Genomic DNA, 114,962 nt, shown 5'->3' on the forward strand with positions numbered 1-114,962 from the left:
TTTTTTTGTAGCACAATAAATTTATGTATTTTGCAAAAAAATTCAGGGGTTGCTTAGCACTTTCTAAGAACGTGAAGGCAAAAGCCTACTTGAACCTTCTGTTATCTGCTGTTTAACTTTCTGCTGGTGTGCTGAACTTTATGATGAACACTCTCCCAATACGCTGTTGAAACTTCTGTTCATATTAGTGCTGTCGAAATTTGTGGCTGTATTTCTGTCAGACTTTACATTGAAATTTGGTTAGACTTTCTGTTAGGCTACCAAAGAACTTCACATTGACAATCATATACATTCTGGGGACATTTATGAACTGTCATACTGATGTTTCTAGAACTTTCAAGTATTGTTTACTTTATATTTTACCTTCTGCCAGAGTCGTGTGGAACTGATGGTGTACTACGATCACGTACATTAAAGTTTGTATGTTAGCTCTCAAGCCACTTTCTCTGTATTGAATTGCAATAAACTCAGAGCACGCCGACTGTACTATTTAGTTTCATCTGTAAAAGCACTTTCTCCTTATTTAAGGTATCCTGAACCACCCCTTGTGCTTTGTGAAAAGACGCATACAGCGGAAAGTAGACGCTGCTGTGACCAGCTCAGCCAAATCTTGCATTTGTGCATGCAAGAGTTCACAAGCACAGCTCCAAGTTGCCACTTTCTCAAGGGCCCTTATATAGAGGCCGCCCATACTCATGCTCTTTGGAGAACCGTTGTACCGCAGATGTTTCGCTACATAACGGATTGCTGCTGTTGATCGATAGCTGACCTAAACAAAGAGTGGCATTGCGCTTCTTCCCACGGGGTGCTGCGACATGCTGGGCACCGTGCTCTGTAGTGTGTAAAAGTTATACAGCAGCAACACTAGCACACTCCAGTATCACAACGGGAAAGAGTGATCGCGTTTCATGACGCGCATGTGACGTAATTTCTTTTCCCCATGTCCTTGTGTAGCTCCCTGTGTAGCTTCCAGCCCGCGTGTCGGAACGAAAGAGAGAAAGTGCTTAAAGCATGTGACAGATCCCTGTAACTTCGCTCGCACTTGACGGGATTACAAAAATTTTTGTGGCAATCAATTCGTGAGGCAATAAACTCCGATACTGAGGTCAATCGATCATTACTTGGAAAAGTGGTTCAGGATTCCTTTAAGTTGCAGTGAACTCAAATCACACCAACTGTACTGTTTAATTGCATCTTTTATTCATACTCTATGAGATCCAACTCTCCCAGTACACAGTTCAATCACCCAGCACATATCTTCCACATCCACTTCCAACTGCATATCATTCTCCACTTGATTCACAGCACAAGTGCACACACCATCCCCTGCAACGCTAAGCGGGCTCTCTGGATCCACACTCGCAAGCATTACCTTGTGATCTGTGATATAGCATGAAGCATACTGTATCGCTTTTACACATTACCGGTTGTGAAATTCCAAATCGATACACGTGCCTTTATTAGTTGTTGCTATTCATCATTGAGTTCAGTACATCAGCAGAAAGTTCAACAGCAGATCAACAGAAGGTCCAAGTAGGCGTTTGTGTTCACATTCTTGGACAGTTCTAAGCATCCGCCTGAATTTTAATTTTTTTACTTGCGTGAGCGCCACAGAGATGAAGCTGACGAAGCAGACACGCAGCTGGCATGCTCATTTCTTTTTTTGGACCATTCGTTTCTGACCTCACATGACCTTGGAAGGCTTTTGCCTTAAAAGAAAGGTTTTGAGGCTGATTTGAAATATGAGAGATGATTGCCATCATGTTTTTCAATGATTGGTAAGCTAATGGACTTGCTTGGTAAAATAAAAGCATGAAATTAGTTTATATTAGAGGGATGCTAATATACTGATACATTAATCAAATATCTGCACATGCACATGCAGGAAACACATGCAGGTTTGATTACTAAATCAAGTCTCATTTGGTAAATTCAATATTTAATGTACTTTACAAAAGGTCCAATGGTAAGTACTGGACTGTGCACATCTTTCTCATAGTACAACGGCTCCTAGATTGAGAAGGCTAACATTGCCTTCTCAACTATTGCCATCAAAACACTTTGTTTTGTCGAGCTGCCAAAGTGGCACTCGTAAGGCAAAATACAAACCTTCAAAAGTACACCAGTCTGACCAGGGTTATGTTGGCGCCCCTTGAGCTGTATATAGGTGTACCACTTAAAGCTCAAACGACTGTCACTCTGGATACTTAGTTTCAAGTGTCCCTTTGGTTTATAGGCTGTCCCAAGACGAGGTGTAGTGGCATTCACTGCACAATGCACTGGGCATCGTGTGTGCTCAGCTTTACTCAGTCCAAGTGCACAGGCACAAAGTCAGCACTTGAGAAAGTGAAAATTACAACTCAAGATGACTGTTGCTATTTTAAAGGACCCCTGACAGCAAAACTTTTGTTTGTGACTTCTTTATTGTAATTTGTAGCTTTGTCTGGTAATCCCTAAATTGAATCGTAAATGCTCTAACGTATCGTATAACTAATGCTAGCGTAGTTAATTGTGACCATTGTAGTATCGCTTCAAAACGCCCGCCTAAAAACCATAAGAAACTAGCGCCCCATCGGGGAAGCCCCAGAGATCACGTGCACTCAAGCTGTGGTGACGTTGAAAGCACAGTTATCAAATCGGGGCCCTGTGCGTGGTAGAGGTTGAAACGATGCGGGTGCCTCGGTACGGGTTAAACCTGTTAAGCACATGTCTCCTCACGAAAACTACCTCGAGTGCAGCCCGACGAGAGAGCGAGAGGGGTGAAGAACAATAGCCCTCGCCGGGTGCCAGTCGTGGTATTGTGTGCGCCCTGCAAACCTTCTGCGACGTCCACAATACTTGCTTTACTTGTCGAACGTCGCGTGGGGCCTCGATCTACGTCATACCAGTGCGATGTCGCGAGGTGCAGCCAACTCAGATGAACACTCACGCTTACTTTAAAACCAAATTAAAATATCTTATAGGCAACGTTAGCCACTAATAATCGGACAGAAGTGCCCCCGTATATAGGAAAGTCAAATAACACAAACATCTCGAGGTTTCAATTTTTGTGTCAGGGGTCCTTCAAATTAAGCAGCGGGTGTGAATCCAACTACATACCCATGCAGTGGCCAGTTAGTGTCACTGCTTGTACATGCATGTTGTGCCTGTTATCTTCCACATGCTCGGTTGAGCTATAGTCAGTTACAACCTACGAATAAATATTAACTCCATTCACTGCCATCACAGTCCCGCCCATAGAGAATTTGCATATACATTCCATCCAATCACATTTGCTCATTTCCGTGATGCCAAGCACTTTTTGCACGTTTCAGATGGTGTACCCATACAGGCACATCTTCGTGTAGCTGGTTTTTAGTTGAAAACTTGAAAGTCCTGGTAAATTTCATCAGATTCTGTCATCACTGCTTAGCCAAACGTCATATTTAGGAAGTAACGATGAACTTTTAGCTTTCGATATGTGTGGTATTTACATTAGCACAGAAAAAGTAATTACGGTTCGAAACGAAACCAGCTTGCACGACCCTTTTATGCAGGTGATTGACAAGCGCGCTACGGTTTTGTGGGGGAAGCTTGTATTTTTTTAGCTTTGCCATAGTTTTATCGAGTACCCATAATGTACCATATTTACATTATTGTAAGTCGACTCGAATGTAGGTCGACCCCCCCCCAATAACACGGCAAAAAACAACCCTAAAAAAAACGTGTGAACGTATTTTATAAAGGAAATTTATTTTCATTTTATTTTAGCGCCTGTCCTGTGTGGTTCTCTTCTGTCTATGTCACGTTAGGACCATAACCAATCCTCACCAACTAGCCTAATTTGCAGTTCTCTTAATTTCGTTGTCTCTGGACTGACTACACGTTGACCGGCTCCATAGTTGGAGTCAGCGCCTGTCCTGTCACACACTTCTCTGTCCTGTCCTCGTAAAAAGGTAGCGCTGGAATAGTTTAAGTAGAAATTTATCACCAACTAGCCCCGTAATGTGTTTTGTAAAGTCAAGACAAAAAAACATGAATTCCTGTGCGCAAAGGTAGCTTTACAGCAGTCCTTCGCAGCTATGCAGGGAAGCTAGCATCACGGCAATACGCGGAGATCATTTTTAGAAATTTTTTCGCAAATCATTGCTTAGAGTGCGGGTTATACATGAGAAAATACGGCATATGTTACATGTAGAACCGGAACACAAACGTAATGTCGTAACCATGCCACCGTGTCCCTGATTTCTCGTCTGTCCCGCCGTAACTGGCGCTACTAGTTTCTGTTTCGATTGTAAGTCGACCCCCCAACTTCGGATTTCAAATTTTGATAAAATGGGTCACCCACACACTGGTAAATACGGTAATAAAATGTATCCTTCTCGCTTAATTGGATACTGCATATGAACAACTTATTTGTAATAATGATTGTCAAATCATTGAGCACACCAGTGCACAAGTGGCAAGCAGTGTTCGTCAAATTTTCAACATTATGGAAGGTGCATATGGCAGTCGCAAATGACCTGCTATGTGAGAAGGACCAGCAACATATACTGGATGGTCAGTGCTAGCAAAACTACTGCAGCATTTGGCTTTTATGTTAGTTTAGTTGCTACATGCTTGTGTGGGCTTCGAATGATTAATTACCTGGTGACCAGATTACACAAGGTAGCAGTAGATCCGATTGCATTAATGTGCCCTGTAGCATGTGCTGAATGTTTAGCCACAATCGCACCACACTGCCCAAACAAGTGACCCTTGGCTGAGGTACTGAATGTATCATACTGCAGCAGATATGTTACATGCTAGTAAAATAGGCTCCTCTATGCACTATATTGCCACAGTATTATTGATTTGTTGGATGATGCAGTACTGAAGTGATGATTGTAAATATTTTAGAAAGCATTGTTATTCTTCAGAGCATAGAAGGCACTGCACAAGAAAAGCACCACGATAATGGTAATGCAATTTATTGGCATCTAATATTTGGCAGTACACAAACTTTACAAAACATTACGGAACAAACACAAATGATTTACACTTAAGACACAGTCATACAGCTGGACTGGACAGGGATGCAATATTTTCCAGACAGAATCTAGTTACTGGTGCAGTGTACAAAAAGATGCCCAAGTGGTTTATGCAGCACAAAACATGCACAACCGTTGTTGGGAACTTGTACAAGAAACTTGCTTTACAAAACACAGCTGTGTGTGGACAGAAACTAAATCGAGCAGCAACAGCCAAGATGTTTAGTAAACAATTTTGTTGGTTCTCTAGCATCATTCCACATCATGTGTTCAACAATCTGTTTGTTGTCTAGTATCAATGATAGGTCATCTTAAACTGTCTAATGCACATAACATGAATTGATGGTGATGCATGCTGGCATCACACCACTAGGCATCAATGATAAGTCGGGGCAATTTTGCTCTGCCATCTGGCAATATTGCACATTTGCATATCGTTAAGGCGCATAATACTTTCATTCCAGATTAACAAATGCTTAAAAGTGATGTTTAGCAAAATTTAGCAGCAGTCCTGCATATCTGTCTACTGATAACTTGCAGCATAGCTGACAAATCTTGCAGCACAGCATGAGAACGGTTTGTTCCTGGAAGCCATAATATAGTCTTGCATAATACTCTTATATCATGACCATAGCAGTTACACACAATAAAGTGACCTAAAATGTATGCTACATCTGCCTAATCTGCTAACTTTCAAGCCTCCCTAGTGGGCACTACCATCAGTGAGAAGGATAGAATAAGCAGAGCTGTGAACAAGTTTCTGTGTAACAGCTTTTATTTTAAAACAGTGATCCGTACACTTTGAACAGATTATGCAGAACACAACAGACTGACTACAAGAATGAAATGTCAGCTCTTCAACGACACGGAGTTGTAGAGCTCAACAACCAAAGCATGCTGAAGTGGCTTTCTCGCCCAGGGCACATTCACAGAGGCTAGAGGAAGATCTGCATGTGTTTTCGTTGATACTATACTAACACAATACATTGCCACATATTGTTAAACATATAGTTTAACTGTGCTCATGCCTCACTGAACCTAGACCATTATTTTAAATTAAGTCTAACCTCACATTAAAATCAAGTTCTGACAGACCTAAAGCTGTTGCCTCACTTTGCAAAGCATACAACAACACATAGGAGGCAATGCCGTAGGCAGACGCTTCCGAGTAGGTGTAGATAGGAGAGCCTACATATCTACAGCAATGAGGGCCTCTTTAAACAACCTGTACACGCGCATTATAAACAGTTATCTACAAGTTGGGTGGACAAGTTCCACACTAATGACCGGCATTGCTAACAAGAAACAGTGGACTCTACCACAAGTGTTCTCACAGCCTACACGTAATGCTCAAGCAGGGCATACTGGCCTGCAAGCTTCTTTTCAAAACTCAACAAACCACAAAATAAGCGCTGCAATAAATTTCATTTTCCACTGACTACATGAGTGCCACAGCACTACTGCAACTGCTAGTGAATGAGAACCACTAGATGTGACTCCGGTGGATGATTTTTTGATATAAGTGCATATCTACTGCAACATAACCACGCTTTCGTGCCCTGCATTTGTGTCTTCAAAGAATAAAAGAAAGAAAAGAGAAAAATAAACAGCTTGCATCACTTATTTGCTATCTAGTAGTCCCACTTTCCATAAGAGCTCTTCCACTACATGGCATGGAGATGCGCATTGCACGAGGGTGTCCTAGTCCTAGTGGAGTACATGATCCATCACAGTTGGGATTGTATGCCTAACAAGTACAAAAGCCGTCTTTTTCTTTTCTGGAAACTTGATGAAGCAGCTCTCTGGAAACAGGTGGCATACATACAATAGGAATAAAATTGCACATTTGTTCGCACAGTGTGGCATCACATATACTTAATGCGCAGCCATGAGGTCATAGTGCATGGTAAAAGGGGGTTATTGTACTCTTAGCTCACTGTGGCTGAAAGGTCTCCAACAAAAAAAATATTTTTTTTTCATGACTAGATCATAAACACTGCTACAGGACTAGCCACTTTTGCCAACTCTGCACAAGTCTTGCCCCAGGGTTTGTTCAATTAATGAATAGATGCACCGTGCATTTCCTTGAGGAAAAGAACACCCCAAAACCGAGTTCATGGCATCTAGTGTCAAAATAAAAAGACACACAATTAAAATTCTCCACCGAAACGGTGTGCACAGAAGGTGCAGCATACAGAAGATATTAAATTATCAAAATATGCATCTTCGTAAAAGATTCTGGCGATGAAGAAAGAAAGCATGGAAGGATACAGTAAACTTGAAAGCAGAGTAATGCCCATGCAGTGAAAGGAAACAAGCAGCAGTACACAGAAGCTTATTCACAACACTATAAAGGAGATGCTTTAAATAACACCTTCACCATTATCCTACTATCATCAAAACAACAAATAGAAAAAGACCAGAACTTGTATTTGGTGCAACTTTCAACCTCAAATTCTAAGATGCTCATGTGCTTGTCACTGCAGCATGAACGTGCAAACAGCAAAAGTCATGTACATTGTTTGGCAGTGTCCACAACAATTTTAAAAAAATCTGACTTTTTAGTATAGTAAACCAACAAATATGTAGAGTTCACTAATGTGCAAATAGATGGAGCGAGATTTGCTGTTCCTTTCTAAGCACCAAGGTGACAGGTTTTTGTTTTTTTTTCTTGTTTTTTGCAAGCACAAATGTTCTTGCACACACTGCCTTAAATCATGTGTTAAAGATTGTGTCTGCAAATTATTACACCTCTGCATGCTGTAAAAACAGCCAAGTATACAAAGGAGAGCCTGCACATGCTCTTGACTCTTGCACGAGCAAAGGCAGGGAAAGGATATCACTTGCAGGTGCTAATCGAGGAAATGTGAAAAGGACTGCCATCGGCATAGTAGCTTTCCTCCTCACAACAGTGCTTCTCAACATTTCATTTTCTTCTATTGCCACTACCACTAAGCCCTTTTTAAAAATCTATGCAGCAGCACACTCCTTGGATGGTGCTTTAAGACCTCCAGTGCATAACACTTTCTGAAGGGACCCTGCAAAGGACCCTTTTACCAAGTGCACCATTAAGGTGCCCTGAAGTGGGACCCACTTGTGAAGTGGCTCGAAGTATAAAGATACCTTAAATTATGTGAGAGGAGTACATTTCTCTTCTGGTATTTTTTCAGCGGAAAAATGTGTATATAAAGAGAGAAAATTTCATAAGAATGTCGAAGTTTCGCTTTCCGAATCTCTTTCATGCCCAAACAGAGGTGGATCACACCACCTGTGAAACCCAAGAGTTCATGTCTCTTTTTCTTCTATACAAAAACATACAGCAACTTACAAGCAAAATTTGTAGGAAATGTACTAATTTTTAAAATCACTTTAGCCAGAGAAAAAAGAAAATCCTAAATAAGACCAATACTCTCTTATTCCTCACTAAAGTTACAGTATTTCCTTTTCTATTTTCAATGCAGAATTTCATTTAAACCAGTTGAGAAGTTGCTTAATGCAAACATTTGTTTCGAGTGTGCTTGAACAGGGAGGATTAGAGATAAGCTTTCGTTTGACTAGCTGTGGTCAGATGCCACAGGGAGTGACTGACAATTTCAAGGAAGATATTTTTTAACCATCCTACAGCTATATTTGTGATAAAACATGGTCTGTATACTTTTTCCCTCTTTAACACTGCTTTCGTTTATGTGGTGGCCTAGGCTGCGAGTGCACATGAAGCAGTAGATTCATAAAACGTTTACCATGGCTGGACATATCACCAGTGTAAAGATAGTGCAAGTGGCAGCCAAACACCTTTTCACAGGCCACCTTGATAAACAATATGACTGCTCACATAACAATTCGATAGTACTAAAAGCAGTCGCATGCTCCGTCAACGTGAAATTTTCATCGCTTTATCTTGCGCAACATCAACTCCACTAATACCAACTAGGCATTCTGCACCGAGTGGTATAAATTTGCAACAGTGCAAGGCATTTATATTAACATCCACAAACTGCGTGACTTTATATTGCTAAAATGTAAGTGTCATTGAAATGCACAAAATAAAGTTTTACTTGTATATAGTATATATGCATACGTAAAGCAACTGTGAACATAACACAGGGACTGACCTTTTGATGTTCCATAAGTAAATAAATAGGCTGTGAAACACATTATAAAAATAAATATGTTGTTCATCTGTGAACATAACCCAGGGACTGACCTTTTGATGTTCCATAGGTAAATAAATACGCTGTGAAACACATTATAAAAATAAATATGTTGTTCATACCCCTCTTGTGGTGCTTCAATAAAAGCAACATGACATAGCCCATTGGCCAGATGCACTGGACTTCAGCCACAGTGGGTGAAAAAAAATACAGAGGTGAAAAGAAATGACAAGAGGTGAGGAAGCCAACTGCGAGCTAAGCTCTGACCAGATATGTGGGATTAAGTAAAAGGCAAAGGACTTCAGCATTATGTTAGAAAGGAAACAGGCTCTTCATAACTCGCCTTGTATAATGCATGTGTTTTATGTTTACATGAGCATATGCATGTCTGTGAGAAAATGAAATCATGCACATGATTTCATTTCTGTCTGAGCGTAAGCTGTATGTGAACATGCACACAAATAGGTAGCGACTCCAAAGCTGACATTGTTGACTCAACACATTGCTGCCATATCTGTTAAGACCGCTATATCGTGCCACAACTTTTTGGTGATTGATAAACAGCCTACAATACACTTCAGTTCTGGACTCTGCAATGCTATTATTTTCTGTGTGCTGAAAATGTCCAATTTTAGTCATCAACAAGGATGAATAAATTAACAAAGTTATCACATTCTAGCCCATCTTTTAAGCAAGTCTAGTAGTACTGAATTAGCCTCTTGAAAAGCATATAGATGACTAGTCCACATAATTGAGGTGTTGGTACAATGTGCACTCCCATAACATAATTTTCACTAAAACATCAAATGAAAGTGCAGAAACAATGGAAAACAAACAAACAAGCAGGCAAGCAATAAAAACATGAGAAATTGCAGGCAGAAAGAATAATATACAGTTAAACCTGCCTATAACAAACCTTCATACAACGAATTCCTCGATATTGGGAAGTTTTTCTATTCCCCACCGTTTCTCCATAGAAACACATGTAGTATTTGCGACCTCTATCTAACAGAGTGGCAGCGGGAGGAACCCTTGATATAACGAATTTTCGCCGTCGACAACCTAGGGGTGTTACTCTGAATTATGTCATTTTGGCACAAGCAAGAGCCGCGTGCATCTTCTGCGGGTGCCCCGCCGACAACAGATTGCGAAGCGGCGGCGTCGCGCAAGGTGTGCTCGAAGCCCCAGCGACTGCGAGGCGAGAGCGAGTACTCGTTTGTGCTTGTGGGTGTGCGCGAGGCGGGCAGGTAGACCTGTGCCCCTCAAGCCGGTGTTCTTGCTGCCGCGAGCACATGTGCAGGCATGCGCTTCCCTTCCTCCCTTCAAACCTCATCCAGCCGCTCGTGGGTGCCACCACGCTAACCGCGCCGCTTTTCTTAAAAAACAAAAATTTTTAATTGCCTTTTGCGTTGGCAGCATCACTCTTCGGTAGTTGCAGTAGCCCCTGAACTGCACTTCATTAACGTGACACCAGGTGACGCCACTAAAAAGAAAAAAAAAATCCTTGCTGCGTGTCATTACGGTTCGAGTTCACGCCGCATATGGAGAGTGCTTTTCTGAATATTCCGTGGTATCAGTGTCGTTTGCTCTTCTTTTAGACGCCGTGCGTACGTGCATAGTTTCACTACACGAGCATGGAGCAGCTACGACGTGTGGCTTTGTGATTTAATTGACTTTTTTTTTTTTTTTTCCCCGGAGGACTGCGCCATCACTGCCGAGGAGATGTCAGATTAGGCGCTCGTGGAAACTGTCTGAGACAACGACGAATCTTTGGAGGTCGACTCATCACGCGCTTTGCCGTCTTGCGCCACGACGCGTGTTCGCTAGACCGCGGCCTCCGCAATTACCTCTGGCAACCCGCCGTCGCGTTGCTGGAGCCAATCTCGAAGGCCACGGCTAGACGATGACAGAGCAGCGTTGTATTGACGTCTTACGAATGCGCAGTATTGCCATCCCTCACGAACAAGCAATAGAGCAAAATAATGCAATTTCTTGCTGCTAAATAAATGTTCTGGCTGAGCTCTGCCCGTGTACTTAGGTTTAGGTGCACGTTAAAGAACCCCAGGTGGTCGAAATTTCCGGAGCCCTCCATTACGGCGTCTCTCATAATCATATCGTGGTTTCGGGACATTAAATCCCATAAATTATTATATTACTATAGTTCCCAATTTTTAATTTGTGTGTTCCTTTTCCGAATTTTCGTGCTGAAACTGCATATAACAAAAACCTGTTTGTAACAATTTTTGGGGGGAATCGGTCAATTTCGTTATATCCAGGTTTAATTGTATTTTGAAAGGTCAATTAAAAAAATATGGGGATGCAAATGACTAACCATTGCTCAGGCTGCTGTCAAAACACTCGTATTGAGCGCAGCCTGCTGTAACAAATGTGAGCTGGCACATTCTCCCCACTGGACTAGATAGAAAATGCCGGAACACATAATAAAATATATTTGCTCAAGCAGGGAAGCCAGCCCCAAGGTGCGTAATGATTTTGTACAACAGACATGATGAAAATTGAAATTCAATGAGATTACAAAAAAATGTGACTCCTCAACATTCGGGAATGCAGGATCTTGATTATTTTGGGGCACAAAAGCACTTAGAGGTGCACACTACCTGAAGGTGACTGGCAAGTATGAAATCTTACACTGATGCAGTGTTTATTGCACATACTTCATGTAGTGCAAGTGTGTACCATATCACAGTTCTCAGACTCACCTAGTGTTCTGTTTATAGTGGATACAATGGCACACTTTCATTGAAGCTTTAGAATCGGTTCTGGGGAGAAGAAAAAGTCAGTGCTACGCTTGAGTGCATAAACTCCTGAAGATATAAAGCAGCTTAAAATTGAAATATGTTCTCAAACACAACAAACAACATACTATGTAACAGTACCACAAAGCAACACCAAGAAAGAATGCTAAAATAAACAGGACAATGTGCTCTACAACAGAAAGTTTGAAAGGCTGGAACATGCATTAAACAACAAAAACAAAAACGGGCGACTCACAACAAATAAAAGCGGTCATGTTTGTTCTGCCTAGGAGATGTCAACATTCTAAAAGCAGTACGCACGTTGAATATTTTAGCTGTGTAATTGCTGCTTCTTTACTTCATATGTCAAAGTATGCATTCACATTGCTTTCACTTTGAATGCATAAGGGTGTCCATTACAATTTAGGAGACTGTTTTGAAAAGGAACACATCACAAATGAACACGATGTCTTCATTTGTGATGGCACACCGACTTGCACAACAGAGACAAAGAAAATTGCAGATTGGATTAAACTGAGCAAGCTTGAAATCATTACTTTCAATCATGCAGAACTAAATAAATGCTCTTTTTGCAATTACTCTCCCATTTGCTCGTTATGCATAATGCATGGAGTTCACTTCGTAGCCATTACTCAAGTTCTGGCATTCGTGCCCCTGTTTTTGTGCGTTTAGCAAGTAAACAGCGAATTTCTGAGCAGCGTAGAAAGACAGGACTAAAATTTAAGGCTAAAATCTGAAAATTGCTGTAGGCTGGTTTGCCAACACCACCATGCAGTCAGCATGCTAATAAGGACACAGCTTGTGAGGAATAGGTGGTAGAAGCAGCTGCGTTCGATGTCAGATACGAAACACCAGCATGAGTGCGTGTGTAGCGCAAGATCACCGCAAAGGGTCTTTCCTTTGTATTCTGCAGCTTTTGAGACTTGCTTTGAAGATATAGGCTAGCTTTTGTCACTTATGCTTCTAGGTTTAGGAATATGACCACATTCTGTTGCAGCTGGACTGTTCAGAATGTTCAGTCAGACTGAACTACAATTATGCACTGACTAGTACTATAGAGTTAGTAAATAGAGTAAGAATACCTAAAAAGAAAAAAAGAAAGAAACAACACAAAATAATGCTATGAAGTGGCACAGTAATTGTTTTTGTTAGGCAATTACATCCCTGAATGTTTTCTTCTTCTGCACGTTTAACTTACCGTAAAATCCCGAGCAAGCGCCCCCTTCCCTTTTCCGGGAGATGTGAAATATGCGCCCACAACCGAACAAGCGGCCCCCCTGCCTTCCTGCCATTTTCGCTGTTTCGTTCACTGTTTTTATTCGCCCGACAAGGATGAATAATGACAGTGAATGCATGCGTATTCAATAAAGCATTTCACTGGAAGCATGTGCGGCTCTTCTACCACCTTGAATTTTAATCTGAGACCGAGCAAGCGCCCCCCTCCATATCTTGTCAGATTATCCTTCTCTGTAAGGGGGAGGGGGAGAGAGAGAGAGATAAACATTTTAATGAAGCTGGAGATGTTTGCCTGGCTGTTCGAGCGCTTGCTTGGGATTTTATGGTAGTAACATAATAAGCAAACCTCATAAACACTTGACTCTCATCCTTGCTTTTGTGGTGAGGTGAATAAAACATCACTAGCTGCGGTATCATGCAGCCTTATAAAATTTGCTCCCTATTATTTGCTTTTTTTTTAGTACAAGGAAAACATTATTATACATGGATAACAGTAAGCATTAAAGAATCATCACTGCCTGTATGCAAAAGCTTCTCTAAGAAGCAAGCTAGCTTGTAAGGCTTCTACAAGAGGAAAAGCAACAACCACTGATGCCAAGAAAAGCACACAGAAAATGAACATTGTAAATGAGCTAAAAATAAAATCTTTTGACTGATTATATATATATATGAAAAAGTTGAAAGAGAAAGGACCACTGCAAAAACCATGTCAAAAATGACTAAAATTATGAGCAGGCAGCTGGATGATAAATATTTTCATGCTATGACAACGCTGCGAGAACCAAAATGCTTGCCACCTTGAATGGTGAAATGTGGACTTAGGAGAACAATAGGAAAACAAAACTTGTTGGTATGAAGGAGAGTGAAGAGGAATTGCAGTGTTCATTGTGCAATGAAATGCTAGGGTACAATATTTTTGAATGTGTAAATAAAAAAAAAAAAAAAAGCAACTCATCACCAGTGGGAACCAAGGCCACTGGTGGCAGTGAGTATTTGAAACCTTGGCCAAAAAGGCACAACTTAGTCCGAAGTAAAAAGAAATGCATACAGAGCAGTCAGGTTACTCCGTAGGATACAGATCTGTGCAGATCCTTCAGGAAAATGTTTCTTTTTCTTTAAATAAAATGAAATCAATACTTTAGTTTCCTGCTGTTGTCTCCTGTTTCACTGTTTTTGTCATTTCTTAAAAATACAAGGCAAGTGCCTCCAGAGCTGTAGCCTGCAGGATCTATTCTTCAAGCCTCCTTACTTAATAGGATGCCAGGAGAATATGCCGAGCAGAAACAAGCCACCAAAGCACACCAGCGCTAATCTCACAGATGGGGGCAAGACTACCCTGAAAACAACCCTCTTTCTGAACTGCAGCACAAGACAAAGGGAACATGAGGGTTGACAGTTACAGAACTAAGCCACCATTTGCTGCTCATCCTCTCCTAGGTAACCCCTATGCAAAGAAATCTCTTATGAAAGTTTGTACATTAGCCATTCAGGGCCTCATACTCAAATGGCAAACTCCAACAGCCACACAGGGTGTTGTGCAGCCTGATGGTACGTCACGGATTAAAGGTATGACTCCGAGAATTCAAAGTCTGAACGGGAGAGACGTGAGCCACGGCCAACCAGGGAGGTGCCCGTGACAAAGCCAGAATCAGAGACGGGGTCAATGGCCACGGGCTCCTTGGGGGCCAGCAGGCCATCCGCATAGGTGGGTGGCAGTGCAATACGCACCCTCTCGCCACTAGCAGGCAATGCAGTCTGGTGGGCCAGCCGCTGCCGCTCCTGCAGCTTCTGGTTCAGTACTTGTATCTGCTCTTCCTTCTGCAGGGACAAATGAAAGGGTATTTTAGCATTTCAGAAATTAAATTAACTGCACACTTGGAATGCTTGTTCATAAACATCTTAGCGGAAGTCTCCATTCCCTATAATTCGTAACTGCCAGTTCCTTAATTCCATGCCGATGGAGTGAGAAAACTGGCTGTTGCCAATGTCCATGAGAGTGGACACAGGATCCAAGAAGGCAAATGGGCAAATCTGCGCCTTATTTTTGGATAACCTTTCTATCTCAGCTGCATTTTTTATGTTCACATTGCATGTGTGTTGGCTTCCTTTCAAGTTGCTTTCTTATCCTCCCAAGTTTTGCTGATGTCCATGAGAGTGCCAAACCAATGTCCATGAGAGTGGACACAGAGTCCAGGAAGGCGAATAGTTATGTGTGTTTTATTTTCAGATGACCTTCCATCTCCGCTATATCTTTTATATTCATGTTTCATTACCGCTGTTCACTGTTCTCTGGTTAAATCTTTTCGTGCAGCGCTAGAGTCCTCATTAATTCCCTGCCAGGTACCTCAGCAATCTGCTTCTTGAGGTCCTCATTCTCTGCAAGCAGCCGCTGGTGCCTCTCTTCCTCCTCCTTGCTCGTGATGGTGTCCATAAGGCTCCGCACGTCCGCACGCTCGCGGGGCCGCCGCACCAGCTCTATAATCTAGACAGCAGTGCACAAGGTAAGGGAACATCAGAAGAGTGGCTTGCTGGGCGAGTCAGTTCAGCATCATCGAAGAAATCCGCATAAAAAACAGAGACAATGAAAGGACCACACATACACAGCTGGCGCTAAGATGCTCATCCTGCTGCGATAGGCCTAGTGTGCTACAGTTTTGACTGAACAAGTGGCGCCGCCCGCAGCGCAGCGCGCTACTAATCTTTCATGGCTGAGAGCGGGTGCGTATGGGCGGAACCATAGCAGCTCGAAAGGACAAAGCTAATTCGTGGTCAAACAGGAGTGGAACTATGTATTTTTGCATGTATGGCTGTCACAACAGTTACAGAAACGGTGACGGTAAGCTGCCAAAATTAAAATTCTATGGATTTCCATGGAAGGCTCACGAGAACAAGCGATAAGAGCGTTGGATGATGGTGGCACGACATGCGAGATAAACAGACTCTTTTCATTTTTTTTAAATGCTTTCCTTGCTATTATTGCGCATATTTATTTGTCGTGGTCATAAACTCTGCTTTTTTTTAGCCCCGATGGAGTTTTTTGGCAGCTCGTGAAGCACCGAACCCACATATGCAGTGCCCACTTCTTGGGCAATGAGAGAAGCTCGATAGCCTGGCACTCTGCCTATATGTTTCGACACTTTTTCTGCATGCTATGCGAAAGGCGATGGCGTGAGCCTGTGACAAAGTGTAAAAATCTAGAAGGGGACACAGCGATGGCCAGAGCCAGGCGCATGGTAGGTTTGCGCAGGATGTGTGCTTGCACTTGTTGACAAACATAGGCAAGGCGGCGGTGTGCTTATATCATCCTCTGCACCAAGCCTTGCATTTGCACATGGCTACCACAATGTGCAATTGTTCTTATAGATAACTGGGAAAATGTGCAGAAATCATCGAACAGCCCGAAGGAATGAGCAAACACAAGAAGCGAGAAAAATGGAACGAACAAAATTTTCCTCTTGCTTAGCCCGAACACTGATTATCAACAAATGCCTGCCGAATAGCGAGAACAGATACAAAAGCCAAAGGAAGCTCTTCGCACAATTGATGAAAAGAATGATTTTAATTTAATGTAAATAATATAAGATCTTGATTAAACTTTGATGACCTCTTCATCTGAGCACACATCTGCCAATGTTGGAGGGCCCCTTTGTAGGCGGTTTTCTCCCTAATGCTGTTAACGTGGCTGCCGGCATAAAGATCATTGCTGTGAACAAGACTGCTTTTATTTTAAATACCTTTCTACATGCTTAGTTCTGCGGAATCCACACAATAACTTGCACTACTCATTCGACAATGTCACTGCTCTGCTCCCACAGAGCGGTGTTGCCAGCGGCAATAGCAGGAACGAGCGCCCACAACTTGTCATGAAGGGATCACACGCGTGGTCGCTACTGGCAGCACTGATCGCACTAGCGCCGCAGTGCCACCATACCAGCTGTCAAGGTCTATAGCATTGGTTCTCTTTTCTTTGTTGCCACTGACACAGTGCATGAGATAGGCTGAAGTTTCTGATTCAGACAACACCGGAATTTACCAGTCCGAGTTCTAGCTTCTTCTGCGTATTCTTCCAGAAGTGTTGATGCTCACTTCCTTTGACCATCACTTGTTAACCAAGATGCTAGCACATCTTACTTGTTCAGGTGGCAGTATAGGTATTGTAGCAGCTTAATGTAGTATCTCACCAGAGTCGCCAACAATAATCAAGAGGATGTACTGCAAGACTTTTAACACGAAAGTGTTTTATGCCGGGGTCCACCACGGCTCCACTGACGCGTTTTTGTCACGGATATGACGTTGTAAAATATAAAGACTAACATATGGCAAGGAAAAAACTATAAGAAAAAGTTCCGTCACCGGGAGTCGAACTTACGACCTCTCGATCGCCAGCGTGCAGCGCGAAACGACTCCGCCACAGACGGCATGTTCTCTGCTATGCTAACGGCGAGCTATTTATGTACACCATTTGCCAGTGGCGGTACTCAGAAATCGGCGGTACAGCATGTTTTTATTATCACTAGCGAGATGGCGCAAAGTGCTCGAAGAGTGCGCTTCAAAAGTCGTTCCCCACACGGATTAGCGCGTGCCTCGACAGGGCATGGTCGTTCGTGCGAGCGCTTATCTCGTGATCTCGGTGGTTTGTACGTCTTGCGCTCTGCCTGCAAGTTTCCGTTGAGAGCACGAAGGTCACCTCGCTCACTGCAGCGGCCGCTTTTGCGAAAGGAGCGCGCTGCTCACACAGAAATAAGTTACAACTGTGACAGTTCGCGCTCATCCTGTGTATGTTCGTTCCACACGTCCTTTCTGCTTGAGCAGCGCATTGCAAGTTTCGAGCGGCTTGCCGTTCTTCGCGTAACATCATACCCCTGTCACACAGGGCAACTTAAGTGCACTTTGAGCGAGTGCACTTTGCCAGTAGTGTCATTTGCACGCTGTCACACAGGAACGCTAAGTGACACTCGCTGCAAAGTACACTTGCCGGCAAGTGCGTTCGCCAAACTCACTTCGCTGCGACGGAGTGTCTATCCTCGGCAGCAGTGGCTTGCAAATAAATACGCTAATGCAAAACGCGACGATCATGGTATTTTTAAACCATCGTTCTCGTTATTAGGAATACTGCCATGTATTCAAACAAATGATACTACAACAAAAAACCTCGCTACTCTCTCCCTCGGGCAGTTTGCGGTCATGTCCGCTAGGGGTATGCGGGAGCACATGCCGTGCAATGGCTGCGTCCGTCACATTGTTTACTTCCTTGCAGATGTACAGGTCAGTCATTCTTTAATCATTTGCGATGGCGTGTGCCTCGGGTGCCACTTCCGCGAAGACAACGTGGTCCGACGCAGAGACGCGGGCACTCATACGCCTTTGGGAGGAGCAAATGATTGCTGCCAAAACACGCTCCAAATGCCCGTCACCACTATATGCGTCCCTTCTGCACCGGAGTCCGCCATTTTTGTTTTCGATTCGTCTCGGATATGATACTGTCTTGTCTCAGCTCACGATGACCAATGACGTTACGCGGTTGCAATATTTACTTCATTTACGTGCAAAATTCATTGTAAATTATGTTCATGCTTATAATAAGCAATTAAACTGCGAGCATTGCTACTGAACCACCAATTGCCACTGCCTTCATTTCCAAAGCACACTTCTCTTTCTCGTGTAGCAGCGCGCCGCCACAGTGACACTCTGTGAGCGTACGTGCACTCGCTCAAAATGACACTAAATTTGCCAGTGTGACTGGGGTATCACAATTTGATGCTGTAGCATTCATTCCTTCGTGCTTGGGGCGAAAGAATGCACAACAAACGCTCAACTACGTCTGTGAAGACACGTTTCACTTTCGTGTTATACCGATTCCTATGACAGTGGGATCAGCCATGTTTTTTTGTACAACCTCAACTATGAGTTCTGCTTCAACGTTACTGTTACTAGAATGACTTACTGAATAGACTGGTGTAAGGGCTGCGCCCTTAACTTGGCAGCCCAAGATGGAGGGGGGGAGAAGCCATTAAGGACTAAAATTCCAATCAACAAATTCCAAGTAACTGTTTACAGCTTTAAAGTAACACAGTGGCAGCGGTAGCAAAGATGAGTAGTCAAGTGTGCGGTGTGCATGAATGAATGAATAAATTAATTATGTAAAGGATAGCATTTGCTTTTGTAGTGGTGTTCGATCATGGAAGAATATGTTGGATTACGGTGCATCCCCTACTCATCATCAACCTATTTTATGTCCACTGCAGGACAAAGGCCTCTCCCAATGATCTCCGATTTACCCTACAGTGTGAGAGCTTATTCCACTTTATGCCTGCAAATTTCTTAATTTCATCGTCCCACTTAACTCTCTGCTGTACTTGGCTGCATTTCCCATCCCTTAATGCTCATGCCATCACTCTCACTCATAGTAGACCAACTGGCCGTGTTCCATGTAAGGGCCATACCTCGTCCAGAATATGAAAAAAAATGTACAGCTCTTACATGGGTCAATACAGTATACACACACATTCTTCCTAGCAATTACGATCATGGCATTCTGATTGATTTCCTGTCAAATGCACACACCAGAACTTGCACGTACCTTGGGTACGAAGATGAGTGCCATGGAGAGAAAACTGCAGAAGATGATGGCTAGGGCGACAAATGCAAAGGTGGCATCCTGCTGGCTGCCAATCACCAGCGTGACTGGCGCCGTGATCAGACACAGCACCTGGTCACAGAGGTGGGGAAGGAAGAAAAGAAGGGTGGAAGTTTGGGCTAGCTGGTATTCCACAGTCTAATAAAAGTGCAAAAGGAGACAGGACGACAAGGAACATGGGCAAGCGTTTGTTCATGGTTCTTGTCACTGTGCCTCTTTTGCACTTCTACTCTTATTAGACTATGAGGAAAAGAAGGGGGCATTGCCAAGGAATATATTTTACAAAACTCCAGCACATAAAATCACCCCCACTGAAGCATACCTCACAGCTAGAGTAACTGCAGGTTGCTGCTATCATGCAGACGCTGCTATGAAGTGAAGCACTTGTCACGTGAACAAAACCAAGTTTTACCTTCACTTTGTATGGCAAGCACATTGAATGGTGCACTGGTCAAGAAACATTATTATAACAACGATGATGGAGGCTCAGCCAAGTGACCATTTCATGAAAATATAGGAGTCCACAAAGGCCTATAAATATTTGAAAATGTATCAAGGCTAGCTGGCTTACGGTTAAAGAAAGAGAAAAAAGACGGAAAGCACTTTGTGCATTTAAAAGTAGCAATTGGACTTGGAAGTAGAAAGGCATACGGAAGGTATTCAGTGAAATGGATTTTAAGAGTCACTGTAAACACAGCACATCCATACACAATGTGACGAAATTGTGCTCCTAGCACACCTTTACCATGTTCAGAACAATTGAAGGTCACCCGCTGGACTGACTTAATCATAATGACGCAGACTGTGGAATATGAAACCTAGCACTTTAGGTAAACAATTTATCACACTTCCAAAGCTTACGTTATACACACAGGCTTTAGTATAATTCGATTGTTCGCTCTTGCACCGCAGTGACGTTCAGCAAATGTTCTTGCAACCACTACCTTCTGGTATTACAAAAAGAAATCTTCTAGTACACCAAAGACAACTTATGACATTAATAGCAAATCTGTGAAAAAGCAATTTCTTCTGCATTTTAAGAGGCATCACACTATCAGAAGAGCACTAATTTTACGTCAATGCAGTTCAACTGCAAAAGCTGAGGTAATACAGGATTTGATATCTGCTAGACTAATGCTGACAACGTAGTCAATGAGTGTTTTGGATCAGCTTTCATAGCAGATAGGTTCATTTTCAGTACAAGGCCCTAATTTAACAAACTCTTATGCAAGTGACATCTCTGGTAGAATGGATCTTTGTTAGAAGGACTGTCTAACAGACTGCCAACAGTATTCGAATTCGCATCGAAACGAATTTAAATTATTGGAAATTTCGAAGTATTCGTATTCAATGAATAGACATATATCCATCGCATGTAACCCCCTGTAAAGCTGGTTTCACTGCAGTGGAGGGGTGCTGTGCCGTGAATACACCTATCCAGGGAAAATCCACACTGCCATGAAGCCCCACTTCAATGTTAAATTAACGTATTACCCCCACATTGATTGCTCATTTTTTAAGTTTAAAAGCTTGTTATACCGGCTTATATGCTCTAAGTATAGTAAATTTTAAAATGTAACATATTTTACAGGTTATCACTTGCATTCTACTGAAAGTCAAATCCTGCTACTACCGTATATACTCGCATAATGATCGCACTTTTTTTTCAAAAAAATTGACGCCAACTTCGGGGTGCGATCATTACGCGGGGTAAATTTTCCGTGAAACAATATTCTGAGCACCGAAAACGCAAAGAAGTCGCTAATCTGAATTCTTACGATAGCTATCATGAACATAACCAAAAATAAAAGTAGAGTAAGGCTTACCTTTGTAATAAAATGCACGCATTACGCAGGAGCTACATGCATGGAACACTGCCCTTTTATTTTGGAACTCTCTGACCCCCTAACGTTCATTCTGAGTCTGAAGCGTCACTGGCGTCAGTGTCGTCGCCGCACGATTCCCTGTCGGAATCGGCAGTGTCTTCACTGTCCCACAGACGGTCATCTTCTGTCCCGTCGAGCGTGTTGGAAATGCCAGTCTTCTTAAAGCTCTTGACGACCACCTCGTCGGAAATGGTACTCCACACTTCGAGAATCCATGAGCAGAGGACTTCCACGGAGGGTCTCCTGATTTTGCCACTTGGCGTGAAATCGTGGTCGCCCGCCGACATCCACTCTGCGTACAGCCTCCGGACGTTGTCCTTGAACGGTTTGTTCAGTGACACGTCCAGAGGCTGTAGCAGTGAAGTTAGACCCCCAGGGATCACTGCGATTTCCGTGCGCCGCTCCTTCAGCTCGGTACGGACACTGTCAACGAGATGGCCCTGAAAGCTGTCCAGCACAAGAAGTGAAGAAAGCAGAAGCACTCCTGCTCTTCGCCCCCAAACCGTCTTGATCCAATCGACCATGAGGTCTGCCGTCATCCACCCTTTTGCTTGAGCGCGGATGTGGATGCCACGTGGAAAGTTTCCCTTCGGAATTGTCTTCCGCTTCAGAATCACATACGGCGGCAGCTTCCGCCCGTCTGCCGTCACTGCGAGCATCACGGTGCACCGCTGCTTCTCCACACCACACGTTTTCACGAGCACACTTCGAGCACCTTTCTCGTTCACAGTAGTGCTTCGAGGCATGTCAAACGTCAACGGCGTTTGGTCGGCGTTGCCTATCTGTGACAGCAGGAAACCGTTCTTCTGGCGTATCCTCGTGACGAACCTGTGAAAATCGATCACTTTGTCTTCGTACGCGGATGGAAGTCGCTGGCACAACGACGTCCGCCGCCTCAGCGACAGTCCATTCCGCCGCATGAAGCGTGTCGTCCAGCCGGAACTGGCGCGGAAGTCCTTTGTGGCTATTCCCAGCCTCCGGGAAACTGTGCGCGCCTGCAACCGTACCATGTCTAACGACACGGCACAACCGTCTTTGCGCATGTCCCTCATGTATTCGAGGACTGCCTTTTCGATGTCAGGGAACTTGCCCGTTTTGGGTCCGCGGAAAGCCCGGCGCGTGCTGTTCGTAGCCATGAGCTTCTCGCGCTGTTTTTTTTGAATATCGGATCCGGATTTCGTCGACGCCGAAATGTCTGCCGGCAGCACGGTTTCCGTGCTCTAGCGCGTAATCAAGCGTCTTCAGCTTGAACGCGGCAGTAAAGCTCGCATACCGCCCCATGGTGAAACGGCGCTTCAACAGACGATCACAAAGCACAGCCAAAAAAACGTGGTGTCAGGTGACGCCGTGAAGGGCGGCTGGGATGGCGGTGACACGGCTTTTTCAGGAATTATGGGAATGCGTCGGCAGCTTGTTGCTGCGGGATGACAACAGGTCGACCAACAGGTGGCCGCCGCTGTAACAGTGCGGGATAGCAAAACAAATATGGTGGCCCACAGAGCGAAGCGACCGCATTTTTTTTTTCTTCTTTTCGTCAGTCACGGTGGTTGTGAGTACGTCACGCGCGTCAAAACAGTCTCTTCTGTCTAAATAAGGAATGCTTTCATTTAAATCAGTAAATTTACGGCATTAGCGTAGCGATGCCTGCTTTCAGATCACAGAAACAAAGATGGGCGCGTTCAGCTGCCACAGACATAAAACACATGGCGGGCATTCAGTGAAAACTGCGGCATTTGCCTTTACTGCAATCCTAAATGGCACGTTTCCGCCAACGGTGGGCAAAAATTACGAATATGTTTGGTGCGTGCAGTTCACTTGGCGAGTTTGGAAGAGTTATTAACGCAACATTCGACAGATGATAAACGCGATGATCATCGGCTAGACTTGGCACACGACATATCGATGCGGCAAGTTCGGGGTGCGATCATTACGCGGTGAAAAAGAAAAATCGAATTTAGGCGACAAAATTTAGGGGTGCGATCATTACGCGAGTAAATACGGTATTCAAAGTTGCTTCCACTTCCCCTTGAATCAAAAAGAGTGACATTTGCACATGCGTTGTTTCAATTAAAAAAAAAAAATATTGTGCAGGTTAGTTGGGTCATGACAAATATACTAATTTTTCTCTATAATGTGCGATATATATACTATTCGAATTCGATTAGAAATTATTCGACCAAATCACTATTCGCTTCGAACCTAAAATTTACTATTCGCACAAGCCTACTTATATGTAACAAACATTAGATCAACTTTAGAATATGCTTGTGTAGCGGGGGACCACTTTACAGCTGTATTGAACACTCGACGCAAAGGATTCAGAAACAGGCTGAGAGATTCGCGACAAGCAATTATGATTTCAGCATAAGAAGCTCACAGACTACATACCAAGTAGGTTGGAAACAGAGTCTCATCAAAAACTGCAAAGGCTTAAGTTTCCCTTTAGCATTTATAATGATAAAACAGGAACAGACAAAGATAGGCATATCAAGCAACCACTTTATGTATCAGCAAGGCGTGATCATACAAAAAGAATTAGGGCATGGGTTCTTAAACTGGGTTCCGTGAAGGACATTTTAGGGTTCCGCGAGCGGTCAGAATGAATGCGACCCGCTCCCGTTTTTCCCCCATTAGTACCTAATTTATTTAATTAGACAAGAAAATTTGCATTGCATTTACAAGCAAGAGCAATTGCTTTCTTTTGTACTACACTACAACATTAGTGCACCCGCACAATGTGATGCGCAAATAAATATTTGAGTTCAAATCACACCGAGTATCTTTCCCCTTCAACTTGTTCTTTACTTGCTCGTGGTTGCAAATTTGCAACATACTTCTTCTTTACTTGCTCGTGGTTGCGAATTTGCAACATACCTTTTTTCTGCTTATACAAACTGTAAAAATCCACGAGATTTATTTTCGATGGTAGTACACCTATTGTTATGCTTCCGTGCAACTCCATGAATAGTATTGTGACGAAGCAAAAAATTGTGCAGTAAAGGGTTAATGAAGCCATCACACAGCACATCTGCACATCGGGAGTCTGTGGGTTTAGGTAATTCTGCAAGCCGAGATACGGAAAATGAAATTGGGTGTTCAAACGACATTAATGGGAACCTCAGCGCTTTATTCGTGGTTCATGGCATGCTGGCGTTCACGTGGCACAGTTTTCATACACGTCGATTTGCCACTGCACTGCGGAGGAATCGCAAGTCTATGTATTATTGGGAGTTCCACATCAATGGTGGTGGCCTTCGATATAAAAGATAACAGGTCAATGCAGACAGTGTTAATACTGCGGTTGCACGCGTTGAGATGCGCCATCACCTAGCCCCCCCCCCCCCTCCCCACTTGCTTTCGATTGTCTTCGTGCTAAAGTAAGGGGTTTCGCGGCACTATGCATGCCTTGCTTCACCATTGCAGTTGAGTTTTTTTGTCAACACACATGTCCACTTTTTGCTGCAATTTGTCTTGATTATTTTTTATTATGTCAATGTTTTCCCCTATTCGTTTGGTGTTTATATACAGGTAATCTCTAATGTGATTGACCCTGGTTGCCGATGTTTGAGTGTTCTTCACCTTAGACCCCCCTACAACAATGCCTACGGGTGATGTAGGTACTTCAAGTAAATAAATAAATAAACGTGTGTGTGTGTGTGTGTGTGTATATATATATATATATATATATATATATATATATATATATATATATATATATATATATATATATATATATATATATATAATTTTGATATCGCTGATATTCACTATCATCAGTGGCTGGCACATCGACAGTGGTGCAGCCAGAAGAGTGGTTTAGTAAGGTCAACCCCCCCCCCCCCCGTCCCTACCCCGGGTACAACCCTGCACTTCGATATCAGTGAATGAGAAAATGCTCCCAAATAAATAAAGCCCAGCCTTTGCCTGCATGCATTAGGGCCGGTATATTGTAGCGATGCATTATGCTTTATTCTATGCTAGTCTAATCATCCACCGCTCAGTCAGCTGATCCTTCTGATGACACGGGCAGACTGTTGTTGCTGTGACCACTGGCCAAGCAAGAAAAGCACGAAAAGGCATTAGCATTGGGTTAGGCATCGTTATAAAACACTGGCCTAAGCTACGTACGTCTATGTGCATGTGCATGTCGACAGGCACTGCCAGAGCGCTTGGGCTCAGGAGAGCACTTGTGGTCACGGACACCTGCACTGGCCAGATAAGGGTGCTCATGCTGGTCAGTGTTGCCACGTGGCCAACGGAAACCAGTTAGAGGATGTGACCATCTAAGCATCTCATCAGTAAGAGGGCTTGCCATGGTGCTGCAGTGTCATGCACACTAGCTTATTACTGAAATTATTGTCTGAAATTAAGTCCGTTAGGCCTCAACACTGTCTTATAACTCCAAAACAAAAGCAATTTATGTTCAAAGGTTTTGATAGGCATTTTGAAGCTCCATAAACTAAGCACAATACTTGGAAAATTTTTGTAAGGCACCTGGCAAGAAGTAAGCTTGTGCTATCGTGTGTCCTTTGTAGATGCAAAGTGCCATTCCTCGTTCGATGTGGCTGCTGCATAGGTGTGCAGAAGAGAGCCAGCATTTGCCAGTGAGCATACATAAAGTCGCAGCTTCAGACATACCCTTGTACATATGAAACCAATTTCTAGCAGATGCTTTCTGCGTAGAAATTTTGGTAAAAACTCTTACAGCTTTTGACTTGTAGACAGCTCTTGCATAGTGCCAAGATATCATAATATCACAACAAAATACAACATAGTACAGAAGAGATAGTCTTAACTAAGTAGGATGGAATACTGGGCAAGTTGGTATAGGTTCAGCATGGTTAACAGCTCAACTAATTCGGACGAAGAAGGGGACATACGACACAGTGTTCACTTTCCATTCAGCACAGAGAAATAACTTTTAACAAAGATGCATGAGAAGTGATGCACTATTACCACATAATCAGTTCTTACACTCCACCCTCAAAGCACTGTCGTTCTACTACCGAAGGTCTGTGAAGAACCAAAAATTAGTAGTACTTCACAGGTTCTTGGCTCAACTGAAGACCTAAGTAGTATCAGAAAATTCGAGGTCCTCACCACAACGTTGTATATGCTCATGCCAACGAGGCGTGAGTCGTTGAGCTGCTTGATCTTGACACTCCGTGTCTCATATGCAAGGAAGATGCCAAATATGAGCAACAAGCCCTTATAGCTGTACATCACGCCTGCAACAAAAAAGATGAAAAGGACGAAAATTAGCTCAGTTTGTCTGCATCAAAGCACTTAGGGACCCAGAAATGATTTTGACAGTTTCACACAAAGGTACTGAGTTGGTAGGGTAGGTACATCACCAAGGGCCAAACTTTTAGGTATTTAGTGTAAACTGTGAGATCTACTCCTATGTTTTCAGTGCTGAAACTGCCATTTGACCTTCTTGTACAGGCCAAAACACTATACACCAGATGTTATCTCAGTTTTAATTGAAAAAGTCAATAAATCTAGCATAGCTGGCTTTATGCACATCAATCTATATTCCTCTATAATTGCCTTGTTGCATATCAGGCAGCAAAAATGGAATTTCTTAATGAAAATTTTAACGAAAATTCAGGTAATAACTCAATTAAAAAATGTTCCAATTTCATCATTTGAACCCCCCCACCAAAGAAAAGACAGCATATTCAAGAAAACAAAGGTGCTGTAGGCACAAAACAAGCTTATTTTAAACAAAGAAGGTTGCAAGTGGTTACTTGTGCGGCAGCTGAGTGCCATTATGACTGAGCTTAAGTGTACACTTGAGCCCCACGTGTGCCTATTATAAGCTGGTCAGTCAATTTATCCTAAGGGACACTTGTATGGTATTCATATAACTAAACCAAAAATTAATGAAGATATAAAAACATGATTGCCTGAATGCAAACATTGAATGATGGTGCATGTGTCAACATCACATGTAAAAACACACAATTGTTTTGTTTTATGGGCCCCTGTTATGGTAGGCCACCACCTTTGAGAAAAAATTTTTGTCGTAGTCCAAAAGTTATAATTATACTTTTAGCTTGTAGGGCTTAGGTAGTTTGAAACTTTAAAATGACGAAGTTGTTAAAAATGTAAAAAATAAAACTGATAAAAATCAAAATGTGGCAAAATATGCATGTTACGCCAACAGTCATAATTACAAAATGGTAGGTGTGATTCAAACGTGACTTGGCAGGTACGTAATGAGGACAATATCCTGTGCATCTAACCACCACAATCATCATACTATCTGTAAGCTGAGGTGCGTTATCAGAAAAATACTGGTAAAGTTGATATTCAGCATGTTTGTTTTGCACACCATTGGCCATAGTACAAAAAGTCACAGCGCATTTTCAGTCATTCTGCTCGAATGCACAGTTCCATATGTAAAGAAATAGCATGCAAAATTTTATGTGAAAATATTTATTAGAAGGAAAGTTATCACTCTTTGCGTAACTGCAGGATGCAAAAAATCATGTTTTGAGAAAAAGTCACAGTTTCGCCACAACGGCGAAGCAATGAATGCGATAGCAGCAAATTGGAATGTAACGCGAAGAATGGAAAGCAGCTCGAAATTTCCAGCCCGTCGCTCAAGCGCAAAGGACACACGAAAAGAACACACACAGGACGAGCGCAAACTATCATGCGTCACAGCTCGACACTTGAAGTGCACTGCTCAAACATAAAGCAGGACGCACGAAACGAATGAACAGGTACACACAGGACGAGCGCGAACTAAATGTCACAATTGTTGCTTATTTCTGTTTGAACAGTTCGCTCCTTTCGCAAACGCGGCCGCTGCAGCGAGCGAACTCACCTTCATACGCTCTGTGACTTCAGCGTGGACATCGCGGGGAAAGCACAAGACATACAAACCCCTGCCCGCACCCTTCTTTCCTCGAGATAAGCGCACGATGGTGACCACGCCCTGTAGGGCGAAGAGCAACGGCGTTACCCGGCAGCTACTACTGTGCGAGCAGACAGCAGAAGCGCAAGGTTCTCCCTGCGCAAATATCGCGCTCCTCGCGCCATCTCGCTGGTAATGAAGAAACGCTTATAAGCGCCTGCCGTCTCTGAGTACTGCGGTAAAGGGTGAGTATATAACGCTTGCCGTTAGCTACCTCAAGGATCTGCCTTTGGTGGCCTAGTGGTTAGCGCCTCCTTCGCTCGCTGGATTTCAAGCAAGACGGACGTGCCGGCCGCGATGTCCTGGATTACTCCTCGTACCTCTAGCTGATCGGCGCCCCGTGACGGACTCCTCGCCCGCTATGCCGTGCGCCTCTCATCGACAGGGCCTTCGCCGCTTCGCCGATGTTGTTCACAGTGCCTCTAGCTGTGTTTCGCGGACCCGTCCCTGAACTCCCGTGACCGTTTCCCCATCTTTCCTGTCCTCTTTTCTCTTCGTTGGATGGATGTGCTCCTATCACTTTTCTCTCTATCTTCCTACTATTCTTTTATTCCCTCCTTACCCCCACCCCTACAAGGCACTGCGCCGTGTCGCCTATAGGCAGACAGAAATTAGGTGCCTTTTTCCTTTCCTTAATAACCACAGAAGAAGACTGAGAGGTCACTGGTTTGATTCCGCGCTTCGGAAGTTTTTTTTCAGAATTATTTTTCTTTGCGACTTTTATATATATATATACATACTTATACATATACGCAGCATGACGGCGGCGACGGCAAAAACCAGCCGAGACTGTCCATATGATTGCTATCGCAATAAAATGGCTTTAAAGGTTTTAACGGACTGTAAATGTAATAAAAGAACCTTCAATATGTAAAATACACTGGGCTTGGGCCCTTCTTTGAAGAGGCACAATCTCCTTTTCAGTGAGCTGATGTGTTTTTTTTTTTTCTCGCTCGTTTTGCATCTCCAGCTGACTCACGTCCACGTGCTCCACAGCGGGTCCACACTTGGTATATTGATTCCCGAACTTGTTTTGACGCTACTGTTTCATCCTATACTTTTGCCATATTTCATGAAGCACTATAACTTACTCCATGAAAGGCCAGAGCTGAATCCAAGAGCTCGAAATGGCATATGAAAAAGCACAGAAAACCGAATGCAAATGCGTGCAATGTAAACAACAGAGTGCCGCAGCGCTGCACAGCCCTGTAGTGGAAATTTTTTCATAAATCATAAACATCATGTCCCACAAGCTTTACAACATACTTAAACAATTTAGCATTATGTAATATGTATAAGAAGAAACATTTATGACGAGATGGCAGGTGATGTGGAATCGGAAATCTTCAGTTTCAGATCGGATGTGTCTAGGAGGGGTTGGAAAAATGGTCATAACTTTTGAATGGCTTAATTAAGATAAAAACATAATTCTTTTTGCTAAATATTCTTGAATAGAAAGGGAGCTTGAAAGTGCTAAATTTTAAAAAATCATTTTTTAATCAAAAAATGTGTTTTGAACAGGTGTGGCCCACCTTAACACCTGCCTAGCACTCATCAGCCACAAAAGTAAAGTTAAGACAAGCAATGCTTGTTTCAGTTGTCTATATCAGCCCATACAACCTTGCTACGTTTCCACTTGTGTGTTCTCTGGTGCAAATTCAAGCATGCACAGATGAATGCAATTTAGATGCTAACAAGGTACTAAACCAAGCAAATGGCACATCAGTGGCACATAGTCTTGGCAAGTGTAATAACGTGCTCGCTATAATTTTAACATACTACTCTGATTTTTGGGCGCACCTGCAACTTTTTCCAGCCAGTGGCTATGCACCCTTCTACCATTTACATTTGAGAGCCAGAGCATGTTGTTTCTGGACTGCAGTAAACGTGCTCTCCTGAGCAAGAGTATACAAACAGATATTCCGTGATAAAGCTTATCTCCTTCTCTGTCTCTGAATGTAACTAGGAATGCAGGACTGCAGTCTATACTTGAAATTGAAAACTTTCTAGTGCACTTGTCAATTTAAGTTTATCTATCTGAATCAAAGAAAGTCATTTTTTGTTTGTGAGCGTGTGGTTTGTTTACTTTTGCAGAGCAGCACAGCTCTACAAAGAGTGCTAAAAAAAAAAAAGAATCGGCGCACATGTTTTGGGAGTGAAGCAGAAGATGAAGAGGAGGATTGAGAGGAAGAAGAGGACGAAGAGAGCACGTGCCGATTTATGATAATATATAGTTTCTGTTCACACTACCCGGCGCAATGAAAAGCTTAAAGAGCTCCGCTCTTAAAAGAAAGAAAAAAAAATGAAGGATGACCTCATTTTTAGGTCTGGCGGTCCCATGCTGCCAATTTCCTTCCCAAGTGACTATGTACTTCTTTCTGGCGAGCGCCAGGCCGGAAGAGCGCTTGTACCTATTTTACCAGTAGGTACCCGACGGCGGCAATTCTCTGCCTCCTACAGCAGCGGCGGATGCTCGACTATTTCACCAAGGCTGTGGCGGGTTAAGGACGTCGGGTAAGGCAAAATCTGAACAAAAATCACTGTTTTTTCTTTGCAATTTGGGAAGGGTGTCCCTTTGAGCATATTTTCCACATTCGTCCTTTCCTTAAAAAGTAATTTTTGTGGCTGAAAACCAGTTTTTTCGAAAGCAGTAGTGAGTGAACAAGCACCCTAGTACAAGCCCCTCGTATGCGCTCCGTGCTTACAGTCCATTTTTCTAAAAAAGAACTTCGCGTACAAAAGTCAAAATGCTTGTCTGGAGTCAGCTGTGCATAGGAAATTGTTGGGTAACTTCTAAGGCAGTCCGAAGACGCTGTGCACCTTTTTATTCACACTTGTTCTTCGGAACGCATCTGTTCGAATGCTTTCAGCTCCTAGCTTCATTACACCTTGTGTCTGTCATTCCCGTTGATAAGTTGAGATGCTGAGGGTAAAGGAGGTCTTCAGCAAGTGTAAATTTCCTGGCAACCAATACAGTTCTCTTGTAAATGCGAATAAATGCTGGCGATGTACTGAGGTGCTGAACGCTGAACCAGCAAGCTTTTCGTCGTTGAACCTCTCAGCCTTTTCAGCATCCTTCGAGGCGAATTGCATGCAAGGTGACAACAGGTATGCTCTGATGGACATGAGTATTATTTGTGATGCAATTAGACTGAATTGCGCAAGCAAACTGTGTGGTGCAAGTGTTGAGTTAAAGGGGTCATGAACCACTTTTCCAAGTAATGATCTAATGACCTCAGTATCGGAGTTTACTGCTTCCCGAATCGATTGCCGCAAAAATTTCTCGAATCCGTCAAGAATAAGCGGAGTTACGGGGGTTTGGCGCACGCTCTCAGCGCTTTCTCTCTTTTCTCGTGCCGACGAGCACACTGGAAGCTACATAGGGAGGGATGGCACGGGGGAAAGAAGTTACGTCAGCGTGCGTCCTGAAACGCGATCGCTCTCCCGCTGTGATTCGCGTGACGAGTGCGGCAACCATGTACTGAGGAGTGCGGCGCCGGCAAGTGGCGGCACCCCATGGCAAGAAGCGCATCTGATCCGAACGCCGCTCTTGATTTACGTCGGCTATCGGCCAGTAAGCATGCTATGTCTCTTGCGACGTAAACTGGCAGATCCGCGACGTCAACGTGCAGACGCCCCGCCCACCGACGAGAGTGAGAACCGGCCTCTGTTTGAAAAGAGGGTGCCTGGGGAAACGGCAACTTCGCGCTCCGCTTGTGGCCTTTACGCGGCGCGCACGACTGTAATATTTGGCAGAGCAGTTCATAGCCGTGTCAGCTTTCCACAGGATGTGTTTTTTCAACAAGCCCAAGGGGTGCTTCATGACCCCTTTAAAGGAAATTGCATCACAGAGTCTTTGCTGTCTTTGCTTAAGCTTCAGAGTCTAAAGGATTGCGACATTGGATGTTCATTCATTTAATGATGGCAGTATCGCACGAGCCAAAATTCTGAAATAATTAGGATTGAAGCCTGACCAAAATACAGTCAATTTGCTGGAAAAAGTTGACCACAATCGACAACACATTGCGGATAGAGCTCCATGACAGCTTACAAAAGAAGGAAGGCAAGCTAGACGAGAGGCTCCAAAGTGAAAAATTGACTTTAGCAATAACTTCCACGCTTTTAGCCACTAAATAAAATAAAACGGTGTTTGTGGCAAAGTATGTTCGCTTTTCAGCTGTTTTCTAACTTTAAACCCGATTATCTCAAAAACATGTTTCTTATTACTTAGGTACCATTATTTTCTATGTATTCCAAGATAACCAGTTGATTATTTTTTCTTGTATTCTGCATAAATGCATACAACTACTGACGCAGAATTGAATTTATGCACTTTACAGTTTTTGCGTTACAAATTTTCAAAGATGCAAACCAACTCAAAATTTAGGTCCTAGTGGTAAAAAATTCACCTAAGTTCTAATATTAGTGAGAGTTAAATAAATCTGTTTCAGTTAAAAGAGCGGAAAATTTGGAATAAAATTATGTATGTATTATGTGGATATCCCTTTTAGTCGCCGAGAAAACGGTACCTCAAAATGGCCAAAAATGCATGGGACGTATAGGGCTCACCTTGTGCCCTTAAGGTGCGCCCAGGGGCCTTTACAGAACCTTATGGGGCCACCTTTCTAGATGAGTACCCAAGAACAACCGATCGCCAGGTCGATGTACTGCTCTACCCTTTAGGGAAAACTGGTGAGTTTCCGGTCGGCACTGGGAATCGAACCCAGTACCAACCGCATTGGAAGCGGACGCTCTACCATGTAGCCACCGCTGTGGTAAAAGAGGATGACCTTATTTTTAGGTCTGGCAGTCCCATCCCGCCAATTTCCCACAGGGCGGGTGCCCTCCCAAGCGACTATGTACTTCGTTCTGCCGAGCACCAGGCCAGAAGTGCGCCTGTACCTATTTTACTGGTAGGTATCCCGCGGCAGCAATTCTCTGTCTGCCACAGCAATGGCAGATGCTCACCTATTTCACCAAGGCTGTGAAACAGGTGAGCATCAAAGGCCTTGTTTGAAGGCATTAAGAGTGCTGCTGCACTCTTATGCCTTCAAACAAGGCGTTTCACAACCTACAATATAGCCTACTGCCAGTTACAATGGTGGCCTCACAGCTACCACTGAAAAATGACATGTAGGCAGGCAATCAACTTTATTTGTGGTTGTTAGCGATATAATGCAAATGCACATCTGGCAGTGACAAAGGCAGCAGATATTTTCCAGCAAAGACAAGCATAGAGTATAAATTAAACGAATTAACACAGTGGAGAAGTATGAATAAGCTTTGAAATACACTGAAAACATAGCGAGCCAACCAAAAATTTTAAATTTGTTTGAATTATTGTGAGTCTACTGTCTCTCATACCCACACATAAACTTACCAGTGTACATTCAATCCAGGAAATGCACTTGCTTTTAAAAATTAGGTTTCATACAGCCACGACAAGAAACGAAATGGAAAGGGATGTAATGACTACAGCACTCAGCTAACAAGCAAGGCAACAAATAGCAAACTATCTGTAGTTGATGCAAGCAACATAACAGACAGAAGAAACGCACCGAGCCAGATGGCATGATTGCGTGACTCGCAGTGCTCGAGGGCAGGCTCAATGCGAACATCCTCATCAGAGAGGGCAGGTGGTTCGAGAGGAAAGACTTCGAGGTGGCGCTGCATGGGGTCCACCAGCTGCCAGGCAGACAGGATCACTGCATCCACCAACACGAGGCCGCCCACCATCCCATACAGCTTCCAGCTCTCCACGCGCTGGAAAGACAGGCCCTGCATGGCAGGACAGATTTTTACACTTCCTGCAATAATGCAAGAAGTATGTGCAGCATTGGGGCCATACCACAGAACTGTCTACGTGTGACTATGGGACTGCTGCCTCAAGTCGTTAGTGCAAGTTATATAGACCCATTTTAATGCCATATAGTACTGAACTGATGTGTACAAGAGAAGCTTACGGAGATTTATATAAACGTCTTGAGTTGTGCTACTCATGAGTTTTTGAGTGCTGGGAAGGCAAGAGAGGGTTCCTGCCATCTGATGTGTAGTGCACTCTTGCATGTCATTAAGGAATGCTCCATACAAAATGATACTGTGATAGAACAAGGAATAGCTGTTCTTGTCACCAGTACAAGACCTGCAAGCATCTATAACCCCTTAACCGTATCAATATTTTGAGAAATTTTCCCTTAAAATGGTTATGTTTTCTTTAAGTTGGCACGGAATATTTCTTTTCAAAAAGCAAGTTCTTGCTATGAAAAAAAATTAAAAAATTGAAGCACATATGAAGTCAAATTAGCCTAATGAAGTTTATTGTTAATTATTCATGGAAGAAAGGCCAGCTACCTGCTAAAAGTTGTGAAAGGCAACTGCTCACAGAAAATTCAAATTGTTTCCCCCTCCCCTATCCTTTCTTTCTTTCTTTTTTTCTTTACGATGAGATTCCTTGTCCATGCAAGCACCATCATGCGTTCCACACAGCTTGGTAGAAACCATCTTTCAATTTCTTGTCAAAGATACCTTGCTTTCGGACTTGGACTTTGTCGTAAGACGGTGCACTCTCCATATCTTTGAGAACATAGCACCAAACGACAGCGTGAACCCAATGGCCAGGAACCACGAGCGAGCCTGCAATGAATGATAAGCAAAGCTGTTAAGCCAGGTTCTCTGTTATGCCACCATTGTCAGCCTCAACTTCTCACTATTTAAGGTCCTGCTGCATTTTGAATTTCCAGTAGCATGTTTTTATTTTTCATGCTTGAAGTTTCAGTTACTTGAGAAGTGTCCACACCCTGTAGATACTCACAGTTTATAACTACATTTAATATACAGAATAAAGTGCATGTGGGCTGCTAAAAAAACAAATAAATAAATAAAACAAACCAATAAAACACTGTAGCCCTGCCTGGAGGTAAGTTTACTACATATTGTAATAGGTAAGTTATTTTATATTGTCCCGTGGCTGTGATAGTGAAGAATGCAGCAGCCAAATTAATAAAGACTGAACTCTTTATTGAGTAAATTAGTGCTCAGCAAATCAAAACACTCAAATTACAGAGACAGCAGTGAGCACGGTCACCAAAAATATGCCCCCTCATACATTCCAGCTTTATCGCTGGTGCTTGCATAAGTTCTATAATCAACTTAACCATTCATATCGTGCAGGCAATCTGATCAGAACAATTGAAAACACACAACGAGGTTCCGAAACATTTAGGAATGGCAATGCCAAGTGATAACACATCTAGCAGTTTTAGCTGCTGAAACCCACCAGCTAAACGAAGGAAAAGAAAACAAGCAAACTTATCAATATTAAGTTAAAGGCTCTGCAAACAAATGTCATACGCGTTTTATTAGGGCAGGATCAACGATTTTATTAGGGCAGGATCATCACTAGGTCAAGAACAAACTAGAAAATTACAAGGCCAGGGGTTATTGCAAAGAAAAAGACTGTCATTTTCCTGTAGGTGAGTTCTAGCAGCCCGTTACATGTGTACTTATATAAAGACTTCTAACACATTTACCAGGTCCTCAGCTTGGATACCTAAATATCACTTTAGGCCGTTGACATTACTTAATATCTTCATGACAGGTACAGAAGCATTCTTACTGCCAGCATCTTCTGACTACTCAATTGTACAGACATGCTATTTTGAATAAACAACATGACCAGCAACAGATGCTAAAACTATCTCTAAATTCCAGAAGCTGCATAAATGTGCATAAAAATTTAAGACTGCTGGCACTGTCATCAAGTACAGTTACGTAAAAAAAAATGCTGCAACGTGTTTACCGCCATGCAATGAAACGGATAGCATTTCATGCACTAGACAGCTTTACATCGATCGCTCTTTTTGCTTTGTATTTTTCTGCAAGTACTAATTATTCTAAACGTGAGCGCTTATTTCACTCTCTCAAGATTGAGGCTAACAGATAAGTCTGAAAAAAATCAAACCTCACTCAAGTGATTAATATACTGTAAAATGCCTTCCTGTCGTTTTTTTTTTCTTTTTTTTGTGTTATGCAGTGTTACGTCATACAGAGGCTCCCCAAGTTGCACTGCATATGTATAGCAGGCTAATACACCTAATGAACTCGTTGCAATACAATCCAGCAACCTTTTAGGCTATATACAAGCAATAGCAGATCTATCGTACCTGGCAGATGTGTGCATATCTGAACTCGCTGACAAACTGCCCGTCCAGGCCAAGCAGACAGACACACACCAGGCACAGGATGATGCCGATGAGCATGATGTTATTGCACATGGGATGGGAAAGCTGTATGTACCTGCATGCATGTGAAATTGCACCGGTAAGGCTAGGGTAACAGCATGTTCCGCAATCATGATCAGCATTCTTAAGGCCAAGCAGGTTTTGTTAGTGCAATTATTTATGCGTGAATTTAGGAACCCCTGGCATCAATCAAAATACTCCTAAGGCCTGCAGAGCCACCACTGTATTGTATAAATAATGCTTCCTCTCTTTATGGCTGGATGATAAGGATAGACAATGTCTTTTGAGCCACCCAATCACGTTGACATACCGTATTTACTCGAATGTAGGCCGCCCTCGATTGTAGGCCGACCCCCGAAATTCGCAAAGCCAGAAAAAAACAAACAAACTTAATCATTGTACTCGAATCTAAGCTGACCGCCCCCCCACTTTCGCACATCGTTTTTTTCGAAAAAAACATCGGCTTAGATTTGAGTAAATACGGTATATGAATAGCACACAGTTGTTCAGAAATACAATGTTGCAATCTGGATAGTAAACATAGTGTGCTATGGACATGGATAAATGAAGAGGGAAATGGATGCACAGGGCTGCAATCTGAATGCAGCGTACAGAACCTTTCTAAGACAATGTTTTCTTTGAGTGTGGATGAGTAGTGCAAGTTCCATAATGCAATGGTCAGACCTTTCCAGTATTTTCGTGGATGTGCAGTAGTACCTTGCTGATGCATTCCAGTTCACAAAATTTCCTGATCCATTCATGTTTACTATTTGCAGAACACTGCAAATAGTATCTCTATTCAGTAGGCTTGTGCGAATAGTGTAAATTTTAGGTCCGAAGTGAATTCGAAGCGAATAGTGATTTGGTCGAATAATTTCGAAGCGAATTCGAATAGTATATATCACATATTATAAAGAAAAATGAGCATATTTGTCATGACCCAATTAACCTGCACAATATTTTTAAAGTTGAAACAAGGCATATGCAAATGTCATTCTTTTTGGTTCAAAGGAAGCGGAAGACACTTTGAGGAGTAGCAGGATTTGACCTTTGGTAGAATGCAAGTGATAACCTGTAAAATATGTTACGTTTTAAAATTGACTATACTTAGAGCATATAAACCAGTATAATGAGCTTTTAAACTTAATTTAAAAGATTATGAATCGATGTGAGGGTAATTTGTTCATATTGGCCTCGAGGAGTTACGGAGTCGCCCTCTATCGGACGCGCCTCGATTGCGTGCTAGGCAGGATACTGCCGGCGCGCTCCCCATAGGTTTTGCTGTCGGCGCTCTACAAAAACACCTCGCGGAAGCCCTCCAGGGCATTTCTGTAAGTACTTTCGAAATGAACTGTGTTCTTTAATGTCAAAATAATCATTTTCGATGAACTGAAAGCACAAGATAGTCTACAGTCGCTGTGTCTTTGCAGAAAACCGAGCACCCGCTTCACGCTGTCACCGCGTTGCAGACCCCTGAACCGGCTTCTTGCGTGAAAGGTAGTCACTCGCTGAGTGCAAACTATGTGAAATATCTCGTTAGAGTAGACTGCCTGTATAACCAAACGGAGCATAACATGAAGAAGCCCCAAGCCAGCGATCGCACGGGTTCGCGACGACTGACGGTGCCTCTGCATGTATGAGATTCTGCAGTATGTTCGTAATGATGGTTTCGCTTTTGCTACGAGCGCATTTTGGCACCGCGCTGTGAACTTTAGGCCGCAAAATATGAGAATTTGTGAGTAAACAAACAACTACTGTTGCGCGGACGCTATCAGAGCAGTTCAAAAACAATTTCCTTACAACTGCGGCTTCCGTGCGCATGGCAACTCTGTGATCTGCCGTCCCGACGATTCAGTGTTTTCTTTTTTCTTTTTTGGTCTAAATTCGGGTACGTTTCAATATCATTTGACAAGTTGTCTCGCACTGCGTATTGATCGGTCTTCTCAGCGGGCAAATGCCGCTGCTTATGTTTCTTTATTCCGCGCATTCGTTTCGTTTGGTGCTCACACAAAACGTGAGCAAATGCGACGCCTTTTTTTAATGCTCCTTAATTTATCGTTCCGTTTGCATTCCAGTGAACTTGCCGCTTTCTGTCACCAACAAATTCATAGACCAAAGCTTCACCACTTCGAGATTGCTGGTGGAAGAAGAACCAGTCTACGAGACCGAGCATGTAGTAGCATGCGACGCCTAGGAAAAGAAAGAAAATACAGTAACGTTTGCGGACTTGTTCTGCAAACGTCGGCTGTGAACTAGGACCCACATGAACATGAAATAGCGGTGAATAAAATAGAAGTTATTGCAGCAACCAACAGCCGCAAAACAGGATAGTAATTATTTGGCATGTACCCCAGCAATTTTGGCAGCAGTGTCGTGTCTAACGCCAACAGGGTGGCATCTTTCTCACGTAAATAAATGAGGCTCCAAGAAAATACATGGGTTTGGCAGGTGGGCCGATCACGGAGGCAATGCAAAATTTATGTAGCTTATGAAGCAATGCGTGCCTCATCAAATAGGAAGGTTGCCCGTCGGCGTCCCGCGTCGGCGGCGTCAACACGAATGATCCAAAAAATAATCGTCACGTGATGGTGTCACCATATGACGTCATCATGACGTCACAGATCGCCAAAATATGTAGCGTCATTATGACGTCACATAACGTGACGTCACATGATGACGTATTCACACGTCATGGTCGCTTTGCATTGCCTCCGTGATCGGTCACGGAGGCCGTGCAAAACCGCTTAGGCGCAGAACGCTTTTGGAGGGGGCCGCGGGAGAATCAGTACATCGACTGACAAGAAGATGGCTTTCGCTTTCTAGTCATCTTTAACGAATGCATAAGGGACCCTGTGCGTTTTTTAATTTAAGGTATCTAAACAATGACTTGCGCATCTGCAGCCGATTTTGTGGACGCTGAGCACGGGGCCGACGATCAAGAGGTCGCATTGGAGGGTTCTGAGATGGCATCGCACGTGGTAAAAGGTAGCGCTTTTACCATCCTGTGGCAGATAAGCATCATTTGCCGGCGGGAAGCGGGCGCGAGCCATCGTCTCAGTGCGCGCTGTCTGCTACTCACCGAACATCGCAGGCCTGAAGCAGTAACAAAAGTCTTCGTCGCGGAAGTGCTTGTTGCACACAAGACTCGCAGCGGATGGCTACTTGCCGGTTCTTAGCTTTACAACCCATGCTTCACGCTGTTTCTTGTCCCGCGGTTACCAGTGCAGGCTGACACTGGGCTCCTTTGCGTAAGCGCGGCACTGCGGCACCGAGCGGTAGAGCCCCATGTTCGTCGCCTTCGGAGGCAGCCACTCGATTACAATGGTTTCAGTTGAGTAGAAAATGAGAGAAAACATCCGAATTTGAACAGACAGCAGCGCATGTGGGACTTGAAACTCGTTTTCAAAGCACGCGGCAGTGCGCCACAAGCAGCCGACGCGGCCGCTGAGACCACGTGATCCTGCCAAGCACGTCACGCCGACGGTGGCGCCAGCGTTTCCAGTGGTGGGCCTCGAGGCCAATAACTTGAAGGGGGGCTTCGCGGCAGTGCGGATTTCTCCTGGAAATGTGTGTTCACGGTACAGCACCCCCGCATTGCAGTGAAACCACCTTTACAGGGGTTTACATCTGGTTTATATATGTCTATTCGTTCATTTCGAATACTTCGAAATTTAGAATAATTAAAATTTGTTTGGGAGGGAATTCAAATACTGCAATATTCGTTTGAATATTCGAGCTGCTCGAATATTCGCACAAGCCTACTATTCAGGTCACGTTCCCCTGAAAAATTACTTTTTATTTTTTTTGGTGTCTCTCTTCATTATTTGTAATCACATCAATGAGGTTTTACTGTAATGCCCCCCGCGATCCCTCCATTCTCTCAGAAAGATTTTATGCATTATACTAGTGAAACCACATACGGCTCTCCCAGTGAATTCACGTCATCAATTACTTGATGAGAGCAGTTTGTCCATGTGACCCCTGTCACATGAAGAAGCTTAGTCATTTTGAGCGAGTGCACTTTAGCACACTGAGTGCCACTTTGGTGGTCCACTGGGACATGAGAAAGAAAGGTGTCCTGAAGAACTGATGGTAGTGGCGAAAGACGACTCAGTAGGCACAACATATATTCTCTATCTTAAGTAATATTCAGCAAACAACGGTGTGCTACAGTTATGAAAGTACTATTTGAAGTAAACTTAAGCGTAATGAAACAAGTAATTGCAAACACACTAAATCATTGTGAGCCGCAGTAAAAGTGACAGCGACTTTTCATGTGTAAACACTGCGGCCATTACATGGTATGGATGGTGACATGCCCCTAGTGACCGTGGCCGCAAACAGCCTGAGAGCAAGAATAGTAATTTCCTTCAATATAGTACATTTTATTGCATGAAAACATTTCTATAACAAAAATGACTGCATGAAAATACTACCAAGACTACACGCTCGAGAGTGTGCTCTGCAGCGAGTGTCCCTATACGTTCCTGTGTGACAGCCTGTGAATGACAATTGTGGCAAAGTGAAATCACTCAAAATGAGAATAAATTTGCCCCTGTGACAGGTGTATAAGCATGCTGCAACACAGCCGTGTCAATAATATTCACCTTGAAGATAGGTACAATGGCTTGTTGTGGTGATGAAGGTATAATTTTCATGCTTCCATATTGCTAGCGAACATGCACAAAAGACGACATAGAAAGAGACAGGACAACCGCTAGCGGTTGTCCTGTCTCTTTCTATGTCGTCCTTTGTGCGTGTTCACTAGCAATATGGAAGCATTCAATCAATACCAACTAGCCCAGCTTAATGCATTATAATTTTCATATTTGGCAAAGTGTGCAAAATTTAAAAAGAGCAATAAACAAGGTCATGTAGAACCAAGTAGGCTTTGGGCCAGTGCATAAAGGAGTAAGGAGTGTTAGAGAAAAAGTAATAAAAAATTGTGCAAAATGAACAGTACACATACAGTTGAACACGGATATATCGAACTCGAAGGGGATCGCGAATTAGTTCGATATATGAAAAATTCGATACAAAAATATACAGGTCCCGAGACCTTACCAGTGGCGGACGATCACCTACAATCGGCGCATTCAAGAATGATGACTAATTCCGCACACACGATGCAACAGAATGTTTTATTTGCGTGAAAAAAAATCGCTTATCTTAGCTGTCCAGGTGCGACAGCCCGGTTCCCTCCATGTCGCCGCAACAACGGCAAATCAAGCCAAACGTTGCTGCCACTTAAGCAGCAGAGTACGTGCGTGTAGCCGCCGCCTCGTCCGGATGATCTTCGTCGCCACTTGAGCTGTCGGCCTGTGCATCCTGGGTCCCTGTGACTGCAGCTACTATGTGCTCGTCAGCGAGGCTCGCAGCAGCCTGAACACTGCAGTCCGCTTCCACGAAATTGTCCGTAGACACTTCGGGTGGTATGGCAGCCGGGAAGAGGGACGACAACTCGCGAAGCGCGTTGTCTATGCGCTCGTCGTCGCAGGAGCGCGCACACGACAGGCTCCTGACGTTCGCTGCTCTGCCACCTTTGCATTGATATCTGCCTTGTTCTTCAACAAGGTGCTCAGTGTGCTCCGTGGTATCCCGATGTCGTCCGCCACCGCCGAACTTTTTTCGGCCGCCTCAACACGCTGTATGGCTTTCAACTTCGTCGCAAAGTCAAGGTTCTTGCGCTTCTTGACGCTGGCCATTGCTACACGAGAAGTCGAAAATTCAAGCAATCCGCAGCGCCTTTGCACAGCACGCACACAAAAGAGGAATGCGGTGGTATGCGACAACTCACGGAAGTGGACTCCGCCAACAAAGCGCTCGCGATCAGTCGTGATGGCGGCGATGGCTACCCGGGCTACCTGCGAGGGCAGCAGCGATGTACGAAAGGCACGAGCTGCGGTTGGCTGAGCAAATACGAAAGGCGCGGGCTGTGGTTGGCTGATCAAAACTCACAAAACAGCAAAAAAAAAAAAAAAGAAAAAGAAAGAAAAGGCAAAAGGAAGAACCGCCGGCTCCTTCGTTCCCGCTCTAAAAAAAGAAAAGAAAAGGCAAAAGGAGGAGGCCGCTGGCTACTTCGTTCCTGCTCTCCGAGCCTACGGTAATGCGGAGAAAGCATGAGAAAGAGAGAGAGAGAAAAAAAGAAAAAAAAAAGCCATTCCGCAAGTTGGAGAATGCGCACAACAGGAGTACAGTCTCAGCCCTCTCGCCCTCACGTTTTTCGAGCGTATCGGGTGTTGGCGGAGGTGCGGTGCCGCGAAGGTCGCGGGGCGCAGCGAGTGCCGAAGCGCGCCTTCCAGCTCGCGCGGTGTTCGATATATCCGATGGCGGGTAAAAATGCCATTCGATATAAACTTGCGAACTTGTATACTTTTACAGAGAATGTTCAAGCGGATAATTTACGAGTTCGATATAGCCGAAAATTCGATATATGTGGGTTCGATATATCCGTGTTCGACTGTATCACCACAAAGTTGCTGGCTCTTGCTTCTCTTGCAGAGCTTTGCCATATAGTGATGTAATGAAGGACTACGCTTGTGCCTGGTGCACCTCCACCCTTTATTCCTTAGCTACCCTAAAAGGCTTTGCAATGTGACCTCTCACAGACTCACTGTGTATATTCAAGGATGGTCAGGGGAAACGTTACGAACGTCTCGATTCGAAGAATGAAGAAAGCACAGACATAGGTAGAGTCTGTTAGCCACAATCTATTTTGTTTGGTGCAGCCAATAGAGATCAGATGCTTACAGAAGTCAGGAAATTTCATTTGCACCAAATGTGAGTGTTCTTAACTTGTGAAAGTAAAAAGTACCCCCTTTTTCCTTCGCAAGTGGTGCAGCAACCTGAACAGAGCAGGGTTCATTGTATAGTACATACCTAGCATTCACTGCAGTAAACTACCACCATGAGGAGTCTTTCTTAACGAGATGATGTGGTGCAGGCATTTCATGATGACTGTTGTGTAACACCCCAGGACGAAGATGAGGTTCGATTGTGGGAAGGGTCATTGTGGCAGGTAAAGGCACGGCCGCTCGATGAAAAAAAACGCCAGGCCTGCGCGGAAAGCGCAGCACAGTCACAGCGAAAGCTGGAAGACCGGCATTTCTAGAGCCCGTTATAATCTCTCCTGTGGCTACTAATACAGGTACATTAGCAACGTACCCATTACGCCACGAAGCGTAATTTTTGGGAAGTTGGGAAGCACCCAGCACGACATTATTCGTTGTTCTGCGGAGAAACGAGGTACCATATGTAAGCGATTATGTGCAGTTTGTTGATGCGGCGGTTGATGACGATGAATAATTATGGTTGCGCCCTTTGTAATGGGTTGGAAGCTCTAAACGACCCACTAGTTACGTAATGCATATTGTGTGACGCCCGGTCGTTATTTAACTGTCCCACCACGCTTTATAACATACGTTAACCGGAGAAACGTAGAGCGAGAGAGAGAGAATTGACTTTATTGAGACCCTGAGGAAATGGATCATGGGAGCCTTATCGGCTTCCTTGGCAACCAACAGAAGTGCACTTGCGAGGAACCCACTACGCTATAAATCATTGTAATTTTTGAGAAGTAGGGCAGTAGGCACTGTGCCATTTTTCGTCATTCTACAGACAGCCGTGGTACCTGCTAAATGCATGTAAGGCATTATGCGCACTTTGTTGATGCTGTGCGTGATGACGATGAAGAATTATGGCAGAGCTCTTTGTAATGGGTTGGAAGCATTCAACAACCTACTCGTTGCGCAATTCACATTGTGTGACGCCTGGTTACAGAATTCGCGTTGTGCGACGCTTGGTGCTTATTCTACTCTTTTACCACGCTATATTGCATATGCTAATGTGGTTCGTTCCCGACATGAAGCCTGTATAGGACCTTTTTGCAAAGCAGTTTCAAGCACCGGCATGGCTCAGAGGTTGAATACTGGGCTCCCACGCAGAGGGCCCAGGTTCGAACCTCGTTCCATCCTGGAATTTTTTTCTTATTTAGTTTTTTTCTTATTTCGAGCGATACTGGTTACGGACACCGGCGGCGGCGGCGGCGGCGGACAACTACGGCACCAAAAACGGCCGGTGAAATGATCTCATAACAGCTTTCGCTGTAAAACACACGGTGCGGCCTGCCGCGTTGCGGCGCAGGCAATGGGCGAGAGCGGGGAAGCGGAGTTGACAGTTGTCGCCGCATTTCGCTAGGAGGGCGCCAGTAGTAGGGGAGGGCTCTGCGCAACGCGCGGGCGGGAAGGAGCGCGCGTTCAGCGGGTAGGTCGAGGTAGTGGTTGTTTTTCTCCACATGAATCGCTCGCACTGAGTGTCACTCAAGACAGTTTGCGCATGTGTGATATTTTATACGTTAGGCAAAATGTCGCGTAACTGTTGTGTGCTGTTGTGTTCCACGAATGCATCGACCCGCAAATACGCTACCACGAGTTTCCCAGTAACGCAGAACGCAGGGCAGCATGGCTGCGAAACTTTTCCCACGAAAGACCCGGCGGGAAGGGAACAGTATGGCAGCCTAATGACAGGTCCCTGGTGTGCGCCTTGCATTTTACGGAGCAGGACTACAAGAAGACCGAGAAGTTGAGGATACTTTTGCCAATGGCTGTGCCGACAGGGTTCGCCGGTTATCCAAGCTACATGAGCACGAGGAGCACGCCTGCTCCGAGGAAGAAGCGGCCACGCTCCGAAATAGAAGCCGATAATGCGCAGTCGCGTGCCGAGTGCTCGGGCAATGCTGCTTCAAAATAGCCGTTTTGTCGTTAGCCAAAACGGCTCGTCAAGTGACAGCATTGAAGCCACGAAGCCCAACAACTTTGAACGAGGGAATTAAACGTGTGTGGAAATGGCATCATTTTCAGATGCATCATGTCAAACTACATTCGACCTTGTTGAACTGACAGAAGAAGCTAAAAAAAAAACGCGCTGCTTCCAAGCGAAGATCGCTCGTATGAAAGGAGCACTGCAGGCCCTTCAAGAAAAAGTGGATGAGGCTGAGGAGCGCGCGCAGTTTTATGAAAACAACACGGACATTGCCTGTTTTATGAAGGTGCTCAATGGTGCTGCGCAAGGTGACAAGACTGCCGAGTTCGTTAGAAACCAAGTCCGCAGTTTCTCGATGAAGAAGCCCCACTACAGTGACGTCATTCTAAGGAAATGTGTAATTTGGAAGGCATGCTTCAACAAAAGTTATGAGCATTCAAGGTCCAGAAATATCTTTAAGCTCCCTTGTCGCTCAACGCTCCAGGAAAATGTAGGCCATTTACCAGGTGGAATCGGCATCACTTCGTTGATAAAGGAGCGGCTATGCATCGAATTCAAGGGTCTCACTGTAGAGCAAGAAGCGTTCTGCTCCCTGATCGTTGACGAGATGGCCATACAGCAGAGGGTCATATACGACCGACAAGTCGACAAACTTTTTCGTTTCGTTGACCGTGGTGAAGAAGAGCACTCAACAGCGGTACCCCAAGTGGCAAACCAATTACTATGTTTTGTAATAAGAGGCTTGTCAAAATCATATATTATTCCTGTCGGATATTTTTCACGAGATGTCTGAAAGGTGACCAGCTGTCCTCTATGACCATGGAAGTGCTGAAGGTGGACTTGCGGGGCGGACGACCATGCCATGGAAGTCTGCGAAGTTTTCATCAGAAAGCTCTTACGAACGCTTCTTGCCAACTGGGCAGGAAATGTTAATATGTCTGTTGAGCGTCTCGTACGCTTGGCGCAAAAAACCTCTGGCCAGGAAAGTGCTGCGCCTGTGATTCGAATAATAACACAGTGATCCTTTTTTCACGCATGTGCAATAAAGCAGTTATGACTCCCCTGATGTTCACAATGCTTTTGTTTCTAAGGTGTGAGCAACAGCTAGCCATTCCGGAAATACAACCACACCTGTCAATGAGCAACTCTCCTGTTGATAAAATAACTGCACAAACATACATTACCGAGGGTGAACAGCGCAACGGCAACAAAAGAGAGAAAACATGACGCGAAAAATCACAACTCGCACGAGCAACCACTTCAGATAAAACTAACACTTGCTATATTTAGGTTGAAGCATCGCCAGCGCACATTCGGTAGGACGATTACCAATATAGTTAACGCTATAGCAAGTTTATTGTAACCCTTTAAAAACTAACAAGCGCATAGCAGCTGCGCTGTCAAGCCGCGATCCGCCGCAATAATTCCGGTGCTCTCGCTTTCGGCCTCCCCAGAGGCTCCCCCACTGGTGGCACCGCGGTGGCAGGCAGTAGCACTAGGCGCGCGACGCAGTATCCGCTCCACGCGGCAGGCCGCACCTTGTGTTTTTCATCGAGCGGCCGTGGTAAAGGATATTCACCCAACACCCCCCCCCCTTCCCCATTTCCCACCAAGGTACATACCAGGCAACATCACTGCTGCAGAATTAGTGGGTGTATGGTAAAAATAAGTATTCCATATTCATCACATCGAGCAAGGAAACACACACACACGCACCCATAAGAAATGCAAATAGTACAAATGGGGTACACAATGAGAGCATATTGCCAACAGAGATCATACAGTGCGCATAAAAGAAAGAGGGGGGGGGGGGGGGTAAACAAAAATAAAACGCAAATGTACCCACTGCAGTCTCACCTTGAATGCCTGAATATCCAATTGAATATAAGCAGGCCAACAGCCCAGACAACACCGATGAAGGCCACTGCACACATTCCAGCAAAGAGGCTCAGTGACACTTTGCGGTGCACGCGAACTATGATTGTACGGTCTTGAGGTGGCTTCCCATCTGCAAGTCAGACACACAGTGCTTCTGCTCATGGCTGTCATTTTTTAAACCATGGAGTATTTTTGTGCAATTCTGGTGAAAATTAAACCTTTATTCTCTCCAATAGAAAAAGGCTGGAAAAGAGTACAGTATATTTCTATAAGCCAAGAAAAACAAAAACATTTTTTTGGCGGGTACAACACCACAGAGTGTTGTTGGCTTTTGCATCAATGGTAGAGCTTTGCCATATAGTGATGTACAGGACTATGCTTGCGCCTGGTGCATCTCCACTTCCCTTATCACAGCTACACTAAATTACTTTGTAATCTGACCTGTCACAAACTCAAGGGCCTGTGTATGGAGGGCATTTTTTTTTAGACAATACACATTTTTGATAATAATCCTATGACAGTAAAAATCCTGTCGTTTTCACACATAAACTCTATGTCGATGCATAAGTACTGTGCCGCAGCTGAAATGGCAATGTTATGACAAATTAACAAAAACTCGTTAATTAACTTCTTAATTATTGACTTGAGGGATTAATATTAAACAGTTATAGTGCATGACAATTTATGGCATACCCATTTTTCAGAAATCACCGAAGTTTCACATAATTCGAGATATTCATCATCGAATTATAAGGGCAATATCAGAACTGATTGCTCCTGGCGTGCACAAAACGCGACCACTTTGTTACATCAGAGTGGATGTACCCGTGACAAGGAAGTGACGACAATTGAATGGATGAAAGTTTAATTTCAATGCTGCCTCTCTCAATGTTGAAGGAGCTAGGCCTAGTCTGCAACCTAGACTTCAATTTGCTAAAAGCCGATATTAGTTGCACGCCCAGTTATGCACACTTGAAATTTTGATGTAACCTCCTGAGGTGCACGGTACTTAAGCAAGCAACATGATGAAAGCTGTGCAAGTTTCATCTCTCTGTAGAAACTCTATAATGTGACTGCTCCAGCAGGTACAAAAAAGTATGCTTAATTGTACAAGATAACGCTGATAAACAACGCTGATAAGGTTGCTCACCTGTCCACTTTTCTTGGTTTAGTATTGTCAAATTATCGGTCTGGGTATCAAAATAACCAATCTTGACATAATTTCCATCTGGCAGTGAATAAAATGGAGATAAAATCAACACGTTAACTTTTGCAGCCATCTAATGCACTTTAATGACTGAGAACAAGCTTAAGGCTAGTGCACTTACCAATCATTTGTTCAATGAGTGTCCATGCCATGCGGTCACCTTTTGCTGAGAAGGCAACAAATCCCTGAAGAAGGAACAGTGAACACAAATAGTCCCATTATTCAGAAAAGAGCTGTGCTCTGTATATAATATATGGCAATGATGAAGTATCAGTGCATAAAATTCCATACCATGAACGCTCTATTAACTGTCATCTTTCAGGTTATTACTAATCGCATCAGCAGCTTCATAGGGGAACTTTTAAGAAAAAACAATCAAATGCAAGGAAATTGCCTGCATAACGAGGGGTTCCTTTTACGGTGCAATACCTTTACGACGAAGTTACCTATGTAGCAAAGTATTTTGAATGTCTCAAGCACTTCTCATAAAGATGTTTGAAAGTATTCTCCAATTATCTTAAAATTTTTATGAGCATCGCCTATTAGTATCAGTGCCTGTGAACTTGGCATAGGGTTTCAAGTGAATCAATAGTCTGTAGTCATCTGTGTGCTTTCAATCACTCTTGGAACAGTGCTTAGTGAAGTAACGCACTCATGGCACTTCCCACATGGTCTTCTGGGGAACAGTACAGCTTCTGCATAATCCCACACTTCTGGGGGAAACAAAACATCTGAGGCCGGGTCAGAAATAAAGCAGCGCCATAATGAAAAAAAGAAAAAAACTATCAATTTTGCCCGACTGGCGAAGCACTGACAAGCGATGACAAGGTTTAGTGTTGCATTGAAGCTCTTCAAATAGTTCTCTAAACCAGTGGCTTTCAGCTATAGATTTTGGGACCCCTTGTGGACCGGTGGAATAGATGAGGGACCCCTTACAGTGAGAGAAAAAAAAAAAAAGGCGGGGGGGGGGGGGGGGGGGGTCAAAACACAGCATGCAGCGTGACGTACGTGGCTTTTATTTAAATGGGGGTCCGGGGACCCCCCAGGTTCTGCGGAACCCCATTTGAGAACCACTGCTCTAAACAATACGCAGGGGTGACACGATGGCATGGCATAACACGTGAGAAAACTGCTGCACAGCAGCAGAACTAGTACCCTGGCAGCTATCGGGCACCTTAGAATGCTGAGATAAAGAGTGCTGCCAGTAGTAGTGTTGTAGACACATAGTATCTCGATGGTGCCTGAGATGAGTCTGACAGAAAACTGCATATCTGAATAAGTCAGCATGGAATAAAAGATTAGATAATTTAGCTTGCTGTTTGATTTGGCAGCAGAAGGCAGAACGCTGCCCGGGCTATGCTGCCGAGTTCAGCTGAACAGAGTACAATAATGCGCTCACTTGGCTTCGTCACTTTCGCGACCAAACGCACTGCGTATTCCTAAAAATCTAAGTCTTTGCTCATGGGCATAATTGTGCCCTGAGGGTCCCTATAATTGATATCACAAGAAAATGAGCTCAGGTAATAATGTACTAGTAGGAAAGGGGCTGGACTAAGCATTGTTGCAAGTGGTAATTAATTACGAGTTCAATACGTAAAGCAAGATGACACTTACTGCACAATCATGACTCAAAAATACTAGGCCACCTATGCTTTTACCAGCTGTTCCTGCTACAGCTTACTCTGCCGACCAAATTTTTTCTGTACCTCTTGCTTGGAGAAGAACATCTATACACTGCTCTGTGAACAAGGCTCTTTGATGAAACAGGTTTTGTCTGTCTGCTATAAGTACTAGTTCAGAACAGCTGCCAGAAAGGGGAAAAAAGAAAGAAAAAGAAATGTAGACCATGGCCATATAAATATAGTGATTCTATTTCGATTCCGTTCCAATTCCACTTCATACTGTTTCCTTTAAGGGGGTATGGTAGGGTAGATCGACCAAAAAGGCAATTCTTTTATTTCATTACTAAAAAGTAATACACACTCTGAGGAGCAAAGCCATGCATTGGCAAGTGCATTGGAGTGCTCCAAGCCCTTTAAAAAAGGCACCAAGGACCGCATCTCCTAACGGATACGCGGGCTCTTTTCCATCGTTGTTTCTGCGTGTATACATTTTTTTTATAATAACTATGGCTATATCGGTTGAATATATTACTTCCTACCATTGTCATACTTTTTTATTGCAAGTTTTCCCATCAAAATGCATTTTTAGCATTATTACTGCTGTACATTGTGAGCACGTTCCGCGCGTGTTTTTAGACATAAAATTGAGTTTTTCATATGATCAGTTTCTTGAAAATTTTCCAAACTTGACGTACCTTTTCTGGAAAACTATCCGACCGATCGCGCTCAAAATTTCTCAGATTATAGCTAAATCCCTTCCAAATAGTCAGAACCTAAAACTTTAAAAAACTGTTTAATTTATGATTAAGAAAAACAAAGATTAATTCGAGTCTCCCTCACGGCACATGACAAGTGAAGACAATATTTTTTTTCTTGTGAGATAAATGTAGGAGCGCGTTTTTATGGTTAATACCAATATCATGTTGAATATGCATGCCAAATTTCACGGTCATATTGTTTTCGGTTTTTGAGAAAAGTACATTTTATTTAATTTTGTGCACCAGTTTGAAATTTGGTACTCAACCAGAAGCAGGCAAGAAAAGCTACAGGGTCAAAATTGCACACACTGAAAGCCACAAGCTCTCTTATTGAGCACGCAAAATTTCACAACAAAATATGTTACAGTTCCTGAGATATAAAGCTGAAACCAGGACAACCCGTTTACCCCACCATACCCCCTTAACCTTCCGCCTTTGCACTGAGTGTTTCCTAGCTTACAATAACACCGTAGCACAGAACCGAGTGAAAGGAATCTCCATATTATCCAGGTCAATGAGGAGCAAGGAAAAAAAATAAGTTCTCACCGAGACACCAAGAAACTGGGTTGCATTCATGGCTGACCAAATTTCATCAGCAATCTTGTGGTTGGTGTAAGTAAAGTCCTCAATACTCATAGAGTATTCACGGAGGGTGTTGATGGTCTTGTTGAGTGCCAATGCAATTGCCCAGATGGCATCATAGGCTAGGGGGGCCTCCTGATGCCCTTCAGGTTTGTAGCCCTGCAGGCCTCCATTTTGCTCGGCAAGTGCTCGTTCATAGCGCTCCAGGAACTGCTGTGAGCTCTGTACATAAGAAAGGCAGTAATGTGCGTTAAAGGGGCCATGACACGGTCGCCCAAAGATTTGTTGTTTTCAGCGAAAACTAGAAGTACAGGGTTACGCCTATACAGATTTCAAAAGTGGGCCGTAAAAGAATATTTCGGTGCAAAGCAAGCCCTAGAAGTCGCCAGCTGTAAAGCCCGCCCACCGCCGGCGACCGCCATTTTGCGATGGCGCGTGTGACGTCATGTGCAGCACGGAACGGAGCCGTCGTCTTCTACCAAAGTTTCAGCCGCCGCAAATCGTTGAATTTCCGTGCCAAGCTGAAGAAAGCTAAATACCCCGCTATCACGTGCAGCTTACCACGGAACAATATCGTTCGCTGCAATCCATACACTTGCACAGCTAGCTGCTTGTTACGTCACGGCTCGCGAGTGCACCAGTGTTGCCTGACTGTCGGGCCGCTTGCGTGTTTATAAAGATATTCGATTATAAATTAAGGGCTCGACCAAATGCGCTAAAATTTCGCCAGCTTATTTGTGAATGCACAAGGATTAATCCACATAACACAGATCATGATCGAAAATTGGGTGTCATGGCCCCTTTAAGTGAACGACATGCTGTAGTCGGTGTTCTGATGCTCAACAAACTAGGTCTATTCTGAATTTTGTTAAACAGCAACAAACACTAGGTAGTATATTTATACTATCTGGACCTACACATTTTATTCAGTTGCCCATCACAATATCTTAGTGGCTGTGCTGTTATTCTGCTGAGCTCGAGGGCATGAGTTCAATTCTTGCTGTAGTGGCCACATTTCAATGGTGCTAAAGTAATAAATGCTCACATACTTAGATTTAGGTACATGTTAAAGAACCCCAGGTTAAGAAAATTATTCCGGAGCCACCCACTATGCTGAGCCCTATAATCAGATCCTGGGTTTCACACATTCCAGAATTTTTTGTTTTGAGCCATAAAAAAAGTCAGCTGCACTGGGCAGTTAAAGGCAAGTGCCTTTTACTAAGAACTATCAAGCAATTACATGGATAATTTAAATGAAGAAGAGTCCAGTCTAAATAAATAGCATAGGCGGAGCTGCCTTCAATGGCAACAGCATTCAATGGCACTAATCAGCCCCTTTACCCTTAAACCCCTACTAAATCATTTGTGCTAGCATAGAGCATACTCAGAAAACATTTACAATGAAAGTTATGGGGGCGCTCGGCGGCTGTGAGCGCGTAGAAGACAACGACGATCGCATGTGCGCTCGTGTCACGCGGCAGCCGCTGGCAGTGGCAGCTGCGGCCGAGGCTTGGACCAGTAAACACGTGTCTCTTTGGGTCTCGGCCTCATCTCTAAAGGGTTCAGGGCTGGCTGCAGCCGCAAAACCCTATATCTGGCGCCCAACGGGAAGGACCCCGCCCCGACATGTTCTGCCTGATCAACGTACGACGGATCCCACCAGGCCCTGACTTCGGCCACCTGCACGGTGATATCGCCTTCGAGGAGCTATGGGCGCTGAAGCGGGCGTTCATGGATATGGCCGCCTACGGGGTCTACGAACTGGTCCTCCTACATCAGCCGGTCGAGACCCTTATGCGCCTCTGCTTTTCCGGGAGAATGACTTCCGATGAGCAGTGGCGTGCCATCATCTCCCTCGAGCACCTCGGTGCTTACCTCGGCGTCCCGCTGCCCGCGCAGGCCATGGAGGCTGTGGCGCGCTCGTGCGGCGAGGCGGCACCTGGGGCCGACGACGAAGGCGGTGACGATGCGTGCGCTGACGAGGCCGGCGTCAAGGCTCGTGCGGGCTCGTGCAACGGGCCGGCACCGCGGGACGACCAGCGACGCGGTGGTGACGCATCGTCCACCACCAAGGGTGCAGCGTCCAAGAACGGTGAGGCGAACACGACGTTGGACGACGCGATTTCTTGGGACACGGCCGGTGACTGTGACGACCTTGAAGCAGAGGTCAGAATGTCCCGGGATGACGACGATGCGGCGGCCGTGAAGAAAAGGAAGAAGACGAGAAATAAAAGGAGGAAACGGAAGCACAGGGACACGAGACTAACACCAGACGAATCAGAGTCTGGCATCGACGTGGTCCGTGCTCGTGACCTTGAGAGGGACAAGGCTGCCCTTGAAGCTGAGGTAGATCGTCTCCAGCAGGACACATCGCAGCATGCTACCCGCATCAACCAGCTGGAACGTGAGTTGGGAAACTTGATTGATGCACATGATGGTCTCAAGCACGAGCACGACGTCTACAAAGCCAAGGCAACCACCATAATTAACGAAAAGGACCGCCACATTTCTGACCTGAAGGACAAGGTCTGTACTCTGGAGAAACAGCTCGAACAGCAGCTGGACGAGTCGCGGCAACATTTCTTCGAGGCCCAGACATCCTGGAGTGACAAAATCTACACCCTTGAAGCTCAGATCTTCAACCTGAACCGAAAGGTGGCCGAGGACTCGCTAGAGTACAGTCGCATGGCGAGGCTGCTTACAGATGCTCAGCAGCACCTCAAGGATCAGCAGCAGCAGTGTGCCAAGTTCGAGGAGCAGTTGATGCAGAGGGACACTGCATCACCTGATGCAGTGTCCACTGATGCAGAGGGACACTGATGCAGAGGGACGCGGCAGCCGCTGGCAGCGGGCAGTTGTGGCCGAGGCTTGGACCAGTAAAGACGCGTCTCTTTGGGTCTCGGCCTGATCTCTAAAGGGTTCAGGGCTGGCTGCAGCCGCAAAACCCTATAAAGTTTAACAGAGTTTGCGATACAGAAGCATATAGCTGTCATCATCATCATCAGCCTGTCTACGCCCACTGCAGGGCAAAGGCCTCTCCCATGTTCCGCCAATCAACCCGGTCCTGTGCTTTCTGCTGCCACGTTATACCTACAAACTTCTTAATCTAATCTAACCACCAAATTTTCTGTCTCCCCCTCACGCGTTTGCCATCTCTTGGAATCCAGTCAGTTACCCTTAATGACCACCGGTTATCCTGCCGATGTGCTACGTGCCCGGCCCATATCCATTTCTTCTTCTTGATTTCAACTATGATATCCTTAACCCCCGCTTGTTCCCTGACCCACTCTGCTCTCTTCCTGTCTCTTAAGGTTACACCTATCAGTTTCCTTTCCATCGCTCCTCAATTTAAGTTGAACCCTCTTTGTAAGTCTCCAGGTTTCTGCTCCGTAGGTAAGTACCGGTAAGATGCAGCTGTTATATACCTTCCTCTTGAGAGATAGTGGTAGACTACCATTCATGATTTGATAATGCTTGCCGAATGAGCCTCATCCCATCCTTATTCTTCTAGTTATTTCACTCGCATGGTTCGGCTCCGCGGTTACTACCTGTCCTAAGTAGACGTACTCCTTTACAACTTCCAGTGTCTCGCCACCTATCGCAAAGCGCTGTTCTCTGCCAAGATTGTTCCACATTACTTTAGTTTTATGCATATTAATTTTCAGACCTACTCTTCTACTTTCCGTATCCAGTTCAGTAATCATGAGCTGTAATTCGTCTCCCACGTTACTCATCAATGCAATGTCATCAGCGAATCACAGGTTACTGAGATACTCTCCCATTAACTCTTATCCCTAATTCTTCCCAATCTAGGGCCCTGAAAACCTCCTGTAAACACGCGGTGAATAGCATTGGAGAGATCGTGTCTCCCTGCCGTACGTCCTTCTTTATTGGGATTCTGTCGCTTTCTTTATGGAGGACTATAGTGGCTGTGGATCCGCTGTAGATTCCTTCCATTATGTTTATGTAGGCTTCGTCGATGCCCTGATTCCGCAGTGCCTGCATGACTGCTGATGTCTCCACCGAATCAAATGCCTTCTCATAATCTATGAAGGCTATGTATAGGGGCTGGTTGTATTCCGCGCATTTTTCTATCACCTGATTGATAGTATGAATATGGTCTATTGTTGAGAAGCCTGTACGAAATCCTGCCTGGTCCTTTGGTTGATTGAACTCTAATGTCGTATTAATTCTGTTAGCAATTACTTTTGTAAATAGGTTGTAGACAACGCACAGTAAGCTGATGGGCCTGTAATTTTTCAGGTCCCTGACATCCCCTTTCTTATGGATCAAGATGATGTTGGCATTCTTCCAAGATTCTGGTATTCTCCCCGTCGAGAGACACTTCGTATACAGGGTGGCCAGTTTTTCTAACAATCTCTCCAACGTCTTTCAACAGGTCTGATGTTACCTGATCCTCACCAGCGGCTTTGCCTCTTTGCATTCCCTTTAGGGCTTTCTTTACTTCTCCTGTCAATACTGGTGGGATGTCAGATTCCTCTAGGCTATTACTGCTTCTTACGCTATCATCCTGGCTGTCTCGGCTGCTGTACAGATCTCTGTAGAACTCTTCCGTTACCTCAACTATTCTATCCATATTGGTTGTATATAGCTGTATGGAGAGCCAAATGATTAAATGCAGACAAAGTGAAGCAGTACAAACCCATCGAAGTATATTTAGGAAAACTTCTGAAGAACTGATTTTAACTTTATGCAACAGCTGATCACTCCAGATGAAAGATAATTATGTTGGTAGAAAAAAAAAGAAAGAAAGAAAAGAAAAAAGAATCACCAATCAGTGCTATCAGCAGGTGTCTTTCTCTCCACTGCTAATGAAAGCCGCAATCATCCAGAAATAACACAGCCACAGTGAATGCCAATTACTTCAAGGTATTCCTGTAGAATAAAGGAAGTCTTTGGGAAGCATTTGTTGCTTTGCAGAAAAATGTGATAATACAAAAAGGTTGTCAAGGTAATGACTTCTCTGAATAAACTGAAGACACTGACTGTCTGTCATATCAGACAAAGGAAAAAGCTTTTTATCTGCAAAGAACCAGCTACAAGAAAGCAGTATTTTACAACAGGCCATTCAATATACACATACACACAAACACACACACACGTGCACTTTAACAGCTCTGTTTATACATTCATCATATTACTCAGGCTGAGAATTTCCCAGCACCTGCACATGATGTTAGCAACACACATACCATTCCTGAGATCGTCTCCTGGGATCCTTGATTGAGCATAAGAGCTTCAGTGGTGAAGTGCCCTTCCAGGGCCTCTTTCATCTGCTCTGTAGTGCAGTTGTGGCCTTTGTCTTGGACTGTGTACCAACCATCCTCGTACCACCCGATTAGAAGCCACACATACTGCTTGCCAAACACATTCTGTTTATATGCCTGCAAGTCAAATCAACCATAAATAGCCACTCGAAAACTCCTATATTAACAGACAATAAATGATGGTTGCACAACTCTGCAAACAAGCTTCCACACTAATACATTATAACAGTATTTCCTTCATTCTGATTAAAATGTCCCAAATGAAAAATGTTTTTTTTAAATCCTCAAAAAATGTTTTAGGAAGTTTGGGCCAGTGCTCAGTAAATGAGTCATTACAATGCAATAACACAGGCGTTGCCAGATATACAACTGAAACAAAAACAGGTATATTCAAACCCATTTGCCCTTTCACTCTGCTTGCTCCTATTTCACAAGGAGAAGAGTAGCAAAACTCGATCCGATAAATTTCGATAAAAAAGTTGTGTACATTGGATTGATAAAAAAAAAAGCTTAAATGCGCAGTATGAGTGGCTACATGCCAGCATTTAACGGTTATTACCCTGGTATTTCTCAAGTTTAGAGTCCCTAGTGCTGCGATTGCACTTTATTATTTCCAAGCATAAATGCAGTGTCTTACAGGCATCATCATTTACATTCAGGAAGATGCTGCCAATGAACACAGCACGAGCCTCATTTCAAACTTAGTTCTGCTTCAGGCAATATTTGAATGACTTGGGTTTTGCAGCAACTTCTCTTTATAGCACACTGGTATCACTTGAAGCAACAAGATGATTGCAGCATCAACTCATAGCAACATGCAATAAAAACAAGTGAGTGCAAGCTTCAATTTTATGCAATCAACATCACGCAAAGTCTGATGACGAAGTAGCTCCCGCTTTTATAAGTGGCACCAAAGTTGTCTTCGTGGCTCCCTATCAATTTTTTTTTGAAAGACTCGTTTTAGAAAGCCTAGATAATGTAGCGTAGTAGATGTGACCTGTGCTATATTACACAAACACATTGTGCAAGAAAATGAATGTGTACATCAATTTCTATTAGAATGAAACATAAACCAAGCTTTTCCAATTTTAGGCTAATTAGTGAGCAAGGCCTTGCTTTTCTCAACAAAGTAAGGCTTCATTGACTGCTTTACGAAAAGCATCGAGTCATACCAGGCAGAGAAGGAGGCTTCGAATCCAGCCGCTGCCAATGGCTTACTTTGACCATTTTCGTGGCAAATGACTCTCCCGCCCAAGACTACTACCCGACCCACCCATAGTTGGCGCTTATGCAATGCTCACCTCACCAGTATTGAAAAATCCTGTACTGTGCAATAGCATAATCACAAGAAAGTTGAATACATTTTCTCTACTCCAAATGGCACATATTTTTGGATCACTAAAAGATAAAACGTACAGTCAAGTACGACACCAAAACTGCAATTGTGACAAAATATCATTGTGTGCACTAAATAATTCGGCGACTGAAGCCTCACGTCACTACTACCTATACTGTTAAATTATGCCACGTTGTCAAAAACACCATCGTGTCAACTCTGATTGGCTCAAATGGTGACTACAACATCTGTAATTGGCTCAGGACGCACACATGGTGGAATTTGTGAACATAGCAGGCAGCTACAACTTCTATGGTTGGTTAAGATGTCAACATGGCGGAATTCATGAACATGGGAATTTTACAAGTGTCCAGTAGAGAACTAAAGCTGGAGGATCAGCAGTGGCTTTGTGCATGCTTCACAAGTCCGTGCTTTACATTGTTTGCAAGGTGTATAGCAAATGTGATATTTGAACTGCCATGAATGGCATCTAAGATGGAATGCTTCAAGGCTGCTGTTAATGATCAGAAGGTGTCCTACTGCAACAATTAGCGATGCCCAATCTACTGTAGCTTGGATGAAATAAATTTTCTTTTCCAGTTCAGAACAAATCATGTTACCACTCTCCACCTGCCATGAAAACTGGCGAGTGGAAGGCCAATGCCAAGGGCATTGCATTTTTCATTACTAACTTGGAAGATCAGAGGCACATTATAAATGTGAGCATATTACAACTGTGCAATCCCAGTACACACACAGACAAAAAAAAACCAACGCTACCACAATTTTAAAGATGAAAATGTAGATCAAAATAAAAAGGAATAAAGTGCATTTCTAGTCACATAGTTGCACATACCTCACAAAATACTCGTCTGGCTGCAGCAACATAAAACATGCCAACAATGATCCGTGCATCTTGCCTCTGTAAACAAAAAAATTCGCAATGTACACCTTTTTATCACATACACACTACAAGAGGAACAGGAACAAGCAACCTCTGAAGCTGCAAAACCACAAGACTCACCACAAGATTCTTGACTGCATCAGTGGGATCAGTTAGAAAGCTTTGCCTGGTAACAATTTCAATGTGTGCTTCTTTACAACGTGCTTCCAAGTCTTCACCTGTCTGCAAAAGTGAGGAAAACAAATATAGAACACAAACATGGGCTTCATGCGTAGCCTGCTAGCAAAACACCATGTGATATGTGAAATGAGTGGTAGTCAGGAAATCAAATACGATAAAAAAATTAATTGTGGGGTTGCAGAGTGGGTTACAAGGGACACTACAGTAGACGCCTGCTCATTAATTTTGACCACCTGGGGTTCTTCATGCGGATATAAATGAAAGTACACAAGCGTTTTTTCTTCTTTCTATTTTTTTTCTTTTAACATTTTGCTCTCATTTTAATGCCGCTGCCACAGCTGGGAATCAAACCTACAACGAAGTGAACAAATCATCCCTGGTGTAGAAATGATAAAAAAAAACCTCCTTTTAAAAGGCCTGCAATGCATTACTAATTAATCAATTCTTTAACAATTTTGTTTTGCCACTGAGATTTAGCAAATGAGGGAAACAACAGTGTGTAAAGGTGTGAAGACTTAAAAAGTATTTAGAATTGTCAACTGAAACAGGTATTATCTACACCAAGGGTCGGCAACCTGCGGCCCACGGGGCAGTATTATGCAGCCCCAAGCACGATGTCAGAACCGACCCCACCCCCCCTTGTCACTTTCTATTTAAGGCCGTCATGGCAGTTTAGACCTCAAGTGAAGTTAGACAGGAACAAAGAAGGATCGCTTCCACTTGGCAATTGTTCCCCATCTTCACACTTAGCCAGTATTCAGCCAAGACTTAGTGAAAAAGTCAGCCAGTTTCGTACATTATTGTCACATGACATGACAAGAACTTTATTGGAGACCTGAGGAACTCGAACCTGGGGAGCCGGAGGCCCCCAGATCAAGTTGGTGGCTCCGCCCACGTTGGGACTGGAAGTCCAAGTTCCGTCGCGATGTCGTGGGCCCTCTGGACGGCCTGGAGTTGGGTGTGGAGATCACTACTCTTCAGGGATTCCTCCCATTGATCCTTCGAGAAGGGTGGAGAGGCAGTAAGGGTTGGGCACAGCCAGAGCATGTGGTCAAAAGAGCATGAGTTATGGCCGCATTTGGTGCACGACTGTAAGTGGTCGGGGTCTATCCTATTAAGGGACCGAGGAGTGGGATACGTACGGGTTTGCAGAAGTCTGAATGTGGTAGCCTGAGGCTTGTTCAGTTTTGGGTGGGGTAGTGGAAATTTTTTCCTGGCCAGGCGGTAGTGGGAAATAATTTCGTGAAAAGTACACAGTGAATCTTTATGGATGTCGACCTCGTTACGAGCCTGGCTATCCGTGGCAGCGCGGTACGTGAAATCGCGCGCTAACCGATGAGTCTGCTCGTTAGGATTACATCCGAGCGGGTTAACTAAGCCATCGAGATGAGCTGGGAACCACGTGATGTGGTACCCCCCTTCGCTGTTCTCCCGCGTTCGTTGCAGTGCTTTGTTCACAATATTGTTCGCCTGTTCAGACACGAGGGCGCTCGAGAAGGATCTAACTGCCGTGCGCGACTCCGAGAATACAACAGCAGGAGCCTTTGCGCTGTGAAAAGCCAGAGCGATCGCCGCTTCCTCCGCCACGTGGGCAGTCTTAGTATAAACAGAGGCTGCATTAAGCATATTGCCTCCCGCGTCAACGACCGAAATAGCAAACTTATCTCCACCGTCGTATCTGGCAGCATCGACAAAGAGGGCCTTTAGTTTCTGTTGATTGATCTTTTGAAGGATGGCCTTGGCTCTCGCGAATCTTCGACCCTTATGGTGCACTGGGTGGATGTTTCGCGAACGGGGTCAACCATGATGCGATTTCTGTTCTCCCGGGACAAGCTAACTTTCGTCGCCTGTTCATGTCTAGGCTGAATACCCGCTTCTGCTAAAAGCTTAATCCCTGGCTTAGTGGATGAAAGTCGCGTTATCTGAGCCGCTGTGTGAGCTTCTATTAGCTCGTCAGCGGTATTGTGGAGGCCTAGCTCCAGAAGCTTCTCGGTGCTCGTGAAATGCGGAAGGCTGAGCACGCGCTTGAGACCAGTTCTGATGAGGGAGTCAAGTTTTGCCTTCTCCGCCTTAGCCCAATTAAGGTAAGGCGCAATGTAAAGGACATTACTGAGAAAGAATGCCTGGTAAGCTCTGAGCAGATTGTCCTCTTTGAGACCACCTCTTCGATTTGAAACGCGGGATACAAGTCTTAGTATATTACTGGCCTGTCCAGTGAGCCTGTTGAGGGCCTGCGAGTTACAGCCCCTGGCATCAATGAGGAGACCTAGGATCTTTACCGAGTCCCTCCTCGGTATGGGCTATCCATTCTTAGCTCGAATTTCTATCGGCAATGTTTCCAGAGGCGCAAGGTTTCGAACCCCCTGTCTAGACGGTCGGTATAACAGTAGCTCTGATTTATCAGGGGAGAGTTCAAGGCCCGTGTTTGAAAGAAAGTCCTCCATAGCCTCCAATGCGCTTTGCAACGAATGTTCGAGCATGGCTAGCGATCCGCCCGGTGCCCAGATCGTGATATCGTCCGCATAAATGGCGTGTCCCACATTCGAAATTGCAGCGAGGCGAGTGGAGAGCTTGTGCATGGCGATGTTGAATAAGAGTGGGGAGAGCACGGAACCCTGTGGGGTGCCGCAGTTGCCTAGTTCGTAAGGCCCTTCTGAGACCGTGCCTATTCGGAGGTGTGCCTTGCGATCCGCGAGAAAAGATTGGGTGTAGTCATGAAAACGCTGGCCCAGGTTAAGAGAGGAAATCTCAGTCAGGATGTGTCTATGCGATACCCTGTCGAAGGCCTTGGATAGGTCCAGTGCGAGGATTCCCCTCAACATTATTGTCAATTCGCCGATTAGGTCCAGTGCGAGGATTCCCCTCAACATTATTGTCAATTCGCCGATTTTTCTCTCTTTTTCTACAAAGCCCCCCCTCGATTTGTTGTGCAGCCCCCGCTGCATCGGCTTCTACAACTCAGCCCTCCGCCTGAAAATGTTGCCGACCCCTGGTCTACACTATTTAAGAGGTCAAATAAAAAGCACCTTGCAATTAAAACATACTATAAATTTTTTTAACTGATACCACTGAAACCCATAAGCTATCAGATGAGCAAACAAAAGACTAAATATTTAATGCAGAATGCAATCTTAGAAACTATAGAATGGACTGGGCCACTTTTAAAATTTTTAAATCAATGCAGAATAGCAACAAAATGGAAATGGGCATGACTAAAGCTGTCCTAAAATTTAAAAAATAAAAAGGGAGCAAGTTTGCACTGTGCATCTAGCGAGTTCAATCAAACTTCGCATTGACTTTTAGACAGCAAAGACAGAGACAACTTACAGATATAAAAACTTCTTCAGCTTCTTGAATGATAGCGATTCTTGACCACGAGAACTTCTGAAACAACTTGATGCGCGTGGGATTGTGAATAGTAGCCGATGGATGTGTCCTGAAGAATGTCGGAAAACGTTTTCTGTTGGACAGTGCAGGTGAGCTAGACCCGTACGATATCTGCAAGGAGAAAGTTCACCACACAAGTGCCAAGTCATCATAACAGCTTAACACAACAACAGTAAAATGCGAAGACAAAGACAATGACCGGATGCAAAAGTGTGCCAAGTCATTACGCAGGAGATGCCAGACCTGCACGACATAGTCATGAATAAACATTCCTTAGGCACATGCATCGAACGATGAAGTACATCTGAATAAGTGTATTAAGTAGCTGTGAGTTTAGTCTGCTTGACGGGCCCCCTGAACAATTTTACTTGAAGTTTGAAAGGCATTCAAATGATGAAGCTTGAAGCCATGCAATATCTCACAATTCTCATCGACCTTTAAAGTACTTCGCCTAAGAAAATGCTGCTACAAAGGGAAACATTGTCATGAACATAAGTATCACGTCTAGGAAGGTTTAAATGTCAAATGCGGAAAAGCATGCCTCCCCCCCCCCCCCCCCAAAACTGACACACACAAAAAAAAAGAAAAGAAAAGCAACATAACTTTAAATGGCAATAATGTCTCTGGCTGCATTTGGCCTTCCAGTAGGTCTTATGTGGTTTGCTATGGCTATCATGTGGTTGTTATGATAGCCACTGTAAAAACAAAGATGAGCAGCTCTTATCCATCTATACTGATTAATGCAATGACAGGGTGCCCAAAGAAACTACTCATTAACTGAGTGAATAACAGTGGTCAGACAAGGAATGTCACCACTGTCAACATTTCAACAACAAGACTCGTCTTTGTCAGTACAGCAATTTTTCAAAATGTTGGTTTCAGTGACATTCCTTGTCCGACTATTGCAATTCACTTCAAGCCCCCATCTTCCTCTGAACTCTCATCTTGTTCGAATTTATAACCTTGTGGGACACCCAAAGATCTCAAAAGCTTGCAAGAGTGCTGTTGTTCTTGATCACCATAACCACTTTTCTTTCCATGCTATATCATGATAGCACATTAGGAAGCTTGTATTATTATAAAAGCCTTGCTGTATGAAGACTGAGCAACAGACGGCTGTAATTTTGTCAAGATATTTTCAAAAGATTGTAATTTCAGTCAATTTTGCTGCTTAACAAATAGAATATGTTCCTTAAATGGGTACTGACACAAAAATTTTGGTCTGGCATTTATTGCTGCAATATGTTGCTGGGGGCCTATCAGTCGTAACACGGCAAACCACTTGCTGCAGCACGCGACAGACAATTAATTACAGTCTATTTATTACCGATCGTTCTCAGTTTCGGTTTGGGAGAGCTCTGAGAACAACAAGCTGCCGGGTACAACTAACACCATCTAGCGTGTGAAATGGCACACAGAACTGCGACGCACTTCTGCGCTGCCTGAATCGTCGTCTCGTGGCAACTACTTTCTTGAGGCTTCTGCACTTTCCACACGTTCGTTGTGGGCATAGACTCGTGAGAAGCCGCCGAACAGTATCGTGCTGGCGCAAGCGCGGCAAAACAGCAACGACGTCATCATTTAGCTGCGCCAGCTCGGAGCTTGCCCACAGTAGTGACGTCGTGGAAGTTGGGCGTCACCTTCACATCACCTTAGATGATGTCAATGTCGTGAGGCGCGGCGTATGGCGCTCGAACATGGACGCGAACTTCAAAATTTATATAAATTACCTTTCAAGATATATTTGCTGTTGAGATTTGGTAGATGATATACGCATGTTAATGGGAATCAATTATGCAGGCTGTCTGAGCCGCAAAATTTTGTCAGTACCCTTTTAAAGGGACACTAAAGAGAAAAACGATTTTTCTTGCATTTTGTAACTTACCCTTTTTACAACATGAAAAGCACCACTCTAGATATGAGATGATGCTTGGTAAGCAAGGAATTGTGCAAAGAAGAAATATGGGTAGCGACACTACCTCGCAGTTCCTGCACCAACTCATCATGACATCAAAGATTTTGATGGTGTCTGCTAGGTTCCACATAATTGTTTATCAGTAAAAATGAGCTACATTGTGTTCCAAGGGAGCCAGAAATATTTAACATAGCAAGTTTCAGGAAATGTCAAGGCGCCAATGCTACAGAAATATAAAAAATGATTTTGAAATTGATGTCGCACTGACATTCAGGGGCTGAAGTACTGGCGGTAAATTTAAAATGAATTTCTGACCTACATTTTGCCTTGTAATGATGAACCTATGATGGCAAAATTTAAGACTATAGAGTTCCCAAAGAATAACTTTTCAGTCTAAACTGATTTAGCATGTCACTTTAGAGTCCCTTTAGCAGTGCATTTCCTCCCATTCTTGTCACTGCTGAATGCACTTTGCACCCATTTACAATTCTTGCACTAGCAATGACAGATAAATGCACACAAGAACAATGTTCCTATAGTATAACATGTGCCAAGGTCTACCTCAAACAGCATTAACATGCAAGAAAAATGGATGAATCTCAATTAAGCAGCTTACTTGTCTCATCAAGCGCAATTTTCATGGTGAGTAGAGCAGTTTTCGCTTCAATGTCTTGATTTAGAGATTTACATGGAACCGTCCATTGTTTGTGTAACTGTTACATTTCAAAATTATATTTTTAGGAAGACTGCTTTCATAGTAGGAGCTAGGCTGAAGTGAAATCCTATAAAACTGGCTTGGAAGTGCAAAAGTAAGTAAATAAACTGAGTTTTTACTCAATGATGAAATGCTTTAGTTACATTTTCACTTATATGAGTGACTCTTTAAAAGACATAGATACTAGAATACTACAAGTAAAAAAAGAAATTGTGAAGTGGCTGGCATAGTATTGTGGAAAAGCATATTTGAGAGCAGTGCTAAGCAATGCTAGAGAGTAGGTGAACTCAAGTCCACATGAAGCCATGTGTTCTTTCCAGACACCCATGAAACCTTTCTATATAGAGTTCAAGTGGTTTCGCACTAAAAGAATTAAACTGCTGAGTTTTAAATGACAAGCCACAATGACTATAAAGCGTGTCACAGAGAGGAACCTCACTTCAATCTTCAACTACCTTGGGTAATTTCATCTACATGCACCTAAATCTAAATAAACGAGCATTTGTGCACTTCATCATCACTGAAATCTGACTGCTGAAGCCGGGATTGAACTGCCTACCTCAAGCTCAGCAGTGCATAACTGTAGCCACCATGTCAGCAATACAAGTCACGCCTCAATAGATTTTTTTCCATGTCGCAACAGTGACTCCAGTGGAGTGTCACCGAAATCGAAAGTGGTGGCCCGTGACCTCCGCAATCATCCGCCATGCAAAGGTAGACAATTGTGGAGGCCTGACTTTGCACCGTTTTAATTCTGGGATAATTTGCAACCTTGTGACACCAGGTGTTACCCGGTTCACTCCTGTCGGCACACTGTGTCCACCAAAAAAACATGGTGCATGCCTTTTCGCCACCACACATGTGCAGACTATTCTACCAGAAAAGAGCCATTGGTATGTTCAGCCTATGCGCACTGGCAACAGCTTTTCTACCCCAGCCTGCAGCATCTCAGTACTACTCATATTGAATGGCTTAAAGGCAATCTAGAATGGCATTGAAAGTGGAGAATTGAAGTCCCCAGGCATACCTCAAACAAATGCACCAAAACTGAAAGTTTGCTTCCGTCACAGTGTAGACAGCATTTCAAAGAGTGTAAAAGATGGCAAAATTTTTTTATTTTTTGAAGTTTTCTGCAAAGATTAACTTTGGAGGCGTTATACTATAACATAATCTATCATAGCCAAAGGAACATGAGAAATGGCATACGAACTATGTAAACAAAGCTGTGATAGCAGCTAACTCTAACCTATGGGGGCAAAGTGTGTGGCAGAAATTTTCTTACTGATCATCATCAGCAGCCTACCTTATGTCCACTGCAGGATGAAGGCGGCTTTCAATGATCTCCAACCCACTCTGTCCAGTGCGGGCTAATTCCACTTTATGCCTGCAAGTTACTGAACTCGCATTTCACCTAACCCTTTGCCATGCTCGGCAGCACTTGCGATCTCTTGGTATCCATTCCATTCACTCTGTTCTCACTACGTGACCTGCCCAGGTCCATCTTTTCTTATAGTAATGTCAATTAGGATATTGGCCACCCCTGTTTGTTTTCTGACCCACTATGCTGTCCTCCTATCTCTTAATCTTACGCCCATCATGTTTCATTCCGTAGCACGCTGCGTGGTCCTTAACTACTGCTTGAGTTTCTTTGTTATTATCCAAGTTTCTCCATACGTTAGAACCGGAAAATGCAATGGTTGTACACTCCACTCTAGTGACAGTGGCAAGTTGCCGGTCACGAGTTTAGAATGCCTACCGAATACACACCAGCCTATCCTTATTTTACTGTGGATTTCCTTTACATGAGTAGGCTCTCCTGTTAGTAATTGACCTTGATAAACATAGTCTTCTACAGATTCTAGGGTTCGGTTGTCTATCGTGACCTCTACTTCTTTCACTGGGTCACCTAGCATTATTTTTGTCCTATGCGTAATCATTTTCAACCCAATCACTCTTTGCAATTCATCGCCATCATTGCTCAAGTGCATGGTGCTATCTGCAAACTACAAATTGCCGAGGTATTTTCCGTTAATCTTTATTTCTATTTATTCCCAGTCCAGTCGTTTAAAGACTTTCAAAAGTGCAGTGAACAACAATCAAGAGATTGTATCTCCTTGACGAGCCCCTTACTCAACCAGGATTTTCTGCTTTTCTTGCACGGTACATGTGGAATCCCTGTAGATGTTGGCTATAGTATTCATGACTGTTTCAAGAACCCCTTGACAATGCAATACCTGCTGGTACCTCTACAAAATCGAATGCCTTTTTGTAATCTATGACTGCCATATAAAGGGGTTTGTTGTATTCAGCAGATTTCTAAATTATTTGATTCCTCACATGTAGGTGATCCATCGTAGACTACGTTTTCCTGAAGCCAGCTTGCTCTCTAAGTTGATTAAAGTCAAGTGTCTCTTATACTATTTGAAATTACCTTTGTAATTTTGTATAATGTTGAACGTAGGTTGGTAGGTCTGGAGCTCAAGTCCTTTATGTCTCCCTTCTGGTGTGGCATTAAAATACTGGCATTTTTCCAACTCACTGGTACATCTGAAGTTTAGAGGCATGATGCATAGAGTGTCGCAAGTTTCTAAAATATAAAATATCCTCCTTCTTTGATCAAATTGGCTGTTATGCCATCTTCTCTGGCTGATTTTCTGTGGGACATGCCTAGTACGGCCTTTTTAAGCTCATCAATAGTTACGCTTGGAACTTTGGTGTCATGTTCTCGACTTTGATTTGACTCATGGTAGGGTGGACTTATATTTGAACTGTACAGTTCAGAGTAAAACTACTTTATTACGTTCACTACGTCAATGAAATTGTTAATAACATTGTTCGTGTTTATCTTTTACAACATGTATTATGATCTTTCCTTTTAGCTGTCTCGATGCTGCCATCCTGTATTACTGCTGCCTCTTTGACATTTCAGTTCTGTATGTCATCGACTTTACTTTTGTTGACCAGCTTTGACAGTTCAGCAAATTCTATTTTATCTCTTGAGGCAGTTACTTTCATCTGGGGAGCTATCTTGTACATGTTCTGTAACAGAACGGAACAAAATGTCAACACAGGACGAGAGGGAGCAAACATCGTGCTGCACGGGATTGGTCGAGGTTCATCTGACGGTCAGACATGAGAATAGAAACTGGAAAGGCAGTGCTGTCAATCATTTTGGCAAAGAACGGGCACAGAACGGTCTCCTGACGATTTGGATTGGATCGAAATGTAAGCGCTTGGGCTGGACAATCGAATTAGCCTGCAATGTGCCTCGCTTAATCCAATCCTGCACTGATAGTTTGCGAAAATGGCAACAGCAACCCCGCACCAAACGTCTCATGAAATCGCGACACCACCTAGTGCCCAATCAAGACACTAACACAATAAATTGTTAAGGGGCCCTGTAGCCCTTTTTCAGCGTGGTCAGAAAACACTGCTGATCAGTAGCAGAGGCTTCTGAAAACACGCAACCCAAACCTTATAGCGCAGCATGCGACCTGGAATTTACAATTAATTCTCAAAGACAGCTGGAAATCACTCCCTCTTCTCTCGACAAATGATGCTGTATATCCAAAATGACCACATTATAAGCACAAAGTCTACAGGCATTGGCTGATTTGAGCACCGTGAGCTGCATTGTTACTGTGGCCACCGTGGGATGCCCGTGCCCGCTCGCGATCACACTGAAAGTAAGCCAAGTGTTCGAAGAAAAAAAGAAAAATGCTCAAGGTCGTGATGCGTGCTGACGAAGGGACGCATCTTCTTGCCCCCTTGTCACCCCCCCTCCCTGCGTAGCTTTCAGCATGCTCGCTAGTACGAAAGGAGAGAGAAAGTGCTTGAAGCGGGCGTCAAATCCCTGTAACTCTGCTCATACTTGACAGATTCTAAAAGTTTCTGCAGCAGTCAATTCATGAGGCAATAAATTCTTTTATTGAATCCATTCGACGATTACTTGGAAAAGTGTTGCAGGCCCCCTTTAAAGTCATCATGCTCTTCAATTTCAAGCTTTGAAAAAAATTATGGCAGCTTCGCGCTAGTAGTACCAAGCCTGAAGGAAGAGCGCAGCTGGGTGGCCTACCTTGTTCCTCCTTATTTTAAACGTGAAGCATTTCTTAGCAAACGTAAGGCACTTTGAGCATTTCTATCTACGTATCTATCTATCTTCTAGCCGCCTACCTCCAAGTGCTCGCATGACCGCCTCCTTAACTTCGTGTAGACCAAATTTCGTATGGGAGGGTAAGAGGGCTTGACGAAAATGACTCTCTGGTCATGACATGAATAACGTGAAAATCCTGTCACATGCATCATCAAAACCTTTCCTCCAGACACGTGTGGCACATACCCGCATACCACAGGCCGTGGTATGCGGGTATGTGCCACACGTGTCTGGAGGAAAGGTTTTGATGATGCATGTGACAGGCAGGCCGTGGTATGCGGGTATGCACCACAGGTGATTGACAATTTATATCTACCCAGGTACGGTGAGAAAAGACATTGGTAATTTTAATGAGATATCATTAAGAAAAACCAACATCGGCAGCGTTGACCCAACGAAAGTAAAAATTGGCCGCGTATCTGCGTGCTTCGCTGCAAATGTCGTCTAAAGACGATAGAAGAGGCGCTGCGTGAGATATGGAAGCCATCTGGCAATACGTCGGAAAACATGAGTGCTGTGTTGCGGGCTGGTAGTCCCGGCGCAGCGGCAGGCGAAGACCGGCGGTGACCAACGCGACCGGTGGGGACGCCGGCCAGCCCGAACACACGGTTTGGCGCGATGCGCCGAAGGAGAAGAAACGTCCGCACTCAACGAGTACTCTCCACAAACTCTATTACTTACACGTCGCCTGGGTAAAACACGAATGCCAGAGCGGCGCCCCCTGTCATTCGTACAATGCAATACTGAACCGAAACCGAAACACAACATGAGCTTGTGCAGAGGGCACGGAGGAAGACAAGTTTCAGCGCAGTCGCATTTTCAGCACACCTTAAGAAACTAGGGTTGTAACATTGTAGGGCGAGTAGGGCCAGAAGGACCATCACGACGAAAACCTGCCTCCTCAATCGTATTCGCCTGGAACGTTAGTGTGGCTTCGCGTTCCCTCCTCCGCTCCTGGCCTTTCTACAAGCTACTGCCTGAGCATAAGCGTGCGCAGGGTTCCCCTTCAGGGGGGGCGAAGGTTCGTCGCAGCGCCCCTCTCCCTATTATGTCAATGTATGCGGCTGCCTTTGCGCCCCTCTTCTCGCCCCCCCCCCTACAATGTATAGGGCTGACCTTGCGCCCCCCCTTCTCGCCCCCTTGCCCCCCCCCCCTGCGCACGCCTATGTGCCTAAGTACGAAGGCCCCTACCGCGTCCTACGTCAAGCATCCCAGTTAACTATATGACTGAGCCTGTTCAATCATCTACGGACCGCCGTCGTCGCGGCCGCGAGACTGTTCATGTCGATCGACTGAAGCCGCATTATGACCCACCAGTTGTACCTGTTCCTTAGGTCGCCAGGATGGCTCCTTTTCCGCGGGGGAGTGATTTGTAACATGGTAGGGCGCAGACAAGAACGCCTGCGAAAGAAGACGATGAAGACGGTTGTTGTTGGCACTCGCGCTTGCTCGGCTTGGACCGCTGATCGCTTCAGCTGTGGCAATCTTTTAATAAACGTGTTACTGTCTCAACGTTAAACGCATACCATCAAGATCTTTAAAATTGCGTTTCTATGTATTTTCTATTAAAGGAACACACCACCTAATACTTACCTAATCATATTACGCCTCAGATATGCGTAATATTTACTTTTTGATCGACAACGTTCACAAGTATGAACAGCCGTACCAGTTCAAGATGGGTGGGCGGTAAGCAAGTGGTTCAACTTTGGCCGGTTGGCTGAATCGGGTGACGTGCCGACAAACAGAAAGACAGACCAAAATTTCTGCGTTTAAGTTCCCCAAGAAAGACTATCGTCTTTAAAAATAAAAATCAGGATCCGAGCAGGAATCGAACCCAAGCATTCTGCGTGGCAGTTGGGTATTCTACTACAGAGCCGCGCCAGGTCTTGAAGCTGCTTTGGAAAAAGACCCTACTATGCAGGCATAATGTCAGTGCAACATCAATTCTGGTTGCAGAGCTGGCTCTCTAATTTTATAACAAAGCAATAAACATTACATATTTAATCCTATCATACAGGCTTCATGTTGGGTTATCGTCAATTGTGGTTCTAGTATTGACTCCGCTTTTATTGCAGTCTAGTAAACATTATATTTGTATTCCTATGATTTAGCAAGCTATATTTAAGCGCTGCTCAACCTCAGAGGAATATGCTAATGAAAGTGACGTATGATATTCACATCATCGCACAGTAAAGTGGACTTCATTTCGAAAATACTTACGTCTGTGCTCTAACGTGAGTTCTGACGTTACGGCAGACCATAAGTTACCCTTTAAACGCCAGTGTAGTCGACGTTTCTGGTAAGCCCATGATGTACACACTAGTACACTTACAAAAACATGTCGCTCCACCTGCTAACGCTTGGCTCAAAGCCAAAAGAAATGCAGCCTAGACAATCGCTGGCTGGCTGCTTCGCATGAAACTGATTTCCACAAGGCGTGGGATCTGCCTAATTTTTTTTCTTTCTTCTCTTTCTCTCTGTTTCTTACATCTCTTTTTTGTATCTGTTTCTATTTTACAGCAGAGCTGTTACGGTCAACGTTTGCCGTGTGTCATAGAAAATGATCATCACGAAACGGTACGCGCTCAATCACCACCGAAGCATTCTGTACAGATGGTTAACAAGAGAAGCTGAAACGTAGTGGGATTTGCCTAATTTTTATGGCACACACACGGCATAGGAATTTTACAGCAGAGCTGTTATGGACAAGGTTTACCGTGTGTCATAGAGACAAAATGATCATCACGACACGGTACGCGCTGAATCGCCACCGAAGCATTCTGCACAGATGGTTAACAAAAGAAGCTGAAACATAGTGGGACTTGCCTAATTTCTGTGGCACATAAACGGCATAGGAATTTTACAGCAGAGCTGTTATGGACAACGTTTACCATGTGTCATAGACAGAAAATGATCATCACGAAACGGTACGCGCTCAATCACCACCGAAGCGTTCTGTACAGATGGTTAACAAGAGAAGCTGACACATAGTGGGATTTGCCTAATTTCTGTTGCACATACACGGCATAGGAATTTTACAACAGAGCTGTTATGGACAAGGTTTGTCGTGTGTCATGGAGAGAAAATGATCATCACGAAACGATACGCGCTCAATCACCACCGAAGCATTCTGTACAGATGGTTAACAAGAGAAGCTGAAACGCAGTGGGATTTGCCTAATTTCTGTGGCACATACACGGCATAAGAATTTTACAGCAGAGCTGTTATGGACAAGGTTTACCGTGTGTCATAGAGAGAAAATGATCATCACGAAACGGTACGCGCTCAATCGCCACCGAAGCATTCTGCACAGATGGTTAACAAAAGAAGCTGAAACATAGTGGGACTTGCCTAATTTCTGTGGCACATACACGGCATAGGAATTTTACAGCAGAGCTGTTATGGACAACGTTTACCGTGTGTCATAGACAGAAAATGATCATCACGAAACGGTACGCGCTCAATCACCACCGAAGCGTTCTGTACAGATGGTTAACAAGAGAAGCTGAAACGTAGTGGGACTTGCCTAATTTCTGTGGCACATACACGGCAAAAGAATTTTACAGCAGAGCTGTTATGGACAAGGTTTAACGTGTGTCATAGAGAGAAAATGATCATCACGAAACGGTACGCGCTCAATCACCACCGAAGCATTCTGTACAGATGGTTAACAAGAGAAGCTGAAACATAGTGGGACTTGCCTAATTTCTGTGGCACATACACGGCATAAGAATTTTACAGCAGAGCTGTTATGGACAAGGTTTAACGTGTGTCATAGAGAGAAAATGATCACCACGAAACGGTACGCGCTCAATCACCACCGAAGCATTCTGTACAGATGGTTAACAAGAGAAGCTGAAACGTAGTGGGACTTGCCTAATTTCTGTGGCACATACACGGCAAAAGAATTTTACAGCAGAGCTGTTATGGACAAGGTTTAACGTGTGTCATAGAGAGAAAATGATCATCACGAAACGGTACGCGCTCAATCACCACCGAAGCATTCTGTACAGATGGTTAACAAGAGAAGCTGAAACATAGTGGGATTTGCCTAATTTCTGTGGCACATACACGGCATAAGAATTTTACAGCAGAGCTGTTATGGACAAGGTTTACCGTGTGTCATAGAGAGAAAATGATCACCACGAAACGGTACGCGCTCAATCACCACCGAAGCATTCTGTACAGATGGTTAACAAGAGAAGCTGAAACGTAGTGGGACTTGCCTAATTTCTGTGGCACATACACGGCAAAAGAATTTTACAGCAGAGCTGTTATGGACAAGGTTTAACGTGTGTCATAGAGAGAAAATGATCATCACGAAACGGTACGCGCTCAATCACCACCGAAGCATTCTGTACAGATGGTTAACAAGAGAAGCTGAAACGTAGTGGGACTTGCCTAATTTCTGTGGCACATACACGGCATAAGAATTTTACAGCAGAGCTGTTATGGACAAGGTTTGCCGTGTGTCATAGAGAGAAAATGATCATCACGAAACGGTACGCGCTCAATCACCACCGAAGCGTTCTGTACAGATGGTTAACAAGAGAAGCTGAAACATAGTGGGACTTGCCTAATTTCTGTGGCACATACACGGCAAAAGAATTTTACAGCAGAGCTGTTATGGACAAGGTTTAACGTGTGTCATAGAGAGAAAATGATCACCACGAAACGGTACGCGCTCAATCACCACCGAAGCATTCTGTACAGATGGTTAACAAGAGAAGCTGAAACGTAGTGGGACTTGCCTAATTTCTGTGGCACATACACGGCAAAAGAATTTTACAGCAGAGCTGTTATGGACAAGGTTTAACGTGTGTCATAGAGAGAAAATGATCACCACGAAACGGTACGCGCTCAATCACCACCGAAGCATTCTGTACAGATGGTTAACAAGAGAAGCTGAAACGTAGTGGGACTTGCCTAATTTCTGTGGCACATACACGGCAAAAGAATTTTACAGCAGAGCTGTTATGGACAAGGTTTAACGTGTGTCATAGAGAGAAAATGATCATCACGAAACGGTACGCGCTCAATCACCACCGAAGCATTCTGTACAGATGGTTAACAAGAGAAGCTGAAACGTAGTGGGACTTGCCTAATTTCTGTGGCACATACACGCAAAGAATTTTACAGCAGAGCTGTTATGGACAAGGTTTACGTGTGTCATAGAGAGAAAATGATCATCACGAAACGGTACGCGCTCAATCACCACCGAAGCATTCTGTACAGATGGTTAACAAGAGAAGCTGAAACATAGTGGGATTTGCCTAATTTCTGTGGCACATACACGGCATAAGAATTTTACAGCAGAGCTGTTATGGACAAGGTTTGCCGTGTGTCATAGAGAGAAAATGATCATCACGAAACGGTACGCGCTCAATCACCACCGAAGCATTCTGTACAGATGGTTAACAAGAGAAGCTGAAACGTAGTGGGACTTGCCTAATTTCTGTGGCACATACACGGCATAAGAATTTTACAGCAGAGCTGTTATGGACAAGGTTTAACGTGTGTCATAGAGAGAAAATGATCACCACGAAACGGTACGCGCTCAATCACCACCGAAGCATTCTGTACAGATGGTTAACAAGAGAAGCTGAAACGTAGTGGGACTTGCCTAATTTCTGTGGCACATACACGGCAAAAGAATTTTACAGCAGAGCTGTTATGGACAAGGTTTAACGTGTGTCATAGAGAGAAAATGATCATCACGAAACGGTACGCGCTCAATCACCACCGAAGCATTCTGTACAGATGGTTAACAAGAGAAGCTGAAACGTAGTGGGACTTGCCTAATTTCTGTGGCACATACACGGCAAAAGAATTTTACAGCAGAGCTGTTATGGACAAGGTTTAACGTGTGTCATAGAGAGAAAATGATCATCACGAAACGGTACGCGCTCAATCACCACCGAAGCGTTCTGTACAGATGGTTAACAAGAGAAGCTGAAACATAGTGGGACTTGCCTAATTTCTGTGGCACATACACGGCAAAAGAATTTTACAGCAGAGCTGTTATGGACAAGGTTTAACGTGTGTCATAGAGAGAAAATGATCACCACGAAACGGTACGCGCTCAATCACCACCGAAGCATTCTGTACAGATGGTTAACAAGAGAAGCTGAAACGTAGTGGGACTTGCCTAATTTCTGTGGCACATACACGGCAAAAGAATTTTACAGCAGAGCTGTTATGGACAAGGTTTAACGTGTGTCATAGAGAGAAAATGATCATCACGAAACGGTACGCGCTCAATCACCACCGAAGCATTCTGTACAGATGGTTAACAAGAGAAGCTGAAACGTAGTGGGACTTGCCTAATTTCTGTGGCACATACACGGCATAAGAATTTTACAGCAGAGCTGTTATGGACAAGGTTTGCCGTGTGTCATAGAGAGAAAATGATCATCACGAAACGGTACGCGCTCAATCACCACCGAAGCGTTCTGTACAGATGGTTAACAAGAGAAGCTGAAACATAGTGGGACTTGCCTAATTTCTGTGGCACATACACGGCAAAAGAATTTTACAGCAGAGCTGTTATGGACAAGGTTTAACGTGTGTCATAGAGAGAAAATGATCATCACGAAACGGTACGCGCTCAATCACCACCGAAGCGTTCTGTACAGATGGTTAACAAGAGAAGCTGAAACGTAGTGGGACTTGCCTAATTTCTGTGGCACATACACGCCATAGGAATTTTACAGCAGAGCTGTTATGGACAAGGTTTGCCGTGTGTCATAGAGAGAAAATGATCACCACGAAACGGTACGCGCTCAATCACCACCGAAGCATTCTGTACAGATGGTTAACAAGAGAAGCTGAAACGTAGTGGGACTTTGCCTAATTTCTGTGGCACATACACGGCCATAGAATTTTACAGGAGAGCTGTTATGGACAAGGTTTGCCGTGTGTCATAGAGAGAAAATGATCACCACGAAACGGTACGCGCTCAATCACCACCGAAGCATTCTGTACAGATGGTTAACAAGAGAAGCTGAAACGTAGTGGGATTTGCCTAATTTCTGTGGCACATACACGCCATAAGAATTTTACAGCAGAGCTGTTATGGACAAGGTTTGCCGTGTGTCATAGAGAGAAAATGATCACCACGAAACGGTACGCGCTCAATCACCACCGAAGCGTTCTGTACAGATGGTTAACAAGAGAAGCTGAAACGTAGTGGGATTTGCCTAATTTCTGTGGCACATACACGCCATAGGAATTTTACAGCAGAGCTGTTATGGACAAGGTTTGCCGTGTGTCATAGAGAGAAAATGATCATCACGAAACGGTACGCGCTCAATCACCACCGAAGCATTCTGTACAGATGGTTAACAAGAGAAGCTGAAACGTAGTGGGATTTGCCTAATTTCTGTGGCACATACACGCCATAGGAATTTTACAGCAGAGCTGTTATGGACAAGGTTTGCCGTGTGTCATAGAGAGAAAATGATCACCACGAAACGGTACGCGCTCAATCACCACCGAAGCATTCTGTACAGATGGTTAACAAGAGAAGCTGAACGTACGCACTAGCTCTGCTGTGGCCCAGCCTTGCACGACTAGTGCAAGCTGCACTACTTTTTCTTTCTTTCTCGCCCTTTCTATCTTTATTTCTCTTTCTGTCTTGCTATCTGTTTTTTCTATCTTTCATATCTGTTTCATTCTGTCTTTCTTTCTACCTCTCTCTGCTTCTTTCTCTTTCTGTCTTGCTTTCTGCTTTTTCTATCTATTTTTTTTTGTTTGTTTCTTTCTCTCTCTTGTTCTATCTTTTTATGTCTTTATTCCCTTTATTTCTATTTTTCTCTTACTCTTTCTTTCTCTCTCTGCCTTTATTCCCTTTACTTCTCACTAATTTCTATCTCTTTTTTACGTGTTCGTTTTCTTTTGACACTCACACCTGCTGTACACGGTAGTGAGGTTTACCCCATTCCTGTGGTGCATACCCACCTGAGGAGTTTTGCACGACGGAGCACAGGTTACCGATAGCTTAAAAAGCTTCACTGTAAAGAGAATGAAGAGAGCGCGTGCCGGTTCATGATGATGATAGTTTTTTACGACAGAGCACAATTTACCGACAGCTTAAAAAGCTTCGTTGCTAAAACAATGCTCCCTAACTATCGATATGTAGCTATAATACATAATTCTATATTTCTTCATGCGTTGAAAACATTTCGGAATTCCCTCAGCTCACCTATTGGCTGTTTGCTCCCCTTCATCCTTTCGTGACGTGTCGTTTCGTTCCATCACAGAATGTGTACAAAATAGCTCCCCTCTTGTTCTTTATTAAATTTTAGTGGTATAAGAGAGCTTGCTTACTTCTTGACGCTTAGCCTCCAATTTCAACTGCCACTTCAGAAATGAGTCTACCTGTGGTTTTGTTCATATCCTCTAAATGTCATTTTTGTTACTGTTCCATCGCATTGCATTTGTTCTGAAGTTCAATCCCAAGTTCCTCCGTTCTTGCTGTAATTACAACTAGGTTGACCTGTTTTTTAACGATTAATTTTTTCCCTGTTCTCTGCAGGCTGAGTGTGATATGTGGCCTCGCCAATCTACGATCACCAGATTATATCCTGCCTAGTACTTCTATGTCCAGTATTATGCTTGGAGTTTTGCACATTAAGAAATCTATTTCGTTTTTTCTTGTTTCTCCGTTAGCGCTTTTTAGTTCCACTTCCTATTCTTATTCTTTCCGAAGAAGGTCTTCATTATGCGGTGTCGATTTCTTCCTGCATATAAAATAAACTAAATAAATGTGAACAACACAATATGCTGCCTGCAAGAACTCTGCCGTAGGGGAAGACAGAAACAAATCTTTTAAACTTTTACTTTAAATACCACTTACAAAAAAACACTATGTTCGGGTGGCACTTTTTCATGCAGAGCAATGACGCACAGAGTCTAAAGCAGCGAGGGCAAGGGTGGTCAGCTGTATGTGTCACATACTGACCAACCTCACACTATTTACCAACTGAAACACAGAACACATAGTCAGGCATTCAGAAATATCTCTGATCATTGCTCAAGGAATCGTTCGAAGTACCTTTAGTCCATATGTGACAAGTAGTCGACACCATTAAAAATAAAATAGTGCAGAAATGACATGAGAAGCATAAACACATGTAAGTGTAACTATAGTTACATGTAACTATAGTTGCATACTCTCTGCTCTCAAATGAGGCACATTTAAAAACATGCTTCGAGGTGTGTGGGCAGCAACTGCCTGGCCAAACGTTATAGTTGTCAAAGTTCTGTTCCGCTCAGTTTTGAGCTGTCAAAGCACCACATGATGGTGAGAGCACTTACAACAACCAAGTTCCACATTTTAGCAGCTTCTGCAACTGTAGAGCAGACAATGCTGCAACCTCCGAGCAGCATCAATTTCTGTGGTTCATTGTAGAGCAGGTCATACATGACTGTCGCTGCTAGGCCGGGATTGCACTGCAAATGAGAGCAGCAAAATTGTTTGTTAAGGTCTCCTTGAAGAGAACCAGCAGACGGCCACGTTTACAGCACAATCACTTGGTTCGGCACAAACACTAGACAGGCAAAGACAACACGCAACTATGCTGTAACCATTACGTTTGAATAGACCACGCAAGGTACGTGGTCAGCTCGACAAATTGCTGAACGGTTATAAATTCACCCTTTGCCAAACCAAATTCCAGCGAGAATCAAACATCTGTCAAAAGAGGAGCACTGCTCGAAATGTCAAAGGTCGCCTGGCTACGCGGTGTGCCTCATGAAATGTGTGTCAAGGACAACGAACCTGGCTGTCCCTCCAGTCAATTTCGAGCTTGTAACCAATCAAGAGGTCCGATCGCTTGTTCACGTCTTCCAATGCCATAAGCGCCGCTGGAAGACATCCTTGACCGCCGAGCCAGCCACCATGGCCCTTCATGGGGAACACTGCCGCTATGTACAGACTCTTGAGGTTTTGTACTCCCGTCTCGACTTTTTCGTTCGGTTGCAAGGGGCTCACGTACTGCAACATCGCGGCCAAACACAGCAGCGCGGACAGCGAATGGGCACAAGTTCCATCCATCGCGTTCATTCCTACGGTGGCCTCTCTCGGTCTATCGATCGCCGCGCAGGGCTATCGCTCCGTGCTGTTCAATGCCGCAAACTGGGTGAGTGGATCACCGAGGCCGCGCTCGTGAGCGTCCCTGCCGCCGACCGGAGTCGCCTTGCACTGCATCCGCACGATCGAGACCACTGCATTGGCTAGACGCAATTAGCGAAGACGAAAACAACTTGCTGCCACTGCCGGCGTATGGGCACAACTAGCAAAACAAGCACACTTGTCAGCGGACGCCACAGCGCACCCCCACCACCACTTCCCCCACCCCCACCACACAACGCGCGAGGCACCAGCCAACAGTCCGAACGCGGCGAGAGGGGTGAGAACCCTTGGAAGAGAGCGAAGGAGTTCGGGAAGAAGAAAAGACGGGGAGGAGAGGGAGTTGCTGGGCAACCATAATTTCATAATGCGCAAGATGGTATCTGTTTAGCACCCTTAAAAACCAACTTCCTAAATATGTTGCTTATACGACAATAACCAGCTGATATTTTTTTTCTTAAAGACAAATGCCGCCTTTCAGACCTAACTATTTTACACCGATATCTCACCGCTGCCGCAGCGTACCACCACTGATCTCCACTAGAAGGAGCAGTGCAGCGTACCGCAGCTTTCTGTGCGTTAGCGTCACATGCAACCAACCTTGGTGCAACATTGACGTCATTCGAAAACAAACATGGCAGCGCCTGAAAGGTAAGGCAGGCACGTGGGTTGTGTTTTTGTTGGGTGGCAGCTGATGCCGGGTGGTCTCATGGGCGATGTTAAAAGCGTTGGCCCGTTTAGCAGGACGTGCCTGCAGTGCGGCAAGCCGTCCAAGTATTGCTGTCCAAAATGTTCAGCCCGATCGTGTTCCCTGCCCTGCGTGAAGCAGCACAAGAAGATCGGCGAGTGCGATGGAGTCCGCGACAAAACAGCTTACATCGCGTTGGACGGGTTCACAGACTTGGATCTCCTCAGCGGTATGTGGTGGAATATCTTCTCTATCAAGACAGAAAAGCGCGCTTGGTTTTCATTGCTGGGTCTACAGCGCGTCAGCATCACGCGATTACTAAAGTATTGCTTTTAGACCCGGTAGATAGCCGCACAATATGAGCAAGCGTATTTTTCTGAGACGCAAAAGAACAAATGCGTAGCAAGGAGGCAATCGGCGGTTTGCAAAAAAGCATCAGCTTACCTGCAAGCCTTTTTTTATAATGGTTTTACGTCCCAAAACCATGATAAACTTGGGAGAGGCCGTAGTCGAGGGCTCCAGAAATTTCGATCAACTGTTGTTTAACGTGCGCCTAAATGCAACATCCATCTAAATGCGTTCCGGATTCGATCCCGCGACCTTCGGGTCTGCAGTCGAGCACCATAACCACTAGACCACAGCCATTTCAATACACAAAACGTAAGGCGTTTTGTATGAATTAAACAAGAACCAAATCCAGCCAGCTGCACTTCGCGAACACTGTCGAAACAGCGAGGCTTATACCCGTCATTCATTTCTATGTTTTTCTAGTGTTCCCTTCGCTGGCGCTTAGCTGCGGCCTCCCTTGCGCGAACATCGCGGTTGGCTCGGCGACGACGTGTCCGTTCTCGCGTCAGCTCTCGCTGACGCTCACGTTGGGTGGCTTCTTCATCAGCAGGACGAGAAATATTCGCCATTCTGAAAGCGCAAACTCCTGAACACTGACACGCTATTTTACACTCCACTGCGCCTCACCGTCACCCCATCTTAGCGGGTTTCTGGAAGGTTCACCCCTCGACATCCTCCGCCCTCGCAGCACGGCGCAGCCCTCCCCTTCCTAGCGAGCCTAACTCTCGCCACACTGCAAGGCCACGTGATCACTTCTACGCCGACCCCGGACATGAAAGCCTGGACTAAGAACAGTATTAAAAGACATACTGACATACTGTTTAGACTATTTTACATAAGATGTGTGGGCGCCGCCACCTTGGGCTGTTAAACAAATGTTTTCTTATTTATGTATTTTGCGACGTGAATTGGTAAGATCGAAAAACGTCAAATGCACCAACCCAACCATTATCATGCGTAGACATCACCTGCAGTGCTCTTGGTTTATTTGTTAAAGATGAAAGACGGCAAGGTTAATAGCCCAGTATGGCGGCACTGAAACCCATCCGTAATATAGTCTCAATGTAGCACAATAAATGCTTACATATGTACTCCTATAACTGAACAAGCTAGAGTCAAGCGATGTTCTTCCCTGCAGGAATGCTCAAACGAACGCTGCTTGCACTTTGTTTCAATAAAAGTTGCGTCTGTGCTGTAATGTGAGTGTAGTCAATGTGCCTGGTAAGCTGCCATGGTGGTACGTAGTTACGATGATCAGCTGCTGACCCAAAAGTCGCGGGTTCGATTCCTGTCGCGGCAGTCGCGTTTCGATGGAGGTGGAATGCGAGAGGCCCGTGTACTTAGATTTAGGTGCACAATAAAGAACTCCAGCTGGCTGAAATTTCCGGAGCCCTCACTATGGCATGCCTCATAATCATATTATGGTTTTGGCAAATAAAAGCTCAAATATTATTGTTAATGTGCCTGGTAAGCCCACGATATGCACACTACTCAAATTGTGCAATGACGTTGATCCACCTCATAGGTCTTGGCTCACAGTGTGGCATAAGCAGCTACTCGCTGACAGCTTCACATGAAATCTGTTCCCATATGTGTGGGATATGCCAGAATATTTTTTTCTTTGTTTTGTGAAAAATATGCTTCCGCATATTACACTGGTTTCACATGGCGCACTTTTAACCGTGATTGAGCGTGATCTGGGTCACATTTCTTGACCGTGATTGACAGCAATCGAAATGACTCATTCATGCACTACGAAGGCTTGTCCACCAAGCCTCTTGATATGCCTGTTTTTGTTACTTTCAAATGCAATTTAAAAATACAAATCGTATTCAAATCGTGAAAAGAATGATCAATTGTGTCACTATAATTCGTACTCTTTCATTACCACTAGGGTCTAATCACATAGTCTGGCTGGTTTTCAGTCCACCTCCATCACAAGTTTGTGTTGGCTGCCATGATCCTTGCAAGCGCTCTCTCCTAGCAGGCCTTTTTAATGGCAAGAGGGGGCACATCTTTATTGACTTGCATGGGAGTACAAAAGCTGACATCCTTGGCTGGCAGTGCATTTTTGGGGGGTCACGCATATTTACAACAACCCAGAGGGCATTATAGCAGCACCCAGGGAGCCTTTGTTGAAAGGGGATGTCTGTGCAGTGCTCATGTAGCCAGTTTTGTTGACATGAAAACCATTCTGGGTCCCGCCTTACTTGACGCTCTTTGAAACCGAAACTGCGACTGGGCATTATAAAACAGTCTCCAAATAAATAACCTTAGCATGCTAAAGCAAACAAGGTTTCCAGCGGTGATAAGTGGGTCGTTAGCTATCTATCGCAACAGAAAAAACAAGATGCAAAATTTTTACGTCAGTACTTTAAACTGCACTGCCTGGCCAATGTATGCAGCGGCATTCATCCTGCTGATTAAGATAGCTGGCACTACAATGTGGCAACATGCACCAGTCATAACATTAATGTATAGTGACATTTATGGGGAGCTCGCAGAGCCAGAATTTGGATATGAATGAGAAATAGAGCACCTAATAATGGACTCGGTGCTCAAAGGGGCTCCACTAGTACCTGCCTTGAAAGCAGTGGTGTGTCTGTTGATCTGGTTCAAGTTACTGTGCATTGCTTGTCAGGCACTCATAAATTGTGTTCTTTTACCCACTCTTCTCTGGTTCAGATTATCGGTTTCTTGAAGAGTCTGCCAGGATCGTTGACAGTGCATGCAGAACCAAGCCAGCATTGGGTGTGTATCCGCAACAGAAGAGCCTGCCAGGAGTGAGTCATGCATTATGCTTTGCCATTAGTATGTTTTTCATGAGATTACTTTGATAAGTCTCTTCTTAGTGAATACTTCAATCAATCCTTAAAGGGACCCTGCAGCACTTTTCCAAGTAATCATTAGATGACTCACTACAAGAGCTTAAGGCCTCACAAATCTTGCTGCAACATTTTCTCGAATCTGTCAAGTATAAGTGGAGTTGCAGGGATTTGTTGCAAGCTCCGAGCACTTTCTCTCTTTCATCCTGACAAGTGCATTAGAAATTACACAGGGAGAAACGATTTGGGGACAGGAAGTTATGTCAATAAGTGTCATGGCCTTGAGCATATTACACGAGCCCTCTGCCGGCACATGGCTGCCATGGCACCTACGTGGCACAAGCAAAACAGCTGTCATGCTAAAGTCCGTCCAAGCTCAGTAAGAACTTGGTGCCTACCAGCTTTGTCCTGTGCCAGCTAGGAGCTTAGAGTAGTAGCCAAATCCAGATAGCACATTTTGATGCAATTTCAATTGATTAACTTTACAACACGTGATGTCTGCCAAAGGTTTCAAGTTCGCAGCAGAGTTCTTCAATCATACCAGTTGTGAAACTCCATTCCTAAACCAGGACATGAACATAGGCATAATTGCAGAGGATAGCAAACTGATGCACCACCTTGAAGTGATGACAGAAAACACAATGCATCCCCATGATCGCTGCAGTCTTTGCTGTTATTGCACGAGTCGTGGGAGCAAAAATTAGGAGATGTGCTTTCAAGAAAGATCGAAGGGTTCTGTGGCCACAGTATCATCTGCAAAATTTAAGCCACAAGCATACACTGTTACGTTTGGCCTTAAATTTCATCGAGGCAGACGCCATTGAGCGTGCAGCTATCTACCAGAATGCTGTCTTCCCCCCGTATCGGCGCTTAGACGGAGGCAGGAACGCCGGTTCTTCCTGGAAGAGCTTTTGCCAAGCGAGCGGGCAGGTCGCCGTGGATGGATTTCCCAGAAAAAGGACGTCGGAATTCAGAGACCCCTTTTTGGCTTGTTGTTCTCTGCGTGAGATAGTACCGCGGGAGAGCTTCTCACCCAGCCACTTCTGCCTCCTACCCTACCGCAGCAGGGAAAATTAACCTGTGCCGGAGGGAGCGGTCTGCGTGTCTTCCGGGATTCGACACACCTGCTTTATCGTGCGTTTTGGTCAGCGTGGGATTGCGCCGTTGAAGACGCTCCCATCAACCCAGGTGGGGCCTTCACCCGAGGCAGACATCATTCAACGCTTCTTCCGAGTATTACCGGCAGTGGAAGCGGAGGTCATCGGCCCTCCACCCCCAACTCCCCTTTGGACTGAACTCCTCGCCGACCTTCTCACCTACGAGTCTTCGGGGCGTGGCGAGTGTATTGTGTGACTCTTTGCCTCCTTTCAGGAGGCCGGACGTCAAGACGACCGGTCACCGGATTGGCGGGAGACGCTGACACCGGTTTGCCCGTGCTTCTGCAGTGACGGTCTCGGGGCTATAAAAGCCGAAGACTTTTGACGTTATTTCTCTGCTCTCTCTTTTCACTCCAATCCCCTAATCATGTAAATAAATCTACGTTCCTTCTTGAAAGAACGCACCTCCTCACTGGGAATCATCGGCTATGGGGACGGACGGCGGGAGCCAGCTACCGTAACGAGACCTGCCGAACCCGACTCCTTACAACTGGTTGGCAGTGGTGAGATGGACCTTGCGACCTGGTGCTGCGTTTGTGGTGAGTGCTTGGTCTTTGCTATGACTTTCCAGGCTTCATTTTGCGTTTACACTTGAGTAGTGTAGAAGCTGGATTGTGTTTTTGGGGGTTAGGTAGATCACCTAGTTATGCGTAACAAGTGAGTTTGAGGGATCACCTAATTATGTGTGAGCAGGACCAAAGCAAAGCGGCAGTCATGGATTTGAGGACGATGCTGAAAGATGAACTTTTGTTTGTGTGCGAACATCTCGGCATCAAAGTAGAGAAAAAAATGGCAAGGACGAATATGTGGAAGCTGATTATTAGGGAATCCAGTGAGGAGGACATTAACTGCACGTTAATAGCTTTCAAAAGGTTTGAAGAGCGAGAAAAGAGAAGAGAGGAGAGAGAAAAACAAGAGAAAGAAAGAGAACGCGAGCGAGACGAAGAGATTGAAAGGTTGGAGCGTAAAGTCGAGGCAATGCGGCGGAGAAGTCAGACGTCCGCAGAGGTTGCGCACGAAAGGTGCGAAGAAGTGGCGAGTGCGGTGCACTTTAAAGCCACAGAGAAAGCCGCTCCTTGTGAGATACCACCATGTAAAGGTACGCGTCTCTACGAGTGCGACATGCGCACGGAGCCTTCTGCAGAGAAAACCGAGAGACAGGTCGCGGATAGTGAAATCGCGCCTGGTAAATGTACGCGTTTCTCTGATTGTGCGAAGGCCGAGCAAATAGAATACGAGACCGCGGCTGGTATCGAGTCTGAAAGGATTCCGAAAGGCACTCCGTGTGGGACCGAGGCTGGTTCCAGCCGCCCTAATAGGGTTATTGAGGAGTTGGAGACTTCCCTCGCACCCCAACACGTGAATGGCCTTCCGGAAGTCGAGGGAGAAGAGGACAACGGTAGTCCTAAACGTAGCGGTAACGCGACGCTCCAGAAAGACAGCACTATGGCAGAGAGCCTCTCTAAAAAAGTTCCTTTTGATAGCGGAGGAAATACCCCAGAGTGTGAGAGGGTAGAGAGCCATACTGTCGAGAAGGGCCCAGCTGTAGTTTTTGCAGATGAGAGCACAGATCAATTGGTCCGACAGTGCAACGGAGCGGAGAAGTCGAATGACTTACGCAAGAGAGAAAGTGGCGCACAAGCATCCATGAGTTGTGAAGATGCCGATGTCGCAATACAGAGTGAAGTCCACCGTAATCGGGGAAATGTTCGCAAACGTCGCCGCAAAAGAAAAAAGCGGACTCGTGCGGCGCCGCGAAGTGTTGAGACAGGTGGCACACGTAAGAGCGAAACACAGGACAGGCGAGCGGGCAGTTTGAGAAAACGCCCTTTGAGGCGTACAGTCGCAGAAAGAAAAAGGACAGGTCATCGGGCAGTTCAGGGAAACGTCCTTCGGGGCGCGCAGTAAGGTGCAAGCGGCGAAAAAGGGGAAGCGGGGGAGAACAATGCGCATCTCCAGGACGGAGGGTGCCTTTGACAGGTACAAGTTTGCGGGGACAACCATGTGAACGCAAGGCAGGAGGAGCAGAGCGCCGAGTGAGAGCAAGTGAGAGCAAACAAAAGGAGAGGATTGCCACTCCTTCCCCCGCGTCTCTAGCATCCCCTTCACCTTTGTGAAGGAAACCGTCGGAATTCCCGAATGAGGCGTGACGGAGAAGTACAGCTAATGGCGCGCGCTCATTGTAGTCTCTGGCGATCTGAAATGCCGCCAAGACCGCGACCGCCACGAGTACGACTAAAAAGGGGAAGAAAGCTGTAAGCTTGTCGGAGAATGTAACAGTTTGTCGAAAGAATTTTTTTTTGTAAGGTTATTTTAGTTTGATGTAGTGGTCTTTTGTAATCTCCGCGACTAGTTTGTTTAGCTAAGCAGTTTCTTACTTTTGGTATTTTTAAGCGATGTATGTGTTTCTTTTATTGAGCCTATAAGCATTGTGCGAAATAGTTGTGGGCGCAATATTATGAGTTACTTGTGCGGAAATAGTGACCCGCACGGAAGTGAGCTGACCGCGTAAGATGAGTCACGGTAGTCATGAGTGAATATTGGTACGACCGCTAATTGTGAAGCACTGGTAGCGTTTGTCGAGCAGAACTGAATTTCACTTGTTTGTGTTTTTATGTATAGCGCGAAGTATAGTATACCGTCACCCATTTTAAGGGAGCAAATGAGCAATTTGGAGGCAGGTTTTAGAATAAAGCCAAGGCGGTTTTTGAAATGCTCAGGTTTGGCGCTGAATGTGGCTGTTTTAGTGGACCACTGTCAAGATTGACAAGCATGTGGGACCGGATATTCAGCACGAATCCAACGCAGATTACGTCAGGTGCTCCCGAGGTGTACGGCATCAAGAGTTATTTTCTTTGAGTGTTGTTTTTCGTGAACATTTAGGTTCGGTCGCGTGTTTAGAGAAGTGAGTTACTAGGGATGTGGCGTATGGCTAATTGTGTGGTTCAATGTTTCAGCGCTCTATGAATGAGAGCAGGGTAGAGCTAAAGAGCACAGCAGAGCGCAGTGCGTTCTTTATCAGAGCGGCTCTCAGGGACGGGTAGCATTGACCACACGAGCCTGTTAGTACGCGATATTTATTCCCTCTGTTTTGTTTACTTTCATTGATGGCTTACACGTCGTGTGATCACGTAAGCTGAGCGTTACGCTTTACCGAACATTAAGGATAGGGACACGTTTCAGACAGTTGTATGACGCAACTGAATCTGTTGTGAAAGAGTTTGCGAGTACATCAGGTTGTGTTTCAAGTAGGTAATAGCGGCTACGTTTTGAGTTAATTTTGAGTGAGTGTAGAGAATACGCACAGATATTTTGTGTAGATTTTAGGCAGCCTTCGTGTGAAAGCTGTGTTGTTGGTTGTTTTTCGTGTAGTTAGATATGAGAAGGTAACGCTACATAGCAGTGCGGATGGTAGGAGCAGACTTACTTGTTTTAAAATTGGTTGTTTCAGGGATCTAGAGCCAGATTATATCTGCTTTTGGTGTTGTTTTGCTTGGACGGCCAGAATGATTCATCTTGTAGGCATCTCCTCATTCATGAGTGTTGTAGCTTTGGCGGCACAAAATTCTGCCAAAATTTTAGAGTAGCGGGTTTTTCATTTATTTGTGTGTCTTGAGAAGCCTGGAGAGTTTTAGCGAGTCCAAGGCACTTGATCGCGGCATGGCATTGTGTTGTGTGGTTCACTTTGCTGCTGTCGATCATTGTGAGGTCGTTTGGGAGTTTGTTGCGAGTTCGCAGTTGCGGTTCCAAGACAGGACGTCGTCCTCGTCACCAGCCTTTCTCTTCGTGCCCAGCGGTTGTGAGCGCTGGCCAGCCGAGATTTTCCGGGCGGCGGAGGAGCTGTTACGTTTGGCCTTAAATTTCATCGAGGCAGACGCCATTGAGCGTGCAGCTATCTACCAGAATGCTGTCTTCCCCCCGTATCGGCGCTTAGACGGAGGCAGGAACGCCGGTTCTTCCTGGAAGAGCTTTTGCCAAGCGAGCGGGCAGGTCGCCGTGGATGGATTTCCCAGAAAAAGGACGTCGGAATTCAGAGACCCCTTTTTGGCTTGTTGTTCTCTGCGTGAGATAGTACCGCGGGAGAGCTTCTCACCCAGCCACTTCTGCCTTCTACCCTACCGCAGCAGGGAAAATTAACCTGTGCCGGAGGGAGCGGTCTGCGTGTCTTCCGGGATTCGACACACCTGCTTTATCGTGCGTTTTGGTCAGCGTGGGATTGCGCCGTTGAAGACGCTCCCATCAACCCAGGTGGGGCCTTCACCCGAGGCATCCATCATTCAACGCTTCTTCCGAGTATTACCGGCAGTGGAAGCGGAGGTCATCGGCCCTCCACCCCCAACTCCCCTTTGGACTGAACTCCTCGTTGACCTTCTCACCTACGAGTCTTCGAGGCGTGGCGAGTGTATTGTGTGACTCTTTGCCTCCTTTCGGGAGGCCGGACGCCAAGACGACAGGTCACCGGATTGGCGGGAGACGCTGACACCGGTTTGCCCGTGCTTCTGCAGTGACGGTCTCGGGGCTATAAAAGCCTTTTGACGTTATTTCTCTGCTCTCTCTTTTCACTCCAATCCCCTAATCATGTAAATAAATCTACGTTCCTTCTTGAAAGAACGCGCCTCCTCACTGGGAATCATCGGCTATGGGGACGGACGGCGGGAGCCAGCTACTGTAACGAGACCCGCCGAACCCGACTCCTTACAACACATACTTCTTACTTCATCCAAGCAACATTGCTTGCGGGCTTGAGCACCTGAACACAAAAAAGTGCCATTTATTAGCTTGTTTTTCCTTCTACACATGGTGCCACCATTAGCAGACCTCCACAATTTTGACCGATGGTGTGTCTGGATTTTGGTACATGGAGCCTATCAGGAGTTTCGCAACTTGTATGATTAAAGAACTCTGGTGATTACAGAGATTACCATGTCATTGCTTCTATTGTGCAGTGGTGGAAGTCTAGACTTGCTTATGTGCAGGTTGTAAGCTGTGTTTTGCCTAAGCATCAACAGCAGGTAGATTGGCCTCTTGTGAGGTCACCTTTAGCTTCACTTTAGGATGCTTTGCTCTTTGTTGCAACTGTGCAATGGGGAGAAAGCTCAGTTTGACTCAATCGAAAGATGCATGATGGTGTTTGCATGTAGGAGACAACACGGAGAGAATCCAAAACATAATGATCCGTGGGACGATTTTAAAAACGTATCTCTGGCCAAAGAACATGTTGGCCAAGTTGGATAGAAAACAACTCCAACGTCACCCAAATGACTATAGGGAAGGAGCGTGTTTCATTGTCATCTTTGTCATTTGTGTCGTGTTGTACCTATCTTCATTTTTGTGGGTGCTACTGTGCTATGCTGGAACTTCAGTGCTGGCAGAAAAACTGTCGGGAATGGAGTGGCAATCAAACTGTTAGCACACATTAAAGGAACACTACTTGTTGTGTTGATAAACTGCAAGAGTATTAAAATAATGACACTGTGTGCGCCGTGCAAGTTCACACGAGCCATGTGGGTGTGGACATTTACTTTGGAAATCAACAGGGAAAGCATACACATTACGTAGATTGGAGGTGTAGCTGCAAGGAGGATAATAAATGGTTATTCAGCTTCCAAGTTGCTTTTGGCACCGCTGTTGTCTTCATGTAAAGGCAGAGGACCTCAACACTTAAGAGGACTCACCAGCTACAAAGCAACGCAGATTTGAACTTTTTGTGTCCATAGATCACAGCAGTTACACACCACCAAAAGGAGGGAAGTCAGAGTACACTCTAGGCGTGTAAATCTCAGCAGGGCAAGAAAGTTTTAGCCATTCCCCTTCCGAAAAGTAGCGCTGCTTGAAACTTGCCCGGGAATACCTCAGAACACAGTGAACGCTTTGTCTAAAGCCCTTTCTAGGTTTTACACCGGCTAAGCCATAGCAAATGCAATGGACGGCTTCAGCTTTGTCCTCCCCGTACCGTGGGGTGTAAGCCATTGACGGCCTAGCGACCCTCCAACTTCTCCGTTTCACCACGTCGCTCTCGTAGTAATCCAAACAGTGGGTAATGACTAGAGCTGTGCGAATAGCAAAATTTTGGGTGCGAAGCCATTTCAAATGAAGTGTGAATGCGAATCGAATCGAATGTTTTTCTAATACTTCGAAGCGAAATTGCAGAAAAAAAAAGTTAGAGAGGATTCCTAAGCATATTCTTATGAGATAGCAACATGAAAGTGTTTCTTTTCGCTAGGTTGATGAAGCACTGGCAGGGTGGTGTTTCACAGTTGTGTTATCGAGCATGAGGCAATGTAGAGGCTGAATTCTATTTATGTACATGATTTGGTGCAACCAAAGTGTTGCCGACAACACTACACGTGCTAGGCAAAGATGCCATTTCCTCAGCCTCTCCTCCTCTTTCAACTTCTGTGGAAGCCCAACTGATGTGGCGGACAAGGGTGTGTGTGCTCCCTTAAATTCCGGAGTTCCAAATCTGCCTCGTAGACGTCGATATATACGAACATCTGAAATTTTGGATGCTAAAAAGCTTCGGCTTCCGATTTTTTGGACTTCCTGCCCAAATTTCAGGTCCAAAACAGCATTAATTGAGCCCCCACCACTGCCACATCTTTCATCTCCATGTTGGAACCAGCGTTTTCTTGAGTTAGTACATTTGCGACCGTAGCAGAGCTTGAAAGGCAGCTTTGCCGCATTATCGGGGTGTGATGAGGTGAAGCATATTGAAAAATCTAGGGACCACTTCCAATCGGACGTTGACAGTCTCTTAGCAAAGTTCGACCGTAACGGAGCGTGAAAGGCAGCTTTGCCGCATGAACGAGGTGTGATGAGGTGAAGCATATTGAAAATCTAGGGACCACTTACAATCGGACGTTGTTCTCTTGGTAAAGTTCAACCGTAACGGATCTTGAAAGGCAGCTTTGCTGCAATACCTGGGTGTGATGAGGTGAAGCATATTGAAAATCTGAAGGGGTCACTTTCAATCGGATGTTGACTGTATTTGTTTTTGGGAAGTTCGAATAGTAAAATTCCAGTGCGAATCGAATCGAATAGCAAACACTATTCGAAAAATATTCGAAATTTCGAATATTCGCACACCCCCAGTAATGACCTGTCTTCACAGTTGTCTGCTGCTTACTGTGAGAGGCTATCGGACGTTTTCAGCAGCCGGTTTGGAAAATATGCGACGCACAGGCACACTAAGGTGATAATTTTAATCAACTTTCCCCTGTGCATAGAAGTTACTCATTGCCACCAATCACAGCGCATGTTTCTCGCTTCGTTCTTTCACTTCGTGATAGAGCACTGCATGAGATTGGGTTTTTCTGAAAGCCCCAGCATACACCGCAATGAAGAGCGGGCACAGCAACGTTGGAGTAGGGCGTAATATGTGTTTTCATTAACTTCCTGAATGAAATGTTGTTAAATAATATTTACAGCGTACCAGATTTATCTTTATGCAGAACCATCTCACCACGATTCACAACTGACTTGCCGTAAAAAGCAACATTCATAAAAAAAAATGTTTTTTTTTTTTTTTTTGAGCACGCCTTGCGTTGTTTTATTCCTGAAACACTTCGATCTGCTTTCTTGCCATCTAGACAACTTAGGTGCATAGATAGGATGGCTACTTTGAGAACATTACATTTCCAAGAAAATTTAAAGATCCGAGAGATTTGTGCACTTCTCCCTGTTTTATAATTGAAGAAAACAAATTAATTTAAAAATTTTGTCTATGAAAACTTAATGTTGTTTGGTGGCAAAAAAAAAAAACAGATTCATAATAATGCGTGAAAAAGATATATATATATACACACACGCACACACATGCATACACAGCATACTTGGCAGGAGAGTGTTTGGAAATTTAGGATGGCAAGCGAAAGAAACAATTTTTTTTTCGCTAAAGACAAGCAAGGGTGTTCATCACGGGAACAAAATCAAGTATAAAACTGTTTAAAAATTACATCGAAGGTGGTCGAGCGCGAAGACTGGGTCATTTGGCAGGGAATGACCCAGCGCCACCACCCTGTGATGTCACGTTGCGAAAGGCACGTGTCGAGTCATATACTTTACAGTGGCCACTCAACTTCAAAAAATGTTTTCTTTCCAAAAAACAAACCTTATTCTGATCTACCCATGTGTAGTTGCCGCCTCGAAGAACCAGTTTGCAGTAGCTGATCACATTATTATAGCCGAAAATTCAGATTTGCCTGCTTCCCTATGACGTTTCTAAACAACCATGATGTCTCGCTTGTCACATAATTGAACCTGCATCTTCCTGATCGACAGAACGCAGCAGAAGCACACAAGTCTCTTGGCTATTCTCTGCTGCCGAAGCTGCAGCCATCCGCGCTGTGCCCGGGCCACCACAGCGAATCCCTGCGAGCACTGAATAGGAGGATTAGCTAGCTACGGACAGGGAAAAATTTCTGAACACCGAGGACCTCTCGACACCCTGCTTAGAGAAAGTGCTGGTAGCTGAAATGCTGTCGTGACACCGAAGAAACGCTGCTTTGTTTTTTGGCCGCACACCTGCATTAGCCCCGCATTCCACTTCATTGTCGCGTGGAACAAGCTTGAGAGATGGCATGAAAGCGCTTAAATGGGAACAAAAAAAGCAGACAGCCTTCCCCCCCCCCCCAAAAAAAAAGGAACCAAGCTTGTTCAAGCTCACTCAGCAAGTCCCTTACTTTTTTCCACTGTGCACGAATACAGCCACACGAGGTGTTGGTCGTAGAGTGTAGGATCGCCAAATATAGGCGGCACCAGGTAACCATGTCATGCCTGTTAAATTTCGCGCGAATTTTAAATCCATACTGAAAGTACACACAACACTTTTGGAGCCTGTAAAATGCAAACCAGAGGCTTGATATGCATGACAATTATACCATAACAATAAGGAAAGAAAAAGGAAGGAAATGTTGTGGATGAAATTTAGATAATGGAGCTATTTTCTTTAGGAGACAACAAGAAAGAGCCAGACGTTACAAATTACAATTTTTCAGGATCTTTGGCTATGGTCTGTAAAAAAGTTAAAGCCTGAGTAAAATGTCTGTCCGCAACATTTCCTCCATATACTAAAACAGTGCCTAAAACCCCGTGTAAATCTGACCAAATTTGGGCACGCTAGGGCTTCTCAAAGTATGCATGTCTTCTCTATGGGTGCTCGCACTGGTGAATTCTCTTAAAGAGGAGACAGCTAAGTTAGCTGGTTGGTCATACTTTAGGTCAGAGGGCAGAGTACTCAGGGGACGTGCAGGCTGAAAAATTGCACTTTCCGTGGGGAAAATATTTCTAGGGATGTTTGTCTGCAAAATTATACTTGGTCATTAATTCTTGCATGTAGAATACTAAGCATAAGCTGGGGAAAAATGAGTCTCTCTGGACCAAAATAATGTTCACTCATCATCATCATCAGTCAGGTTGTATTAGTGGAAATAACGGCAAATGTATGTGTTCATAGTACTATTTACAAGGGTACTGAGTATGTGTGAGTAAGGTATGCGTGTTTGATGTGGGAGAAGTGTATCTATATGAAATTCTGAAATTATGAGTCTGTGTGCTCAGTCCTCCTCCATTGGAAGATTGTATTTAGTAGTAGTATACGGACAAGGTTTTCTTGTTGAAAAACAACCTTTCAAGGCAGCTGACTGAAAGTTTTGCACGTGGTCCATTGCTGCATTTGAGCCTCCACAAAACAGAAAATTGGTGGCAGCTAGTGTTAAAGTATAGAAAACTGGGCGAGTTGGTATGAATTCATTACGGAAAATTTCTCAGCTTGCACACAACAGACAAGAACGGGAGGAAAGGATGTGCTTGTTTGTCTTCTTTCCTCACGTCCTTGTCTGTTGTGTGCGCACAGAGAAATTTTCCGTAATGGTGGCAGCTCTTGAAATTTTAAAGGTGTACTGGACAAAAAAAATTTTAGAAGCTGAGAGAGCTTGTCATTGATTTGTGTGACCACACACACATCACCTACAAAATATCAACAGCAAATATACCTTAGAAGATAAAATAAATTTTAAAGTGTGTGTGAAACGCAGCATCTTGCACCATCAGCATCAACTTGGCAAGGTTGTAAACAAACAACCACTTTATGCCATGAGTCTCTGGACATAGTCGTCGTTGTCTCTGGACGGCAACAGTGAGAAAATTGAAAAGCATGTGGAATTCATGTAGCTAGCATAATAGATTAACTATCAACACGATGCCCGTGGCCAGCTGTGTTTACGTGCAGTTGTTCCTTGACCCGTCTTGCTGGTTGTTCGGTGAAACCGAAACTGCGACTGTGTGCTATAAAAATGACTCTAAATAATTAACTGTCGCATGCTAGAGCAATTCAGGTTTCTAACGGTGGTAAGTGGATAATTAGCTATTTACTTGTTGCATCAGAAAAAACAAGATACAAATTTTTGTCAGTACTCCTCCTGCACTGATATTGATGGACTCCTTTAAAGAAAGTGCTGGTAATATTTCCCACATACACATAAAGTTTTCCTTTTGTAAGCTACTGTATTTGGATTACCAAAGTTTTTCACCAAGCTCTGCCTGCAGTTGAGATCAAATTTTGTGCACGGGCTATGAAACAGCTCGGAACTGCATAGAAGATTGTAACTGAAACATCGAAGAGGAATACTTAGTAAATGATTAGAAAACTCGTCTTTCTTTTTTTTTCTGATCGAATAGAGAAAATTGATGAATCTATAGATTTTTGTGACAGTTTCAACTGCTTGAAACAGTCACAAAAAGTCACAGAAACAGTCACTGGTACATTTGGCTGGTCCCTGCTGAGCCATGACTACAAGAATCTAAAGCCTGTTTTTGATTGTAGTCAGAGAAAATGAGGCAGAGTTTTCCAGAGCAAAGTGAGGCTGCAAAGGAAACACGTACTTGTCTTTTGTCCCATACAAACCAAGTATGCAGTAGCCAACGTACTGTCATAACAACGGCAGATATGGAAAATTCTTGAACAGGAGTTTCGCTGGAGCTAACGTTTCGACAAGCAGACTTGTCTAGCAACTGCCTTTTCATATTTTCAAGCTTTCGTCTTCCCGTGAATCTGTGCTTTATTAAGAACTGCAGAGCCGCGTGACCAAAAGGTCTTGCAGATCTTGGTTTTACTTCCTAGTTGTAGCTGCAAGTGCCTCAGAGTGCTCCGAGCTTAACTACGGCATTGAAGAAAACAACAAAAATGGCGTGATCTGTTTTGAGCACTCTAATTCAGCCGGCTGAATGTAACATCAGAACTTTCTAGAATGCTTAAAAACATTGTGTTGAATGTATTATATGTATGACAAGACCATTGGATGTGAGGGATAGAGATGGATTCGGTTTGCATTTTGACTAAATTCAAAATACAAAACTGTAGATGTATGGAACATTTTCTTATAATAAAAGAATACTAAAATGTGAGGAGGCCTGTGGCTTCCCTAAGGCAACTAAGCGTTGCTTGATTTGATGATTAACAAAAAAGTGTGCAATTGAAATCAGAATTGTTGTTTCTTAGGTTGTCGCTATGGCAGTTAGTTGCCACTTCATTTCTTCATGTGTATTGTTTCCTTGCTTTCTGTAGTTCCTGCACAAGTTCCAGGCAGAGTGCAGGCGACGTGGCATTATACTCAAGTTGTTGCCTCGCTGCTTCACAAAGCGTCAGGAGAACAAGTCGCAGTACAACTTCCGTGAGCGCTGTATTTACTGGCATGTGGCTTGGGTCTTCCCTGCTGCTAATATCAAGGTCCATGAAAGCCAGAGGTGCGTTTTCAGCCCATATTTTTGTAGTGTGCCTGTATGCTCCATTTTATACACATTAAGTGATGGTACAAAGGCTAGAAATAGAAAGATTAGGCCAGAAGTAGGCCATTGCATGTGAAGGACACATGTATGCATTGTGTAAATAGATGAAATACATGGCTTGCACGTGACGTCACCATTGCTGCGGTCCTACTGCGGCGGCCATAATGGTGAACAGCCATACGTACCAGCTGTACGACTACAGTGTTCAGTACGACAGAGCTGACGGAGTCGCATTGCCACGGTCACTTTCTTTTTCGCGAGTCATGTATTGTGCATCGTGTCACTGGTTGGCACAAGGCAACCATTAAATGTGGCGTACTATTCAGAACTGATAAGGCAAGCGTGTTCTCGCTATGAAGAAAATGTGCGGTTGTGTGACAGAGTGGATCCCTACACGCTTCGACCTGGTACAGACACGACTTCGAACACCTCCGCCTTCCCAGAAGTGTCGCACGGCGACATCGTGAATTATTTGGTTTTCACACTAACCTTTTTACTCTGGGCGAAATAAAGGTGTACAAGTCAATGGAATCGCACAACTACATTACCAGCGGCTGGGTAAAGAGCCTGTCTGCAAGGAGCTTCGCGACCGTAAATTTGATCATGCTTGCAGAGATAAGTTGAATGGTTCATCAAATTGACCCATTCGGCAGCCCCGAGTTATCAAATAGCGATGCACGAACGCTGCTAAATCAATAAATGCTGATCTTTGTGCTTAGTTCTCATGCGAGTGCAGCGAGGTGCTCACGCGGCAGCGCGTTTTTCAATTGCATGTCCCCTTTGCTGTCCGTTTTGTCATAAACATAGATGGATGTATGTACGTGTGTGTGAACATAGTGCTGAAGGTTTTGTCACTGCATGCGGACTGGCATCGAGAGCAAGCCGCATTTGGCTTCATCAACACGCATCGGCCTCTGCTCGGCGCCGTTCGGCCTCCGCTTGCTGCTTTTTGTGACGCGACATGAGCGCATGCAGGCGTGCGCTCATGTCGCACAGCGCCTGCATGCTTGAAGCTGTAGCCGAGTCGTAGAGGTGGATATTCATGGTTCGTCCACTTTTAATCTTTTGCAGTTATCCTCAGTTTGATGTCATTGGCGTACGTTCACGTGGTATGGGTTGTGCTTTAAAATATGTGTTTCTGCGCTAATATGTAAGAACAGCACTGGTGCTTGTGTCCCTTCTTTACCTCTGTCCTTGTGTAACGCTGAATCCACTCGTCATGTTTAACAGAACCCAACTCGCCCAAATGTCAGTTTTTCTGTGTCGAGACGGCGCCTAGTCTGGGTTTGTCTCGTCGAACAATGCGGACGGCTTTCCTATGAACACAAGAGCATCTGCGTTAATTAGTGTCTTCATATCTCCTTTCTTTTTCGCTTGCCTACTATGAAATGCACTCCACACACACGAACGTTGGGGTTTTCTTCGTCGAAATATGCACGCCTTATATGCGCCAGCCAGGTCCTCCGATGGTTGGCGCTGGGCATTTTCGTACGCTCGCACTAGCCTTCAATAACCTTTGGTAATCGAAAGAAGCTCATACTAGTGGGCTGCTTCTTTCTTCCGCAGCTGTCGCTACCTACAACTGCGCAGAGTATAACCATAGTGGAGGGAGAAACTCGCCGGTGCGGTGAGGCAGTGCTGAACAAGGTCTAACCGCTGTTCACCAATATGGCCGACTCCTCCGAGCAGTGACGTCAAGTGACGTAGGTGTAAGCCATGTATAATAAGTCATAGTTTCATGTCGTAAAATATGACATATTTATTACACGGAAGGCATCGTAAAGCTGAACTTGTTCACGACCTAACAAATAAAGAGGCATGTTCGTTAACCAATGAAAAGGTACACACATTATTGCACAATGTTTTTATAATGCATCCATAAGTTACGAGGGTGTTGCCAGAAATTTATTTCAGGTAAGGAGGGGGGGGGATTCTCCTTTATGCATGTTTGTGTGTGTTTGTATATACGAACAATTAGACTAGACCTCAATATAATGAAGTTGGTACAACTGGAAATTTACGTGGTTATATCGAAACTTTGTTAAGTCAAAATTCGACCTTTTGTGCAATGTGTAGTTTTACACTGAAAGTGCCACAAGACTGTTCTAATGTGGCTCAATGAAAAAAAAAAAAAATGATTTTGACAATGTAAACAAATACAATTTTGTTGAAGTTGAGATCTAACTAGTTTAATTGATGTGATGCTATGCCGGAGAAGTCCTCTTCACAGAAGCTGTACGTCACGTGTAATGGCAAAAGAAATGCAAGTCCGACGCACTGTGCTAATATGGGTTAAATGAAGCTATCGTGTAGGCTCGTGCGAATATTCGAGCAGTTCGAATATTCGAACGAATATTACAGTATTCGAAATCGCTTCGAAACGAATTTAAATTATTCTAAATTTCGAAGTATTCGAAATGAACGAATAGACATATATAAACCGCATGTAACCCCTTGTAAAAGTGGTTTCACTGCAGTGGAGGGCTGCTATACCGTGAACACACCTTTCCAGGGGAAATGCGCACTGCCGCGAAGCCCCACTTCAAGGTTAAATGAACAAACTACCCTCACATCGATTCATCATTTTTTAAGTTTAAAAGCTTGTTATACCGGCTTATATGCTCTAAGTATAGTAAATTTTAAAACGTAACGTATTTTACAGGTTATCAGTTGCATTGTACCAAAAGTGAACTCCTGCTACTATTCAAAGTTGCTTCCACTTCCCTTTGAACCAAAAAGAATGACATTTGCACATGCCTTGTTTCAATTTTAAAAATATTGTGCAGGTTAGTTAGGTGATGACAAATATGCTCCATTGTTCTTTGTAATATGTGACATATACTATTCATATTTGATTCGAAATTATTCGACCAAATCACTATTTGCTTCGAACCTAAAATTTACTATTCACACAAGCCTACTATCGTGTCTGTTCTGTCACCACGACTCGTCAGCAGAAGCTTGGGTGTTGGCCAGAGGGGCGCAAGGTTGATGCTATCATGTTCACCAAACTGAATCACTTGCTCTCTGTTAGTTCAGTGAATGCGCAACACCAAAAGCTGTTGCATGCGACAAAAACAAACGAGCTACAGCCTAAAATTGCATGAAAGCAAGGCCTGAATTACAGCACCTCCATGTATGGCGGCCACATTTCTCTTTTGCGACATTGTGTGCCAAATTAAGAATCAAGCAAGACGCTTTTCGGCTTCACGAATTTCAGTCTGTTATACACTGGCTCAACAAAAGTTTTGCAAGTCAGTTTTCTTGTAGAACATCCATAAATTTTTCAGAGCTGATAGCGGTGCGGTTAGGTGGTAACAGTGAGCGATTCCAAAGAATATAGCTCTTCTGCAACCTGTTGCAGCAGTGTCCTTACCAAAAAGAAAAACACTTTCATTTGCGGTATAAATGAGCTTGTTCCAACTGCTTTCGTTGGGAATTTACCCAGTCTATTCTTCTCAGAGTTCAGAATAGTTTTTTTCGAGTGCTATTGTAGTGTGGGCTCTGCGATATCTCCAAACAGGCGATGACGTCTTTCTTTCTTGGCGGTAAGGATCGCTTGCAAGATACTAACCTTGTTGGCGACTTTCGTTCCCTAGACGATTATGATTGCTTGCAAGATAACTGAAAGCTTGTTGCGTTTATTGCCGCCACCTCTCTGGCTACTCGTGCTTGTTACTTGACACGCAGCAATAAAACACCAAATCGGGCGCTGACACATGGCACATACAGCGCAGAATATGAAACTATGCAGTGCGTAGAGACAATAGAGTAGTGCCACCGAATATACCTAAACATTATGGTGGTGCTGGTTCCTGCATATTGCGCATCAGTCGCATGCTCTTCCTGTCCGCCATGCTATCCACCACTCCGAAGGCTAGGGGAGCATTGCGGTGCACCCTTTCTCACAGCTACTGCCAGAAAACACGCTGCTTCAATATTGGGGCCCCCCTCTCTCTCGCATGGCGCGTGATTTGAAAAATGTGTTCACAAAAACCACGTGCACGTAGATCATATGGCCACTGGCACCAGCAGAAGTTTCATTCTATATTGCCGTAGTCTTCCTCTGGAACAGCAGTGAAACTTCGTTACATTGAAATCGTGGATAAACGCGCTTTGTTTTATTGAGGTTGAGAATACTACATGGTGTTCTATGGACACGAAATTATAAGAACTGAAATACTTTCTTATATTGAGGTATACAAAATTAAAAATTTCCAGGGGGAGGAGGGCCTATACTGCCAAAACCACCCTCTATGGCTACGAGGGGGTTTGGGGGTTGTAAATATGTAATTTAATTAATTCAAAGGAGAAACAGCTAATAACAAACAACTGTACTGCAAAATGTGCAAGTAAGACCTCTGTAACGGTGTTACCTGCATAGCATCTGCGTCATCGCAGGGATGCTACCACTGTGCTAAGTGCGCCATGGGGGAAGGAATACTAAGAAGAGGCCCTGACGTCACGTTCGTGAAGACTCCGCATCGCAAACACTCGCATCGCCTCCTAGCGAAGAAGCAGCTAAACATTTCGCGATTTCCGTCGCATTGTTTGCAAGCGCATGTGCACATCGAGCGAGTCGCGAAACTTTGCCAGTTTATTTTTTTTCGCCATGCAAGCAGCGCAGTTGATTCGCGTATGCTGCTCCATCTGGGTGTTTCTTAGGAAAGCTACGCAATGTCCAGCTGTTGCGTATACCTAGTGCTCATCGTATGCACTGCGGAAAGTGCCGGGTGTCACTTTTCATGTGTACGTATACGTTCGCTTCATTGCTGATCACTAATGTATGGTATTTGCATGCGAAGCTCTCGGATGTGCGCTCTGTTCCTTCTTACTCATTGTGTCAACTCGAAACACACGTGAACTTTTGTTTTTGGCGTCTGACGCGCTGTACATAACATGCGCCGAAGGCATCGTATTGCGTTTTTTAGGAGCTGTGTCGTTCATACGGAAGGGCAATAAACTTTTGTTCTTATCGGACTACGTGATGTATGTATTGTGCGGTGTGCGCTCGCAGCATGCTAGCAGCTGTGTGTGCACTGTAATTACAAACTATACGTGCATGGTCGCGTATACAATACAGCGGTGTCCTCTTTTCGACGTGTAGTTACATCAACTACTAGGTTGACGTTGCGCCGAATAGCTACTATGCTCACTCCATATATACGAGCAAAGAACCGCTAATCGGCCAGTAGATCAGGAAATCGGGCTATGAGAAAGGAAAAGAAAGGCCTAATGCCCAGCAGAACGCGTAAGTCACTGCCAGGTGAGTTCGAGTACGATGATGTAGGGGCTGAATGTTTTTGATTACGGCACGTACCGGTACTTTCTGTACTGTTGCACAAAAACGCTCAACGAAAAATTTCAGCACACAGCGCTCAGGCCTGCCACGCACGAACAGCCTGGTAAACGTCTTCTTGCAACATTTTACTGCATGCAAACCGCACAATGCGCTCAAAGTTTACACCGGGACTACAAATCTGTGCAGAAGCGAACCAGCGCGGAGAGCACGCCACGGGGCGTCTACTGTTTTGTTTGCCTCATAAATTTGACATCACTTCCGCCATGCATTGGGATACGATAGGGCCTCTCCTGAGTTTTCCTTCCTCCATGAAGTGCACCCACTCTCTGTTAAAGGGTATGCTCTGGCTTTCAGAAACAAAACTAACTCTTTGAGCATGCTTCCTCTGTAGGTATCATCTGTGGTGGTCATAGCGTATTGAACCGAAGAAAATACTGGTTCAGTTCAAGTTTGGGTCTGGTGAAATTTTGGTTTGGGGCAATAACTGGTTCACAAACTGGTTCGGCATAGTTATCTTTATCTTTGACATGCCGTACAGTGTTATTTGAGTGGGGTAAGCTGGATCACTTCACGCAGCACAGCTAAAGCAACTGCACTTGTAAGTTCACCATGACTTCTGTTTTGTGATTTCCGTTTATTTTATTTTCCATGTCAAGCATGTAGCATGTCCACAAGTTTTGTCGAGTGGTGTAAGAAATTGGCCCATATGTGAATTAGAACAGTGATTGATATTTTTACTTTTACATACTTACTAATGAAATTTCTGCTCTGAAGAAATATACTTGTTTGGGGGAGAGTGTTTATGTCACCTGTATTTGACAGCTGGTGCAACAAACAGATGTCCCACAGAGCATTATGAACACTATTTTGCATGTTACTACTGTCATCGCGCCTTAGTCAAGGGAAACTGATTCTTTTTGATGTGGCAGAATTTGTAGCGTCTGACCATTTGTCTACGAGAGGTTTCATGTAATGAAAAGCTGAGTGTAAAAAGGTTTTGTTGCTTATTCTTTCTCATTTTTATGAGATTAGTAGTTTGGCTGGTACCTTTTCATTGCAGTAGTACTTTCCATAGAAATCCTGTCCTGCAATGTCACCTGCGTGAAACACTAGGAGTGCTTATTTATTTATTTTCTGCCATGCAGGGTGCACGAGAAGGAAAGCCTGGCAAAGTGCCTTGAGAAGCACCTAACCTTAGAAACATGTCGGCCAGAGTTGAGGGGCCCACTGCAACCTTACATAGCAGCTGGAATGCAGGGCGTCTCCATCCTCCTGTCCGTTGAAGGAAAACCGGCTGCCGACAAGTGGTGGGTCCCACACTGCTGTTTGTGGCGCATCTATACTGTTCAAAGTAGTGCGAATTCGGGCTTGTTGGTTCATGGTCTTTCACTTGTATAGCAACTCGAGGGGAACATGCACAAAATGAAGAACGAGCCTACACACAAAGCACTTTGTGTTGTCTCATTCCTCTGCAACAGCAGAACTCCTGTGAGCGAAATCCCAGATTGACATCGACTCACTCGCGAATGTTCACTTTTGTTCGAATATGTTTAGAACATCCATTCTTGTTGTATTGCATACAATTCCCTTTCTACATTACAATCAATCCTCGATTGAACACGGATATGACGAATTATCGGTTATAACGAAGTAGATTACCGTATTTACTCGATTCTACCGCGCCCTCGATTGTAACGCGCACCCGTTTTCCGCGACCAAAAAAAAAAAAGTAATACATCGATTGTAACGCGCACCCATTTTTCGTGAGAGAAAAGAACAAAAAAAGTCCGTAGTCAAACTTCGCACATTCAGAAGAACAAGTATTTGGGTTTTAAAGAACTGAAGTTTCAAAAAAGTAAAACACAAAGTCAAAAAGCGGGCCTTGCCGCTAAAACTGTCGCTACTACGGCGGCCATACGAGTCGCGTAATGGATCAGTCCTCGTCGCTGTCGGACAACTCCTTGTCGCTGTCAGCATTCTTCGATTTTTGGAAACCGGCCCTGCTTTGGTCCACTGAAACCTTTTCGTGAAGCTTTGCTGTAAAAAATCTTCTGCTTCTGTTTGCGCCAGTCTCGCACGCACGTTTCGGGAACTCCGAACTATATCCGAACGACCGCGATGCGGCCCGATTTCCGTCCGTCTCTCTGCACATGTAATAACTATTCTTTTAAATGCGGCATCGTGGTACACTCGTCGAGTATTTGGAGTCGGCACTTCGATGCCGTCGATGCGAACACAGAACGGGATGACAATCTCCTCGGCACACGTACGAACTGAAAAAATGGCAGAAATGGCCAAGGCGCGTAGGAGGCGGCCATTTTGAAATGTTGATGGCAATACGATAACCGAGTTTTTTTTTTTTTTCGGTACTCGATTCAACGCGCATGCGATTTTTGGACTCGTTTTTCCGGAAAAAGGGTGCGCGTTAGATTCGAGTAAATACGGTAAGAACAGCCTCGGTAATAGACACAGTGATTCGAAAATATGTTTATACAGTATAACCTCGTTAATTCGGACCTCAAGGGAGTGAAAAAAATGTCCGAATTATCCGAATGTCGAATTAACGAATGCATAACAAAAACGCACAATTTCAATTCCTTTATCGCATACCTTTATTTTGAGAAGTAGTCCGTGATGCTCGTTTGTTTTTTTGTGGACAGCTGGGCGGCAAGGACTAGTTTGCGGGCATGTGACAAACCCTCTAGCACAAGAGTATTGCCTGGGACATCGTAACCAAACTCCTCTAGAATGACGAGAGCGTCCGCGGCTTCTTTTGCGGTATGACGCACCGGGCGTAGTTCATCGCACGGGTCTTCGTCGTACACCTCATCCGTCTCACCGATACCTTGAAGGAATCTATGTTCATTCGTAGAGCGTACCTCTCTGCTTGCGGGCATATAAGTGGTCCACTCAACGGCAGCTTCGACTCGCGTGCAGTAACGATCCACTGCAACAGCGCTTCCTCCAGTTGTGGGTGGGCTGCGGTGCGCAGTTGCTTTCGTCTGGCGTGAAATTTCTCGCCCTCAAACGCTTCCATTATTTGAGCCTTGTTTTTCACGTACGTCGATAGCGTGCTTCTTCTTACGTCGAACTGACCCATCACCTCTTATCTGGAAGCACCGTCTTTGAGTGCCTTTAGTATCTTCACTTTAGTTGCCAAGTCCTTCGCCGCATACTTCGCGCATTTCGCCGGTTCCGACATCGCGGCAGGGTGATATATCACACCACTACTCTGGCCCGACCACCACCTTGCGCACCGACACTTCCGATACGCCGAACAATGCACCGAAGAGGGGGGAAAAAGCACAACCGACGTCTGCAGGTCCGCACGCTTACCGTCGGAGGCCTTTTTTCTTTGTTATTCGTTCTCCGCCGATGATGATGATAAAACTGTGGCTTTCCCTTTGCATCGGGTGGTCGCAAAAAAATTTTGCATCCTAGCCTTCAATTACAAATGAAAAGAAATGCGTGATCCAAAACGCCACCTTGCATCCCCTTTCATAAGTTTACGAAAAAAAATGTGGTTTTCCTTGGCCTCCGCAATCGGCATTGACAGCGCACCGTTGCTGCTGGAGCCCATCTCGAATACCATAAGTTTGCACATGTGTGGCAAAGAAAATGCAATGAGATAAATATTATGGCCTCCGAGACGCAGTTTCAGTTTCAGTTTCGCCGTCTTTGGCTTGCCTCCGGTCCGAATTAACCAGTGCGCGTGCAATTTTGCATCGAATTAGCGAATGTTTGTTGCCATAGGGCTATGAACATTTTTGAAGGGAGGGTGTGGGAATGACGAATTATTCGAATTTTTGAATTAACGGGGGCTGAATTAACGAGATTCTACTGTAACGAATTTTCGGGTATAGCGATGTTGTTTTTGTGTCAAATGTGACCTTCTTATAATGAGGTTTAAGTGTATTGCTATATGTTGACTTCCTTTGTAACACCCTCAGTTTAGGAAAAATCTTGAAGTTGACTGTATTATAGTATAGAGTGAAATCCAGTCCCAGATGAAGTAGAACATGGCTGCCGATTCGGTGCATAACATCTTTTACCCATGTAGCCCCCATACAACTAAAAGTGGCTTACATGCTGGTTTTCCACTTGCTGTTACACATTATGAAAGTGTTCAAAATTGCAGAACACCTGGCACAGGTACGTGTAATGTTGCATGTAAATGACACAGACAGAAGTAAGGAACGAAGATATACACATTGTGCTGTGTGCATAGTATTTTCATTTTTTGCTTGTCATTGTTTTTTACGCAGAAGATTACACATACCAGAGGCACAGCACCAGGCCCAAGTATAGCAACCCAAGTGAATACACCTCTAAGAGCACCTCCACCATGGAGAAAGTGCGCGATTTTTGTTTGGCTGACATTTTGCTGATAGGTTTAATCTGTTATTTCCGTCTGTTCAGTTGTGTGTGGCCAGAGTGTAAGTTAATTCAGTAAATAATTCTGAACCCATCACCTGAAATTTGTGATACCTAGACAAGGTTTTCCCTAGGTGTGCATTTCTTTAGTCATAACTAATCAGCAGCCCTTATGATGTCATACCAGCTGCACTTATTATGTGCAGCATATTGTGAACATCCCTGTTGAATGTCAGGTTTCTGTGCGCTCACTGCTCCCAGAGCCATTTTGTTTGGAAATGAAACAAACTGTTTGAGAAAAGGGCACCATTAAAAAATATCTGTTAAAAAAATTGTTTCTGTAGTGGAGGATGGAAGAAGGAGCTGTAAAAAACTGGGCCATTTTATGTAGTATGTTCATGGCCTAAACTGCTGTCAGAATAGGTAAGGAAATGTGGACAAGTGCACTTGTGGTGTTGGATTTTTCGTATTTGTCCATGAATTAAATAAACTGAATGCCTTTGCAGCAAGTTCAATTTGTAGGTTTTTGAAATTAGGAACAACTTTGTAAACATTTCCATTGACCCGTTGTGCAACTGGACGGTTGCTTTTAAAGGAACACAGGATGTGCATTGTTTATCAAATGAAGGTTTGTTCAGGAAAATGTGCTAAAATATGACAGCCTTGATACAAATCAATTTTAACGTTTCCCAGCGCACCACAGAGAAGGGGGTGCCACTGTTAGTCCCTTCCACACAGTGCACCTCTTAGATATGATTTGGTTAGAACCACCTGAGTGAATTTTATCCGTACTGGCCAATTTGATTATGAAAATCATCTGATTTGCTCTGCAAGTACAGTCATGGACAAATTAAGTGTAAACAAGAAGTTGCAAAGTGGAAAATCTTCTGCTAGTAATAGCTTGAGAGCACAATATCGTAATTTTGTGGTTGCAAAAGATTGCTTAGGCCCCACATTAAATGTGCAAGGCAAAGTCATGCAGAACTGTACCAGTAAAAACGAAGGAATGAGTTCTAGTTAGCCCTAACTTATTCATATTTCAATTGTCCATGACTGTACGTGCCAGTAGTATATATACAAAGTGAGAAATGTTTATACAGAATTGTGCTTTATAGTTGCAAAGCCCAGCGGCTTGATCACAGGCCATGCTTGTGTGAATATGTTTTAACGCGATAGCGTTAGAGAGCTCGTTTCGCAGAAATATCGCTGTCAGTGTCGGCGTCGCTTGTGAGCGAAAAATCGTCCGTGACCGAAAAATCAAGGAAGATGCAAATAAAATAAACAATAAAAATTTTCGGTCTCATTGAGGATCAAACCCGGGCCATTAGCGTGGCAAGCAGGTGCCCTACTACAAAGCCACAGTGTTGCTTGCAACTGCTTCGGGAAAAACACTACATAAATGCCATGTAGTGGAAGGAGTCTCCTTAACGCAGTTTGTTCGACAGGTGTCACGACGAAAATGAGCCCATTCAGCGATTTGTAGGCGCATTGGCGAGGCCGTCAAACTACGTTTTTTGCGCGACACCATGCTTCGAAAAAAACCGGGATAGTGCAGCCATCGCCGCTAAAAACACACATGAACTTTCAAACAGTTCAAAAAATGGACAACTATGTCCATCTAGTGGAAAACATATCAAGCCAACGCCTCCTCAGGCATTGGTCAAGCAAACAGCAAGCATTAGATAATGTGCTGCCATCTGTGAGGCATTGTGAGAAATATGTCTCGACTCTAGCGCAGGGAAGTTCTTTAGATCGAAAACCTGTACCATTACTATAGATATATAGCGCACGTGCACGTGTGTGTCTTTGTGCGTGTGTATGTAACAACAAACATTAAAGGGACACTAAAAGCAAATATTAAGTCAACGTTGATTGCTGAAATAGCGGTCCATAAACCTCGTAGTGCTACTTTTATGCCAAGGAAGTGCTTGTTTTGAAATAAAATCACGTTTTAGTGGTCCGCATCGCATTAGCGCACTTCAAATCACCCGCCTGAAATCAGACTTTCATACGTCACTGCTGCCGTGCCCAACGTTGCCCGCCTTTACTGCGCGGCCGCCGACACTACTGGCAGCAGAGTGAAAGTAGCGGGACCCACAGCAGCAACAACGGCCATCGAAGCCATCGAAGCTTGCCGCAATCGCCGCAATGGATGCGGACGGAGAACTTGACAACGAGACATTGGCTCGCTACGCTGGGCTCCAATTCAGCGACTTGAGCCTCGATGAACGCGGTATGCTGCTGAGGGCTCGTACTGCCGGCATCGTTGCATGCGGCATTTTGTCGAACTTTCTGTCAGAGCGACTTTCACAAGCGTGCAAAACATGCAGCAGTACGCGATACCGAAACTACCACTGAGACGCGACAGCATGAGTGAAGCAGGGCGCCGGGCAAAGCGCAGTTCGGCGAAAATGGAACCATTGAACCACGTGCGCCGTTCCCCATGGCAACGCCACAGAGGTTTTTTTTTTCCATGAATCAAACAGAAACAAACAAACAGCATTTTATTACGTCTTTTGATGCACGGAAGGTTCTTTTTTTATTGCTGCCAGTTTGATTACTAGTGATTTATTGTAGGCAGACTCTCATAAGTCATCGGGATCACTTCGATAATGTCCCACTCGTGGCGCTCATCATGTGATACATTTAGCTTAATTTCTCGGTAAGTAGGGCACTGCTGTTGATAATATTGCCGTTTTATACGTTGTCATACATTGAGCTTTCACTCTGACATAAATTGTTATTTGCCTTTAGTGTCCCTTTAATAAGTATGCACTTAGTGGTTAAAATGCGCACTAGGGGCCGGATTTCGCTATCGCATTGAACTCTTAAAGGCGAAGCTTAAGGGTTGCCCAATTTTTTCCTCTCTCAGGTATAAATTTTTATTGTTCTGATTGCAAAGAAAAATGCTTTTTTATCCAAGTATTATCCAATTAAATTAGTTCAAGCTACGGTAGTCTTTGTGCATAGTATTGTGCTTTGGAATACTACCGTTACTTTTAGTAATGAGTCTGCAGCATAATGAGTGTCTCATTATGCTGCAGCATTGCATTGATCTTTAGCAATTGGGCAACAATGTTATAAAAAAGAGTAAATATATTGGCGGTGGTTGAAAATAGATAATGTTTGATTTGCCATTTGTTTTCTATTTCAGCTATTACAACCTAGACTTGTCAGTGAGCCTGGAGGCCTGCCTGAAAGGAAAAGTCGTTGTGGAATACCCAACTTTCACGGTTGTTCTCACAGAAGACTTGTCTCAGTTCAACCTCATTAGTCCAGGTTAGTGAGATTGACTTTTCGATACTGTCTTTTGGAAGTGCACAAAATGTAAATTGTGCACATTTCATGTGTTAAGTTGCGTGGATGGCACTAGATGGTGCGATTTAAACAGAAAGTGATTTTTGCTTTAGTGGCTTTCTGTAAACTGAAGTCATCTCATGGCGCGCCATTGAAGTGGCTGGCTTTAAAGCATTACATGTGACAAGGTGGTCGACCTTGTCACATGTACAGAATATATTTCATTCACTGCTCAGTGTATGTCTAGCAGACAGTAGTGATGAGGTAAGTTTTGCTATGCAAGTATAGGCCATGGTGGCGCAAAATTGCGAGCGGAAGCATTTGTGTCAGGCTGTTTCAAGCATTCTTGAAGGCCATGCAGTCTTGGAGGTCGTCCCTTACAATGCTTAGCTGCTTCAAACTCCGAGGCCATGCCACGCTGCAGTGAGTGTGAAGGAAATAAGTGGGCTGCTGCTTGTGCACGGCAGGAGTTTTGAACTGCCATGTTGAACTGCATGGGAATTTTTTTGTTTTAGGAGGTGAAATTAGTTAATTAATCCATTGGCAGGTTGTGTGGCAAGTCCATTGCAGTTTGGTGATCTTAATTCATTAAACATAGGTCTAAAATACTTTTATCTCTGTCGTAATTTCAAAAGGAATTTCGTTTGTTCTCTTGTGTACCCTTGGTTAATGTAAGCACATTTGTTGATCAAGGGAGGGGACATTAGCCTTGGGGACAAATTATGAAAAAATCGATTTTTTGAACATGTTTTTTTTTTGTCACATCTGGGGTTGAGATTTCGGCCACAATAGCAAAAATTGCAGGACGCTTGAGCTTCACCTTCAAGAGTGGAACAAAGTAGCGAAATTGGGCCCCGTTCACATTGTCTTCTAATTCGTTTGCCACACTTGGCTTCTTAATGGACACCTCAACCATGTCGCGAGAAAAGGAACGTTTGTGCAAATACCTAACATTGGCCATTTCAAACTCTCCTGAATGCCTACTGCAAGTAGTGGTGAAGTGCCCACTACGCCATAAATAATTATTTTGTGAATAAGTGAAGTACCCATGACGTGTCCATAGGCAATATGCGCACCTATGCAGCTGTGCAAATTGTTGATGCTATGGCTGATGCTGATGACGACAATCAGTTATGCCCGAGCACTTTGTAATGGGTGGGCCTTTAAACCACACGCTCGTTGCGCAATTAATGTGGTGTGACGCCTGGTGCGATTGTATGCTTTTGCGACGCAATATTACGTGTGAACGTGAATCTTTGCACAACTTGACGCCTGTATGGAGTCTTTTTCCCGAAGCAGTTTTAAGTTCTGGTGTGGCTCTGTGGTAGCACACCTTACTGCCATATGGAATGCCTGGGTTTGATTCTGGCTTGAACCCCTTAGTTTTATTTTTTGCATCCATCGCAGTTTTTCACTCATGGACATGTCGATTTTTTCCACACAGCGTCGCCGGTGCAACATAGGAATTTCTTCGACATGGGCTCTTTAACACTATCATTTTGATATACACCACGAAGACAGCATACAGTAAAAGCTTGGTAATTTTAACTTGGTTATTTTGAAATCCTACTTAATTGAAAGAATTTCTTCGGTCCCGCATTTTTAAGAGTGGTCATGAACCACACCTTGGGCTTGGTGAGAAACACATCCTACGTAACACATCTCACTGCTACGAACAGCTCAGCCAAATCTTGCAGCCCTGTGCCGCAAGGAGAATTTAGAAGTGGAGCACGAAGTTACCATTTTCTCAAGCACACTCTCTTCATATAGAGGCTGATACGCTCTCTTTTGAGGGCTGTCATACACCAGATTTTTCATCACACAACAGATTGCTGCTATTGGCCGATTGGCATTTCGATCAGATGCGCTTCTTGCCACGGGATGTCATACGTGCCTGTGCCGCGCTCCATGTAGTGTGCTAACATTACACAGTAGCCACAATTGTGCACACGAATTGCAGCGGGAGAGAGCGACTGCATTTCATCATGCACGCTCAAGGTGATGACGTATGCTAATGTAACTTCTTTCCCCCATGCCATCTCTCCCTGTGTAGCTTCCAGCGTGCTCGTCGGGACGAATGTGCTTAAAGCGTACGGCATATTTGTATGTTCTTGACGAATTTGAGAAATTTGTGTGGCAATCGATTTGTGAGGCAATAAAACGTTACTGAGGTCATTCGATGATTACTTGGAAGTGGTTAGGACCCTTTAATATAAATTTGGCTGGATAATGTGAAGTGACAGCATGCACCAGCCCAGTTAATTTGAAGAGTTTAGGCACTATGTGGCGATTTGCAATCACGATTTTGTCGTAAACCCGGGGGGAAAATGGCCCTTTTGCACCACGAGGCAGTGGCACATGGTGATGTTGATGATTGGTAGGTGAGGCACTCCAGCCTCTTTGCTGCTAGTGCAAAAAAAAAAAAAAGAGGATGAATAGATAGAGAAGAGAAAGTATGGTTGATAGTACACCTCACTAACAGCTGAAATGTGGACCTGCAGAGAATACTTGCTTCACTGCAACACAGCAGTGACACATGAGCAGTGGGTCATGATCTCGCTGCAAGTGCAAAATGGAAGTTAAAGAATATTGCATTGGAACAGAAGCAGCTATCACAAAGGCCGTCACACTAGGTGCTCAGAGTCTCATGATATCGAAGATGAAGATCCTTTCACTGCTGTAATGAAATTTGGTTGCATACATGGCTGCATATGGGATTACTGCGAGCCGTAACGATGTGTTGTACTTTCCATGTTTTATGTTTTATACCTCATCAGTCATATATTGCAGTAAAGGGCAGCAATGGATATAACAAATGAATGGATATAACAAAATAGTTTCGGTAATCCCTTCAACTGCGTTACCAGAGGCGCGAGTGTATTGCCGCAGTTGTTTAGTATTAATGTATGTCTCTTTATCTTTCAGAGCCATCTGGAAGTCATGGTGGCACAAATTTGCCTGCTTTTTTCAATACAGATAGTTTGGCTGGGTGTGAGAATGAATGAAAGTGCAAATGGACATCAACACATCTAGGCTGTCTCCCTGTTAAAGAGTCATGTAAAAATGTATAATAAAAGCTAATGCAAGTGTACCTTAAAGAAGGCATGACCTAGTCTTTCTCTCACATTTTCCTGGCGTTTTCTATCCTATCTTTTCACTTCCTTTGCCTGAAACTATCCTGTTGGAGGAGCTTTTTTTTTGCATCATGTATGAGTGATACCCACATCTGCGGTGCATGTTGGCAGTAGTGTACACACACACACACATTCACTTAAAAAAAGGAAGGGAGGTGTTGGAAATAAAGCACTTCGTGAGTGGGTTTGCAAGATCATTACCACAGTGATGGAACAGCTGCACTGGATTGCACCAAAAGTAAGCCTTTGTGCGATCAAGCTACAGAATGGCATTTTGACAAAAAATTGCACCCATACTGCACTAAAGCATAGCTACCAACATTCTAGAATTTTGCATAATAATTGTGAATTTGGGCTCATTCTATGATTTTGCTAATGTTGCATCAAATTTTAAGAAAACTGAAGTTCTGCTTCATCAGGGTAATAATAGCAAGGAAAGAACCAGTGGATACTTTTGAGCATGAGTTTGTTAACATGCAAGGGCGTGAACTTAGATTGCACATATTTAACAAATCAAGATGTGATGTACGATGGGCACAAATAAAAAAACATGGCTGATCCCTCCGTCATAGGAATCGGTATAACACGAAAGGGAAATGTGTCTTCACAGAAGTATTGCTTATTGTGTAGTGATAGATGAGAGCTTGTACAAAGTCTATTCGTGTTAGGCAGCTATAGCACCGTTTGACGTGGATGCACCCATGTTGACGCCTATAGTGGAATGTCTTTATCGCGACGACCAATGCCCATGATCATGATTAAACCGTTGTGGTAGCTGAAGTTGTGAACATATATTTGGACACAGCGAATCGTGAATCCCGCGTAAGGATGACATCAACAAGCTCATAATCAACAGTGGTACCCGATATGCATTTCTTCAAAACGTCGTCAGTTAAGGAGAGAAACGGCACGGTGTGGGCTTTCTAGTAATGGGTAACCGACGCCTGTGCTCATGCATACACTACCACACTGCGCTTCAGCAACACGGGAGGCAGAGGTTCGTAGCTTGAGCCGCAAACGCGTGCGTCCCGCCGGCCTCTGTCTCGCACCACCAAGGCACGACATTCGCCCGTCGAAATCATCTCCTTTCTGCAACGCGTATTGCAGCAGTCTTGTTAGTCGGTGCTCTCGCTATCTAAGTAGTCGGCGGTGGAGAAATCCCGTTAGTGCATGTGGAAGGTGCGCTACTCTGATGAGCCGGCGCGCACTAACACGAAGCGAAAGGCAAAGAACGTAACTGCGTCTTGGGTGCCTCGGCGACGCCAGAGCGCGGCCAGTGTCCCTCGCTGGTATCGAGACGCTTTAACCGTGACCTCCGATATCGCGCTCAATATCGGAGTAAGTGTCGATCGTGACGCATTACTTCTAACCTCTCACAGACGGCGGCACCACCCCGCTCCGCCCCGCCTACCTACACCTACATCCCAAACCAAGCAAACCCAAAACACAACAATGAACAAAACCACAACGGTGTGCTCGAAGTCGCAGTCACTCCCGTAATTACCATAATTCCCATGGTGGCTGCAACGATCGCAGCGCCACAGTTCCCTCAAGTAAATATTGTTGGAAACTGATTATGATATCTTAAATATTAGTGCAGAGGCGTCAAGGTCACGGAAGGGGGAAAGGGTGCGCTTGCCCTCCTCTCCGCCGAACTTGTTCTCAGGTGGGGTCCCGGGCTGCATACCTTTGCAACCCCAATCAAGAGCTGCATTTTGCTGTAGACGTGCTATTACATTTCCGGAATGGACCACGCGTAAATATATTAATGCATTTTTCATTACGAAGTGTATACAATTCCATGTTTTGAACACATGCAATGACATATTTATTTCCTATGCCTCCATCAGTGTGCTGTTCAGCTGTCCCTCCCTTCCTCCCCCCCCCCCCCCCCCCCCAACACATGGGAAACCTACACCTCTGTATCAGTGTAAAGACATATAGGGAAAAAATGATAGGAAAAAGGCATGACCTTTCGGGGGCGTAGAACGCTTTCAAATTCGATTATTTTTCTGCGAACCGCAAAAGGTCGAGAATAGAAACCAAACATAAAAGTAGAATAGGCTTGTACAACCTTTCCACACCTGCATAGTTCACACAACTGTGGTGAAATTTGTAGCATCCGTACGCCCCAGACTCAATAATTAAAGCTCGCGTAACTTGCGGTGTTAATGTGCTTCGCGAAATTTAACACCCCAAGGAAACATATGGTTTAGGACCGATGTTGTAGCGGAGGGCTCCACAATAGTTTTGACCGCTGGGGTTCTTAAACGTACAACCAAACTGCAGTACAACAATGTAGTTGCACTCTGTGCCTTTCGCAAATGCGGCCCGTCGCGAACGAAGTAAATATAGCCACTTCGTGCATGCCA

At 44.4% G+C, this 114,962-nt stretch overlaps 2 protein-coding genes across 3 annotated transcripts; one reads left to right on the forward strand and one right to left on the reverse strand.

The window, feature by feature from the left end:
- Positions 1-4,934: 4,934 nt before the first annotated feature.
- LOC119395962 (gamma-aminobutyric acid type B receptor subunit 1) lies at positions 4,935-79,951 on the reverse strand. Of its 2 annotated transcripts, none has more exons than XM_049415811.1 (17): positions 79,331-79,951; positions 78,868-79,002; positions 62,704-62,874; positions 59,317-59,418; positions 59,149-59,214; positions 56,882-57,073; positions 51,633-51,890; positions 48,828-48,891; positions 48,650-48,727; positions 47,479-47,629; positions 36,784-36,916; positions 35,147-35,254; positions 34,180-34,384; positions 26,797-26,924; positions 19,754-19,882; positions 15,518-15,655; positions 4,935-14,991 (listed from the first exon to the last, which is right to left on the reverse strand). In XM_049415811.1, the coding sequence occupies exons 1-17, from the start codon at positions 79,613-79,615 to the stop codon at positions 14,734-14,736; spliced, it is 2,601 nt and encodes an 866-aa protein (XP_049271768.1). In that variant the 5' UTR covers positions 79,616-79,951; the 3' UTR covers positions 4,935-14,733. The 2 variants fall into 2 exon arrangements, with proteins under 2 accessions (XP_049271768.1, XP_037518920.1); XM_037662992.2 differs by having other exon boundaries at positions 34,180-34,399; positions 79,331-79,950.
- A 358-nt stretch (positions 79,952-80,309) lies between these two features.
- LOC119395972 (box C/D snoRNA protein 1) lies at positions 80,310-112,554 on the forward strand. The gene is made up of 6 exons (XM_037663003.2): positions 80,310-80,598; positions 83,403-83,500; positions 96,263-96,441; positions 102,931-103,092; positions 109,314-109,438; positions 112,382-112,554. Exons 1-6 carry the CDS (start codon positions 80,376-80,378, stop codon positions 112,459-112,461), a joined length of 867 nt encoding a protein of 288 aa, XP_037518931.1. The 5' UTR covers positions 80,310-80,375; the 3' UTR covers positions 112,462-112,554.
- The last annotated feature ends 2,408 nt before the right edge of the window (positions 112,555-114,962 follow it).

This window comes from Rhipicephalus sanguineus, chromosome 1, assembly GCF_013339695.2.
Source record: "Rhipicephalus sanguineus isolate Rsan-2018 chromosome 1, BIME_Rsan_1.4, whole genome shotgun sequence".
Classification (NCBI taxonomy): Eukaryota; Metazoa; Arthropoda; class Arachnida; order Ixodida; family Ixodidae; genus Rhipicephalus; species Rhipicephalus sanguineus.

Bases quoted from the DNA above. Each gene is read 5' to 3' on its own strand.
- LOC119395962 (XM_037662992.2), bottom strand. From the start codon at position 79,615: ATGAACGCGATGGATGGAACTTGTGCCCATTCGCTGTCCGCGCTGCTG. The intron at 59,419-62,703 runs GTAAGTTGTCTC...TCACTTTTGCAG, and splicing joins CTGAAGAAGTTTTTATATCT to ACAGGTGAAGACTTGGAAGC. The intron at 26,925-34,179 runs GTGCGTTTCTTC...TTTTTGTTGCAG, and splicing joins CAATCATGCCATCTGGCTCG to GCGTGATGTACAGCTATAAG.
- LOC119395972 (XM_037663003.2), top strand. From the start codon at position 80,376: ATGCCGGGTGGTCTCATGGGCGATGTTAAAAGCGTTGGCCCGTTTAGC. The intron at 83,501-96,262 runs GTGAGTCATGCA...TGCTTTCTGTAG, and splicing joins AACAGAAGAGCCTGCCAGGA to TTCCTGCACAAGTTCCAGGC. The intron at 96,442-102,930 runs GTGCGTTTTCAG...TCTGCCATGCAG, and splicing joins AAGGTCCATGAAAGCCAGAG to GGTGCACGAGAAGGAAAGCC.